General features: G+C 40.2%; 1 protein-coding gene, 1 long non-coding RNA gene and 2 pseudogenes across 53 annotated transcripts; 2 read left to right on the top strand and 2 right to left on the bottom strand.

The window, feature by feature from the left end:
* Positions 1 to 11,434: 11,434 nt before the first annotated feature.
* Positions 11,435 to 67,882, bottom strand: SSX2IP (SSX family member 2 interacting protein). Of its 50 annotated transcripts, none has more exons than XM_081490070.1 (15): positions 67,782 to 67,882; positions 44,818 to 44,869; positions 41,500 to 41,631; positions 40,443 to 40,612; positions 39,784 to 39,996; positions 29,594 to 29,704; positions 27,863 to 27,998; positions 25,473 to 25,548; positions 25,214 to 25,391; positions 21,216 to 21,366; positions 19,622 to 19,758; positions 19,142 to 19,315; positions 16,086 to 16,200; positions 15,446 to 15,611; positions 11,435 to 11,711 (listed from the first exon to the last, which is right to left on the bottom strand). In XM_081490070.1, the coding sequence occupies exons 3-15, from the start codon at positions 41,540 to 41,542 to the stop codon at positions 11,534 to 11,536; spliced, it is 1,848 nt and encodes a 615-aa protein (XP_081346196.1). In that variant the 5' UTR covers positions 41,543 to 41,631; positions 44,818 to 44,869; positions 67,782 to 67,882; the 3' UTR covers positions 11,435 to 11,533. The 50 variants fall into 50 exon arrangements, with proteins under 50 accessions (XP_081346196.1, XP_081346194.1, XP_081346211.1 ...); XM_081490068.1 differs by having other exon boundaries at positions 44,822 to 44,869; XM_081490085.1 differs by having other exon boundaries at positions 11,435 to 11,708; positions 44,822 to 44,869.
* Positions 61,097 to 66,925, bottom strand: LOC145505271 (activator of 90 kDa heat shock protein ATPase homolog 1-like; annotated as a pseudogene).
* LOC145506150 (uncharacterized) lies at positions 67,799 to 76,455 on the top strand. 3 transcript variants are annotated; one of them, XR_014053576.1, is made up of 3 exons: positions 67,799 to 67,963; positions 68,779 to 69,029; positions 76,240 to 76,455. It is a non-coding gene; the product is annotated as an uncharacterized LOC145506150 (long non-coding RNA). The 3 variants fall into 3 exon arrangements; XR_014053574.1 differs by having other exon boundaries at positions 68,770 to 69,029; XR_014053575.1 differs by lacking the exon at positions 67,799 to 67,963 and adding an exon at positions 68,062 to 68,377 and having other exon boundaries at positions 68,770 to 69,029.
* A 1,559-nt stretch (positions 76,456 to 78,014) lies between these two features.
* Positions 78,015 to 78,607, top strand: LOC145505269 (large ribosomal subunit protein uL11 pseudogene; annotated as a pseudogene).
* Positions 78,608 to 124,912: the final 46,305 nt, after the last annotated feature.

The following is a 124,912-nucleotide window of genomic DNA, read 5'->3' as shown; positions in this document are numbered from 1 at the left end:
ATTTACTCTCAAAATGCTGGCTCTAGTGCTTACACACTTGCCTTTTAGATGCCAGTGATACCAAGCCTTTACCTTCTGCCTGTCATTCTTTCTCCTCTTTGACTCCATCTACACCTATAGCTGGGCTTCCCCAGTGGCTCAGTGGTAAATAATCCACCTGCAGTGCAGGAGACAAGAGTTAGATCCCTGAGTCGGGAAGATTCCCTGGAGAAGGGAATGGCAACCCACTCCAGTATTCTTGCCTGGAGAATCCCATGGAATGAGGAACCTGGTGGACTAAAGTCCATAGGGTCACAAAGAATCAGACATGACTAAAGCGATTGAGCATGCACGCATGCTTATAGCTGCAGCAGTCCCATATGTGCCTATTCTCAGAATTCAATATCTAGCCTAGACCTCTTTGTTGATTTCCAAACCCATGTTTCCATTTGCCGACTGGACACATTAACTTGGATACTTCAGACACCTTAAATTTAACATGTCCAGAGCAATTCAGGGATCCCCAAGACCATTCAGGGTTGATGATTCACTAGGACTTATAACCTAAGAAAAGCTGTTACCTTCATGGCTATGATTTATTACAGCTAAAGGATACAGACTAAAAGCAACAGAGTGGGAAACTATAGGAAACCAATGCAGGCAGGAGTACTAATGGTCAGACCAAATAAAGATAAGGGTAATCAAACCAGATGAAAAACCAGGACCCGCTGAGGTTCTTGCTGAGGGTGAAAGGAATACAAATGGGTAATGAAGAGAAGGTAGTTATAAATACCAGCGAGTAAAGGTGGCTGGCTTCAAAACATATATTTGGTTGTTATGAATATTTCTTTTTATTCTGTTTTGAATAAGTCAGTGCACATTTACTACATACATGTATATGACTAGTGATATAGACAGAGCATATTCCAAATGTGGGGCCCTTTTGGTTGACTATCATTGCATTTAAACAATTAAAAGTCCAAAAATGCAAAAAAAAAAAAAAAAACCCAAAAAACAAATGAGGATATTTTGTTCAGCATAGGGAAAGACAGCCCTTATTTTGTAATAACTTTAAATGGAGTATAATCTATAAAAATACTGAATCAAAACTAAAGAAAATGAAAAAAATTTTTAATGAACATTATGTAAGGAATGTAAAACTCAAAGGCCATGATTATAAATGTTCTGTAAAGTACTTCAATGCTATACTGTCAGTGCTCAATAAATTTTAAATAGCAAAAAGTGAAGTTAGAGAAAATAAATCAACAGAGCAATAAGGCACATGCGCAAAACCCATGGCCCAGGAGACACCAAGCTCAGGCTTCCAGGCATCCTCTCCCAGGAGAGTCACAACAGTGTGTGACAACACCTGTGAAGTACTGCCAACCAAGGAAGCTCACCCAGGCCTTGGCATCCTGGGGTTTTATTGGGAGCCAGTCAAGTCAGCATGTGGCATCCATGTGAATGATCTCAGCTATTCAGATGCCAGCAAAAGCAGGCATTCACCATGAGTCACATTGTGCATGCTGTTGCTTCAGTCATGCCTGACTCTTTGTGACCCTATGGACAGTAGCCTGTCAGGTTCCTCTATCCATGGGATTCTCCAGGCAAGAATACTGGACTGGGTTGCCATGCCCTCCTCTAGTGAATCTTCCTGATCCAGGGATCGAACCCACATCTCGTCTCTCACATCTCCTGCACTGGCAGTCAGGTTCTTTACCACTAGCACTACCTGCGAAGCCCACAATAAACTTATGTTATAAACTTATGTGGTCACACTGGTACAGCATAGCCTGAGGCTTCATGCATATGATGTTGTTCAGTCACTCAGTTGTGTCCAACTCTTGCAACCCCACGGACTGCAGCATGCCAGGTTTCCCTGTCCTTCACTATCTCCCAGAGTTGGATCAAACTTACGTCCATTGAATTGATGATGCCATCCAACCATCTCATCCTCTGTCATCCCCTTCTCCTCATGCCCTCAGTCTTTCCCAGCATTAGGGTCTTTTCCAATGAGTTGGCTCTTCAAATCAGGTGGCCAAAGTATTGGAGCTTCAGCTTCAGCATCAGTCCTTCCAATGAATATTCAAGGTTAATTTCTTTTAGATTGACTAGTTTGATGTCCTTGCTGTCCAAGGGACTCTCAAGAGTCTTCTCCAGTATATAAAAATATTCTTATCAGGCAGAATATTCCAAGAGCTCAGAGCTTATTTCTTAGGAGTCAACTGAGGGCCAGTCCTGAAGGCAGAACTTCTAGGGAGTAAAGTGCAGGTAACCCAGGGCTACAGAGTTAACTCTTTTCTGCACAACTTCCTAGAGCTGTTCTTTCTTACACTGTATCATCTGCCGTTACCTGAGGAATCAGCCTAGAGTGCTTTGCTTAACCCGAGCATCCAATCAGATCTGCCTGTAAGTCCATTCCCTTTCTCAAATCACTTCTTGCACGGATTATGGCAAACTGGACTCATCTCCATTTTGCTTTCCTTCCAGCAGTTCTCCCTATTGCTTCCATCTGGAAATCAGGATCATGACAACTGCTGTGACAGAAGTATGCACAATCTAGGCATTGGTAATAAAGGCTATAATAGAAGAATAGTCGTGATGCTGTGACAAGGAGATGGATGGAACAGTCTGCTTGTGTCATGCTCCTTCTCGACATGCAGCATCACCAAGAGGATAAATTCAAAATCCCTTGTATCCAAGACCTCTTAGCCTGGCCACTGCCTATCTTCCCACTGGTTTCCTAGGTCCTTTACTCTATGCAAACAGAACCACTTAGAGTTTCAATAAAGGTCATGTGGTTTTGAAACCGTTCACCTCAGATCGGGACTTGAACCAGCCAAAACACAGTCTTCCAACTGAGATCACACACGTGGTTTCACGACCTAATGAAACTCAGGTTCTTGATATCTCATTGCAGAAAGAATTCAGTGAGAAACCAAGTGACAGGTAAGAGGTGGATTTAGAGGGAAGCATTCCACAGAATGTGGGTCATCTCAGAAGGCAAAAGCAGCTTTGAAATGTGGTGTGGTTAGCTTTTAAAGTGAAGTGAAGTTGCTCAGTCGTGTCCGACTCTTTGCGACCCCAAGGGGTGTAGCCTGCCAGGCTCCCCTGTCCATGGGATTTTCCAGGCAAGAATACTGGAGTGGGTTGCCATTTCCTTCTCTAGGAGATCTTCCCGACTCAGGGATTGAACCCGGGTCTCCCGCATTGGAGGCAGACGCTTTACCATATGAGCCACCTTTTACGGGCTGGGCAATTTCATAAGTTAATGAGTAGAAGGATTATTCCAACTGTTTTGGGGAAGTGGAGGAGATTTTCAGGAATTGGGCCACTGCCCACTTTCTGGTCTTTGAAGGTCAACTTTGGAACTGTCATAGCACCTGTGAGCGTGTCATTTAACTTGCTGATGTGTTACAATAAGTATATACTGAGGCTTAAGGTCTAGTGGAAGTTGACTTGTTTACCATCTTGGACCCATTTGGTTCTATCGGTTTGTCTTTCAAAAGTCGTGCTCTGCCCCCTTCCCTCCTGTTCCAATTTGACCTTGACTGTTCTGTTTACCTGGAATGTCTACTCTTCAATATTTAGCTCCAACATCCTCTCTGATCTCCTACCTCCTAGTCAAAGATGCTGCCCTCTCTCCACCTTGCTTCTCTGATCCTCAGAGCATTCTGATACCTCTTCCGTATTAATTTTCCTCTGCCTTCAATGGTTCATTCATTTGTTTCCCCTTGGAAGATTGTTAATTTCTGACAACAATCAAGTTATCTTCAAGGCCACAGCCCTTGCATCCAGCACTACAATCCTAATAGGAGCTCAACAAACATTTGCTGAGAGAATAAAAGAAAGTTAAATTCTGAAAGAAGAGAGGTGACTGCCTGCTTATAGAAGAAGGGGAAGTTGTGTAGACACAAGAACTTTTGAGTTACTATTAAAGGAAAATAGACGTTATCAGATTGAGAGAAAATGCCATAAAATAATTTTAACCTGATTCCTATGCTCCATTATGTATTAGCTGTGTGGCACTGGGCAAAATTCTCCTTGGTTCAGTTTCCTTATCTGTTGCTCTTTTCTATCAGATCTGCTCTCACACAACAAACACACTCCTAAGACCAACACGTGCAAAACTGCACGGTAATAAACACAGAGTGTTTGGGGAAAAGAGGATTATGGGCACAACACTCAAAAAACTTCATCAGTGACTCAAAAAACAAAACTAATAAAATCAACAGCAGAGTTTTATACAGTTTCAGTGGTTAAGAAACACATGAACACTACAATAAATATGGAACTTTACCTTGGGAAAGACTGGAAGTTTGCCTGAGGAGGGGGCGTTGGAAATGCCGTTATAGCTTGTGAGTTATTGTCAAGTGGTGGCAGAAGGTTGTCTTAAACGGAAGGGGAAATTATAATGCTAAATAGAAGCAGGCATTGCTGTAACACATGATAAACTGAGATTGCTGGTGGATATTTAAGGTGTCTGAGTATATGTGTTTTTTCTCCCTATCCAGATCAGTTCGGCTGGGGGTAGCTTTTTGCATTCATCTACAGTGTTTCTCGTATATAAGCAAATGCAAATTTTGCTCTGCGATTAAATCATTCCCAAATATATCAATCACACTGAGACAAAGTTGGTTGTGTGTTGTTTGTAAACCAAGTATTTTAGGAGAATTGTTCAGTAAGATAGACTATAACTCGATTCTATCTTTTGGAAACCATATCTGAGGAATGAACTAAAGGGAGCAGTTTTGAAGGGATTAGGATTCAACAATCGAAACTCAAGTCAGAGTTCTGGTTACTTAGAGGAGCCTTCAGCCACACGCAGGATGATCATTCATCCCACTTTACACCTCTGGTGTGGACCTCATTACAAACAGCTCCCTGTTCATTTCTGAAAATTCTCAGTTGGGGCAGTAATTTATTTAAATTAAAAGCATGAATTGAATTGGTTTCCTCAGATCTTTCCCTTTGATAAAAATGAGCAATCGTGTGTCACAAATAAAAGGATCAAAGCTAAACTTTCTAATTCCAATTAAAATTTTCCATGGTTTCTTTAAAATCAATATAGTTTCTTAGAACTAACATATGCCACAGTTTTCTGTGACTAGTTGTTGATCTATTTTTCTTTAGGGCATTAAGTCTAGAACAAATAACTATTTGGAAAAGTTTGATTTCACTGAATCATTTATAGAGATTTTCACTATGTAATATTTTTCACTTAAAATTTAAGGAATGAAACTATCAAAAATAATCTATCAACTAGTTACTTTTCAAGGTAAAACCGACTGATAAAGGAAAAAGGCTAAAAGAGTTTAAGCTGATACTTCACAAAGCATTACACTCCTGGGCAGCTCTGAAAGTGCTGTTTCACTGAACATTTTCGCTAATATAAAATTTGGGGTGAGGTGGGGGGAAAGGTTATTTTGAAAGAGTCAGAGTTACAGGTATTTGGGGTAAATTAATTATGACATTATAATCCGGAAATAACCATACTTAGGGGGCTGATAGGATGAGGAGCAGACACTTGTTAGGGCTGAGAACCAGCGGTGTTTTATCCTGCCCCTGGCTGGACAGTTTCCACCTCAGCTTAGACAGCCGGTATATTATAGAATTGGGTCCAGACAACTGGAATGGAGGCAGGTTCTAGAAAGTCTGAGGGCTTAGGGAACATGCAAAATCTGCTTTTTTTTCTAATCAGTGCACTGGGTTGGGACAAGGTTTGCTTTAATGGAGCACTGTAACCAGAAAACTGTCTTGACAGGCAGAAACCAGAAAACTAAACATCTAAATGCAGACACAGCAGAGGAACCAGAGAAGCTCCAGCTGCCCTGAAAGCAGCTGTTCTTTTTCAACTAAGTCAAAATATTCATACATGTTACTTCATTCTACTACTGTAACATTTTTTTTTTTTTTGTAACATTCATTTTTCATGGTGACATCTGAGAAAGGTTACTGGACCATTGAACAAAACAATCTTTTGGCCACTGTGAATATAGTCACAGAGGGACATGGTACACACACTAAGAAAAAACCTGGCAGAAAGAGCAGGCCGTCTAGGTAGTTCTTAGCATTACTCAGTGGCCTTTTGTTATATTATTTGCTATTAATTTAGCTCCTTCAATTAGATCCTTAATGTCCTAAACTTGAAATGGTAGAGAGATTCAGCCCATGGTCACCATTCACAGAAACGAGGGTGAGTCTCGTCTGTGGACCAAGTGATCAGTACCTTTGGTGTTGAAGATGATAGCATGGCGGATTATGGGTTAAGAACTGTACAGTTTCACTTAAAAAGTCATATAAAAGGTACTATAGCAGTCTGGAATAAGCTGAAATTTAGGGATTGGGAGATCTGGGGTTTTAAGTTCTGATTTTGTCACTTAATAGTTATGTGACCTTGCATTTGTCCCTTGACACCTGGGTCTGTTACCAAGTCTCTAACAATAGGAAGGTTAATATTCTTTTTCACAGCGTTGTTGAATCAACAGAAAATACGTGTTATGTACACTATGTTTTAGTAAATGTGTAAAACTACCATTTAAACTTTTAAAAACTTCATATTATGGAAAGGTTAGAGACTTAAAATACTTTCCTTCCATAAATTAAGACTGCTGCTGCTGCTGCTGCTGCTAAGTCGCTTCAGTCGTGTCCGACTCTGTGCGACCCCATAGACGGCAGCCCACCAGGCTCCGCCGTCCCTGGGATTCTCCAGGCAAGAATACTGGAGTGGGTTGCCATTTCCTTCTCCAGTGCATGAAAGGGAAAAGTGAACGTGAAGTCGCTCAGTCGTGTCCGACTCTTAGCGACCCCATGGACTGTGGCCTACCAGGCTCCTCCGTCCATGGGATTTTCCAGGCAAGAGTACTGGAGTGGGGTGCCATTGCCTTCTCTGAAATTAAGACTATTTGAATCTTTAATAATTAATCAGCAATAAATGCTGTGCACAGAGTAATATGTTTTGCTGCTTTTTAAAAAAATAATTTATGTGCTGGGTCTTTGTCGCTGAGTGGGCTTTTCTCTAGTTGTGGAGAGCAAGGGCTACTTTCTAGTTGCGGTGCGTGGGCTTCTCTTTGTCGTGGCTTCTCGTTGCGGCGCATGGTCTCTAAGGCACATGGCCTCAGTAGCTGCAGTTTCTTGACTCTACAGCACAGGTTCCATAGTTGTGGTACACGGGCTTAGTTCCTCCATGGCATGTGAGGTCTTCCTGGATGAGGGATCAAACCCATGTCTCCTGCATTGGCAGGCAGATTCTTTACCACTGAGCCACCAGGGAAGCCCCTTGCTGTTTATTTTTTAAATAAGTTAACTCACCAAATGTATTATGTAGCCAGGTAAGCTCTCAGTGCTCACTAAATAGCTACATTTCCTGTGTCTTCCAGTCTTGTTTGTTGTCAGGCTGGGGCTATAGGCCTAGGTTCTGGATGAAGTAATGTGTAGAAAGCATGTCTCTTTCAGATCTGGTTCTTAATAGCCAACATCACCAACCGGTCTGCTTTTCCCAGATTTGACAACACTGTGGGCCATGTGATCCAGACGGCATAGAGATAGGGGCAGACTGCCCAATCCACGTTGGTCATTTCACAAGCAAGAATTCAGTCTTTGTATTTAGCCACACCAGTTTGGTATTTTTCATTGTAGAATGGCTTACTCTATTCCAATGCCCTGTGTGAGGAATCTAACTACATCAGGTTGGAAATCAACCCAAAAAGGTGCCTACCACTTTTGAGAAAGAAGAGTTTTAGGATTCTGACCTGACATTTAGTCCATTCATGCCAATGAAGCAATGTGTTTCATTATACAAGTATAAATACTACTTGTTTCATTAGTACTTCACGTCTCTCATTAACAAATATCCCATGCTCACTATGCATTAAGCATCTTACAAGCTACAAGTATTTCTCGATGTAAAATATGAGTATGGAAGAGGCTCTCTACCAGGATCTTTATGTATCACTGGCATTACAGTACCTCCTGAGACCTCTGAAATAAGGTATTTATAAATGTTAAAAAAAAAACACTCAAGTAAAATATTTTTATATAAATCAAATAATTTAATTAGTTCCATTCCAGTTTAATCTACATCCAACCTGAAAAAAACGCATCATATTTAGAGAAACGACCAGGATAATCTATCTCATTATCCTTATCTACATGGCCCAAATCTTTGCAAATTCTTTTTCTATTAGATAATAATACATGTTCTTGTGGGCAGTAATTCTTAATGCTGCTTTGCAGGTATTTTGATTGTAGAAAACAAAACCCAACACCCAACAAAAACAAAATAATATATTAGTTACGTAGTTCTTCCCATAGGAAATAACGCAAAGACTCTAACTAGAAGCTTGCCACAGCATTGTTATGGGATGGAAATACAGTGCTGGAATAGAACAATCAGTCCAGGATTATCACCAGACTAAACGTCTGAATGGCATTACCCATCGTTTATGACAATTTAGGTTTTCATAGCTGGTCTTTCACTCAATCCAGAGATTCTCAGTGGCAGAAAGCAGGCTTAGCTGTCTTTCTCTCCCTAGTGACTGACTAGAAGGTAGTAATAAGGCCTGACACAGCAGGTACTTTACATGCTTGTGAAAAGCCTTTTTAAAATTAAGGATAAACATAGGGGAAAAATATATTTACTAGACTTCCATGACTCACGTGTATATTTTAAATGCAATCTAGAAATAAGAACATGATTTACATCAGCAACAAGGCATTCAAGACTTTTACAACAGGGAATCACACAGGGGCTTGCTAGCTCAGTCTGTAAAATCTCTCCCTGCATCCCAGGTGTTTTCAAATGCTCCATCAGGGTGGGTCAAGACTGGATTCTAGGGTGCTTTCCTTCTCACCATGCACCATGAAATATGTTTTTCCAGAAAACCTGTTACATCACAAGCCTATGAACAAGCCTGGTCAGCAAAGGTAGGAAAAATGGAACTTTTAAGTAACTTTATTATTTTAATTATATTATGAAGGAAACAATTTGCTGTGGACTGGTCTGTGAATCTAAACATTTAATGCATTGCTTCTGTAAGAAAATACCTATTTATTATGTTTAATTTTTATCTTAATTTTCTGGTAGGATTACTCTTCTATTAAGATTCTCATCATATACTGAAGATATAAAAATTTAAGAGTAGGAAATAAAATTTTCCTCTATTTCCTTTGCCACTTTTATGCTTTGAAAATTCAAAATGGGTATGCCAGGTAAAAACAAACAAGGCACAAAATATTTCAGATTTGCATCCCGATAAACAAGAAGACATTTAAGATGGTCAGGAGGACTTTCGAGCAAAAGTGAACATGGTGCTCTCATGCATCATCATGGCTAAATGAAGACTGCCACATGGCTGAACTACTAGTACACTGCAAATACCCACAGAAGGAACAAAATCTAGTAGGAGTTTTATGTGTGGAGTCAGGGGTTATCCAGCAGGGAAACCTTTTTAACATTCTTGGAAGCTTTGGGTAACTAGGAACCATTGTTGGAGCTGGAACGGAAAGCAAACTGACACTGTTAAGTAAAACACATGACTTTTGGCAGATCTATGCACACTTTTATCAAAAGTATGACGACCCTGGCTTTCATTTTATTGTTTCTTTCACACCTGAGATTTCAAAGTAAGTCTCAAGGGAATTTTTCTTTCCAATAAGAGAATTCAACCAACTTCAAAATGGAAAGAAAAAACATGCTGCTTTGTAGAAATTCATCACCATGGAATGCAACATTCCCTAAGATAAGATCTACTTTAAAAATTAGAACAAGTTTCTAGCCAAGTACATCATGAAAACCCCTGAAAAAAAAAAACACCCAATTCCAGACAAATATGTCACTATTTAGAAAATTTGACTGCTTTTCTTTGATATCATTATTGCTCAGTTCAGTTCAGTCGCTCAGTCGTGTCCGACTCTTTGAGAGCAGCCAAAGAATTATACCACCAGCTGTTTCTTCCTTTGGAATATGGTACTACTTCTGAAATTCTGCATAATTTCTAATATTTTAAACAGTAAAGAAAGGGCATGCACCAAGCTGAATGTAGTGAGTAACTAATTTGCTTTTGCTCAAGAGCCAGCTTTTTGAGACTGTAAATGTGGTACTTTAATTAATATCTTATAAGATACTCAATGATGTGCTATTAGCCCTGAAAAAGTTTTCTATACAGTGAGTGGGTGACAAAAGTACTATTTAACACGACAAATTTTAATGGGACAGCCACAAGCAGGTAAGTGAATATAAACAGTTAAAACTGCTAGAAAGTGGAAGGCAGATGGGCCTCAACTACAATCCCTGCAGCAAGGACTGGCTATGCATAGGTATCTACATGCAGAGATAGATAAGGGTTAGGTCATTAAAGCTCTCTGATGAAAATCCTGGAAAGGGCTTGGGCCCACACTTATTCTTACTACAAATAATAACAACAATAACACCATGAAGAAACATGCAATTAGTCCTGAAAATAAAACAACTCTGTCCAGAGTATCATAGTATCTGGACTATAAAATCTGATGATTTATGTTGTCAGATTCCCTTATTAATAAATATCTCATCGAAAAATTATTAAAGAATTACTGGCAACTATACAAAGCCTTTGCTGGTACAGGCATTACAGTGTGGGTACCTATCTGGTAAAGAAAATATCACCATCCAAACATCTTAAATATCAGTATCTTCTAACATCCAAGTATCCTAAGCCACTACTCTTAAACTGTTTCATCCAAAGGTATGCTCATCATCTTACCTCTATTACCCTAAAATCAACAGTCCTTTGAAAAATTATAATATCCTTCATATTAAAAAAAATCTAATGCTGTAGAAATCTCAAAAATGGAATGTTAGTAATGTTAATTATCTAAAGAACTTGGCTTCATGGAATAGCTTTTGAGTATTTATTGCTCAGATGGGTTCAAAAAATTCTTAAACATAATGTAGCAATGGCTTTCATACATCTGTAACAGAATATCACTAATAAAAATTTATTGGCATGAAATACTATAATTACGGATGTGTAAAATCTTTAAATCTTAAAGCCTGTTAACATAATCATGTATATCTATGTACAAAACATACATAAACTTCACTTTATTTAAAACATATGAAAGAGGGAATTTCAAATCACATTAAACATAATAAATATAGAACTTGCTTTGTTAAAAATCTACAGTATACATTCAAGGAAAGGCTAAACTTCCAATGCCAACTATGTGTGAGACAAAATTAAACATTTACAATCATCAGTTTCCTAAAAGTGCTATTTTTAATGCCTATAACAGGAAACTCATTCTAGTGCTTTGTTTCCATCCAAACAGTATACATTCCTTTATTCACAGAACCAGATGCTTCTGTTACTAAAAATACATATCCAAAGTCTTTATACCCTTTTAAATAGATTTAACATTTTAGCTCTTTGGGGGAGGAACAGGGAAGTCCAAACAAACAACACAGACCATCTTAAATTATTAAGAGATCATTGACTTTATAACATGCCCTGTTTCAACTCAGATGCCAAATCTGATGACCATGTTAATGAAAAAAAACTCCCTGGTCATATATCTAAGGTAAGTCATCCTTCTCTACATGAGAATTTGTGTAGGCCGAGGAGCATCCACTGTAGCAACCTTCCTGTGACCCAGGCCTTGACGACACACTCCACTTCTGATTTGTACATTCTCTTCCAACCTGATTTGGCTTAGTTTCTTCAGGGCTGATATTCAGTACATTGATTGAACTGCTGGGGAAAGAAATGCAGATCTTAATCATCATCTCCTCCTCCCTTCATACCTTAGATATGCCTGAATGTCTAAAATCTGATTTCTCCCTTGCCCCATGCTAAATAAAAATTTTGAGGACACACTGGTCAAGAACATACAAGTGCTTTAACATGGTCTAATTTATCACTTTGATCTAGCCACCTATTTATCTGTTCAGTCTACTCTGAAGGATGCTACCCAACCAGAGCCTAAGATAACATGCGAGTTTTGAAAGCTAATGTCTCCCATACCACAATGTTCTAGTCTTTTTATGCTTTCTTTGTTCACTCATCCATTTGTTCATGCACGCTTTCGTCCTCCATCCATTCAGCCATGCAGATATTTAATGAGTGCCTACAAAGTAGTTAAGAGTCCAGACCCCGAACAGATGGTTTAGGTTCACATCCCAGCTGGACCACTTAGTACATCATTTCTGGCAAGTTAAGCCCTGCCATTCTTCAGCTTCCTCAGCTGTAAAGTGGAAATAATAATAGAACCCATAACTCATAGGCTTGGGGTGGAATAAATGAGTTAACAAATACTAAGCACGTGTGATGATGCTCAATTAACTTTAAGTGTCAGACAACAACAATTTAAGTGTCTGAACACTGATACAGCCCCGTAGCTTCAGAGATACTGTCTGAAGTATGCTCTGCAACCAGCCTCAAAGCAAGGAAATTTAGTTAAATGATTACTTGCAAATCATGGGGCTGAGCCAATGAACAATACATTTTTATCAACTGAATAGCTTAATTTTTTCCATAAAACTTATTTTTCCTAAATATTCATTTTTTGGTGTGACTTTGGTTAATAACTCAACCTTATAATGTGGCAATCCTTAAAAAAATTAAATTGCTTTAATTCTAAAACTCTAAACCAAAAACATTGACAATTTTATACTTATTTGCTTAAAAAAAAGGCACTTGTTTATAATTCAGACTCAGAATCCCTGACATCTCAGATGAGATTAGATCAGTGGTAAACTAAGTTTCCTACATAACTTAGTATGTGAGCTCCTTTGCCTGGAATGCAGGCACAGCTGATATGTACAAATCCACTCTATAGTGAAGGGAAATGAGGATGCTGCTGTAGAAATCAGGCATAAGTACTCCTAATTATTGTGCCATAATCTTATTACAAACCCAGATCCAAAGTGCTTTAGGAGCAGGAATTCAAATACACCAAATAATTAAAAATTTCAAGGCCGATGTCAAGCTGCACAGCTTGTTGCCTGATAACTAGTCACATGACTCTTATTTTATTCTCAGAGGCCAGCAACTGGGAATAGCTTAATGAAATTTTCTTAAGCTCCAAAATTCTGTTTCTATGCCACTGATACTGTTCAATGTAGCTCTTGGAATACAAGAAGCAGAAAAGCATTTTTATAATTTATTTATGTTTACATATATTTTTATATGCTGCTACTGAAGGTTTACAAAGGACCAAGTACTATTTTAAGTGCTTTAGATATACTGGCACTGAATCTCACACAGTACCCTTAATGTAGGTACTAAATGTTGGCCTTTTTATTAAATACAGAGTTTTCAATGAGTATTTATGTTAAATATTTTATAACTAAAAATAATTATGTAAAAAAGTCAAGATTTTAAATATGTAAATATAATTGAGGCAACTAGGCTCCGTTCTCTTTTAGGTACAGAATGCATTACACGCATACTTCATTTTATTGCATTTCAACTTACTGTACTTTGCTTAAGATATTGTGTTTTTTACAAACTGAGGGTTTATGGCAATCTTGGGTTGTTTTTTAGTGATAAAGTATTTTTTAATTATGGTAGGTACATTGTTTTTTAAATACACTGCTACTGCACACTCAGTAGATAACAATACAGTGTAAACATAACTTTTATATGCACTGGGAACCCAACAAGTTTGAGTAACACACTTTGCTGTGATATTCACTTTTATCGCAGTGGTCTGGAGTTGAGTCTGCAACATCTCTGAGGGCTGCCTGCGTTTGTAAATGGTGACTAGAATGTGTATCTAAATCTATACACAGAGTTCTGATTGGTCAATTTGGGGGTTTCAATAACATTCTACACATATACTCTGAGCTTACGTTATCTTTTGATTGTAAATTAAACTTTAACTTCCCACATTTAACCCATCAGTCAACCCACTGGCTCTAACTGCAGAATACAGCCTAAATCTAAGCATAGTCCTATCTTCAGGTTATGACCCTAGAGCCCAGATGACCACGTCTCTCATGTCCACTCCACTGAGGTCTCCTAACTGGGTCTCCTGGCTTATGCTACTGGCTCCTACAATCTGTTTATCACATAGTAAAATGAAGTAATCTTTTTAGAACTTAGATTTTTAAAAAATCATTCTCTCACTTATAAGGTCTCCAATTGTTTTCCATTGCCTTAGAACAATCCTACTTACAAGTACAGACTAACATAGTTTACAAATGAAATCTTAAGTGCGTCGTGGGGGGGAGGTGTCAAGCACAGAAGGGTTGTATACAAACCATTAGTCATGAGTTGATAACTGATGAACCTGGGTGATAGGTACACAGGGGCCCTGACCGTATTCTCTTTATATCTATGTATATTTGAACTTTTACATAAAATATTACCTCTCACCTTCACACCACTTGGTTTTGCTCGCACAAACACACCTGTGTCCTACCTCAGGGTCCCTACACTTGCCTGGAGGGCTCATCTCCAGTTCTTTTTTGCCCTCCTATATTTAATACTTAGAGCCCTAATCCTTTTAAAAGTCAACTATAAAACAGAGTGCCTTGTCCTTTTCTAAAACTTTACATTTTTGTTTAAAAATTCTTAAATTTTGTTTCAAAACTGGGCAAGTATTGGTTCAAGGGCTATTTGGGCTATTTGGCCTCTTTAGCACTTAGCTCCATGCCAGTCTGTCACTGGATAGGCCAAGTGTGCTACAGCCCCACCTCCTGCGTTCTGAGATGCCTGGCCAAGTCCAAGTGCCACTATCTCCTACTTTAACGAAGAGGAACGAGATCACTGCCGCACTTTGCGACACAGCCCTTTGCTCTTTTCTGTTCTTCTCTATCTCCCTAGGAATGTTCCATCTGCTTAGTTCAAAATTAATCTTGAAATAGGCTCTAAGGTAGTGCTGATATTATACCTTAGAAAATGATTTAACAACCACAACTTAAGACCAAGAAGAATACTGAAATGCAGCAGTTAAAAAGCAGTTATCTGGCTTTCCTGGGGGCTGTGGAACAACTCTGCCTGTCCTGTCACCCCTGGACACAGATCCTCATCACCAGTCAAGGGAAGGCAGCTTTTCTCAGGTCTTTGTCCTTCCACATCCACAACATGGGCATACCACAGGAGACGCTTAAAGAGGTACTCGACAGAAACTATCAATGCAATATCCTTCTATTCAATACAATTAAAATATTGACTAACTCCTGAAATAAGATTGTATTTTAAGTTGTATTTTACCCGTGAAATAAAAAGAATCACCTATATATATGACTCAGCTCCCAGAAGACAGGGACCAGAGCTACCTTGTTCACTAATGTATTCCCCGCACTAATAGGTATCTCTATGTAATGGATATGCAATAAATACATGTACAATGAATGAGTCAATCTACTCAGTTCCTCTTCAGAGCCTTTACTATTGCTCATCCTAGACAGGCCAACTCTTCCTTCACAACGCCTCTCTAGCACTGTAACAAGTGTGTGAGGAGATCACCTACAGATCAGTACCTATGTTCAGATGCACAAGAACGTGTCTGGCAAAAGTCTGAAGTAGAAGGAGAAGCAGGAAGAGACTTAGTCAGTTTAGATGTGCAAACTGGAGACCCGCTGGGCACACCGTGAGGCTTCCTTTGCCGTGACCTTGAGTGTAATGTAGGGGTGTCCCGATCAGAACCTGTTATAAAAAAAAAGAAGAAAAAGAAGGAAGGAAAAAAGGCAGTACATATGAGGAAGCATTACTAATAAATACAGTGAAGGTAATCAACTAGGATCCTAGACTAGGTTCATCTGCAGCTCTAAGGGAGGTGTGAGAACAAATTAATCTGAATATCTTCTGTACGTATGAGTGTAGTCTAGCTAATCTGGTGATCTTTGCTATGTTCAGTCCACAAACATTAAGGAGGATCTAGTTTAAAAAATATTTCTAGACTGTGAATTTTCAAAACTTGACATTATACTCACAAAAGTTGTTTTGGGTATGCAAAGTTCTCCTGTCATTTCTACTTTGGTTACAGTAAATTAAAGTATCAAAGTTGACTTTTATTCCAATTAGAGAGGTCTTACTGGTGATTGCTCAAGTTATATATTAATAATCTATAGTACTTTATTTACATGTATTTTCAGATTAAAAAGCTTATGAAGTACTCACTTCCTGAGAAGGCACTGAAAAGTTTCACATTTTCTGAGTTCTGGTGGTCAAAGGTAGTCATATTTAAAAACTGTTGCTTTAACCAACTGGCTCTTTCTTCTTCAAATGCCTTTCTCTACCGTAACAAGCAAACCAAAGAAATACGGATCAATATTTCAACATTCACACAGTCGTCATTTCGCACGATTTCTCTAGGTATTTGTGTTTGCTCTCTGACTATCTCTATATATTAAGTCAAAGGAATTAACCCTAGAAAACTAAGAAATTAAATTTAAGAAAGAAATTAAACTAAGAAATTAAAGAAAGCTGTTAAAAATAAAAATTCACCTGTTTCTCCTAACAAGTCAACTACTATTTTCACTTCAATTCTGAATAAATTCACGAGTATAACACAGAAAAATAAGCACATAGAATATCAGCATAACTTCTGAACATAAAAAACATGGTAAATATAAAATTACAAACAACAGAAAAATACCCCACTGTAAACTAATCACTTGAAAAAAAAAAAAAAAGGCGATATGGCTTCATTGAGCACTGCTCTCTTCCTCAAGCCACATCCCAGTGCCTAGCAGCCATCATCACTTGACCACAAGAGGGCGTATGTCAAACCTCCCCCTTCTGAATAGGTGATAGATCCTAAATTCTCCCTCACCTCTCAGGTCTCTGTTTCCCACCTCTGTACTCAGTGAATGAGGCAGGTGGATGCTCAGGCAGAGAATAGCAGCAGCAGCATGCAAAGTAACAAGAGTATCTCTTGGAGTGGCATGGAGAGAGGTGAGGGATAAGAGCTCAGAAACAGAGGTGATCCCGTAAGACGAGAGGAAATGCTGGCACAAACTGTCTGTTTCCTGAGGAAGATAATAGCTATAGATAACACAGAATTTCATAACTAAGGAGGAAGGCCATGTCACCTACTTAAGAGAACATACAGTCTTTCATTCATAAACATTAACACAAAATCATGGATCACCAGACATTTGAAGAAAAGTAATAGCATAAAAGAAAAATGCTAGGAGAAATAAAGAGAACTGGCCACGGGTAAAGTTCAAGATAAGTTTTTTTAAGATTACACAAATTATCAGACAGATTTACAAACATTTGTAAAATATAATGCTAGACACAAAACAAAAAACACACTATAAAATTTAAAAGATAAATTGTGAAGTAAAAACTCAGTGGATGAAGTGAAAAATCAAACTGACCTTGCTGAATACCAGGTTGGTGACGCACAAGATAAAAGAGAAAATATTCCCGAATTCGGAAAATAAAGTCAATCTATAGATGTAGTCAGAAGGCCAAATATTTGTAAATCTAGCAGAAGTTCCAGAATGCAAGAGAAGTCAGAGAAGGAAAAAATACAGAATTGAAGAAAATATCCCTAAACTGAAGAAATATAGCATCTTCAGGTTAAAAGGAGCTACCCAGACATACCCTGGTAAAATTTCAGAACTCTTAGTTTAAGAACATAAAATTCCAAAAGCTTCCACAGAGGGGGAAAAACACAGCACAGCTGTCTAAAATTAACACAGGGTATATTATAACCAGACTGCTCATGAGCAAAATCAAACAATGGAAGAATTAGAGTAAGTCAAAGTTTTGAAAGGAAAAGTTGGAAAACTAAATTCTATATGCAGGCAAACCAATTAAGTATGAATATATTTTTGGATGGTCCAGAATTCAGAATATTTTTCACTCACACACACTTATGAAAAAATTACTCAAGAAGGTAATACAATAGATTGAAAAAGGAACCCAAGAAAGAAAATGAGATAGAAGTTGAATTTGATTCAGAAATCATGAAGAAAGCACACACAAAAAAGTCAAAGAATTTACTATAGATTCTCTTCTGTGTGACAGTCTTAACAACAAAGAATATTACATAGAAGTGTCCAAACATATTACTTAGCTATAGAATGAATAATATTTATATAATCACAATGTTATCAATGTTCTTTCTGGTTTTTCAATTCTTAAATCTCAATCTTGAACAAAGTACTTACACTTGAATTTATATTAAAAGTCAGAATATAAATGTGGTAACCCTTGACAGTGAAAAATAGTATCACTGACAAAAACTGGGGAGTCAAGGGGTAAGAGCAGTGCAACAAGGATAACTACAAGGATGCCCTCATCTTTCATTTCAGGGATAAGCCTATACTGTCTAACGTTGAGCAAACATGAAATGGAAGCATAAAACAAATTTACTTAAAGTAAAAAAATCAACCATGAGAAACAGTTCTTTAAAAATTAGTTTAAAAAAGTAAAAATATTATGAAGAAATCATATGTATATGACAAACAGTGTAGATGGGAGGTATGGTAAGGATACTAAACTCCTTGTGTCTCGTAGTGGGGAATCAATAGGCTGACTGCAAGAAAAAAGGCTGAATTTTATTCAAGTTAAAATAGTTCTTCCCAGAAGAATCATAAACCTTCAACAGTGGTACCTCTGAGGAATGAAATTGTGAGAATGAAGGACACTTTCACACTTTGTAGCTTTGTGGAATGAGTTTCTTTTTTTAAATCATGTCCAGACATTCTTCTCTAATTTTTGAAAGGGAAATAATGTATGTAATACACTACTAAATAAAAAAGTGAGCTGCTGAAGTGTACACAAACACAGTTCATCCCTGGGTAGGGGAATGGAGAGAGACTTTCATGTATACTGTACTCTCCTCTCCCTTAAAAAAAAAACAACCAAGACACTCGCTCGGTTGAACTCTCTCCTGAGTTTACAACTACTAACAGCGGAGAGATGACAGATGCCCAGAAGAAATCTCTCGTGTGAAGCTAAATTCTTAACAGTAGAAAGCTATACAAAAGGCATGATAAATGCTTAGTTTTTTCAATATATAAATTTTTTTCAATTCCAAAATCTGAAGGCAAAATGATATACCTCTATTATAGCTTCCATTTCAAGCTATTTTGTGAAATCACTAATAAAATACTTGAGGAAATGTACAGCAAAGAAAAATAAGAACTTCAATGCATTCTAGTGAGGCTTCTCCAGGACCTTCAAACATTCTACAAGGAAGGCTAATTTGCTTAAAATACCTCCAATCCTAGGCGAATAGCTGCTTCTGTAAAGCTTCGTCTTTCCTTCTCGAAATTCTTTTTTTGCTCTTTAAATAGGGACCATTCTTCTTTGAGGCGTTCCTTTTCTTCCAACAAGTAACAGTCTCGTAGCAGTGAAGTGGTGTCATCATCACATGCAGTGGCGAGCTGCTGCTATTAAATTTTAAAACATAGTAAGTTCCAGAGGGTCCCTGCAACACTCCAACAAGTTGAAATGAAAGCAAGGGAAAAAGGCAGGCCAAACTTCAGGGGAAGGAGAAAGATGATAAAGAATCAGAAAGTCAATGGAAATGAGGAGCCTCACTTCCCAAATGCTTCTACTCTAAAAGGCAGAGAACTTAGACTGTAAAGCATCAAGTGCTATATCTTATGAAATAAAGGAGTAAAAATCTAGTAAGATTCAATAAAATTCTGACCCTTCACAGGGCAGAACAGTTTTAAAAAGTGTCTTGAATTTACCTGTAAAAGTTGCTGCTGAGTTTTAATCATCTCTTTACACTGCTGAATTTCTAACTCGAGTTTTTCAGTTTCTTGTTCATGGTCTTGTCGTGAGATTACATCTTCATCATTAAAACCTTCTAAGTGTACCTTTGAAACTAACACAAAACCAATAATTTGACATAAACCTTACAGTCACCATTTTAGTTATGGCATTTGGGGACATATATTTAAAAATCAAGAAATAAATTTAAAAATCAGAAAGGTTTTCCCTTTCTGGAATCTCAGAGGTTTTCTAAAAGGTAGTTATTTCCTTTGTCCTTTAAAAACTCCACTAGCTATAATAAAACAGAATAAAAGGTATATTATTTTAACACTAAAAAATTTTAAAAAGTAAGCAGCTACAATGAGTTCATGGTAACTATAAATTCATGCTATTTCTGGACTAAATGATATCCTTACTTACATAGTTCTATTGCCAACATTTAACTTGTAATTTGTATTTATTCAAGATGATGTCCTAATTAGAAATGTAAACCTATGTTCCCAGAAAAATTAATTCATAAACTATACTCTTTTGATACCTCCTCAAAGATCAGTGCAGGATTACAAATCTTGCTCTGTTATTAAATTTGACAAATATCAGGTCCAAAAATACTTGCTATTTACTAATAGACAGTGATGACTGAAATCAACAAAATCTCATGTAAATTAATTTTGATACTCTAATTGTTATGACTTCACCTTTTAAGACAATTAGCACTGAGATTGTCATTTCGGACCACTTAGAATAAATTTTCTTTAAGTAGACTTCATTTACTTAACAGACGTCTTAATTTTCTTGATTTAAAAGCATGCAAATTTTAACAAATATAAAACATTAAGGATATACTCATCAATATAAATCTATTATGTATCTATAATGACAGGAAGTGGTTATCTAAAAATAATACACTGTTGAGTGAAAAAGGAACAGTGTAGAAAAAAACATATAATATTCAATTTTTGGTTTGTAGACTTTTAAAATAAGTATCTTGCAAATGCAGAAAGGTCTAGAAAGGTATGCACAAAGCTGTTAAGTGTTACACACAGGAAACAGAGACCTGACTATTCTCTTGGGTTAGCCAAAAAGTTTATTTGGATTTTTCCACAAGATCTTATGGACAAACCTGAATGAACTTTTTGGCCAACCCAATACCTTGCATACTTCCTAACTGATATTTTGCATCAAATGTCTATTATCTTGAAAATAATTTAAAAATGAATTATTGGCAACCTAAGAATATGCAAGTATCTAGGAATAATAAGAAAAAGGTTTATATTTATACTATATTATGATTAATATTTCCTAATTGCCAAGATATAGTAAGAGACTCAGTTTACTTTATTCAACTGTCTTCTGCACTCGGAGGGGATGGACATAAGATGTCCTTTTTTGAGAGATTCTGAAAGCAAAGCATATTTTCTCAAACTGCACATCTGGAAGTAGGCAGAATTTTGCTTTACAAACTGCCAGGCTGAGCTAAGGACTTCAGTCTGAGCCCATAACATGACTTTCCAAGTCAGCTTCCTGAGTGTCACAGCTTAACTCTATCTGCATTCAGGCAGTACTTACCTTGGTTATCAAGTTTTTCTACATGACTTTTCAAAATTCTCCACTGTTTTCTGATGCTGTTGGTAAGCTGCTCTCTCACAGTCTCACAGGAAAGGTCCCATATACTCTCTCTACTTAGTTCCCCGGCATCCTCTTCAACATCAGAGATAACCTACAAGCGTCCAGAGATGAGAGGGAAAGACCAATATCTTAAAAATGACTTTAGACACTCAGACAAAAATCATCAGACTGATGGTCAGAGACATGTGTCAAAGTCATTTCTATGTTGTATGTGAAACATAAATGACCTAGTTCTTAACATAAATGTCTTGAGAAAAAATAATTAATACTGGAGATAGAAATTCCCCAATTCAGGTCTCCTTAAACCTGAATTTGAAGCCAAATATAGTTAGTGACAAAAGGCATGGATCTGTGTGAGGAAGAGTTATTCACAACTTGTCTCATGTTGTGTGAGGTGCTTTCACATGTCAATTGGTCCTCAAATCATGTTAACATGTGAGGAAACTGAGGCTTAGAGAAGTAGACTAACTATCCTGATGTCACACAGCTCTAATCCAACCTGCTTCCAATTTTGGCTGTTCAGACAACTAAAACTGTGAAAAAATCTCCAAAGTAAAAGCAACTATTAATCCTATTTTTCTCAAATAATTTTTAAAATGAAATGGGAAATATTTTTCTCTGTATTCTACCAGGACATTAAATCACTGGAAAATGTAGCAACCTTTACTGATATGATCAAATAGAATCAAAGCAGGAGAAAGAACACAGGGAAACAATACTAAATGTATATATGTCATAATAAGCTGCATCTACATAAAATGGTCCTAATTTGTTATTAACATTCAGCAAAGTAGATATATATACTTAACTAATTTGAACAATAAATATCTTGCTGGAGAAAAAAAGAAGAAAAGAGAAGATAAAAACAAAGAAGGGCTGATGAGACTGTTCCCACATGCAGAGACAGCAGAAGTGAGGTAGTGACAGAGTCTGAAGAACTGTATCAATATCTGAGGTCAGCAATGGACTGACGGAGGTCAGGGTCTCCCAGGGGGCACAGGTGAGGGAAAAGCCCAGGGTATGGCTCACTATGACTCTGGTTCTTGCCAATCAACACTCTAGAGCTACCTGACAGTAACTTTTCCAAGGAGCTACACCTTCTCTGCTATACATTTCAAGGAATACCAGAACACTACAAATTCATTATTAAAATTAATAATTGCCACACATTAACAATTGCCAGATTGAGTGTAAAACCATTAAATGAAGATTAAAAACACACTTAGCAAAAAAAAAAAAATCACCACACTTAACTTGAATTTTGAATATATATTTTGGCTACAATTAAGTCAGCAAAATAAAAAATGAAAACTTGGATGCTAAGTAGGCATTCCAAAGTTATGTTTTACTAATGAGCCAAAATCTTTCCTTACAAGTAAGGAATGACTGAATTACTTTTAGGAGAAAGTGGATCTAGAGAAAGATCTTCTAAAAATAAGAAATACACTTAAGAGATTATTGTTTCTCCAAACTTCAGCATTTGAATTATGAAAAACTATACAGGATACTATCATTTGTATTAAATTAAATTTAATTTTTAAATAAATTTAATTTAAAAGACACTTGTTTCTTGGAAGAAAAGCAATGACAAACCTAGACAGCGTATTAAAAAGCAGAGACATTACTCTGCCAACAAAGGTCTGTCCAGTCAAAGCTATGGTCTGGTAGTCATGTATGGATGTGAGAGGTGGACCACAAAGGAGGCTGAATGACAAAGAATTGATGCTTTTGAACTGCTGTGTTCGAGAAGACTCTTGATAGTCCCTTGAACTACGAGGAGATCAAACCAGTCAACCCTAAAGAAAATCAACCCTGAATATTCATTGGAAGGACTGATGCTGAAACTGAAGCTCCAATACTTTGGCCACCTGATAGGAAGAAAAAGACTCTGATGCTGGGAAAGATTGAAGGCAGGAGGAGACAGGAATGACAGAGGATGAGGTGGTTGGATGGCATCACCGACTTGATAGACATGAGTTTGAGCAAGCTCTGAGAGGTGGTGAAGGACAGCGAAGCCTTGTATGCTGTAGTCCATGGGGTCACAAAGAGTCAGACATGACTGAGCGACTGAACAATAACAACAACTATCATTTCAGAAAGATCTCCTTCACTTACCACCTACTTCTGCTGACTAAAAGTTGGTAATGAGAGGTGAGGAAAGGCTGAGCCCAAAACTGAAAAACTAGAGGAGTTGTAGAAATGATGCCAACCCTGGCAAAGTGTTAGTGAGTTATGAACTGACCCAAAGTGATAGAAAACCTTCCAGAGAAAAGGTTAATTAAGGGAATATAAGATGTCAACATCAAGCAGATCTCAAACTGGAGAGTCTAAAAGAACATTCAGGTTCTTCTTTAAAGAAAAAAAAAAAAGGTAGAAGATGAGCTTATCAGTTGGACTGATTTTTGATACTACAAAATAATCCTCAGATACAGGTTAAAAAGGGGCTTCCCAGGTGGTGCTAGTGGTAAAGAACCCACCTGCCAATGCAGGAAACGTAAGAGACATGGGTTCGATCCCTGGGTCAGGAAGATCCCCTGGAGGAAAGCATAGCAACCCACTCCAGTATTCTTGCCTGGAGAATTCCATGGACAGAGGAGCCTGGGGGGCTACAGTCCATGGGATCACAAAGAGTTGGACACAACTGAAGCAACTTAGCATGGTTCAGCCCATGTTAAAAAACAAGTTTGGTGACTTACTGGTAATTAGCACTTTCCATCAAAATTATCATTTTCACATTTTAGTTACTAATGTGAACTTGCCTGAATTTAAATTTCTATGTAAAGAACTAAGTTTAAAAAACTTTTCACCAATATGTGACTTGTTTTTTTCAGACCTCTACCCATTAGGCCCTTATCAAATGATTTCCCTAGGCTATCTCAAAAATACCTACGAAGGGCTAATTCAAATGTTGACTTTCTCTGTGATGCCTTCCATAGTTGTTTTGTTTTATACACTGTACCACCCTATGTACCTGCTAATGTGTATAATAATCACTTCTCTATACACCTATCTCTCAAAAAGAGCTTCTTGCAGGATGCAATGGTCTGAATGCTTGTGTTCTCTCAAAACTCATATGTTGAAATCCTAACCTCACAGCATTAACAGGTGGGTGATCTTAAGTAAGTGATTAGATCATGAAGGTGGAGCCTTCATAAACGGGGACTCCATGAGTTCTCTCGCCTCTTCCCACCAGATGAGGACAAAAGAAGTCAGCAATCCAACCGGGAAAAGGGCCCTCACAGACACCCACTCTGCTGGCATCCAGATTTTACATTTCCAGCCTCCAGAATTGTGAGAAAACTTTTTGTTGTTTATAGGCCAACCAGTCTATGGTACTTTGCTTTAGCAGCCTGAACTAAGACAAAGGAAACAGTCAAAATCTTAGCTTTTTCTTTCCAGGGATTAGAACACATAACGGACATTCAATAAATTTATGGGTTAAGTGATCATTTGGTTCCCAAAGTTAATAAGAGTTTCACTCTCTGAAAAGTAGAGCCTGCTGAAGTTACTGAAAACTGAAGCTACTTAAAGGACATTTGGCACAATGCTTAAAAGCAGGAGCTGTGGAGTGAGACAGCCTTGGATTCAAATTCTAGCTTTGTCATATGTTGATACTGACCTGGCTTTTGTGCCCCAGTTTCCTCCCCTATAAAAACAGAGACAATTACAGTACCAAAACCATCAAATTATTGTAAGACGTAAGTGAGACAATGCTTATAAAGCGCTTTTCAGGGTGCATGGCACAGATTGAGTCCCCAGAAAATCATTTCTATCATTTCCCAGGGCATGTCAGGAAGCTTAGAGGGACATTTTTTGGGGTTGTCAGAGTAACTGGGGGTAGCATAGCAGTCCAAAATATCAACAGTGACCTATCTACTGTTTTACTTGTTCTAATGAGCAATGTGAAGACTGTATTAAGAGAGGAAAGAGCCACTTACAGTTCCTGTACTATCATCTGCTCTTTCTCTAGGTTTCTGCTTTTGGGGAGAAAGAAGAGAAATCATTTCCTTTTTCATTTGCTGAAGAACCTTCTTAAGTTCAGCATTTTCCATTAGGATTTGTTTCTGACGATATTCGTAATCATTCAAGAGAATTTTATACATTTCATCTTCATTCCTGAGAAAGAAACTGTCAGTATGAAAATGCAGTAGAGAAAGGGAAGTCTGGTGAAATGTGTCAGTTTCAATCGTGCTTTACCTGGCTTCGGTTTTACCCGTCCTCCAGGAGCCTCTTTTCCCATCAGCTCTCCCCACGTAATTTAAAACTTCCATAGCTACAAACATGAACACAAAGAACAAAACCAATTCTTACATTACATGTTTAAAGTGTTTAAAATCCTAACACTTTATATGCATGAGGGACTTAAGTTAACCTGGTATACAGATTAGGATTTGGGCTCAAACAGCCCAGATTTTAAGTTTCAATTCCATCACTCATAAACATCTTGGCAAGTTACTTAACTGCTAAGCCTGTTTCTTCATCAATGGGGTAATAATAATGAAAGTATCTAAGAGCTGTTGTGAAGATTGAAAGAAATGTTAAAGTACTTAACGTAGTAAGTATTTACTAAGCGTTACTTTAATTATCATTCAATTTTATCATCAGGGTTGACAAACTACGGCCTATAGGCAACTGCCTGATTTTTTACATTAAATTTTTATTAGAACATAGCCTCACCATTTGTTTATATATCTTCTATAGCTACTTTTGCACTACAATGGCAGAGTGACAAAAGACCATAGAACCCACAAACGTCAAAATATTTACTATTTGGACCGCTACAGAAAAAGTCTGCCATGCCCTGTATCTTGACCACCATTGACATCATCATCATCAAAGGAGTTAAGATTCCTAACAGTATTAATGTGTCTTCTGCCCCAGGTGGAGATGAAAGCAGCTGACATAAAAAGGAATAAGATGAGAATAAGTATTGTAATTTTAGAGCTGATTAAAAACTCATTACAGAATGGTCACTTTCAGTTGGGTTTGGAACAGGAAAAGAACTATATACCCATAATAAAATGGCTCTGCTACAGAGTTAAATACTTAATAAACTTCACTGTTACATTTTATACTTCTAGCATTTCATCCTGCTCTTTGCTATTTCTTTCATGAATGAATAAGAGGTTAACCAATCTTAAAAAGCATTAAGTGTCCAAATTGAGTTTAAGATTTATCATCTCAGAATATGTAGGTTTCTAACCTTGTCTTAATTGCTAATTATTACACTTTCATTTTTCAATTAATTTTAAACTAAAACGTTCAAATAACTGTAACAGTGCTCCTGTACTGAATGACAGTGACACAGTCAACACTGAAATGCTTGCTGGTAACAGGCTTAGCCACCATGTGACAGCTTGAAACATCTGCTCATCAGCTGTTGTATGCAAGTCCAAGTTCAGAATAATGTATAATGTGGGTTAGATGACAGTGTATAGTCCACTTGGAAACCATTCTTCAATAAATCAATGCACAGGTTTCCTGTTCCCTGAATCTTGGCAGGCCTGCATAACTTTATCTGTGTATCTCTACTTTTGTGTGTCCATAGTTCTATTTTTTTGAAGTATAGTTTATTTACAATGTTGTGCTAATTTCTGCTGTACAGCTAAGTGACTCAGTTATACACGCATATACATTCTTTTTTATATTCTTTTCCACTATGGTTTACCCCAGGAGATTGCATGTAGTTCCCTGTGCTATACAGTAGGATCTTCTTGTTTACCCATTCTAAATATAACAGCTTACATCTACTAACCCCACACTTTCAGTCCATCCCTCTCCTTTCCACCCTTCCCCTTGGCAACCAGAAGTCTGTTTTCTATGTCTGTGAGCCTGTTTCTGTTTTATAGATAGGTTCATTTGTCGCATATGTTAGATTCCACATATAAGTGATATAATATGGTATTTGTCTTCCTCTTTTTGACTTACTTCACTTAGAATGATAATCTTTAGTTGTATCCATGTTGCTGCAAATGGCATTCTTTTTTATGCCTGAGTAGTGCAGTTCTATTTTTTAATCTACACTATTTACCTGAAAGCATGCATAAACTTGGATGAAGTAAGTGGTAAATTAAAGTTTCAAAAGAATAAGAGAAAAAAGTATATTTTAACAAACTTTAACTTTCACTGTCAAACTGTACCTCAAATATGCACAGCTAAAGTAATTGAAAAGAACTCCAAGTGACATGAATGATTTGGCCTGATGAACAATTTTATGAAATTAACTAAAAAATCACACTTTTGAGACTCAGGAACTGATTCTAATTTTAATATCATCACAGTTCTTTGCTAAGAAAGATTAGTGTGTCCTCTGGCTTAGCTTTCTTCTGTGGATTAATCCTACATCTGTCACATTAAAAAAAAATACATGCAATTCTTATATGCAACTAAAGTAGCAAAGCAAAATCACTATTTTTCAAGTAACCAGTTGTCTCAATTTCTAGTTCATATGGATATATACCATCTACAATCAATTGTATAAAGAATGAAAATGACACTTCATGAATTACTGAGCTCAATCCCTCTACATTTCTGAGCGTAATACTAATTTATTTCCCTTTGTTTTATCTTAGCCAGCTGCTTTTTACCAATTTTTTTATCCTTCTTGTTCATAACAAGTTGATGTAAACGTTCCTTTAGTTTATTATATTCACGCTCTTTCCTCTTCATATCATGATTATATTGAGTAGCTCGACTTGCAATGATATTTTGTAATTTCTGCACCTAAAAAAAAAAAAACATTTTCTATTAAATGAGTCCCTTTTGGATTGGTAAACTAGGTTAAAATTTACAAATTCAAAAGAGATAAGTCATCCTAGAATTCAGCTCCTTATAGAATAGTTTAAAAATTATAGGATTATTCTTCCTTCTCTATAACCACTGGAAATCACTCTCTAAAACATCATTAAATAAAGCACAAAAGTGTTTATTTTTTAATTCTGAAATTTCCAGAGCTTCTAACTCTCTAAATTATCTTCTACACCTTTCACCCTAGATATACAGATTCTGATCATTTAGAAATCACAAACTCTTATGGGAGTATTAATGTGACTAAAGCTTCATTTGAAACAAGTAGATCATTTGTAAGGACTTCCTTTTACCACTGACTTGAATCATTTTATTCTTTCTTTATCTGTGACAAGTCCAATTAGTCATGGCATGTGGCAGCAGATAAACAGGTTTGTTTTTCTCCGATCAAAAACAGTTCTCAAATTAGAGTGAGACAAACAGCAGACAGAATCTGGTTCAGACATTTGCTAAGTACATATTATACGCCAAGCACTACTGGTCAATGTTTGTATCTGCTACGACTTCTTAGGCAGCCCTGGATGGGAAGTAAGTTCTATACAGACATTCTTTATCTCTGCTAGAGATGATCATGTTTAACTTAGTCCTTACTAAAGAAGAACGACAGTCAAACCATTTCAAGTATAATCAACAGATTAAGTCAAAATTTTCCATGAAATAACTCAAGGAAAAGTATACATAACCTTGTGGTTTAGGTAAGATTCTTCACTACCCACTTACTAAATATACTACTACATAATCAAACATGGCAAAACAAACCTGTCTGAATCACTATAAGGTTCTTCAAGAAATATGCTCCCTTAAAAGTCTAATTATCGTCAAAGCAACATACACAACACTGAAAATGTTCTGCTTTTACAGTTATCACATGGTCAGAAATCAAACTGCAGAGCAGTAAAAACATAGTGATTTCTTCTTATATAAATTCAAAGATAATTTCAAATGCATTATTAGCTCTATAGGTCCAAATACCAAGTGATCAATAAAGCAAAAATGAGATTAGAATTATGATGTCTTCAACCTAGAAATCAGATTTTTAATGTGAATTGCTTTTTTCAAACAGTAACTTGAGTGTTCATTTAGTCAGGTAATTGTCTCATTAGATGGACAATGTCAATATTTCAGACAGTTCAGGAAGAAGCATTCAAGATGCAAGTAAAGGTATGACAGAGAATAAAAGATCTGCATTTAAAGCACCCTTGTGTCTGACAAAAAGTAACCGTGCATGTTGAGCCCAGGATGGATGGTGTAGAACACTGGATGTCACGAGCTGTGCACTGACATACTAAACCAGATAAACCCCTAGGGGAGAGGGAGCTGGAGAAGGGCCCTGACCTCTCAGTTGAGTATGATACAACACTATATACACAGAGGTCTGCCATACCAATTTGACACAGGATGAATAAATGGTTCTTTCTTGTAATAAAGTTAAGTGACCATTAGGGTCACCTCAAATTACAAAAAACAAAAAAAATTCACTTAAACTTTATCTGCAACAACTGACAACTCACCTCATCTTTCTCATTTTTCAGTAGCTGATGCAAATTCCTATTCTTGCATTGTAATTGTCTGTCTCTTTCCTGAAGACCAATCATTTCTCTCCTGGAGGTTTCCAGTTGTTCCTGAAACATTCGTATGCAATTTTGACTAAAATTAATATTGGATTCAGAGCAACTGAATCCTTAAAAGATTAGTAAAAACAAGTTACGTGCACTAGGATTTGTTACCTAAAATTGAAGTTTAGCAGCACACAAAATATTTAAAACAATTATTAAAGCTTGATACTATAGTTACAAATTTTAAATTTGGATAGGCAAATTTTATTTAATTTAAAGACCCATTTTAATATATATGCAAAAGACCTTCAAAGTGGATCCTTCGAAAGACCCTTCACCTATTCCAGTGATATTGCCATTGAAGATTTTCATAATTTCTTTTTAATACCTTTTAACACTTATACGGCACACTCTTAAGAAAGATCCAGAAATGATTTGGAACTAAGTCTGAAGACTGGTGACTAAGCAAAGTAAAACATTCCAGGTCAGAAAAGGTGGGACTGCAGCATACCAGTCTTGCCTTGCAAACGGTAAACTCTCTCAAAACCTTTCCCCAAGGGCAATGGCAGCATTGCCAGAATCAGTATGGGATTAAAATGTGTGTGTGTCAGTCGCACAGTCGTGTCTGACTCTTTGTGACCCCGTGGACTGTAGCCTGCCAGGCTCCTCCGTCCATGGGATTTTCCAGGCAAGAATACTGAAGTAGGTTGCCATCTCCTTCTCCAGGGAATCTTCTCGATCCAGGGATCGAACCCGGGTCTCCTGCATAGCAGAGGGATTCTTTACCGACTGAGCCACCAGTGAAGCCCTGGGATTAAGATGCTCACTTTCAATTCATTTCACACATTTCCAGAGGAACTGTGACAAAGTCTGCATGAAGCTGCTGGAGTATTTTTTAAATCCTCTCATCTTTATAAAATATAAAAGGCACTCAAGTGATGTCACAACTAACCACAAACAACATGCATGATCTCTGTAACAATGGACCTCAAGAAAAATTTAGGAGTATAACTTAGATAGCTACAAGGTTGCCAAAATTTCCTATCACGCTTCAAACTTCCTATCATGCTAGACCATCTGGCACTGGGCCAGCTGACATGTCCCACACACATCAAATCAGATTCTCTGAGTCATCCACACTTTACATGAACTCACCATCTTCTCTGCAAATCTACTTCTTATCCCAGTGAATCATACCACCATCATCAGTAAATTCAAATCAGAGACCTGAACAGTATTCATGACTCTCTTTTCCCCAAATTCAATTTTTCATAAAATTCTATTCATTCTACTTCTTGAGGTTTCCTCATATTTCACTCTTACTCTCTTCACTGGCATTTCCTCAGTTGAAGCCCCAAACCCCTCTGGACTGAGCAATTGCTAAGGACTGCTAAGAGATGACCTTTTCACCAGGCTTTCTGAGCCCTTTGCCTCCATTCCTCTATCTTCTACACTCCTTCTCTAATCTCTTCAACCAACTGCCAGATGGATAGTCACATGATGCCTTCCTTGTATTTACATTCCTTGGTGCCTCCAGGTTTCTGCACAATGCCTTTCATACCTGGAGACAGCGTCCCAGCCTCATGTCTTATTACTCTTCATCATATATCACATAGATCAGCCCCTACTGAGCTATTTGATTGTACTCATCTCACACGCTAGCAAAGTAATGCTCAAAATTCTCCAAGCCAGGCTTCAGCAATACATGAACTGTGAAATTCCAGATGTTCAAGCTGGTTTTAGAAAAGGCAGAGGAACCAGAGATCAAATTGCCAACATCCACTGGATCATTGAAAAAGCAAGAGAGTTCCAGAAAAACATCTATTTCTGCTTTATTGACTATGACAAAGCCTTTGACTGTGTGGATCACAATAAACTGTGGAAAATTCTGAGAGAGATGGGAATACCAGACCATCTGACCTGTCTCTTGAGAAACCTGTATGCAGGTCAGGAAGCAACAGTTAGAACTGGACATGGAACAACAGACTGGTTCCAAATAGGAAAAGGAGTACATCAAGGCTGTATATTGTCACCCTGCTTATTTAACTTATATGCAGAGTACATCATGAGAAACACTGGGGTGGAAGAAACACAAGCTGGAATCAAGATTGCTGGGAGAAATATCAATAACCTCAGATATGCAGATGACACCACCCTTATGGCAGAAAGCAAAGAAGAACTAAAGAGTCTCTTGATGAAAGTGAAAGAGGAGAGTGACAAAGTTGGCTTAAAGCTCAACATTCAAAAAACTAAGATCATGGCATCTGGTCTCATCACTTCATGGGAAATAGATGGGGAAACAGTGGAAACAGTGGCTGACTTTATTTTTTGGGCTCCAAAATCACTGCTGATGGTGATTGCAGCCATGAAATTAAAAGACGCTTACTCCTTGGAAGGAAGGTTATGACCAACCTAGATAGCATATTTAAAAGCAGAGACATTACTTTACCAACAAAGGTCCGTCTAGTCAAGGCTATGGTTTTTCCAGTAGTCATGTATGGATGTGAGAGTTGGACGGTGAAGAAAGCTGAGGGCCGAAGAATTGATGCTTTTGAACTGTGGTGTTGGAGAAGACTCTTGAGAGTCACTTGGACTGCAAGAAGATCCAACCAGTCCATCCTAAAGGAGATCAGTCCTGGGTGTTCATTGGAAGGACTGATGTTGAAGCTGAAACTCCAATACTTTGGCCACCTCATGCAAAGAGTTGACTCCTTGGACAAGACCCTGATGCTAGGAAGGATTGGGAGCAGGAGGAGAAGGGGATGACAGAGGACGAGATGGTTGGATGGCATCACCGACTCGATGGACATGGGTTTGGGTAAACTCTGGGAGTTGGTGATGGACAGGGAGGCCTGGCATGCTGCGATTCATGGGGTCGCAAAGAGTCGGACACAACTGAGCGACTGAACTGAACTGAACTGAAAGGAAAATGCTCTTTCTTATCTCCATGCTTTTATATGGGTCATACGCTCTGCCTAGAATGGCTTTTACAACACTAGTGAAGTTTTTTTTTATTAATGTATTTCTTTTAATTGGAGACTAGTTACTTGACAATATTGTAGTGGCTTTGCCATACATTGACATGAATCAGCTGTGGGTATACATGTGTTCCCCATCTTCAACCCCCTGCCACCTCCCTCCCCATCCCATCCCTCAGGGTCATCCCAGTGCACCAGTCCTGAGCACCCTGTCTCATGCGTCAAACCTGGACTGGGGATCTAGTTCACATATGGAAATATACATGTTTCAATGCTATTATCTCAAATCATCTCACCCTCGCCTTCTCCCACAGAGTCCAAAAGTCTGATCTTTACATCTGTGTCTCTTTTGCTGTCTCACATATAGGGTGATTGTTACCATCTTTCTAAATTCCATATATATGAATTAATATACCATGTTGGTGTTTTTCTGACTTACTTCACTCTGTATAATAGGCTTCCAGTTTCATTCACCTCATTAGAACTGATTCAAATGCATTCTTTTTAATAGCTGAGTAATAGTCCATTGTGTATATGTACCACAGCTTTCTTATCTATCAGTCTGCCAATTGACATCTAGGTTGCTTCCATGTCCTAGCTATTGTAAACAGTGCTCTGATGAACATTGGGGTACACGTGTCTCTTTCAATTCTGGTTTCCTCAGTGTGTATGCCTAGCAGTGGGATTGCTGGGTTGTATGGCAGTTCTATCTCCAGTTTTTTAAGGAATCTCCACACTCTTCTCCATAGTGGCTGTACTAGTTTGCATTCCCACTAACAGTGTAAGAGGATTCCTTTTACTCCGCACCCTCTCCAGCATTTATTGTTTGTAGATTTTTTGAAAGCAGCCATTCTGACTAGCGTGAGATGGTACCTCATTGTGGTTTTGATTTGCATTTCTCTGATAATGAGTGATGTTGAGCATCTTTTCAAGTGTTTGTTAGCCATCTGTATGTCTTCTTTGGAGAAATGTCTGTTTAGTTCTTTGGCCCATTTTTTTATTGGGTCGTTTATTTTTCTGGAATTGAGCTGCATAAGCTGCTTGTATACTTTTGAGATTAATTCTTTGTCAGTTGCTTCATTTATTATTTTCTCCCATTCTGAAGGCTGTCTTTTAACCTTGCTTATAGTTTCCTTCGTTGTGCAAAAGCTTTTAAGTTTAATTAGGTCCCATTTATTTATTTTTGCTTTTATTTCCATTACTCTGGGAGGTGGGTCATAGAGGATCCTGCTATGATTCATGTCAGAGAGTGTGTTATCTATGTTTTCCTCTAAGAGTTTTATAGTTTCTGGTCTTATATTTGGATCTTTTATTCATTTTGAGTTTATTTTTGTGTATGGTGTTAGAAAGTGTTCCAGTTTCATTCTTTTACAGGTGGTTGACCAGTTTTCCCAGCACCATTTGTTAAAGAGATTGCCTTTTCTCTATTGTATATTCTTGCCTCCTTTGTCAAAGGTAAGGTGTCTATAGGTGCATAGATTTATCTCTGGGCTTTCTATTTTGTTCCATTGATCTATATTTCTGTCTTTGTGCCAGTACCATACTGTCATAATGACTGTAGCTTTGTAGTACAGGCTGAAGTCAGGCAGGTTGATTCCTCCAGTTCCATTCTTCTTTCTCAAGACTGCTTTGGCTATTCGAGGTTTTTTGTATTTCCATACAAATTGTGAAATTATTTGTTCTAGTTCTCTGAAAAATACTGTTGGTAGCTTGATAGGGATTGCACTGAATCTATAGATTGCTTTGAGTAGTATACTCATGTTCACTATATTGATTGTTCCAATCCATGAACATGATATATTTCTCAATCTATTTGTGTCATCTTTGATTTTTTTCATCAGTGTTTTATAGTTTTCTATATATAGGTCTTTAGGTAGATTTATTCCTAAGTATTTTATTCTTTTCATTGCAATGGTGAGTGGAATTGTTTCCTTAATTTCTGTTTTCTCATTGTTAGTCTATAGGAATGCAAGAGATTTCTGTGTGTTAATTTTATATCCTGCAACTTTACTATACTCACTGATTAGTTCTAGTAATTTTCTGGTGGTGTCTTTAGGGTTTTCTATGTAGAGGATCATGTCATCTGCAGTGAGTTTTACTTCTTCTTTTCCAATCTGGATTCATTTCTTTTCCTTCTCTGACTGCTGCGGCTAAAACTTCCAAAACTATGTTGAACAGTAGTGGTGAGAGTGGGCACCCTTGTCTTGTTCCTGACTTTAGGGAAAATGTTTTCAATTTTTCACCATTGAGGATAATGTTTGCTGTGGGCTTATCATATATGGCTTTTATTATGTTGAGGTATGTTCCTTCTATTCCTGCTTTCTGGAGGGTTTTTATCATAAACGGATGTTGAATTTTGTCAAAGGCTTTCTCTGCATCTATTGAGATAATCATATGGTTTTTATCTTTCAATTTGTTAATGTGGTGTACCACATTGATTGATTTGCGAATATTGAAGAATCCTTGCATCCTTGGGATAAAGCCCACTTAGTCATGATGTATGATCTTTTTAATATGTTGTTGGTTTCTGTTTGCTAGAATTTTGTTGAGGACTTTTGCATCTATGTTCATATTGGCCTGTAGTTTTCTTTCTTTGTGGCATCTTTGTCTGGTTTTGGTATTAGGGTGATGGTGGTTCATAGAATGAGTCTGGCAGTTTACCTTCCTCTGGAATTTTCTGGAAGAGTTTGAGTAGGATAGGTGTTAGCTTTTCTCTAAATTTTTGGTAGAACTCAGCTGTGAAGCCATCCGGTCCTGGGCTTTGGTTTGCTGGAAGATTTCTGATTACAGTTTCAATTTCCGTGCTTATGATGGGTCTGTTAAGATTTTCTATTTCTTCCTGGTTCAGTTTTGGAAAGTTGTACTTTTCTAAGAATTTGTCCATTTCTTCCAAGTTGTCCAGTTTACTGGCATATAGTTGCTGATAGTAGTCTCTTATGATCCTTTGTATTTCTTTGTTGTCTATTGTGATTTCTCCATTTTCATTTCTAATTTTGTTGATTTGATTCGTCTCCCTTTTTTTCTTGATGAGTCTGGCTAATGGTTTGTTTATGTTATTTATCTTCTCAAAGAACCAGCTTTAAGTTTTGTTGATTTTTGCTGTAGTCTCCTTTGTTTCTTTTTCATTTATTTCTGCCCTAATTTTTTATGATTTCTTTCCTTCTACTAACCCTGGGGTTCTTCATTTCTTCCTTTTCCAGTTGCTTTAAAGTTGGGTTAGTTATTTGATTTTTCTCTTGTTCCTTGAGGTGAGCTACACAGAGAAGAGAAGAGGGAGGAGGGAGATAGAGGTGACCAGGAGGAGGAGAGGGGGAGTCAAAAGGGGAGAGACCAATCTAGCCAGTAATCAGTTCCCTAAGTATTCCCCACAGCCCAGAACACCCAGAGAGATTCACAGAGTTAAGCAGAGGAGAGAAGAGGCAAGGAGGAGATAGAGGTGACCTGGGGGAGAAAAGGGAGAGTCAAAAAGGGAGCAAGCAATCAAGCCAGTAATCATATCCCTAAGTAAAAATGGGTACTGAAGATTAAGATTCTTAAAGGTACAAAATTGATGATACCAAAAAGCAAAGATTAAAAATCTAGAGTAGATGTTAGACTCTCAAAAATACAATATTAAAAATACAAAACAAAATCAATCACAAAAATTATAAAAAATACATATATGAGGCTTGCTTTAAAAATAGGGTCTTTTTTTTTTGTAAGGTAATAGTATGTTATAAAAATGAAAATTAAAGGAGTAATAAAGAACTTAAAAATTAAAAAAAAATTTTAATTAAAAAATTATAATAGTAAAAATATATCTAGGAATTTCTCTGGAGGTGTTCAGGGCAGTGTGGGGTCAGTTCAGTTTCAGACAGTTCTTCGTTCCAACGTATACTTTTTCTCAAGGTCTACAGGCCCCTTTCAAGCTTCTTAGTCAATGCTAACTACAAGGTTTTAATCTGTTGCACCTGTCATTTCCAGAGCAGTTCCCTCTTCTTTATTTTGGTTTCCTCTGTTTGCAAGTCTCTTCAGTGTCTAATTTCCACCCTGACACAAGGGGGCGAAGGTGGTCACTTATTTAGGCTCACTTGTTCAGCTGTGCTGTGGAGAGGGAGAAACACTGCAAACAAATATCACTGGCATGTGTGGAGAGTGCTCGCAGTGTATGGACCACAGTGGGTTTGCCCCAGCTCATAGAAGCATGTGCTTTCCCAGTCTACACTGCTCAGGCTCCAGGTTGCTCTGCAGGGGAACTGTCCAAACTGGGCCCTGCATTTCCTGTACTTCTCAAGTCTATGCTGCTCAGGTTCAGGTTTTCAGGTACTCCACAAAGTCACAGACTCGGCTGGGCATGCGTTTTGTGCCCTTCCCAGATCCGAGCAGCTCAGGCGACCAGGTGCTTGGTGAGTGCACTGTCCCAGGTGGGCTGTGTGTCTTAATCACCTCCCCGGTCCCAGCTGCTCGGTTTCCCAGTTACTCCAGGAGAGCGCTGTCTCAGGTGTGCCGTGTGTCTCCTCTGGGTAGCCTATCTCTGGCTGCAACCCTCTTGGCAGATGTCAACCGTCTAGGATCCCGGGAAGACTTGGGTTAGCAACTGGGAGCCTGCTCAGTGTGGTGGAGGATGCTGGTCTCTGGGGTCGAGACAGCCCCTTGCCTTCTGGCTCTGATTGTCACCACCCTGCCCCTCTGCCTCCTGTGGGGGGATGGGCCGATCTGCAGCTGCCTAGCTCTCCTTTGGTATTCGCTCCATTTTTTGTTATGAGAGCAGCCAGGCTGCACCTTAGATTAGAGCTTTTTGCAGTAAAGTTCTTTTTTTTTCCCCCTCTCTCTGGCTATCCCACAGTTGGGGTTGCTATCTCATGTTAGCTCCCTCAGATTGTCCTCAGGGCATTCAGGCCTGGTCCTTACCTAAGCGTGTAACCCATGCCTCCCTGTCCAGCCCACGCTCACTGGTGGCAGACACAAGCATCTTGGCTAGTTCTCTGCTGGGAGTTGCGGTTAGGTGCATATTCTGTAGGGTTTTTTTTTTCCTTCCCCTCCCAGTTATGTTGCCCTCTGAGATTCCAAAACTCCCCACTGACCCGCCAGGGACCCACCAGTGAGAGGGCTTCCTGCTGTTTGGAAACTTCTCCTCCTTCACGACTCCCTCCCCAGGACAGGTCTCTATCCCTAACTCTTTTGTCTTTTTGTCTTTTATATTTTGTCCTACCTCCTTTCAAAGAGAATGGGCTGCCTTTCTGGGTGCCTGGTGTCCTCTGCCAGCGTTCATAAGTTGTTTTGTGCAAATTGCTCAGCAGTCAAATGATCTTTTGATGAATTTGTGGGGGAGAAAGGGGTCTCCCCATCCTATTCCTCCACCATCTGAGGGCCGCCTCCACTAGTGAATGTTTATTCATTCCTCAAATCTCAGATCAAGTGTTACTTCTCTCTGTAGCATTCCTTACCTCTCACACCAAGAATGAATGAAGCAAATAATTACAGATCAACCTGTCCCTTTACAATGGACTACAATCTCCTTGCAAACAGGGACTGGGTTCTACTCATATTTGAAACCCAGTGACTATCACAAAAATTCTTCATAAATTCTGCTCAACAAATTGAGTGAATAACAGGTAGATCTAGAAACTTTTCTAGGATAGATCAGCAACTTCCCCCACTGTACACACATTTCTGTCCATAGCTGATCCAAAATACCTGATTATGGCCCAGGTCAAATCCCAAATTAGAAGATTTCTTGGAAAACACTCTATGCTTTGGGTCGTCATAGTCCCAGATTATCAATATTATTATGTAATTACTCACTAGCTATTTACAAGGTAGTGAACCAAAGGTGCCAAGAAAAAGTTTTAATGCAGAATTACTCCCTTCTAGGACTTGAAGCTTTGGGCTTGTCTAATTCATAAGATCTTCCATAAGTTTCTCTGATTAAAACTAAAATCCACAGCCTTTTAATAAGGTTGGAGGCTATCAACTATCCCCTCTATCACAGTTCCCCAATCAGCCACGGCATACAGAATGTACAAAAACCTAATATTATTATAATAGAGAAAATACACTGTTATATATGTATATGAGCTAAGACGACAACATACGATAGTATTTGGCAATGACAGGCTGGTATGGGCAAGGGCTGCTGAGACACTAAAGTGCTTCCCTATTATATATATTTTATATTATATACTAGAGATTGTATTATTTTCCAACAGAGCTTAGAGATTCAAAATGCTGAGCAGGTTGTTGTTGTTATCTGTCCTTGGAGTGGGGTAAGAGAAGATACAGAAGAAAAATAAGTAGAGATATAGACCAACAGGTGAAAAACTAAACAAAAGATGATTTTCTGAGACTATGCAGATTCAAAGGCTTTTACTTTCACAAAAAAGGAAACCCATTATAGAATAGTATCTTTAAAAAAATTTTGCCTTGAATTGACTATTACCTCCTTTATAATATACAATCATAAGTCCCTACCAGACTGTGATTTGAATACCTTCTTTCCTCTCAATAAATGAGAAATTCATTTCTTAAAGAAATGAATAATACATTTTTTTTTTTTAAAAAGGAATACATCTGTTCCTTTAAAAGGAAAGAATGAAAACAAAGTAGAGCCAGCAACAGATGTTTTATATAGTTCAAGGTAGCAGGTCAATGTAAAAAATATTTATTTTGTTCTGAGAAATAACCAGGTCTCTGAAAGCATTCTTCTCTGGTCCTCTCTAAAGTCCCAGGGATTTCTAAGACTTAGTAGTTATCTGGTCTGCTTTCATTATTGAGCTTTAGCAACTGTGGCAGAGATCACCTCAAGAATATTATTCTTGAAATAAACTGATGCAGCATCTCACAGTAAGATTATTTTAAATTAAGCATCTACTTTATTAAGCAAAACTGGATAGGGTTGGGGGAAGTCCTCATTTTATTTTCCTCAGATGTAAGTATTTCCTGATCTAACTTCCCAAAGATTCAGCAAGACACCGAACAGTTCATAAAATCATCACCTTCAACATGGATATCAGGAAGCAGCACAGTTGATTTCTACAAACTATGCTCACTTTCACTCACCAATTAAAAAAAAATCCTAAAACTTACAAAAAAACAAACTAAAATTTGTTTGATAAAGTCCAATGAAAATTTATAGTATCAAACTACATAGCAATGGCATTGAAATACATACTGAAATGTAATTTCTACCTTAAGTTTTGCATAGCAGTTCTGTAGATGGTCCATATCACTTCCCAGTTTCAGATTCTGTGTTTCCACATTTTCCTGAGCTAGAAGGTTCTTCCGCTGAAGTACAAGTAGCTCATTCATGCAATTTAAAACAGCAACTATATTTAATTCTCTCTTTGTCTCTTTACCTTTGGATTCTTCATATAATGAAGGAAAACCGAAAGTAGTCAATTCCTAGTAGGAGAAAATGTTTTCCTAAAAGTTGGTTACTGACAACTTAGTAAAGAAACAAAAGACAGAAATCTCTTCTGAGAAAAAAAACTATCCTGAGATACTTAAAAGAGTAGTACCTATGCCAAAGGACAAAGAATTAAGAGACCTGGACTCTTCAGCCTCTGCTCTACAATTATCTGTGATCTGGAGTAGGCACTTAGGTTTCTACATGTAAAATAAGGGTAAGACTCCCCCTGGCAGAGCTCCTGGAGTGATGAGGGAGCCAACTGGCTCCAGATAAAACTATTCAGCTGGTATCTAGACTAGATGATCACCAACATTCTCTGCAAATCTAATAGAAGTCCTGGGCCAATATGTAACATATGTGTGCTTGACAAGTTTACCATTCTCATGTTCTATTGTATAATATGATTTCTGTTATTTATTTTATCTTACAAAAAAGTTACCTGATCAAGATATGAGATACTTTGCTCAATATTCTCTTCTGTGCAGAAGGCACTAAAATAACTGTGCACATTTTTTGATAAAGGTATTGAAGAACATAGCACTTGCTGTGAGTATAAACTCGATGGAGACATCTTTGTTTCTGAGGTATATTGAGAGATAGTTTTGCTTTCTGAAAGAATCAATAAAAGGCATTTACATAAATAATTTTCAAAAATGCATGCAAAGCTAATAACATGATCTTCATTACCAAAGATTCTGAATTATAGAAATATTAAGTTTTTTCAAATTAGGGAAAAGCTGGTTTTTGTATGAAAACTATATATTTTCCAAAAAATATACAATAAAGTGGTGCTCTTAGAAGGCATGTTAAGTTGCAACATTCGATCTTAAAAATTAACAGTACTTTAGATTTATAAAACTGTTAGGCAAAACCTACTTGTCTATGCACTCAAACTTTATGCTATTCAAGGAATAAATCACAGAAATATACTGAGGTAGCCAATGAATTTATTTCAAACACAGAAGAATCTCCTCAAGTAATCAACTATTCAGCCAAAGCACTTAACCCTACTGTTGCTGCTGCTGCTAAGTCGCTTCAGTCGTATCTGACTCTTCGCGACCCCATGGACTGCAGTCTACCAGGCTCCTCCGTTCCATGGGATTTTCCAGGCAAGAGTACTGGAGAGGGGTGCCAATGCCTTCTCCGACTTAACCCTACTGCTGCTGCTGCTGCTGCTGCTGCTAAGTCGCTGCAGTCGTGTCCGACTCTGTGCGACCCCACAGACGGCAGCCCACCAGGCTCCGCCGTCCCTGGGATTCTCCAGGCAAGAATACTGGAGTGGGTTGCCATTTCCTTCTCCAGTGTAACCCTACTAATTAGGCACAATTCTTAGCTCTCCCTGATGATTTTACTAAAAAAAGATGAAAATTATATATTTCACTCCTATTTATGTCTCTCTCTAGGTACATCTTCAATATTTATGGTAATTATAGTGTAACTGAAAATTAACCTTTGCAATTACTGTTCTAGCTTACAACTATTCTAAATTCCATTACCTGAAGACAGACCTGGATCTGTAACAGTCATCCAATCTCCCATAGCAATCACCAGAGCCAGGATACCTGAGGAACCAATTCAGCAGTGACACATTCAGCCCAGCTGCTGTCAGTCTTCTATGTAGGCATTTCCTTAGAAAACAAATCACAGAATAAGAGCATTGAAGTAAACATACGAAAGCAAATATGAAGTCAATGTGTCAGAAATAGTCATACGTGCTTCAAACCAGATTCTGTGTTACTCTCATGTACTATCATACAGAACACAGTAAAGCAAAATAATATAAAAACTCTGTGTGTTTGTGTGTGTAAGTTCAGTTCAGTTCAGTCGCTCAGTTGTGTCCAACTCTTTGCGACCCCATGGAATGCAGCATACCAGGCCACCCTGTCCATTAGCAACTCCCGGAGTTTACTCAAACTCATGTCCATTGAGTCAGTGATGCCATCCAACCATCTCAACCTCTGTCTTCCCCTTCTCCTCCCACCTTCAATCTTTCCCAGCATCAGGGTCTTTTCCAATGAGTCAGTTCTTCCCATCAGGTGGCCAAAGTATTGGAGTTTCAGCTTCACCATCAGTCCTTCCAATGAATATTCAGGACTGATTTCCTTTAGGATGAACTGGTTGGATCTCCTTGAAGTCCAAGGGACTCTCAAGAGTCTTCTCCAATACCACAGTTCAAGATTCTAGCTTGTGCTTCATCCAGTCCAGCATTTCACATGATGTACTCTGTATGTAAGTTAAATAAGCAGGGTGACAATATACAGCCTCGAAGTCTCCTTTCCTGATTTGGAACCAGACTGTTGTTCCATGTCTAGTTCTAACTGTTGCTTCCTGACCTCCATACAGATTTCTCAAGAGGCAGGTCAGGTGGTCTGGTAGGAATGACAAACCACTTCAGTATTCTTGCCTTGAGAAGCCCATGAATAGTATTAACAGTGTGTGTGTAAGGATCAAGGTTAAAAGGCTTCTCAAGTTACAGTAAGGTATTTGCATTACTTCGCATAAACAAAGTACATGATCTGACTCACAATATAAATCTAAGGTACAGAATTGTACTAGAATATTGGAGTGGGTTACCATTTCCTACTCTAGGGGATCTTCCCAACCTCGGGATCAAACCCGTGTCTCTTGCATCTGCTGCACTGGCAGGTGGATTCTTTACCACTGAGCCACCTGGAAAGCCCTAATAAATATTTCCAAATTATATCCTTTAAAGTAAAATTCCTACTTTACTTTTTTGAAAAGAAAAAAATTTCTTGGCCAGCATTCCCATTTTTTGTTTGCAGTTTTTACTAACTATATTAGCAAAACTTTTAATTAGTGTTGGGATGGATGCCATGAAATGAATACTCCCATACACTGCTCTCCAGAAACATTACATCAATTTATACTACTACCAAGCAATTCGACAATATGTATCAAAGTCTTAATAATGAAAATATATTTTGATCCAGAAATTGCACTTTTAAAACTTTATGCTAATGAAATAACATTTTCCACAAAGATTCACCCACATATTGTTCCTTATAATATGAAAAAGACAGAAATCACTTATATGTTCCACAGTAGGAGATTGGTTACATAATACATTTATATACTGGAACACTGTGCATCCTTTAAACACAATCATTCAGAATTAGAGTGGCTAACAAATACACAAATACACAAAAGGCAAGAAACGTATACAAATCAAGTAGACTAAGTTTAAGAAACACGTAACCTTTTTAGTCTACCATTCATACTTCTACTTTTCCATAAAGATAACGGAAGTAGTAAATATTTTTCCACCGTAAAAAATTCAAGTGAAATTATAAATGGCAACTGGAAACTGATTTCAAAGTCAGGGACAGGAGGAGAGAGGTGAAGACTGGAGGCAAACTGGAGAACACATGTCAATACTTTGGACAGCTGCTTCCCGCCACAATAAACTGTGGCCAAAGGAGAAAGCAACTTCTATGTTGGTACATCGTTTCATTTTGAGAGATGCTGAGATGCTGGATTTCTCCATGAAATCTCCAAATAATGTTAGCAGCTAATTATAAACATTAACTATGCAAGCTACCCTGTGCAAAGGCAGAATGGCTAGAAGGGGGAGATCAGAGCACCATACATTTTGATCTGAGAGGTGGTTACTTAGGTACACATATCAGTACAATTCGTCAAGCTGTACACTTAAGACCTGTGCGCTTGACTGAATAGAAGTTATACCTCAAACACCACCACTTTTTAATAAGCCAAATAAAATGTGTCTTTAGGCCAGATCTGGACTGTAGATGGAGAGTTTACCATACCACCTCTCTTTTGAATACTAAAGATGTGGGAGAATATTTACAGTATGATATTAAAGTGGGATGAACTCTTTCATTCCTTCAGTAAAATGTTAACTGTGCTACTACACACTGGCATGCTTTTCTAGGCATAGGGAAAGCGCTGCTCTCAGGAAATCCACATTCTGGTGGGGTAGAAATAGATCAGAAGTAAGCAATAACATCACATTCATTGCGATGAAAATAAGGAAAATAAAGCACTAATGAGAGTATGACGAGGGGATATCTGGCAGTCAAGGAAGGCTGCACTGAGATGCTGATGTCTGAGCTGAGACCTAAATGATACGGAATCATCAACCACAAAAAATAGCCAATGACCAGAGAAGCCAAGGTGGAGAAAACACCACATACAAAAACCTAAGATGGAAAGAACTTGGTACATATTAAAAACATAAAACAGCCAGTACACCTGAAGCACAGGAACAGATGTACAAAGTTGGATTTCCTCTAAACTGCAATGAAAAGCTCTTAAAGTGGTTTAGGCAGGAAAGCAACGTGATCCCCTTTAGGCTTTAAAAAAAATATCATTACGGCCACTCTGCCCTTTGAGATTATAGGGGGCAACAGTGGGCACTGAAGAAATCAAGCTACTGCAATAATTCAGGCAAGAAGACCAGAGTTACAGTATGTCTCTTCAGTGAAAGCAGAGACACATGGATAAATTAAGGATGTGTCCTGCAGACAGAACCTTCAGGATTTATAGATGGATTGAAACAAGGGCAAAAGAGAGATGACAATTCCTAGATCACACAGCAACATAAAATATATACCCGTGCAAAACACTGTATGTGATTTGCATACATATTATGCAATTTACAATTATGTGATATCACATATCACAATTATGAGAGAAAATGTCACATATTATACACATAACATATTATGATGTCATACACTTACACACAGAAAGTTTTCTAGTCTGGCACTGATCTTTTGCTATTTTGCTCCTCGTGTTTTGGGAAGAACACCTTGAACTCTAGTACTTGCCACTGACCTTAAATGGGTGTCTTCGGCAACAGGAAGAACAGGATGAGAGTTGAATCTGCACTCAGAAAGAAAAATGATCTCACTTTTGGTTTTCAGAAATAGTAGCTATAAGCAAAACAGAATCCAAGGGACAATAAACCTAACAATTCTAACCTGGCTCTGGTTTGGGTAAGTTACTTTAACTTCTCCAAGCCCTAGTTTTCTCACTGGTAAATCGCCATTATCTTCTAAAGATTCAGACAATGCACATAAAATATTTATTTAGCAACTGCCTGGCATATGGGACACATGTAATTAATATCAGTTGTTATCATAACCATCCCAACATGGATCTGATTGGTATAAATGACAGGATTCTAAAACCTGTAACAAAATGCATTGCTGCTCTCAATAAGACTTCAACATAAATCCTCAGAAGATCTGAGACACATCATTAGAAAACATTACATTGGCTCTAAGTGCCTTTGCTCCTCATACAGAAAGATCGTTAAACACCAAAATGTGTATACTATAATTTGTTTTTGTTCAGTCGCTAATTCGTGTCTGACTCTTTGCAACCCCATGGACTACAGCATACCAGGCTTCCTTTTCCTCCACTATCGCCTGGAGTTTCCTCAAGTTCATGTCCATTGAGTCGATGATCTACCACATATCCACACTTTAAAACTGTAATTTAAGTCAGTTACTCTTAACCGTGTATTTAGCTCTCCAATGTCTACAGGTTTCAACAGTACATTGTTCCCTGTCCTGTTAAAAACAAAAACACAGTTGCAAAATATTCAGATTTAGTTAAATATCCAAAGTGAAAACCAAAACTACATTTTGAAGTGCTATGAAACAAAACAGGAACACTATATGATTCCACACCATTGAAAGTCTGTATGTATCCTCTTCTGTTCAATGAGGCACCAAATTATACACATTGAGGCTTGTGATAAATGTCACCTAGCCAGCTTATTCAAGAACAGAGATTAATACACATCAATATGCATCCCAAAAGAGAATAATTTACACAAAGTATTCTATACTTGTCTCCTGAGAAACCTATATGAGTGAGGGTCAAGAAGCAATAGAACCAGATATGGAACAACTGACTGGTTCAAAATTGGGAAAGGAGTACATCAAGGCTGTATACTGTCACCCTCCTTAGTTAAATTATATGCAGAGTGAATTCAGTTCAGTCACTCAGTCATGTCTGACTCTTTTTGACTCCACGGACTGCAGCACGCCAGGCTACCCTATCAATCACCAATTCCCTGAGCTTACTCAAACTCCCGTCCATTGAGTCGGTGATGCCATCCAACTATCTCATCCTCTGTCGCCTGCTTCTCCTCTCACCTTCAATCTTTCCCAGCATCAGGGTCTTTTCCAATGAGTCAGTTCTTCACATCAGGTTGCCAAAGTATTGGAGTTTCAGCTTCAGGATCAGTCCTTCCAATGAATATTCAGGACTGATTTCCTTTAGGATGGACTGGTTGGATCTCCTTGCAGTTCAAGGGACTCTCAAGAGTCTTCTCCAACACCACAGTTCAAAAGCATCAATTCTTCAGCACTAAGCTTTCTTTATAGTCCAACTCTCACATCTGTACATAACTACTGGAAAAACCATAGCTTTGACTAGATGGACCTTTATTGGCAAAGTAATGTCTCTGCTTTTTTAATATGTTGTCTAGGTTGATCATAACTTTTCATCCAAGGAGCAAGCGTCCTTTAATTTCATGGCTACAGTCACCATCTACAGTGATTTTTGAGCAAAAAAAATAAAGTCTGTCACTGTTTTCACTGTTTCCCCATCTATTTCCCATGAAGTGATGGGACTGGATACCATGATCTTAGTTTTCTGAATGTTGAGTTTTAAGCCAACTTTTTCACTCTCCTCTTTCACTTTTAGCAAGAGGCTCTTTAGTTCTTCGCTTTCTGCCATAAGGGTGGTGTCATCTGCGTATCTGAGGTTATTGATATTTCTCCCGGCAATTTTGATTCCAGCCTGTGCTTCATCCAGCCCAGCAACTTGCATGATGTACTCCGCATATAAGTTAAATAAGCAGGGTGACAATATACAGCCTTGATGTACACCTTCCCCTATTTGAAACCAGTCTGTTGTTCCATGTCCAGTTCTAACTGTTGCTTCTTGACCTACATATAGATTTCTCAGGAGGCAGGTAAGGTGGTCTGGTACTCCCATCACTTTAAGAATTTTCCACAGTTTGTTCTGACCCACACAGTCAAAGGCTTTGGCATAGTCAATAAAGATGTTTTTCTGGAACTCTCTCGCTTTTTCGATGATCCAGCAGATGTTGGTGATTTGATCTCTGGTTCCTCTGCCTTTTCTAAATCCAGCTTGAACATCTGGAAGTTCACAGTTCACGTACTGTTGAAGCCTGGCTTGGAGAGATTTTGAGCATTACTTTGCTAACATGTGGAAGTGAAAGTGAAGACGTTCAGTAATGTCAGACTCTTAGCAACCCCATGGACTGCAGCCAACCAGGCTTCGCTGTCCATGGGATTGTCCAGGCAAGAGTACTGGAGTGGGTTGCCACTGCCTTCTAACATGTGAGATGACTGCAATTGTGCGATAGTTTGAACATTCTTCACCATTGCCTTTCTTTGGGATTGGAATGAAAACTGACCTTTTCCAGTCCTGTGGCCACTGCTGAGTTTTCCAAATTTGCTGGCATATTGAGTGCAGCACTTTCAAAGCATCATCTTTTAGGATTTGAAATAGCTCTACTGGAATTCTATCACTTCCACCAGCTTTGTTCATAGTGATGCTTCCTAAGTCCCACCTGACTTCACATTCCAGGATATCTGGCTCTAGGTGAGTGATCACACCATCGTGGTTATCTGGGTCATGAAGATCTTTTTTGTATAGTTTCTGTGTATTCTTGCCACCTCTTCTTAATATCTACTGCTTCTCTTAGGTCCCAACCATTTCTGTCCTTTATTGAGCCCATCTTTGCATGAAATGTTCCCTGGGTATCTCTAATTTTCTTGAAGAGATCTCTAGTCTTTCCCATTCTATTGTTTTCCTCCATTTCTTTGCATGGATCACTGAGGAAGGCTTTCTGATCTCTCCTTGCTATTCTTTGGATCTCTGGATTCAAATGGATATAGCTTTCCTTTTCTCCTTTGCCTTTAGCTTCTCTTCTTTTCTCAGCTATTTGTAAGGCCTCCTCAGACAACCATTTTGCCTTTTTGCATTTTTACTGGGGATGGTCTTGATCACTGCCTCCTGTACAATGTCACAAACCTCCATCCATAGAGTTCAGGGACTCTATCAGACCTAATCCCTTGAATCTATTTGTCACTTCCACTGTATAATCATAAGGGATTTAATTTAGGTCATACCTAAATGGTCTAGTGGGCTTCCCTACTCTCTTCAATTTCAGTCTGAATTTGGCAATAATGAGTTCATGATCTGAGCCACAGTCAGCTCCCAGTCTTGTTTTTGCTGACTCTATAGAGCTTCTCCATCTTTGGCTGCAAAGAATATAATCAATCTGATTTCAGTATTGACCATCTGCTAATGTCCCTGTGCATAGTCTTCTCTTGTGTTGTTGGAAGAGGGTGTTGGCTATGACCAGTGCGTTCTCTTGACAAAACTGTTAGCCTTTGCCCTGCTTCATTCTGTCCTCCAAGGCCAAATTTGCCTGTTACTCCAGGTATTTCTTGACTTCCTACTTTTGCATTCCAGTCCCCTATAATGAAAAGGACCTCTTTTTTGGGTGTTAGTTCTAGAAGGTCTTGCAGGTCTTCATAGCACGATTCAAATTCAGCTTCTTCAGGATTACTGGTTGGGACACAGACTTGAATTACTGTGATATTGAATGGTTTGCCATGGAAATGAACAGAGATCATTCTGTTGTTTTTGATATTGCACCGAAGTATTGCATTTCAGACTCTTTTGTTAACTATGAGGGCTACTCCATTTCTTCTAAGGGATTCTTGCCCACAGTATTAGATATAATGGTCATCTGAGTTAAATTCACCCATTCCAGTCCATTTTAGTTCACTGATTCCTAAAATCATGCCATCTCCTGCTTGACCACTTCCAATTTACCTTGATTCATGGACCTAACATTCCAAGTTCCTATGCATTATTGCTCTTTACAGCATCAGACTTTACTTCCATCACCAGTCACATCCACAGCTGGGTGTTGTTTTTGCTTTGGCTCCATCTCTTCATTCTTTCTGGAGTTACTTCTCTACTGTTCTCCAGTAGCAACCTGGCATCTGTTCATTTTTCAGTGGCCTATCCTTTTGCCTTTTCATGCCTTATTCATGGGGTTCTCAAGGCAAGAATACTGAAGTGGTTTGCCATTCCCTTCTCCAGTGGACCACATTTTGTCAGAACTCTCCACCATGACCCATCTATCTTGGGTGGCCCTACACGGCATGGCTCATGGCTTTATTGAATTAGACAAGGCTGTGGTCCATGTAATCAGTTTGATTAGTTTTCTGTAATTGTGGTTTTCATTTTGTCTAATGGATAAGGATAAGAAGCTTATGAAAGTTTCCTGATGGGAGAGACTGACTGAGGGGGAAACTGCACCTTGTTCTGATGGGCAGGGCCATGCTCAGTGAATCTTTAATCCAATTATATGCAGAGCACATATGAAATGCCAGGATGGATGAAGCACAAGCTGGAATCAAGACTGCCCAGAGAAATATCAACAACCTCAGATATGCAGATAACACCACTCTTATGGCAGAAAGTGAAGAGAAACTAAAGAGTCTCTTAATGAAGGTGAAAGAAGACAGGGAAAAAGTTGGCTTAAAACTCAACGTTCAAAAAAACGAAGATCATGGTATCCAGTTCCATCAGTTCATGGCAAACAGATGGAGAAACAATGGAAACAAGTGACAGATTTTATTTTCTTGGGCTCCAAAATCACTGCAGATGGTGACTGCAGCCATGAAAGTAAAAGACGCTTGCTCCTTGGAAGAAAAGCTATGACCAACCTAGACAGAATATTAAAAAGGAGAGACATGACTTTGCTGACAAAACGTCCATCTAGTAAAAGCTATGGTTTTTCCAATAGTCACGTATGGATGTGAGAGCTGGACCATAAAGAAAATTAAGCACCAAAGAACTGATGCTTTTTAACTGTGGTGCTGGAGAAGACTCTTGAGAGTCCCTTGGACTGCACGGAGATCCAACCAGTCCATCCTAAAGGAAATTCGTCCTGAATATTCATTGGAAGGACTGATGCTGAAGCTGAAACTCCAATACTTTGGCAACCTGATGTGAAGAACTGACTCATTGGAAAAGACCCTGATGCTGGGAAAGATCAAAGGCAAGAGAAGGAGACGACAAAGGATGAGATGGCTGGATGGCATCACCAACTCGATGGACATGCGTTTGAGCAAGCTCCAGGAGTTGGTGTTAGACAGGTAAGCCTGGCGTTTTACAGTTCATGGTGTCGCAAAAAGTCTGACACGATTGAGCAACTGAACTGAACTGCATCTGTAACCCCCAATTCTCTTTATATAGCATGGATTAGAGTAGCTGCCCAAATTCCTAAAATCATGAGTGAATTTTATGAGAAGACTTAAAGACTAAGAATTCAATATCTTGTGAAAGATACTTCATTCATTTAAGATGGATGGGAACGGTCATGAAATAGAGAAAAAAAATCTATAAAGTAATCCGTAAGTAAGAATTTTTTCTCCTATACATCAAAAAGACATAGTTTTGTTCTTTCCTAGTGAATAACATATAGGCATATAATAAACTTTCCCATTTCAAGTACTTCTCAATGTACATTCCAATAAATCTTCATAAGAGAAAACCTTACTAATTGCAGTAAAATTGCAAACTTCAGTAAAAATGTTATCTCACTATTTCTGAAGAACTACTTTGGCATCTATCTATGTTGCTATTGGCCCCAAGTACAATGTCATATTCCTCAGTGTAAAATAAGCAAGAGTAATATGGTCTTTTCTGGGTGGAATATGCTGAAGTCAAGAATTAACAGGTACCCATTTTTTAGGTTAGAATCCTGGCAGAAAATTGAGAAGCAGTGAGGCTGCATATTAAAAAGCAGAGCCATTACGTTGCCAACAAAGGTCCGTCTAGTCAAGGCTATGGTTTTTCCAGTAGTCATGAATGGATGTGAGAGTTGGACTGTAAAGAAAGCTGAGCGCCAAAGAATTGATGCTTTTGAACTGTGGTGTTGGAGAAGACTCTTGAGAGTCCCTTGGACTGCAAGGAGATCCAACCAGTCCATCCTAAAGGAGATCAGTCCTGGGTGTTCATTGGAAGGACTGATGTTGAAGCTGAAACTCCAATACTTTGGCCACCTCATGGGAAGAGTTGACTCATTGGAAAAGTCCCTAATGCCGGGAAGGATTGGGGGTAGGAGGAGAAGGGGACGACAGAGGATGAGATGGTTGGATGGCATCACCGACTCAATGGACATGGGTTTGGGCAGACTCCGGCAGTTGGTGATGGACAGGGAGGCCTGGCGTGCTGCGATTCATGGGGTCGCAAAGAGTCGGACACGACTGAGCAACTGAAATGAACTGAATGGGGACAGTTGAACATAACGATTTACAGTTTCTGAAAGAAAATGAGGATTTTAGTAAGTTTCCAAAAAGAAATCTGTCCCTCTTCATGTCAAAGTATTTTCTTTCATTATGTATTTATTTATATTACAGATAGGAAACTCGGGCTCAAGGAAGTCAACAGGGCTGCCTGAGGTCACGCTTGTAATGGGTTATGAAGTTCAGTTCAGTTGCTCAGTCGTGTCTGACTCTTGAAGCCTAGACACAAATCTCCATCTTTAAACTGGTGCTCTTTTCACTCTACCATTCAATCTTTCAACACTGTACACACAAATCCATCAATGAATCTATTTATGTTAAAAGTAGAATATAATGAAAGATTTTCATCAAGGTTCTTTAAAAGACTGAGTACCTCTAATTCACTTTAAATGATTCCACTCAGAACACACAATTCTTAAAGGATCTTACCTACTATTTAAATTGAGGTACACTTCTAAACTTCTCCCCTGCTGTGCTACCAACAATAGCTTTTTACTCATTTATGAACATTTTGCTTTAAAAAGGCATAAAGACAACACCTAGAAATGAGACCAGTTCCACAGACAGTTTAATGAGGCTGGAAATAAGTCATTTTACCATTTATCCCTAAAATATTAAGACATCATCAAATACAAGTTTATGGATCTTTAGCAAGAACATTTGTGTTTCTTGGTTAATTACATGTGTTTTTTCCAATAGAAATGTTCTTGCCTGGTTCTTCTTCCTTCTCCCCCCAAAGACTCAGGGTTGCACAATATATATCAACCACTTATAGAATTTTGGGGTAGGCAGCCTGTAGGATGGCCCCGAGTCATTCCTGTATATACCTTTTCTTCCTTCAGTGTGGGCTGCATTTAGCGACTGCTGCTGCTAAGTCACCTCAGTCGTGTCCGACTCTGTGCAACCCCATAGATGGCAGCCCACCAGGCTCCCCCGTCCCTGGGATTCTCCAGGCAAGAGTACTGGAGTAGGGTGCCATTGCCTTCTCCGCATTTAGTGACTAGCTACTAATAAACAGAATAAAGCAGAAGTGATTGGATTTTACTTTCATTAGGTTATAAAAAAGGCTGTGCCTGACATTTGGGGTCATTCCTGGTGGCTCAGATGGTAAAGAATTTGCCGGCAGTACAAACTGGGTTTGATCCCTGGGTTGGGAAGATTCCCCTGGAGAAGGGAATGTCTACCCACTCCCATGCTCTTGCCTGGGAAATCCGAAGGACAGAGGAGCCTGGCACACTACAGTCCACGGGGTCTCAAAGAGTTAGACAGGACTGAGCGACTAACACTTTCACACTTCCACTCACTCAAGGTATCTTGGATCCCTCTTTCTGGGGAAAGCAAGCTGTCATAGCTGTCCCGTTGTGAGCAGCCCCATGAAAGGCCAATGTGACAAGGAACCAATGTCTCCAGCCAACAGTCAGTGAGGGCTTGAGGCCAGCCAGGAGCCACCCAAGTGAGTCTGGAAGTAGATCCTCCCCAGTCAAGCCTTGAGATGTCTGCAACCTTGGCCAACACCTACAGCAGCCTAGTGAGAGACCTTGGGCCAGAGGCACCCAGCTAAGTGGCACCCACACTCCCAATGGACAAAAACTCAGAGATAAATGACTTTAAGCTGCTATTTTAAGCTGCTAAATTCTGGAGTAATTATGCAGCAATAGATAACACGAGTTTATATACATATATATGTATTACATTTCTGAGTCCCTTCCATAATTACGTTTCCTGCTGAAACATAACTAAACTGATACCATGCACTACAAAAGCAACTCATCAGGTTTATGAAAATGATATCATGCAGTAATACAATGAATCATTCCATATAATTTTAGTTCACTAGTTTATGAACTTCTAAACAATGGCACCCCACTCCAGTACTCTTGCCTGGAAAATCCCATGGACGGAGGAACCTGGTAGGCTGCAGTCCATGGGGTCGCTAAGAGTCGGACATGACTGAGCAACTTCACTTTTATTTTTCACTTTCATGCATTGGAGAAGGAAATGGCAACCCACTCCAGTGCTCTTGCCTGGAGAATCCCCGAGACGGTGGAGCCTGGTGGGCTGCCGTCTATGGGGTCGCACAGAGTTGGACATGACTGAAGTGACTTAGCAGTTTAGCAGCAAACTAGGGTGGGAAATGTATTCATCTTTGTATCCAACAGTTCCTGAAACACAGAAGGTGCTCAAGCACACATTTATGACATGAACCAAGTCCCCCATCTGGCACACTCACTTTGGCCTGTGTGCTCCACTCGTGCTTTCTTCTTTCACCTGCCCCCAAACTAACATTTCTTCAAAGCCCAGCTCACCCACCATCATCCTGTTCACATAGTCCAAGGAACTCTATTCTCTGGGTCCTTCTAGTTTATTTCACTTTTCCCATCTAGATTCCTGAGTCACATTCTCCACTTCTGTACCCACCTCCCATTTTAGTAGAATAATCCACGAATACCCAAGTAAATAACTGATAATAAATTAGCACATTCATTACAGCAACCAAAAGTGGATAAACAGAAACAGCAATGGAAGAGAAGCACAAGATGTGAGTCCTTTAGAGAAAAGAACTACTCTTCATCATCTCCCAAATCTCTCCTAACACTTCTACCCACGGAAAGAGAGCTTGGCAGAAACGTAAGTGATGTTTTGAGTACAAGATTTCTTTCACAGAGTACATTATTTTAAGTGTTCTTTTCAAGTTCACTTGAAATTCAAACTTGAGAAGGCACAACTGCCTACCTAATCAGAGTTCTAAGACAAACTTCAATCAAGTGTCAGAAAATACTGCTTTTTTCATTATACAGGAAGGTAGTAACATGATACTATCTGGGCTTCTAAACATTATACAGAATTTTCCACAAATAACCAACTAAAGTCTTTGCTAAAATCTCACAAAGTTAGAGTTACCCAACTTTGGGTTAATAAAATAAAATTCTTAAAACTAAGTCTTTAAACACTAGTTCTTACAAATTCAGCCATAAAACTTTAGAATTTAGTTATCTGCATACTTTAATAAATGCTATTACTCTCAAAAACCAAATACTTTATGATTACTCGGAAAAATACTATGTTTTACTATGATTTTATTCAAAGTAAACTATAGCTTTCAATTCAATTATTAATACCTCTGTTACCTTACACAAAACTATTCAGATATGCATATCAGTACAGATAAATACTAAATTCAACCTCTTAGAATCTACTTTTTTACAAATTTAAAATCTAAATGATTTCATCTGTGTGGCATAATAGTATAGATTTTTCCATAGAAATAAATTATTCTCCATAAATTAAATTTTAATATATATATCTGAATGGCTGAAACTCAAAATCTGATATCCCTTTAATCACCCACCCTGTTGCTGAGTTTGTGGCTCTGAGGACCTACAGTTGGGGACTCATTGCAAATACTGTGAGCCTCACAGGTCTAGGGCAGACAGGTCATATCCTGACCAAGTCTCTTTCAGCTGGTTTCCTCACCCAGAAAACAGGGTGATACTACCTACTTTATAGGGTGATACTACCTACTTTGTAGGGTGGTTATGGGTATTTAGTGACATAAGTGGTAATAACTAAGTACCAAATACCTAGGGAACTGATCTAACAAACACATGTCAGGTGCTGTTCTAAATGCTTTAAAACTTTATCAGGGCAACCTTCATAACAACCCTGAGTCATCACATTATTTCCCTTTTCAGTGATAAGGGACATGAAGTACAGAAAAGCTAGGTAATCTGCCCAAGGTCACACAGCTGGCAAGTGGCAGATTCGGAGGACTGCCCACTCCACACTCCAGAGCCCAGGTTGCTGCTTCATGGATGAGAGGCCCAAGAACATTATCTGTTACCTCCACTCATTAGAGCATTTGGGGAAAACTGTACAAAATAGTGTGCAGACACAAACTGCAGGAAAATTTTTCACATGTATCCTTTTGAGCTGAGTGGATACAATTGCCGTGAAGCTCCAAGTCAGAATCTTCCATTAGAAAGCTACCCTCTTACCAGCTTAGGGAGCAGGAAGCTATATTAAATACCTTATAAACACCTTGACCCAGATACTGCTGCAGTATGAGAAACAGTACTGAAAGCACAGGGTCCAAAGTCAGACCACCTGGTTTCAAACTCAGTTCCAGCACTTATAAGGCAAGTGGCTCTGAATAGAAATCTCTGGACCTCTTTTTCTTTATCTACAAAGGAGAGTAAAACCAGTCTTTACCTCAAAGGATTATGATAAAAAAAATCCAAATTAAATAATTATGGTTAAGTTATAAACTTAGCTTTAAATTTACTTGATAACTTTACTAAATAAGTATATTCATGCAAAGGACTTAAAACAAGGTCTTGGGTATATGGTAAGTGCTCAATAAATGTTAGCTATTAGATATATTACTAATTTGGAATATTTCCATGATATTTTATAAGTTAAAAAAAGGCTTCAGGACAATAACATGATCTTATTTGGTCTTTTTAAAAAATCTAAACAATGTTCAAACTACCATACAATTGTGCTCATTTCACCTGCCAGCAAGGTAATGCTCAAAATCCTTCAAGCTAGGCTTCAACAGTACATGAACCGAGAACTTTTCAATGTACAAGCTGGATTTAGAAAAGGCAGAGGAACCAGAGATCGAACTGCCAACATTTGTCAGATTACAGAAAAAGCAAGGGAATTTAGGAAAAACATCTACTTCTGCTTCACTGACGAGGCCAAAGCCTTTTACTATGTGGATCACAACTAACTGTGAAAAGTTCTTAAAGAGATGGGAATACCAGACCACCTTACCTGCCTCTTGAGAAACCTGTATGCGGGTCAGGAAGCACTTAGAGATGGACATGGAACAACAGACTGGTTCAAAATTGGGAAAGGAGTACATCAAGGCTATATATTGTCACCCTGCTTATTTAACTTCTATGCAGAGTACATCATGAGAAATGCCAGGCTGGATGAATCACAAGCTGGAATCAAGATTGCCAGCAGAAATATCAACAACCTCAGATATTCAGATACCACCCTTATGGCAAAAAGTGAAGAATTAAAGAGCCTCTTGATGAAGGTGAAATAGGAGAGTGAAAAAGTTGGCTTAAAACTCAACACTCAAAAAACTAAGATCATGGCATCTGGTCCCATCACTTCATGGCAAATAGATGGGGTAAAAGTGGAAACAGTGGTAGATTTTCTTTTCTTGGGCTCCAAAATCACTGCTGATGGTGACAGTAGCCACGAAATTAAAAAACACTTACTCTTTGGAAGAAAAGCCATGAAAAACTTAATAGCACATTAAAAAGCAGAGACATCACTTTGCCAACAAAGGTCCATATAGTTTAAGCAAGGTATTTCCAATAATCATGTATGGATGTTGAGAGATGGACCATAAAGAAGGTTGAGCACCAAAGAACTGATGCTTTTGAACTGTGGTGTTGGAGAAGACTCATCTTGAGAGTCCCTTAGACTGCAAGGAGATCCAACTAGTCCATCCTAAAGGAAATCAGTCCTGAATATTCATTGGAAGGACTGATGCTCCAATACTTTGGCCACCTGATGTGAAGAGCTGACTCACTGGAAAAGACCCTGAGGCTGGGAAAGACTGAAGGTAAAAGGAGAAGGGGATGACAGAGGATGAGATGGTTGGATGGACATGAGTTTGAGCAAACTCCAAGAGATAGTGAAGGACAGGAAAGCGTGGCGTGCTACAGTCCATGGGGTCGCGATTGAAACAACAATATACAAATGTATGTACAAATGTAAGTTTTGCTCTATAAAGTTTGTGTAAGAACAGAAAAAATTAGAAGACAAGACCAAGACCAACCTGGGAGTAGAAAAGAGAAGGACAAAAGCAGGACATCCATCCCCTTCACAATGTATTTTCACACACAAAGGTATTATGAATAATCCCTTTCTTTGTGCCTTCCAAATTTTCTATAAGTGAATGTGTTTTTCATATAATGAGAAATAAAATCCACATTTTAAAAAGGCAATTACAGAGATAAGCAGAGAAAATAGGGGAGAGTAGCACCAAAACTCACCAAAACTAAAAGCAGAACGGCATGAGTGATAAAAATAAACATTTATCTTCAGGCTAATCAGTTAAGCTGCACTATCAACACACAAAGGCAAGTGGCCCTGAAGGGCAAAAATTGATTAGAAATATACAAATGTCCCAGAGTTATTCAGACAGTCAATTATGTAAGTGAAATAGAACTTTACCAGAGGTCAGTAGTTTGTAGTTTTAGATGGCAACCCAGCAATCTACAAAAATTTGAAATGCATAAGTCTTTCTACTAATCAATTATACTTCTAGGCATCTATTACCACATAGTCAATTATACAAGTTAGCAAGCATGACACATAAGAACACTGTTGACTACAGCTTTATTTTTAATGGCAAGAAATTGGAGAAAATTTAAATATTAATAGGGAGGGAATTCCCTGGTGGTCCAGTGGTTAGGACTCCATGCCTCCACTGCAGGAGGCCCTGATCCATGAATTAAGATCCCACAAGCCCCATGATGCAGCCAAATGAATGAATGAATAAATATCAATAGAGAAACAGTTAAAAATCAATATATATGGTACAGCCAGAAGAAGGGGTACTCTGGAATAAATAAAGTGAAGTAGATTTGCATGTATAGTGTGAAAAAGAAGTGATGAAAAACAAAAATATTTTGATCACCAATTTTTTGCTAAATTATCTAAATACATTTAGGAGAACACTACGGAAAGGTTACGCACTGTTAGTAAGGACAGCCCTGGGGAATGGGATGCCTGAGTGTAGTGAGGGGCGGGCCAGTGTTTTCACTTCTACAGCACACCTTTATATAGCTGGATATTCTAGGGCATGTAGTGTTCTGCAACATTTTTAGAGGCAGTGGATTCATGCACAGTTAATGAGACGGTATGGATGCACTTTAATCCCAGAAAGGAGCACCCCTGCCTTTTAGTGGAAACATCAATGTAGACAAATGATAAACGCTCCCCATCAATCAATGACACTTCCAGAACCTACCCCCTCCTCACGATCACATATACAAGTGAGCAACGGTGCTGCACTCTTCACACTGCCCCTGTAAACCATTTATTTGAAACAAGTAAACTGAAATCATTTTACATGTATTAACTGATTAAATTTCACAATAACCCAGTCAATTGCCCCTATCAGAGATGAGGAGACAGGTCCAGCAAGCTTTCTTACCCAAGGTCACACAGCTAGAATATGATGAAGTCAAGAAGCAAAGCATAACAGTCCAGCACATTTAACTACACACCCTACACCCTACTACATTGTAGGAGAGGAAGGAATACACAATTTGTGAGTTGCTTTCTCAAATTTGACACATATAGAGGTTCTTGCTTTCTACCACCTCCCCTTGAGACTAAATTATAATCCGATAGTATTATTCCAATTGAATAACTGTATAGAAGCAGACAAAATATTAAATAACAATACAAAAAAATTTCTGAAAAAAAATCTAGTGAATATACAGCCCTTCTCCAGGCTTTCTCTGAATGACCATTCCTTTCTCTTTGTTGCTTCCAGAACACTTTGCATTAACTCTGCAGTACAGAACCAACTATAATAATACTTTCTCTCTCACCACCTAAGCTGCATTCCTGGCCAGCAGGCCTGTCAGCACATTGCTTGTATCCTTGCTTTGGTATGGCAAATAGATGGGGAAACAATGGAAACAGTGAGAGACTTTTATTTTGGGGGACTCCAAAAATCACTGCAGATGGTGACTGCAGCCATGAAAGTAAAAGATGCTTGCTCCTTGGAAGTAAAGCTATGACCAACCTAGACAGCATATTAAAAAGCAGAGACATTATTTTGCCAACAAAGGTCTGTCTAGTCAAAGCTATGGTTTTTCCAGTAGTCATGTATGGATGTGAGAGTTGGACTATAAAGAAAGTTTAGCACCGAAGAATTGATGCTTTTGAACTGTGGTGTTGGAGAAGACTCTTGAGAGTCCCTTGGACTGCAAGGAGATCCAACCAGTCCATCCTAAAGGAAATCAGTCCTGAATGTTCATTGGAAGGATTGATGCTAAAGTTGAAGCTCCAATACTTTGGCCACCTGATGTGAAGAACTGACTCACTGGAAAAGACCCTGATGCTGGGAAAGATTGAAGGCGGGAAGAGAAGGGACGACAGAGGATAAGATGGTTGGATGGCATCACCGACTCAATGGACATGAGTTTGAGTAAGCTCCCAGAGCTGGTGACAGACAGAGAAGCCTGGCATTCTGCAGTTCATGGAGTCGCAAAGAGTCAGACATGACTGAGTGACTGAACTGAACTATACTTGCTTTGGTATGACGTATCATAACTGACCCTCAGTCAATATGGAATCCAACAAAGTTTGCTGAATGAATGTCAACTAAGTCTGATGATATATTAATGTGATGTATGCTACTGTAATACTGTGACAGACCAGAATCAACACGTCAGTCATGCTGCAAGTTAGTAAGGCTTTCAGTGGAGTCTTGATTGACTCTAACTCTTCCAGCTTACAGAAGCAGGAAGGTAATTAGATGTTTGAATCAAGAGCACAACAACTTAAGAGACAGAATGAAAGTGAAAGTTGCTCCGTCATGTCTCACTCTTTGGGATATCAAGGAGTGTACAGTCCATGGAATTCTCCAGGTCAGAATACTGGAGTGGGTAGCCTTTCCCTTCTCCAGGGGATCTTCCCAACGCAGGGATTGAACACAGGTCCCCCACATTTTCCAGGGCAGAGGTAGGAATAGCAGCAATCATTCGCAAGAGAGGATTAAGAAAAAAAAAACCCACATCGATCTAACATTGTAAACTTGAAAGTAAGCTAAGTGAGAATGAAATACCAATAAATGGCAATTACTTTTTAAATCTTATTTGGACTTCTTAGCCAACGAGCTTCCCACTTAAAAGTAGAAAAACAGGCAGTTTTGGCCACAGTTTCAGAGGATCCATGAAGCCATCCAGAGATTTGCCAAGAGTCATGGACAGGGACTGAAAAACTTCTGTTTCAGATAACTATGTGAAGCTGGTAGGCAAGAAGAACTACTGCTCTTAGCCTTTACTACCTGCTAAATGTGCTCACCAGCCATGTCACTCAGCCTTACCATGGCCCTGCTACTGCTAAGTCACTTCAGTTGTGTCCGACTCTGTGCGACCCCACAGACGGCAGCCCACCAGGCTCCTCCGTCCATGGGATTTTCCAGGCAAGAGTACTGGAGTGGGTTGTCATTGCCTTCTCCATATCATGGCCCTAGGAAGGAGTAAATACAACACTACTTCCTTGATGGAAGAATATGAAACTCAGGGAGGTAAGATAACTTAGCCAGTTGCACACCTGAAAGACAGAAAGGAAAACTTAGCTCTTTAACCTGGAAGGTGAGAATAAGACTAGCTTATAGCCTTACCTTGGAGATATTGTGGTTTGCTTCCAGATTACTGCAATAAAGCAAGTCACATGAATTTTTTGGTTTCCCACTGCATTCCAGTTATGTTTTACATTACACACGTAGTCTACTACATGTGCAATAACAGCATTATGTCTGAAAAAACAATGAACATGCCTTAATTAAAAAATACTTTACTGCTAAAAAATGTTAACCACCTGACAATGCCCCAAACGTTCAATTTATTAAAACACATAATAATGTGAAGCCAAATAAAAAGAGGTATGTCTGTATCTGATTCCAAAGCCTCACAAACCTTGGCCTCCTCTTGACATTCAACAAGTATCTGGAACAAATGATATAAATTTTTTAGACCATCTTCTCATAAACTAACACAGCTGGTGACAGACTGTATTTACTGATGATTTCTAAAAGGTCTTTCCCTTCATTTTTAAAATTACATTTATTTAGTGTAGGTACACCTAAAAGATAACTCACTCTCTGTCCCCACCCAGCAGAAGGCATGTGCAAACCCAAGGTACACATGAAGAGAAGAGGCCCTGGCCCCAAGTTAGTGGTTGGGATGGTGCAATCCTCTGAGTCCCAAGCCTCAGTCAGGAGAGGGTTGGACTGAAATCCTGGGCAGCCTGTACTCCTGCTGCTGGCCCTAAGAGAAGCATGCCCCTGCCGCATTCTCTCCTCCTCATGGGCAGGAATGCCTCAGCCTTCCATACACAGCTCATTCTCTCCATTCTTGTCAATGAAGGTCAAGGTGATGGTGGCAAAGCCACCTTCTGGCTCCACTTCATCGCAGTATGTTTCTCAGGGACCAGTTCAGTGAATTCTCCAGACACTGACACCGATCAACTGAAACTTGCCACCTTTCTATGCTTCTAACATTGAAGGAGGGCTTTCCAGGTACAGTGGAAATGCAGGAAATGCAAATTGAATCCGTGGGTTGGGAAGATCCCTTGGAGTAGGAAATGGTAACCCACTTACTCCCGTCTTCTTACCTGGAGAATTCCACGGACAGAGGAGCCTATCAGGCTACAGTTCATGGGGTTGCAAAGAGTAGGACACAACTGATCGACTGAACACAAACACATAACATTACAGGAGCACGGGTAAAGGGCTGAACAAGCTCTTGGGTAGTTAAAAAAAAAAAAAAGGCTAAACAAAACATAAAACTCTGTAGAGCTCCTCTGGTCATGTCAGGAAGGTTTCTCTAAGTGGGGATTTGACACCAACAGGTCTGACCTGGGTTTCTCAAGGAGCAGATTTGGCCTTGCGCTCCTCAGTTTTCAGTGCTGGCTGCCCGGTTGCGTCTACTGACTCTCCATGATTGTAGGCAATATCATACCCTGTGTGAACTCTGTTTTGAGGATGCTGCTGATTCTTTAAGGCCATGAGATTTGTTGTCTGGCTCATCTCTGGCAAAGCTCACACTAATCTCCACTTCATCCACACTATTTTCATCAGACAAATTGGGGATCTCCACATGGCCCTTGTACTGTACTCCAGAGGTACCTGTCCAGTTTAGTTTGATGCTCCACTCATAAAAGAAAGTAAATTTGCCTTTGTGATGGTTAATGGATGCCTTCCCATCAAGTTTATTTACTTCTGACACCTTGAATGTCTCCTCATTTAGCACACACACAGGAATAGTGTTTTCAGTTTATCTGTGGACCTATTCAAAGTGCCCCTCTCAATGCCAGCTGCTGACATCGGTGGTGTCTGCTTACTCCTCCATGGTCCAGCGTGGGTCGCCCTCGCCCCACCTGGCCGTCGGCTCTCCTCACACACTGCCACCAGCTCCCGAGCAGCCACAGCCTCAGGACCATTCAGTCCCAGCCTCCCAGCAGTGCCTGGAAACTACTAGAAGCCAAAATGTCTTCTTGCTGTTACATGCTTGATCCTATATAGACAGACATTTCTAGACCCTGGATACAGAATACAGGCATACCTCACTTTATTGTTATTGTGCAGATATTGGCAGATATTGTGTTTACAAATTGAAGGTTTATGGCAAATCTTCATCAAGAAAGTCAACTGGCACCATTTTTTATAATAATATTTGCTCACTTCATGTCTCTGTCCACATTTTGTTAATTCCTACCACATTTTAAACTTTTTCATTGTTACTGTGTTTGTTATGGTGAACTGCAGTCAGTGATCCTTGACACTACTACTATAGAAATATTAGGATTTGCTGATAATGGTTATTATTTTTTAGCAAAAAAGTATTTTTTAATTAAGGTATGCACATTGTTTTTCAGGCATAATGCTACTGCATACTTAAAAGACTATAATACAGTGAAAACATAACTTTTATATGCACTGGGAAACCAAAAATCCATGTGACTCACTTTATTGCAATATTCACAAAACTGGAACCAAATCCATTATATTTCTGAGGGTGGCTGTGGAAAGAATAATGCTGAAGGTTCCATCTTTTCAAAAGGAAACACAGACAATCATATTAAAATCAACTAGCAAAACACTGACAAACTCAAGACTCTATCCTTTATAACCTAAACTATTAACCATTAGGTAAAAAGTACAGTCGTCCCTCAGTATCCAAAAGGAGTTGGTCCCAGGGCCCCCCGTGGACACCAAGATCTGAGGATGCATGCTCAAGTCCCTTATAGTACAGCAGAATGAACACAGTCGGCCCTCCTTATCCACGGGATTCACAGTCACAGATTCAACCAACCTGGGTTCAATTCAATTGATTCAATTCAATCTGTGGTTGGTTGAATCCGTGAATATAGAGGGCCGACTATATATATGCAATGGCAGGTATCCACCTTGGATTACAAGTATCTACTGGCCACTCATGAAACTCAATTCTTTTAGAAGAATATTATTCTAGAAATCTCCTCCCACATTATGCTTACAAAATAGGTCCCATTTTCAGTAGCCCTGGCACAAAAATATTATATCAAACAGAGCAATTAATGGTCAGGGGCTGGCTGGCTAAATTAGCCAGTGACAATGAAGACAATGAAGGAAAGATAAGAAAAGCTTCAGAAGCTGGGCTGACAAACACGGTGACAAATATACAAAAAGGAGGTATTTGTTCTCTCATGTAAAAATCTGTTTTGGGTGCCAGACAGACAATAGTGTCACATAGATACAACACAGGAGTAAGGTTACCAGCAGGTTTGGTTAAGTGTGTGAAGATAAAGAGCTCAGTGTAGAACTCACTGGGTTTATACAGGTCCTCATGAGACATTCAAATGGGGATAAACTCTAGGGCCTGGAGATTAAGATATCGGGGCAGATTCAGGAGTCACTGGCATATATGTGGTAATTGAATCTATACAGAAAAAAAGTGGAGAGGCAGAAAGAACCTTCAAGAACATCAACATGTAAGAGGGAGGGCAAGTGACCTAGATCTAGGAGATAAAAATACAGGGGTGAGGGGAGGTTTTAGGAAAACCAAGGAAAACGAGTTTTAAAGAGGAGGAAATGATGAACAGCAGCAAATGCCACAGAAAGGGCAGAGCTAAATAGAATATTATGTCGAATCTGGTAATTAACGACTTTATGACAAAGCTGAGAGGTAAAAATGGAAATCAGATTTCAGAAAAATGATCAGTAAATAAAAGGAGATAATAAACAAAGGTCACTCGTTCAAGAAGTTTAGTTTAACTGAATATATTTACCCTCTCTGAATGTAGAGGGTTTAGCTGATACTCACAAATAGAACAAAAAAATAAAGAAGAAAAAATTCTGCCTTTAAGTTAGTTCTTATTCAATTACAGCATTTCTATGTCAAATAGTTAAGTATTCAAAAGATGTAAAGTGTTTTTCCAGGCACCATTCTGGATACTAACATATCATTTAATCATCACAAACCTATGAAGTAGGTTTTACTATTCCTAATTTACAAATGAGACAATTAAGGCACACAGAAGATACACTACTTTCTGAGGTCCCATAGCTAGTAGTATGGTAGTCAAATCTGAAATTTCACTCAAAAGAATTAAGAAGTGGGGAGGGCAATGTGAGAAGTGAGGGTTAATAGACAAAAACTGTAAATGTTACAGGAAGACTGCACTGACTGTTTAACTGGCCAAATTTTAACATCTATTCAAGAACTTATTTTTAATTTGAAAGAATTTGTGTCTTCTCTCATCTCAGAATCCTACATTGCTGAGACCTGACATATTCATGCCTCTTATGACACTCAGATTCAGCACTGTATTATAACTGTCATTTCTCTTACTGAATCACAAGTTGATTGAAACGGGTATCTTATTTATCTTGGTGTATTTATTCCTCTAATCCTTTTATTCCTCTAATCCTAAAAGTAGAAGATTCTAGACTTACTATGGTAACCATTTCACAGTTATACAAATATCAAATTATGTTGTGCACCTGAAACTAATACTGTTATATGTCAATTATACCACAATTTAAAAAAGAAAGATGCTCAATAAAGGCTGGTTGTATGTATGATCATTTTTACTTTTCAGAACATCCTGGGGGCTTCAATAACTTATTTTTAAAGTCTTAAACTGCTATGTACTACTCTGACTCAGGTATTACTTGGATTGTCTATGGACCACTCAAATTACTGATTTTGCTGGAAATACCATTCTGAAGTAAAAATCAAATATAATTCCCCTGGATAAAACTTTTTAAGAATTCCCTGTCACCTACTAGTCAAAGGTCATAGCCCTGTTTTCCAACCTCACCTCTAACCCTAGTTACCTGCTTCCAACTACCAAACTGGGATTCCCTGATGGCTCAGTGGTAAAGAATCTGCCTGTCAATGCAGGAGACGTGGGTTCGATCCCTGGGTCAGGAAGATCCCCTGGAGGAGGAAATGGCAACCCACCCGAGTATTCTTGCCTGGAAAATTCCATGGACACAGGAGCCTGGCAGGCTATATAGTCCATGGAATCACAAGAGTCAGACACAACTTAGTGACTAAACCACCACAGCAACAAACAAGTAGGTATAAGTCACCAGCCTCATGGGACTTACTTACATTTTAGTGGGGGGAGATAAAAAATAAAGCTGAGATTTTATTAGATTTTTGTTAATTGCTCCATTTTAATCTGTCTTTTGGTCATTGTCATTTATCCTTTTTAAATAAAATTTAAAAATCCAACCACACACACACAAAGCTCTGGAAGTACTCCAACTTAAGTGTGTAAAATGAATTAAAACAACACAATTCTGGGGCAGTGGCAGTGTCTTTTTTATCTTTTTATTTCTAGATGCATACCACAATGAAGGCACTCAACATCTTTTATAAAACTTGAGTCATAGCTAGTTTGGTCAAAAGAAGCTATGTGAGGTTTTCAGACAGCCCCAAAATACAATGTGTCAGTCAGCCTTGAGGCCTTAGGCATATCATCTTAACAGTTAATGTTCTTTCTCTTACACACTGCCTCAGCATGTTTCGAACACAGTGTGCTTTAACAAGCCCTGTCACAAGGCGCAATGTGTTAGGAGGAGATCTTCACATTTCATCCTAGAATAACTAAGTCTTTGCAGTTATCTTCAAGCTGCTTCACCCATGTTACTAAATCCTGGGCCATGATTATCTTCATTGTACAGATGGGGGAAGGAAGGATATAAAATGACCTGACTTAAAGAGTCCCAGCAAGTCACTGAAGAGCCTTCATTTTAACTATCCATTCCTGTTCCTCTCCTCAAACAACCATTCTGAGAAACTCTCACTGCCAGCAGGCAGAAAAGAGCATCAAACTAGTTAATAGCTTTTACTTGTTTAACTTGAATGAATAACAGAAGCTTCCTAGACCTGCAGGTTATGATAGCTGTAGGACAGAAGATTTGATGGATTAAGTTTTGCTGACTGAATCCAAATTCATAAATCTATCTCTAACTTCTTCTAAATTTCGAAAGAGCATGAAGCAAACTTTAACGGCATTTTTCTCTCTCTCTCTGGATCTCTAATTCTATCGAAGTTTGCTCAGTCCCCTAAATGTGTCAAGTCATACCTACCTTTTCAGTTCAGGATCCAGGCTGCCAGAATTTTCTCCTGCTTAAACTGTAAACCAATCCCCCCCCAGCCAAGACACCTATCATTCCTAGCCAACTCTAGATCTAGACACTAATCTGAACTGTTACGGGAGCCCAGCAATTTTAAATTCCAGGCAGCCCCCCTCCTACACCTCCGAACCACTCTGGGAGGAGTGCCTCTTCTAATCGTCGCCCCATTATGGGGTCCAGAAAAGGGAAATGTCAACTCTCTCAGATTCAATAAAAACTATTATCCACGTTGCCATTAATGGTAATTTGGAGATCACAACTAGTAATGGAAGTAATAACCTAAAGACTCCCACGTTACACGTGCTTGAGAACAAATTATTTAGCAGATGACATTTCCTAGCCCAAGTGACTTGCATAACTGGGCGATCAGCACAGGCTCGAACGAGAGCAGGAAGCTCACACTTCAGTTTACTGTACTTTACTACAGAATTCTACACCAAAACATCCTCACACACGCCTGCCTGAAATGATGTAAGTTGCTGCCCTAGTCTTTTAACCAGACCGGTAGGAGGGTTCTCTTCCCCTGCAGCGGCCACCGACCACTCCTTCTAACGACTGGCCCCTGGGGCTCGAGCTAACAACCACGAAGCCCGCGAGCCCCGCAGCTTCTGCTCGGCGGACACCGCAGCCCCAAACTGGCCATCCCCTCCTCCCCCACGTCCCCGCGTCGCTCGTCATCCCGCGCCAGGCGCCACCCTCTCTCCATCCCGCAGAGGGTTTGGGGCTCCGCTCTGCGACGATCAGCGAGAGGGGTCCTGGAGTCGGCACCTACCTCCCACCTCCTCCTCCAGGTGCAGCCGGGGGTCAACGCTCGCCCGCCGCCTCCAACGGCCCCAACGGCCGCGCCGAGCCTCCTCAGAGAAGCGGGGCGCCGCGCCAGGTGCCGGCGCTCACCTCCGCGCCCGCCCTTCCGACCCCGGCCGGCGCCCGCGCCCCGCCCGCCCGCCCGCCCCAGTCCCGGCAGGCGCCGTCGCCCCTCCCCAGGCGGGCGCGTCACAATCCCAGCGCGGGGTGAGGCTCTCACCTTCACGGCCCCCGGCTGTGGCGGGGAAGCACCGCTCAGAGTCTTAAACCTGAAGGGCCCGTACAGGCGCGGCTGCACGCTGAGCCCGGGCCGACGGCCCCGCCTCCACCTCCGGCTCCCGCCTTCCCCGCCCCCGGCCGGACTCCGCTCCACCCCTCGCGGCCACCTCCCCTGCTCCGCAGGTTCGCAAGGCCTAGCCGCTTCCCATTGGCTCCGCTAGTTGCTAGGCGATGAACAACAGCGGCCTGCATTGGTCCGGTGGCACCTCCAAAAAAACCCCGGAGAAAAAGAAAACCTCATCCCTAGAGCCCGAGCGGGATGCGGTCGCAGCTGCGACTGCGGCACCTGTTACGCCCTGTGATTCACCCTGCCGGGTCCTGCTCTCCACCCCCCTCCTCACGCTCGCGGAGCTCGGGGCCCCGGGCTTCATGGGGCTAGGGGCGGGTGGCGGGGTCGTGGCTGCTTCAAAGCACACGTCCCGAGCCCCTGTGAACCCCAGCACCCACCCTAGGAGCAAAAGTGAAGCGTTCAGTAAAGCTCTGTGTGCTTGAAAAAGTGGGGAAATAAACCAGACAACAACCGGCACCCAGAATTAGGTCAGGCCCAGGGGAAGGGAGGTTCAAGCGCTGGGAGTTGAGGATGCCAGAGAGAAAAGTTCATGTAAATTTAGGGCAAGAGTTGGACCTAGGCGGAAGACTTAGGGAAGTCTAAGAAAAGCCACTCGTGAATTAGAAGTTTATGCAAACTGCCCCACACCCACTGATCAAAATATGCGCAAAGAAAATGTATGCCCGCTACTCCCTTAGCCGGGGTCATGGCGGCTCCTCCCCTGTTCCGTGGCCTCCTAAATTCTCCAGCGAAGATGAGAGGCCAGGAAAAGGAAGGAGATCATATGGAGAAATCGCAGGCATATGAGTTGAGTTATAAAAACAAAGGCATACTTGGATAGATTTTTTTCTTTAAGTGAAGCCAAGAAATTTACTCATAGTTAAAACAGGTTCGGAATTTTAAGGAGGATCCTGAGAGCACTTTGAAACCAAAATACAATGAGAGGACAAGAATTGTTAAAACTGAAGAACAAGGGAGAAAGGAGTGCCTTCTTCCAGTTCACACACATATATCCAGCCCCAATCCTGGATGAAAGATCAAGGCGAGAAAAGGAACATGCCCTGGCGACAACTTCAGAAATCCAAGGTAACCATCCTGTTGCCTTTGGCATAAGCTATCGGGAGGCCAGGACTGATGCAGGTAAGCATAGGTGAATGACAGCCGAATGAATAGCCAGTTAGGGCCCTCCTTATAAAGAAAGACGCCACAGTGCAGGCTGGTGGTGAGGAAAGCCAATTATTACCAATAATGACTTTAATTGCTAACCCAGACAACTGATGAGACTAGAGGGGGGTTACCCCTGCTCCCGAAAAGAGTTCTGAAATTTCAACTGTCCACCCCTCAAAACCCCACACCCCTTCCCATCTTAAGAAGCAAGTTCGTGTGACATTTGTCTTTGAAGTAACACTTCCAGCTTCATTTTGACCATTTAACTACCTCACTGTCAAAAAGCAAGAGCTTACTCTCCGATTAGCTAGAAGCATGGAGATCGGTTAATTCAATAAGCTGTGTCTGCGACTTCCTGTTGTGGCCTAACGATTTACAGAGTAGGATTTTAAGAAGGCTCAGGTCAGGAGGTGGTGAGTTAGGAAAAGTTCCGGCTCTGCCCCCGGCCGCAAGGGTGAATCAGACCTGTCAAATTAAACCAGCGCTTTACTGTCTTGCTCTAGAGACCCACTTTCCACTCCTAAAAGTTATTGAGGGCCCCCAAAAGCTTTTGTTTATGTGAGTTATGTGTATTAATATTTACTATACTAAAATTAAAACTGAGAAATCTAAAAATATTTATCTAAAAAATAATTATGTCTTATAAATAGGACATTTTAATGGAAAATAACCATATTTCCCCCTAAAGTAGTAGCAAGAGTGATGTTACTTTAAAAATTTGCAAATATCTAAATATCCAGCCTAATGGAAGAAAACTGGATTTTCAAATCTGTTGCATTCAATCCGTTGCACTATTTCAGGTGGCCCCTGGAAAACTCCATTGTACCCTCAGAATGGGAGTTAAAAAAAAAGGCAAATAGCATTTTAGTATTATAATAAAATAGTTTTGACCTTGCAGACTCCCTGAAAGGGTCTTGGGAATCAGCTCTTAACACCCTCTCCCCTTCCTCAGATTAATGCTCTGAAAGCCACCAGTCTAGACAGGTCTTGCTTCTCTGTCTCCCTTTGTCAATGACTGTTTGAGGAACTTAGTATGTGGTGTGAACATAATGGGAAGGTGGAGGAAAGGGACTCCAGGGGGAGGGTTTTATTTCTGAGAGCCCCTAAGAAGTTTTTGCCTTACTTTTTGCCTTGGCCATCTTCCAGTTAGCAAGATACATTTCAACCTATGGTGGCACATCCTGGAACAATGAGTCAGGAAAATATAGGAATGGTAACCTAGAACCACTAAGTGGCTAAGTTAACCTACCCTGGCTCTGCATACCTCATGACTACTCACATATGAGATAGTAAGTGGCCTGATGTCTAAGCCATTTTGGGTCAAGTATGCAGTTCCTTGGGGCTTCTCTGGTGGCTCAGTGGTAAAGAATCTCTCTGCAACACAGGAGATGCAGGAAATACAGGTTCGATCCCTGGATTGGGAAGATCTGGAGGAAGGCATGGCAACCCACTCCAGTATTCTTGCCTGGAGAATCCCATGGACAGAGGAGCCTACAGTCTGTAGGGTCACAAAGAATCGGACACAGCCGAAGGAATTGAGCAATCATGGGATGCAGTTTCTTGTAGCCAAGAAGATCCTGGCTAATGTACAGGATAAAGATAAAGAACTTGGCTGTGGCCTGAAAATGGTCTAAGGACACTTTGGGCCCAGGTACAAAGGAATTGGGCCTAATAGGACTTTGCTCTAAAGGAAACAAAGGGGAAAGACATGATCTGGAATGTTTCTTAATGTTTAACTGTGGTTACTTTCCCCTTTGCTGGCAAAATTAGGAGATTGATTATCAAGTGGTGTTGTTTTCCAAAAAACATAAAAACTTCCATCCTTGCTCCTCTGGAGTCTGTATCACAGTGGTCAGAGTAGTATGTCATGCCACTTTTCTGCTTTGTTTCCCTTCAGTCAGTGTTAAAGTCAAATTTCGTTCCAGGGCTACCAGTTTCTTATCACTTGCCCTCCATCTCCTTACCTCTCTGACCTCGTAGCCTACAACTCTCTCACTTACTCAACCGTTAGCCACCCCAGTGCTCCTCGTCCTTGCCAGGACTTTCCTACCTCAGAACCTTTGCACTGTTTGTCTGTTTGAAGTTTCCTTAACGTCTATATTACTTATCTCTGCCCTTTCAAATCTAACCAAAGTCACCCTCTTTGTGAGGCCCGACCTAACAACATTATTTAAAATTCGAACCCCCTCCCCCAGCTTCCTAAAAGTCTCATACCTTGCTCTTATATAATCTTCAACCACAATACAGAGTTCACTTAGTTTTATTTGTTGTTTGTTTGGTTCATCTCCCTTTACTAGAATGTAAGCCCAGCAGGGACAGATTTTGTCTCATTGTTCACGGCTGTATGTGTGCTCAGTTGCTTCCAACTCTTTGTGACCCCATGAACTGTAGCCCACCAGGTTCCTCTGTCCATGTAATTTTCCAGGCAAGAATACTGGAGTGGGTTGCCATTTCCTTTTTCAGAGGATCTTCCTGACCCAGGGATCGAACCTGAGTCTCATCTCCTGCATTGGCAGGAGGATTCTTTACTACCACTGAGCCACCTGGGAAGCCCTCACTAATGTATGCCCAGTGCCTAAAACAGTGCCTGGTACTTAGTGATTAGTGCTCAGTAATTATCGGTGAATAAATATAACTTTAAATGGATGTTTTTCATTTCAAATAAAACCTTGGCCAGGTATATACACGTTCCTATGATGTTGCTTAAAAGTATTGCATTTGTAGACACGGAATTTTTGAAAAGAATTCTTTCTTTGAGAATAAATCTGATTTTTGGATTGATCCAAAAGTTATTCAGAGCCAAATCTGATGAACACATTCTGGAGTCATGTTAAAAATGCCAAAACCTGTGTTTTCCAACTAAGTTACTGCATTTGGGTGGATAGGGAAAGGTCAAAAAACAAAATGTGTTTGATTTTCTAAGACAGTAAAGTGACTGTGAACATAATTTCAAAGAGGAGTTCTAAAAATAACACTAGTACCAAGTTTCAGGAAGAGTGTACATATATTTTAAACTCTATATGTTTCAGTGTATGTGTGAGTGAGTCTCTTCCAACATGTCTGGTCTGCAGACTTCCATTCTTCCTCTTACTTTTTTTTCAAAACTAAAAATCAGATCCTCTCTGCTGCCCTCCCCTTCAATTAAGAATCTTTCATGGCCTTTCATAGTGTTTAGGTGAAATTGACCTTCCTACCCAGATCTTGCATGATCTGACCCCTATACTCCTCTTGGAATGCTCGCTTTGGTATACTAAAGTGGTATACTATATGTAGCAGCCCCCTTTTTTCTTGTCTGGCCCTTTGAACCTGCAATTCAGTCTGCTGGAAGGTTCTTCCAACAAGAGTTCAACACTGACTTTTTTTCCCATCATTAAAATCCCACTTCCATATATCCCATGTCGGGTTTGTCTACTTATTAGCTTGCTGATTGTCTTGTTTCCTCCCACTAGAATGTAAACCCCATGAAGGCAGGGACCTTGTTGATCATATTTGCCTCTGTAGCCCCGACCTCTTCATGCCTTCACTGGACGGTTACTAACCATACTGTTAAAAGTGAAATTGCTTTACATTATATTAACGCCTGTGATATATGAATTTTTATAAGTATGTATTATTATAATTTTAGAGTATTTTAATTTTGCTGAAATAAACAGGCTCCGATTTTTAACACATATAGTAAATTAATAATCCACTCCATATTTACTGATTTTTGTTCTTCAGAAACCAGTTTTTCAAATACCCCAGCAAGGATTCAGGTCACATTGCTTCTAATAACATGTATCTTCAAATCTGGATAATAATGGGCCAACTTATAAAGGCTTTCTGGTGTAATTTGTACCATCTGGATTATTTCAATAGCAGCAACAGTTTCTGGATCTAGTGAGGAACATTGCTTGTCAGGGCCTGTGTGCTATAACAGATGAAAAGAAGGGCTGAGTCACCTCTCCTTAACGGCCCCACTTTCATTACTTCTGTGCCCTGGCCAGAACTGTCTTTCGAGGGGTGACAGAGTGGAAAAACAAAGTCTTGTTAGATTCTTGTTAGTAAGGGCAGAATCTAACATCCATATGAAAGATATGGATATCTTCATCCATATGAAAGATATGGATATCTTTCATATCCATAACCTCATTTTATTCACAAGATCAACTTAAGCTGTTTGTAATTAGCTACAAAATATAGGACAAATTCCAAAGGCGTTGAGACTTCAGAGTCCTCACTGTGGGCTAGAGTGGCCAGGAAGTCCTCCATGGAGGAGAGGGAAAGGGACTAGGGCCTTGGGACAATCTTGATTGTGCAAGCGTGACAGTAGGCAGAGGCCAGACCATTATTAGTTCTGCTTCCTGGTCTAAAGGGTGGCCTTACTCTTAGCTGTGCTTGGCTCCTCTAGCTCCTGAGTGAGTCTCTGCATCATCTGCATTTCCAAAGATGATTCATTTCTGGCCAATCCCATTGGATTTAGGCCAGTAATAGTTTAGCTTGAAACACGAGTCCTGTGCCATTTATAAAGTGCTGGCTGAGTTTGCAGAAAGAGCAGACCGCTATAGTTCCCTCTTCTTCTCATCTCCACCCAGGTGAAGATTCTCAGAAAACTATCCATTACCCATCCTGCTGCTTGTCACTATCCTACTCCCATCCCGCCCCACCACCGCACACGAACACACAGAACAGCAGACAAAATGCTCGATCATCTTCTAGGAATTTCACTCTTAGTGCTTTAGATTTTTGTCTGGTGTGCTGAATGTTTTGCTCTATCATTTCTTTTGAAAGTGGATTTTTTTTTCATTTGTTAAGGGTTTTGTTGTTTGTTGTTCATTTGTTTGTTTTTGAGCCTAGTGATTTTTACCAAGCTCTAACTCCAATTTTCAACTTTCTATTTGTCCTAAAATTGATTTATTAAGTTTAAAATATGTCATGTAAAATTTGATTTTGCATAAATCATTCCAACAGTTAATAAGGTACTATCATAGAAAACTAATTAGGTACCCGCCAGAGTAGTTCTCACAGAGAAGGCAATGGCACCCCACTCCAGTACTCTTGCCTGGAAAATCCCATGGACAGAGGAGCCTGGTAGGCTACAGTCCATGGGGTCGCTAAGAGTTGGACACGACTGAGCGACTTCACCTCCACTTTTCCCTTTCATGCACTGGAGAAGGAAATGGCAACCCACTCCAGTGTTCTTGCCTGGAGAATCCCAGGGACGGGGGAGCCTGGTGGGCTGCCGTCTATGGGGTCGCACAGAGTCGGACATGACTGAAGCGACTTAGCAGCAGCAGCAGAGTAGTTCTCAAACCCTGTATTTCCAAAAGAGAAGTATCCCTCCCTTAGGAAATGCAGTGAGTGCACATGCAAAACATACATGCCCAGAAACACTGCACACAGCTTACCTTGCTGACGAGTGACCTCCAAACCTTTCTCATACAGAGCAATTTGGCTCAGTCTACATTTCTAAACTTGTAAATTGAAACACTAAGCATTGAGAGGACAACAAAAGAGACTCCAAGGAAGTAGGAAGACTTTAAATGACCCAAAATGTTTTTTAGTTATACTGAAATCTATTTAAAAACGACGTAGCACAAAGATCCAGCCTTAACTTGAATAGTTGTGACATAATTCAGCACCAGAGCACCCTTTTATTTCACACAGTCTTAGTTTTCCTGCTCTTATTTTAAAATTTCCTTAACTGTTTAATGAATACTTATTCAATGATTACCATGTCAGAGACTGAGAGATTTTAAATCCCTGCTCACTACAAGAGGGCTTCCCTGGTAGCTCAGATGGTAAAGAATCTCCCTGCAATGCAGGAGACCCAGGTTTGATCCCTGGGTCAGGAAGATCCCCTGGAAGAGGAAATGGCAACCCACTTCAGTATTCTTGCCTAGAGAATCCCATGGACAGAGGAGCCTGGTGGTCTACAGTCCATGGGGTAGCAAACAGTCAGATACGACTGAGAAATGAACAATGCCTTCTTTCTTCTTCTTTCACTACAAGAACTCAGAGTTTCCCAGGAAGACAGAATGATCCATTGACACTTGAGTCCGACTGCCTGGACTGAAATACTGTCTAGCCCACTTGGGTCCATGTTGACATCACTGAGCTCCCAAATGCACCTGGGGTTTTCTTCCTCTGGGCATTCTGTTTAGTAAACAATAAATGCCTCATGGTCTACTTCACTTCTAGTTAGGTTGTTTGATAATTGCAGCCAAATACAATACATTGAGAAAAGAACTTTCATGAAATGATCTGAGGGTGTGATATTTCATTTTATTGGTACAGATATATTCAACTGCCACATGTGGAAATAGTCAAGTGAGCAAAAAAGTCAATGAAAAATGAAGTATAGGAGTTATTTACAGAGGGCTGAATGAAATAATTAAAGAAGAAGCAGGAACATGTGGGACTGTGTCTTTTCTTTGAACTATAATTATGTATCTTGGATATTAACATTTTTCTAAATTTTATTTTTTTCTTTACTGATTAAACTAGGTCAGAAAAATTAAGACACATTGATAAATACAACTTTGCATGAAATAATTTGCTATTCTGAAAATTTTAGGCTTCGGCTCAATGTCTTCTGGCTAGTCTTTATGTTATATATATATTCCAACAAAAGTCATATGTAAATAATCTAGATGTACTAGTGAAGCTAGATATTTAAAATTAAAATAAATCTATTTGCATAATGAATGAAACTTTTGTAGAAAAAATAATCTCCTTATTATTCATCCAGTCTATAAGATTATTTTTTAATATGTTGGATTTTCTTAAGAGAGTTCTACTTATCCTTATTTCTTAAGCTCAATTTGTTGGGGTTTTTTTTTTTTCTCTGTTTTTTGGCCACAGCATTTGGCGTGGGGAATCCTAGTTCCCCAACAAAAATGGAACCCATGCACTCCCTGTGTAATGAAAAGTATGGAGTCTTAACCACTGGACCATCAGGGAAGTCCCTTCACTTAACTTATTTAAAATCCAGACTTTTGTGTACTACTTTAATAAAGAGTTTCTGTAATATGAATCGCAGTACAGAAAACAGAGATGTTGCAATCAACAAAACACTTTTTATCTTTTTATTCTGCAACTGGCAATGCACTTTTGTCTTAGTAATAAATTTCCATTTGATCTCATTATTTCTATTTCACTAGGTAAAGTTTTGTTTTATTTTGTTTTGTTTCTACATTCTCAGTGAAGAAGAAATCTGAAAGCTTGATTCCTGGTGGATTTTATTTTCTGCTTTGTAAACCTCTATCAATGATGTCATCAAATAATTGTTCAAATTGAAATACGGTGGAAGAGAATCCTCTGTATATGGGATAAAACACCCCATAAAAATTCAGAGTTGAAAAACTCAGGTATCAATTAAAATATAGTATTGACATAAAGTAACTGCTTAAGGCTTCGATAGTGAGTGAATCTGCCTGTCCCTTTAAAAAGAAAAGCTATTGCGTTCTGGTTGCTGAGCTCTCTTGGATTTATTTTATCTTAGCAGCTGTTCCTGAAGTCACTGTTATTCAAATGAGGGTTTTCAAGCTCTTTGTTGTGTTTTTTCATAACTTATGGTATATGCTATCAAACTTAAAACTCAAATTTAGAATGGGGTGGAGGTGAGGACAATTAGAAATACAGGAGAAATAAAGTAATATTGAAAAAAATCTCTAGTTTTCATTTAACAAAGACTGTTGAGTATGATCTCCTGAAGCCCCATGTGATAGTAGCAAGGCAAAACCCCTGAACTTCTAAGCACCAGAAGTTGGATGGTATATTTAGTAATAGTGTATGTGTGGGGGAAGATATCCTAAATGGAAATAATGGGACTTTCTGTGGTTATAAAAGATGGGGAAAGAGCACATCAAACATTTTTCTTGCCACTTCAAAATAAGCAGATGATAAATTTTACCTAACATAGGCTATGGTTTGATCTAGAAAGAATAACTTTATAACTCATATACCTTTTGTTTCTTTTATTTTTGTTGTTTTCTCAAGAGGTAGCATAAGCCTGCAAACTCTGGGCAAGGAACCTGGCTTTGCCTCATACTTGTACTTTTCATTTAATTTACAAATTAAATGATTAGCTTTGCTAAGAGCAAACTATATATGGAATTTTAATTTATTTAGGACTCAGTTGTATGAAACTCATTTATAGTCATGTATAATCATTTCCTAGTATGAATGTCAATGATTTATTGACTAATTATTATTTGTCAAACAGTATTCTAAGTGCTTACATATTAATTCTTCAAATTAATACAACCCTATGAGGTAGGTATCATTATTGCCTTTATTTCTAAATTAGTAATTAAGAAAGCAGAGGTTAATTTGCCCAAGAATACCCTGCTAGGAAATTTCAGAGTTAGGGTTTACAGAGCTCTTGTCATAACCACCATGTCATACCCAATATTTAGGACTGCCTTAACCTCTCATTCTCCAATCATTTTTGTTCAAATGCCTGCTGACTAGTGAATAGAAGTCTTCAAACCAGGATAACCATACCTGCCCATGTATATGAAGACTCTCCAGTAGTACAGAGCATGGATAGTTTTAAGGGGCTCAATTCCACATTCTTAACTTTCATTACTTTTTTAAAAAATATTTGTTTATTTATCTGCTGCACCAGGAACTGAACCCAGGCCCCCTGCATTGGGAGCACAGAGTCTTAGCCACTGGACCACCTGAGAAGTCCCTCAACTTTTATTCCTATACTTTCCTAAAATTTATCTGCCTGAAAACATGCTTGCAATCTCTTTTCCATACCCCCTCTTTTTTTTTTTTCAACAATTTCCATTTTCCTATTTAACGTAAGAAAGTCTTTCTTCTCACAAATTCCACATCATACTGTGGTGCATTGACCTCAGTTGCACAAAACATGGAAAATTAGAAGCCTGTGTGAGTGTTGAGAAAGGGAATGACTATGATGACTGGAGAACAAAAGTGTCACCTGCTAGAGCACTAAAAATAATTTAAATGGCTTTAGTTCAGATTTCAGCTTGAAGGAGGCCAAGGTGCAATTTTCTTCAATCCTCTGAAATCCAGGTTTATCTGACACCACCTGCCTCATCATGTCGCCTAAGTTAGACTCTAAGGAGACAAAGTTATATATCTGAGGGGCACCCATGGGGAAGTCTGTGCCACGTCTGTCCTGGCCCCCAAGCTCAGCCCCCTGGGTCTGTCTCCAAAAGAGGTTGGTGATAACATTGCAAAGGCAGCTGGTGATTGGAAGGGTCTGAGGACTACAGTGAAACCAATCGTTCAGAACAGACAGGCCCAGATTGAGGTGGTACCTTCTGTGTCTATCCTGACCATCAAAGCCTTTAAGGAGCAACCAAAAGACAGAAGGAAGCAGAAAAATATTAAGCACAGTGGAAACATCACTTTTGATGAGGTCATCCACATTGCCCAGCAGATGCAACACCAATCTTTAGCTACAGAATACTCTGGAACCATTAAAGAGATCCTGGGGACTGCCAGGTCTGTGGGCTCTGATGTGGATGGCGGTCATCCTCATGACATCATAGATAAATGACAACAGTGGCATGGTGGAATGCCCAGCTAGTTAAGAACTGCAAAGGAACATAATTCAATAAAGGGTTATTTGACAACCAGTAGGAAAAAAAATAACTTCAAGAACAGATCATCACATGGTTTTTGGCATATAGTTGAAAGCAGTTCAAGGAACTGAGTAACAGGGCTACAGCAAATCCCTTCAGCTCCCATCTACTTACTTCTGTGTACAAACTACTTCAGCAATTATATCTATAAGAACAGTATCAGACTCATGATTAGAGTTGGGGAGAAACTCAATATTACTCTGTAATACTCATTCCCAAATCCACTGGGGAAAAAAGCCACTTCCATTTTGTTAACAGATATGTTTTATTTTTATGCTTAAAAATAGTTACCAATTTGTAATATAGCCATGTTTGATCAGTTGTGTACTGCTAACAATTTTAGTAACAACTCCATCCAGAGACAAAACTAGGACCTTAGAGTTACCAGAAAGCAAAATTATGTAAATATTTAGTTGTAAAAAATGATGCAGTCATCAATACAAATTTTTCAAGTATGAAAATATGCAATAAAATAGCAGTCTGTGGGAGCAATGGAAATATGGAAATGAAAACATGAGTTCAAGAAGAAGAAGAAACAATGTAAATTTTCTGGCTGTTAAAGAATAGCTAGGTCACATATTTAAAATGAATAATGTTACATAAAAAAAGTACTATGGGATTTAGACTCTTTCTGGTAACTTTAAAAGAGTGATCTGACAGCTTTATTTTAAAATATCATGAATTGCATGCAATATGCTGGAAATGATGCTCTGCAAACGTACATTGAAAAATTACAGGTGGCAACATAAAAATACAGGAAGGATGCAAATTATTCAAAATTCTTTCAGGGAGGTATGTGAGCAGAAAGTTTCAAGACCACTGATCTTGAAGCCACAAAAGATCTCCCCCAGGTTACTTAAAATTTGGTCCAAGTAATCATTAACAGTACCATTTTACATATTAAAAACATGGTTGCTGTGTAAAATAAAATGCCCTTAGTCACTGCTCTTTGCCCTGGATATTCAGCAAATGCTAGCAAATGAGAACTGAATACACCACTTTGAGTTGTCACGGGTACTTTTCGTGTGCTAGTCTAGCATCTCTGAAGAGGGCTACTGTGGGTAACTATTTCCACCATGTTGCGTATGTTTTAGGAAAACAATAAAACAAAATATAGCTTTTAAGATAAATGTGCCAGAAGATTTTCCTGTGATTTTTCTGTCAATATAAGCCTAGTCTATGAGCTCCTTAGGCTAAATATTTTCCAAACCCAAATTTAGGACCCATGATCTGATATGTGAAAGTATCCTTTGAAGGTTAAACAGGCAGCTTACTGGAAATCAGAAATTTCCTGAAAATCCAGGGACTCAGGTCGAAATGAGTAGGTATGATCCACATCACATCTACTATCTCAAAGTGAAAGTCTTATAACTTATTCTAGTACCAAACTTGGACTCTAGAAAGCATGGATTCTCATTTTATTCTGCTACTAATCCTCAATAAATCTTCTCTGGGCTTCATTTTGTTCATGTGTAAAAGAAGTGGGATTTCTTATTTTTCGTTCCTTTTCTGTGCAGAAGATTTTTTTCATTCATTAATTTAACAAGCTTTTACTGAGCACCTGCCATGTACTAGATTCAAAGGTGAATGAGACAAAGTAAGTCCCTTCCCTCAAGGTGCTTCCAGGCTATGAGGACATTGAGACTGTTAATTTGTTTACAGATAATTACAACACAGACTGATAAACGCAATAACAGAAGAGTGTGGAAAGGCATAGATAGTGATGGCTCAGTGGAGGGAGGTGTCAAGTTAATGAAGACTACATGCAGAACCAAACTCGGAAATGTATCTCTTTTTTGGGTCCATCTCAGGCTTTAATTTTTTTTTAATTTTCCTTCCTTTTAGTTATTTTTCTTCTTTTAATTTATTTTTAATTGGAGGATAATTGCAAAGTTGTGTTGGTTTCTGCCATACAACTCAAATTACCCAAAGTATACACATGTCCCCTCTCCCTTGAGCCTCCCTCCCACCCCCTCATTAAATTCCCTTTACTTTTGAAGATGTAGCAATGCATCCATATAATATAAAATTCAAAATGTATAAAAAGGCATGCTGTGAAAAGTTTCCCTGTATCTTCCCTTCACCAGCCTAGTTTCTCTCCTCCAACACAATCAGGGCTGCCAATTTCTTGTATATTCTTCCAAAGATTTGAATCATGTCTTAAAAGAATGGGTGTAAGATAATCAAGTGAAAAAGAGACGGAGGGAGCATTGCGACAAAGGGAAAAAGCAGAGCTTGTAAGGGAAAAAGCAGAGCTTGTGGGGGAGATGGGCCTTTGGGGCTGCAGGGCAGTGCTTTGAGGGCTCTTTCCATGCTAAGTTTGGATCTGATCATGAAGCATTAGGACCGCCATCCGTGCTGAGCAGAGATGGTGCCTGGTTAAAATAATGATTTAGAAAGAGCACTCTGGCAGAAACGAGGAGAACAGATTGGAGAGAGGTGAGATGGATGAGGGAGACCAGTTAGGAGGCAATCGTAATAATCCAAGGAAGTACTAATGAGAAACTAAGGCAGGACAGAATCAGTCGGCATTGGAAAGGGGGCCAACATGGAGTTATTAAGGAAGAAGGATGAACAGCATTACTGGATCAACTGGATTCCGATGGATTTAATTCCTGTCTATTTTCACCTGAGAATTGCCTGAGTCAAGTTCTAAGAATAATTAGACATAATTACACACACACACACACACACACACACACACACACACACCCCATTGAAGCATTGAAGCAGTCACCAGGGTACTCCATATTGTCTTAGATGTTAATCTCAGTGAGGTCGATCGAAATCTGCAAGCTTCCCAGGTCAAATTTCATCACTTAAATTCTTATCCATGGGCTTCCCTGGTGGCTCAATGGTAAAGAATTCGCCTACCAATGCAGGAAGCCAGGAGTTTGATCCTTGGTCATGGGAAGACCCCACGTGCTACAGAGCAACTAAGCCCATGTGTCAAAACTATTGAGCCTGTACTCTAGAGCCTGAGAACTGCAACTACTGAGCCCACATGCCATAGAGCCTGTGCTCTGCAAGAAGAAAAGCTGCTGCCATGAGAAGACCGAGCACCTCAACTAGAGGGGAGCCCCTGCTCACTGCAACTAGAGAAAAAATGAAAAATCCTGCAGCAACAAAGACCTAACACAGGCAAAAATAAAATATAAATAAATAACAAATTTATTTTAAAAAAAATCCTTACACTGCTCTGTCATCAGAAAAATCCTCTGTAACCACACTCTTCTCTGAACAGCCCCTTCACTTTCTATTAATAGTTCTGAGGGAAACCTAGTGTTCCCTGAGGATACTGCATCCCCTGCAGCCCTCGTGAGTGGTGGCCAGTTTTCTTTTACCTCATGCATCACTGGGTGAGAAGGTGATCTAGGTGTTCCAAGGCATTGTCTCCTTCTTGCCCTCCCCCAACAGCTTCACTGAAGCTCATGCTCTGAAGCTCACCTCCAGACCTCTTGCTGTGGTCTCCTCCTGACCTCCTGGTCTTTCCCAAACATTCTTCTGAGATTTCAGCACCAGGTTTACTGTCTGTCTCTCCCATTCTCCTGTCATTATTCTTGGTGATTTCAATATCCACACAGCTGGTACATCCAGTCTCATGGACCCTCTATTCCTCAACCTCTTTACCTCCAGTGATCTTTTCTTCTGCCACTCCACTCCAGCCAACAAGCCCCACAGTTATCCTTAGTTCTTGTCATTTATAATAACTGCCTCCTCTCAATTATCTCAGTGTCAAGCGTTTTACTTCTATATCCAGCTCATGCCCTCAGCTCAAAAAATTCTTCCACTCTACCAGGCGCTTTGTTCATCTGACCCTATTGCCTTTTCACTATTTATTTCCATCCCTCAGGCCCTCATTCTCTCCTTACCTAACTTAAATTCCGTGGTCCTGCATTATAATTACTCCTTTAAATCCGCTCTTACCTCTTTCAACCTTTTATTGCTTCCATTATATCATCCTTTAAAAAATCCCTACTCTAGGAATAGTCCTGTCTCTACCTTCTCTGTTTCTGCCCTTAAGAATCTAAATATACCTCAAGAAAAAAATTGATTATGCTGACATCAGACTTTAAGTTGACTCTTACTGCTGATTGTCGATTCTTCTGTATTTTCCTAGTCTATTTATTTGACTCTCCCAGGGCTATTTCTTTCACGAAACTCCATCACCTCCCCCCTATTTCATTGACCATTACTCTCAGACAAATATAAGCAGCAACAGAAGCTCTCTCCATCCAACGCCCCTCCTTCTTGCATCTGCTCCCGAATGCGTCCTTTCCTTCTATTGCAATGAGTGAGCTGCCTCACTCATGGTGAGTGAGGTAGTCTCTGCCTACCATCCCCTTCACTGGCACACTGGATTCCAGTCCCCGCTATTCCCATGGTTACCTCACTGTCTTTCTATACATTAAATTTTTTTTTGTCTCTGTTGAGTCATTCTTATTAATGAACAAACAACAGTTTTAAAAACATTACCCCCTTGGCTTCATATTTCCTTCAACTGCCACCTCATTCTTTTGCTTCCATTTACAGAAAAAATTCCTTAAAATAATTATCTGTGCTCAGCATCGCCACATCTTTACCTCCTTTTTGAATCAGCCTTTAATCGGGCGTACAGTCAGTCATAGATGCAGGTAGCTCCTGAGTTACTTATTATGGTTTTTCACCAAAGAGAGATGAGAATTGGATGTATTCCAGAAAATTCTGGGAAGAGACTTTGTTTCAGTTTGGTTGATGTGCCTACTCCTTGAACGAATCACCATGTTATGAGAAATGTGGTCACATAGCTTAGTCTGGATCATCAACTAATATCGTCTGCCAGAGGCAGCGTTACCATGATTGGCAGTTCCAGTGGAACCACACAGAGTAAAAGAGGAGCAGTTAAGGAGTGGTGCTCTTACCAAAGAGAAAGGGAGACAGGATAAACGTAAAAAACAGATACCCTAATAAAGTTCCAAAAGTGGAATAGGAGCCTGGAATTGGGTGGCCGACAAATCCTAAAAGGATGACTGCAGTATAATTTAGATCACAGTTCATTCCATAACAAAGCAGAGTGGGCGAAATAAATTTCAATGCCTTATCTGATCATCTGGGCTTCCCTAGTGGCTCAGTGGTAAAGAATCTGCCTGCCAATGCAGGAGATGAGGGTTTGATCCCCAAATAGGGAACATCCCCTGGAGAAGGAAATGGCAACCCATTCCAGTATTCTTGCCTGGAAAATCCCATGGACAGAGGAGCTGGTGGGCTACAGTTCATAGGGTCACAAAAGAGTCCAACACAACTTAAAGACTAAACAACAATCCAATCATCTATAAAATATAAATAATAAAAATAATTTAAAAAGTACTTTTCTAAAATAATATTAGGCAAAGGCTCTATAAAGTAAAACTTAGAAAAAGACAAAAGAATCTAGCTTGTGTTGCAAACTGTGTTGCAAACATCCAAATCGGAGCAAGACAATTAATAACTTTTACTCATCAGCGTCATAAGAAATAAAGGTTTAAGTTCAGCACACTTTAAATTTAGCACACCTCTTGCAAACCCAGAGTAGGAAATAAAAAACACGAACACATTCTAAAATATTCAAACAAAAATAGCCTTAAGAAACAAAACTAAACGTTTGAAGTTGTATGTGTACAGAAAGTTTTGCTATTTCATTTGTTTAGTGTAATGATAATTGTTGACAAAATGCCTCTTTTCTCAACTATATAAAACAAAACAAAACAAACAAAATAAAATGGGGAAAAAAAAAACCTGCTGGAGATTTTGAGACACTAAAGTTCTCAGAACTGCTGTTTGCATTTATGTAATATGATGAACTATTTATAATCCCAGCATTTTCAGAATTCAACATATTTAAATGTTGCTACCTGATTTTACAAGCCAAGAGATTTAAAGCTAGAACTGCAAGCAATATGGATAGAATAGTCAAACCCAGACCAGATGGCTCTTCAATGCTTTTTAAGTAGGCTGGTGGTAACATGGTGTTATCTGAGGACCCAAAATAGCACTTCAAAAATCTCTCTCTTATCTAAGAGACTTGGTGCCTGAAACTCCACCTTTAGCAATTGGGAAAGGTTAGAGGATATATCCTGGAGGGCATGGCAACGCACTCCAGTATGCTTGCCTGGAGAATCCCCATGCACAGAGGAGCCTGGAGGGCTGCAAGTCCATGGGGTCGCAAAGAGTCAGACACCACTGAGTGACTAAGCTCTCACACACACCCCTGTACTTAGTTGCTCAGTCGTGTCCGACTCTTTGCAACCCCATGGACTGTCTCCCACCAGGCTCCTCTGTCCATGGGGATTCTCCAGCCAAGAATACTGGAGTAGGTTGCCATGCCCTCCTCCAGGGGATCTTCCCGACCTAGGAACAAACTCATGTCTCCCGCATTGCAGGTGGATTCTTTACCAGCTGAGCCACCAGGGAAGCCCTAAAGTTATATTATTATGCCCGTCCTCCCAAGCTTTCTGATCCAATCTTTAAAGGCATGGGGGCATGCTGATTTTCAATTGTAGAGCAAATTTCATCATCTTTTCACAGGAGTTTTAGACTGAGTGACAACCTTCTGATGTTCCTGTGGGCCCAGCAATATTCACCAATTTCTACTTCTGAGTACATCAATATTTGCCTTCAAAAGCTGACATTCAAACCCAAAATGAGCTCCAGTAACATGGTTCTGGGTTTTTATTTCTTCAAGCTTCTTTCTGCTTGCAAATTTGTTTGTTAGAAACTGGAACTCAGATGCAATAAAAATAACTGTACTCTCCAAAAAGATAAAATAGATCTGAAGCTACATGCAACAGGGAAGTATTTATAACAAAGTCAGTTTATGGGAATTATTCATAACAAAGTTTAAAGATGTATTTAGCTGAGTAGCACATATCTGCCTTATGTAATAGTTTGGAGAGGCTTTAAAGTTCATTAAAGAGTTTTGAAGCCAAATGAGTGGTAGAAGTCAACGCTGCTGCTGCTGCTAAGTCGCTTCAGTCGTGTCCAACTCTGTGCGATCCCATAGATGACAGCCCACCAGGCTCCGCCGTCCCCAGGATTCTCCAGGCAAGAATACTGGAGTGGGTTGCCATTTCCTTCTCCAGTGCATGAAAGGGAAAAGTGAAAATGAAGTCGCTCAGTCATGTTTGACTCTTAGCGACCCCATGGGCTGTAGCCTACCAGGCTCCTCCGTCCATGGGATTTTCCAGGCAAGAGTACTGGAGTGGGGTGCCATTGCCTTCTCCGAAGTCAACGCTACTATCACCCAAAAGGCCAAAGCTAAAAAAACAATCATGGTACCATTGAGCATTCACTCACAGGAGCTTCAGAATTGTCAGGTGATGGATGGTTTATCTGATTAGTAAACTCCAACAACCTGCTCTGAATACAGCACCACACCCTCCCTCTTTGTTTGCAAGAGTTCTTAGCTGTGAGTGGACCAAATGCTGGCTAGAATCAGGCCCACCTTCTCCCAGGGGAGAGTCCACTCTCTGTCTTCTCTACAGAGGCCTGAATAGAAATAAATCAGCCATTCAATATGCCTACTCAGATGAAAGCCTATTCCCTGAGGGCTGACCTCAATCCCACAGTGAATGGGGAACCGATTAGCATATCACCATCCCAGAATACCAGGCATTGTCTGGTAAACAAAAAGAAATTAGAAACACAGGAGTGGGGCACAAAAGCAGAGACAAATTAATGTTCTATGTGTGTTAATGTTTATCTTTGCTTAAATAAAGATTTTTGAGACAAGTGGTCAGTCGTCTGTAAATAAATGTCTAGTTAGACAGTGGGGTGGAAGCAGTGTTGTTCATTCAATCGAACACTCAAGATGTAGATTTCACAGGTGAGCTTTAGAATCACTAAAAATAAAGATGACTTCCTCCTACCATTAAACTCTTATTACCTATTGGTTTTGCTTTAATTTAGGGCTCTATTATATTGTATTTATATGTTTAGCTGTTTACTCTGTTAAACAGACAAAAAATGAGACTGCAGGAATCAACAGTGGTGAGCAGAACAAGCTAAATGATTAGATGAAGGTCAGCAAAGCCCAGAACGTGGAGAAGTCTACAGGATAGATGACATGGATTTTCCCACAAATAAAATACAAGAAAAATAAAAAATAAAGAGGAAAGAGAAATCTATAAGAGAGACATAAGAGACATATTGACCACATGCAATGTGTGAACCTTGTTTGGATTTTGCCATAAATAAATAAATGTTTAAAACATTTTGAGACAATTGAGGATATTTGAATACTGGACATTTGATTAAATAAAGCCTTTATACTGAATATATATAGTTATACTGAATATATATAGTTAAAATGATATGATGTCTAGGATTTGTCTCAAAATATGCAAGGTTATTGATTGTCCATGGTTAATAATTATAAAGTTTGAGAGATAGGTATATGGAGATTCTTTATATTGCCCTCTCTTCTTTTTGTTTATGTTTGAAATTATCCATAATAAAACAGTTTTTTTAATCAGCAAGGTCTGAATAATAAAAAAGAAACTATTCTTGTTAGAAATACACTACAGTACTTCTACCTGTTCTTATATAAGGACACTGTAAAAGTCCAATCAAAGCTCATAAACATATAAGCTCTTTTGTGAATGAATAGGCATAAAGCACTTGAAATGCTGCTATATACACTACATGATAAGTGTTCAATAATTGTGTTAAATGTAGTAGGTCTAAATCTTGGCTTATAAATGCAAGCATTTAAGAAAGAACGTATTTTTCTATAGCAGAATACAACCTCTTTTTCAATTCCACTTTCTATTAGGGTGGTAGAAAAACAAAGTATCAGTCAACTATAAGATCTGCCCAAGTTTTCCCCTGTATTTTAGCTAAATTGCAGAGGCATCTATAGAACCAGGTGCTGGAGTCAGGGGCATGGGGTTGGGGTGGGGGAGTCTATCTGAACCTTTACATCTTCTGTTCACACTCAGCATTTTCTGAGACATCCACCATCGCACAGGACTCTCCATCCTTGGGCTGGATGGATCTCTAATCTGCTTTCAGGCCATTCTAAGTTCTTGGAACTCATACTGCTGCTCACCACAGTGGGCCATCCTTGGGACTCTCCAAGGCCATTTTTCTTGGGGTTTTCCTACTTTCTGAGGCTCTACCTGGGAGACCAGACTCTGAACCTCACAGACCTAATTGGGGTCTTGCCCAGCTTCGTTCTCCTCTACCGTACCCCAGTCTAGACTGAGCCTAGGGAGCTGATGCAGGGCCCCCTTCTTTCAGGACCCATTCAAACAATTTCTCTATCATTTCCATTCAACACAGCCATCGTCTGCAGCCTTGGAAGCACTTGCTTTTTATCAGCTGTATTTCCTTACATAATTTTTTGGGCTCAAGTGCTGGAAAGGTGTGTTGTTCCTACTTTCTCCTATCATATTCCCTCTCTGAGGCAATGCTGGGAGAGAGAGTAACTGATCAAATGGAGAAAGGAAATAAGTGATCAGGGAATGTGTCCATAAGTATGTCAATTATTTTTCCTTCCATTCCAACAATGCATGAATGGAAAAAGTACACAGCTGAGTTCCTTAACCTTTTCAAAGTCCCATAATGAGTTAAGACAGCCTTGGCTATGTTTCAGAACATCCAGAATGAGGATCAGATTGGGTGGGCACCCTTGACTCAGGCCCCAAAAGAACAAATGAACTCTCCAAAGTAGCCTTACAGGTTCAAAAGAGATTTCCCCCTTCAATGTTTTCCTAAAAGACGTAGAATCTATCCCAAGAGAACTAGTGAAAGCTAACAAGCTCAGACCCAGAGAAATGTGTCCAGGTAGCATCCACCAATTGTTGTACTTCAAATCTAGGATGAAGGTTCAAGTTTGCAGGAAAATTTTTCTTTGCAAACAAAAGAGAAGCTAGGAAAAGTAAAATTTGTGCTTTTAGTCCTGAGGCGTCCCCTCCCACTGTACATTTGGAAATCAGGCCATGCTGGCGGTTTCACTTATTCATCTAACTGTTCACTCATTCAGTAAACGTGTATCAATGTGCCAGGCACTGTGCTAGGAACCCATTTGCAACTAAGACTGAGGCCATTGGAAGATCACATATCTTCGATATGTGTTGGGTTTTGTTTCCTGATCCAAACTGACCAGTCTGTGGATATGAATTTGAAAAAAACATTAAGCCAATGTTCTGGCCAAAAACATCAGTTTTTATGGGCTAAGGAATGTGTAGTTAGGAGATGTGTGACTAAGAAAGAAAAACACTAACAGTGGCTTTCAGCTGAACGGAAGGGACTAGAATGAAAAGGCCCTTTATTAGCACAGTGATGGGAGTGCATTGTGCATCTGACTGTCAGGTTAAATGCCGCTGCGTTATTACTGGTCTAATGAATTTTAAAAGTATCATTCTAACGCAAATCCGGTGAGCAACAAAGATAAAGAAATTCTGCAGCCACAGCTGAAAACATTGCCACCTCCAGGGGACTTTATAAACCAGCCTACACTCAGGCTGGATTATGCTTGGGCCCATTAGCCGCTCACTCCTCAAAACAAACATCGCTTTGAACCCAAGTTAAGGGCCAAGAGAAAAAGCGCTAATTGTAATCTAACAGTTGAGGGACCAGAAGGTCATGTATTCATTCCCCTTACTTCACAGCCTCACATATTCCCAGAATTTCCAGCTCACTGAAAGAAATTAATCACTTTTTCTATTATGTGCTATGCATTTTCTCTTCCAATATGATAAGCTGATACTTGCTTTGTTCAGTTTCTATTAATTAGTGATAATGATGGGGCTTATAGCCAGTTGAATTAGGTCACTGGTTAAAAAGAAAGGTCTTCATAGAAATTACTGGTTTTTTTTTTTTCTTGCTATGCCATAATGCTATTATCTTTTAAACAGTTAAGAGGTCAAAGCTATTTCCATAAGACATTTAAACAAAGTGGCTATTCAGGTGGGCTTTCATCTGAGGATTGGTGACTGAAAAATTCAGTACATAAGAGAAAAACAAGAAATGCCCTTTCTCAAATACTTAAACTGTAGCAGAAGGATCACTCCTATTTTATAGACACACTTTGCTTCAACCCTCACTTTTGAGATGAAAACCATGTCTATTCAAATTTACATACTGCAAGGTATGCATGAAGAAAGAAACAGCTTCTTTGACTATGAGCCATAAAACCCCTCTGTATGGTGTGTGAGTAGTGGGGACCCATGTCCCAGGATGTATCAGCGGAACCACAGAGGCCTGATGGCAGGGAGAGGGTTTGCTGACTCAGGGTCTTCCTCTCTCCCCCACATTGGGCACCTGCCACAGTCCCAGAGCTTCATTTCAGGTCCAGCTGGGTAATTTTTAGGTAACTCTATACATAGCATTAGCAATAAACACGATAATCACAGCCTTCAATCCAATGACTAAATGCAATAGATTATTTTGTTTTCCATTTTTCCAATTAGCTCAGCTTTATGGCTGTCTTCCATTTTTGCACTTGGCTATTCTTTCCTTGTAAAAGCAGCAAATCTGCCTCCAGCTTCATCATCTCCATATTTTTGACTAGTAATTACAAACGTCTAATGAAAGTGCTCTTATAGTGTTTAAATTTGTAAACTGGAAACACTTTTAAAAAAAAAGTATTTCCAGGCTTAACTGGAGAAAGATTAGACTCTGTGACTTTCTTCTTTCCCCCAAATCTATTTGTAGCGTCGGAAAAGGCTTAACATTCTGGTTTTCCAACATATGCACCATGTACACCTTCCCCTGTCTTTCGAAATCTTTGTAAACTGATGGAGCACCAAAATCCACATTTACATTATATCTGATGATGAGTAAGGCCTTACCTGGTTGTGTCTTCATCACCTGCAGTTCCTAGATCTTCTCAGTGTAGTTGGCTGGTAGTTTTCTCATACTGCTTTAGGGTTGGTGATGCATAGGAAGCTTTATTCCCATGGCTGGAATAGGAATTCTGGCTACCTGAAGGTTAATGCTAGACTCCTTTCTCATCATCCGTATGGAAGTAATCAGATACCCCTATCTTCCACAAACTCCAGCATGCCACAGTATGCCACCTGTCTCTTTTTTATGAGTTAGTTTGAACAACCTGGTTAAAAGAGATTCAGTCAGCCAATGGATCCATTGCTGGGGGTGGTATGATTATTTCTCCCCTCTTCCCCACATCTGTCATTGCATTTGGCCCTGTCAAGTTTCGAGTGAATAAAGAAATGAGATACAGGAGACACAAAAATGGCTTTGAATTTGTGGCAAAGCAGACTTGCCCAAATCCTTCCTTTACTAAAAGATTTATCCACCAAGTTATGGACATAGATGTGCAACCTTAGTCTCTGTGATAGGAACAAGCCCTGTCTATAACTTATAACACAGAGGAGGCCTGATGGGCACACCCTTTGGAGGTTGGCAGCTCAAAGAAAAGATAGAGAAACTGAGTCAGGTATGCTCAGTTACATCACCTAATTCACTGATTAGGAGTAAGCTTATTGAGTTCTTTTCTTCTGGATGGTGAAATGGAGATTCCTTTCTCTCTATGGTCACATGAGCAGTGGCAACAAAGCATGCACCCCTAGCACAGTCATAAATGCTGCAAGAGTCCAGGGAAAGGAGTGTTTGGTTGAGTTGCCTAGGCTTCCTTGCCAAGATGGGTTTGTCTGGTCCCCATGGGTAAGAAGGGGGCAGAGCCACAAATGGATCCTCTCTGGCAGTTCTCCTGGCCAGTGGTGTCTTGGCAGTGCCTAGATGTTGTTCCTTCTCTCTCTTTCTTCCATGCTAAGCTTGTAGAACTCATGGACCCCTAGGCCAAGATGATTCTTTCTCAGGGAATAATCTCAAACTTTCAAGGATAGTTTTAACCATCTCAGTTCTCACTCTCTCACCCCCATCCCACCCCAATTCAAAGGCTGAACCAAGAATTTCTGGAGCAGACCCTGCATCCCTGAGCCAAACCTGATGGATAGGCTATGGCCAAGATGCCAGACAGAGGTAGGACTTCTTAACTCCTGTCCTGGCCCTGCTCCTTCCAGATGTTGCTAGAAGTAGCCTAAACTGAAAATAATAATGATGATGATGATGATGATAAGCTTCTTAGTTTAACCTGTACAGTACTGTACTTCTCATTATCCAAACATCATTCAAGTTTTCTTGATAGTTTTAGAAGACAACTATCTTTGGATCAACGAACTGTTACTCTTTCCACAAGAGAGGCAAATTGAAAACTGAGAGGAACATATTTTCAGAGAAGTAAATCATGCTTGTAATCTCAAGATTTTCTTTTTAACCTATTTAGTTATAAAGATGGCTGTATGTATATTTATAGATATATAAATGATTTGTCTATATTTATTTACATTGAATTAGACAGGGTTCTTAGTAAAAGCAATAGAATGCATTCTGGCTAGTTTAAGTAGAAATATCCCTTTAAAAAGAATATCAAAGGATGTTGAGGGGCTCGTTGGGTACCAGAAGTTAGGCCATCAAGAATAAGACTAAAACCACACTCCGGGGGATTCTCCAGTGAAGACACTAGAGCTCACACTGTAAGGGATGGATACAAGATGTGAGGAACGCTGCCATGACTGCCCTTTTAGTGTGGGATGTTTCCAAAACCACCCTCACCAATAGCTCCATTCTTTACTGTATTGAATTTCAGTTTCCTCACTTCTAAATAAGAGATTTGCATGAATAGGACTGAGTCAGTATCACATGTCTGAACCCTAGCTGCAAGGAAGGCTAGAAGAGTAACTCGTGGAAGAGAGGCTTACAATGTGGAAATTTTCCAAGCAAAGAAAGAGTGGTTCAGATGCTGTGTGACCACAAGCGTAAATAGTGTTGACTTCATCCTCACCTTGATTGTTCAACAGTGATCATACACCCCTCCTTTCTAAACCTACATTTCCCAACTCTTCATTTGAAGAGCCAGACATGCTCCTCTTCTTCATACCATTGTTGTTGTTATTTAGTTGCCAAGTCATGTCGAACTCTTTGCAACCCCATGGACTGTAGCCCACTAGGCTCCTTCATCCATGGGGTTTCCCAAGCAAGAATACTGGAGTGAGTTGCCATTTGCTTCTCCAGAGGATCTTCCAGACTCAAGGATTGAACCCGAGTCTCCTGCATTGGCAGGCAGATTCTTTACCACTGAGCCACCAAGGAAGCTCCTCTTCATGCCATACTCTTCCTCTAATAAGAAGCAAGGTTTGTCTGCAACTGACCCCAAATCTATACTCAAGCATCCTCTCCCCTCTTCCCTTTCCTCCCCTGAATGACTATATATTTCCCGGCTTTTGTGAGCTTGTTAATGCAAAAGACTGTTAATATTTTCTACTGTTATTTCCTTGAGATTTGAGAGGAGTGGAATTAATTCTGGAATTCAATAACATCATATATTAAATAATTAAAGCTTTGAGACTCTTAAGGCTAGGAGAATAATAAAGTCAGTGTGCACATATTTTTATATATTTACTAGAGATGGGTCACAGATTTGGCTCTAATATTTCTAGTAGTCAAAAGAAAGTGAGAAATCTAATTAGTTACAAGATTTAGAATGCTCTATAAAATAAAGCAAAAGGAAAACTATATGTTCCACAGAAGACTGGTTTTCCTTGATTTTGAGTCTCCTACAGAGAGACATAAAATATCTTCATAATATTCCTATTGAAATATTTACATATAAGATTTTCGCATCTCTGCTCATGATAGGGTATCTTAAAATCTAGTTTTTCTGGGAAAAAACTACAACAAAGCAAAATAACCCAGTATCAGTAGGTCATTCTCTATAGCTTAATCTAAGGGCAAAATCTGAACTCTAAATAGATATGTTTAACATGGTATCCTGGAAATTCTTGAATTTCAGGGAGGTGCTTTCAGAGCTGCCCTGTTTAGGGGAGCAGGATTGAGTTTGAAGGATCTGGAATTTTGTTATCATCTGTTATCTTTTTAATGTATTTTGGGTTTAACTTGCTAATCTTTTTGTTGAGGATTTTTGCATCTGTGCTGATGAGGGATATTGGTTCATTGTAATAGCTTTGTCTGAATGATGCTGCCCTTATAAAGTGAGTTGGGTTGTATTACCTTTTCTTTTATTTTCTGGTAGACATTGTGTAAAGTTGATATTGTTCTTCCCTAAGTATCTAACAGAATGCACTAATGTCACTGCCTTATACTTCTCACTTCTCTGGCCAAGCCTCATTTGGGTAAGGTTGACAGGTAAAAATACAGAATTCTAGGTTAAATTTGAATGTTAGAAAAATGACAAATAGTTTTTAAATATGTTTGTCCCATGCAATATTTGAGCCAAATTGTATTAAAATATTACTAACTATTTATCTGAAATTAGAACTTAAGAGAATTAAAAACATGTACTGGTACATGGATGTTCATAGTAGCATTATGATTAATAGCTAAACTGTGGAAACAATCCAAATGTCTATCAACTGACGAATGATAAGCAAAACATGGTGTATTCATACAATCAATATTATCAGTCATAAGAGGGAAGGAAAGTACTGATTCATACCATCACATAAAAGAAACTTAAAAACATTACACTAAGGTAAAATAAATCAGACACAAAAGGCTGTATATCATATGATTTATATGAAATATTCAGAACAGGGAAACCCATGAAGACAGAAGAAAAAAATTAGTAATACTGGGGTCCAGAGAAAATGGAGAATGATTGCTAGTGGATATGAGGTTTTTTGGGGGGTGATGAAAATATTCTGGAATTCAATAGTGGTGATGGTTCCACTTTGTAAATATACTGAAAACTATTGCATTGCACACTTAAAAAGTATAAATTTTATCTCAATAAAATATATAATAAGAATCTTAACTGGGCATCATCCTGTATTATTTGCTTAATCTGGATGCATTTGATGGGTGAAACGAGTTACATACTTCTGTATTCTAGCTAGAAGGGACTCTGGGAAATATTGCTTTGAGGCCCATAATGTGAAAAACTATCAAAATGTAGAGAGGATGTTTAAAACATGTTGAAGAGTCTCAAATGGCAGATGTTTACTACAGATGCTGAAGTAAAATTGCCTGCATTGGAATGTCATTTCCGCCACATACAGGCTGTGAGACTAGAGAAGGTTATATAGCCATCTGTGTTAGCTTCTCCTGCATACAATTTGTCAGCACTGGCACTGCAGTTCTTTACTAATGGGTCTTCCTGTTGGCTTCTCTAGTGGCTCAGATGCTAAAGAATCTGCCTACCATGCAGGAGACCTGAGTTCAATCCCTAGGTCAGGAAGATCCCCTAGAGAAAGGAATGGCAACCCACTCCAGTATTTTTGCCTGGAGAATCCCATGGACAGAGCAGTCCATGGGATGGCAAAGAGTCAGACATGACTGAGTGACTAACACTTTCACTTCTGGTTTACTGTGGTGTTCTTCCCTGCCGTCTTTGTTCAGCAGAACAACCAGAGGGATCCTTTTAAAACATGTTAGATTGTGTCACTTCTTTGCTCAAAACTCTTCAAGAGTATCCCAGATTACTGAGAGTAAAAAGATTGGAAGACCAGGACCCATATGAGGTAGAACTTTTGGGAGTAGAATCAAAGTTGAGCAGAACAAGGATAAGAGAGATTAAAGGAAAGAGAAGTACAGATAAAAGTGGTGGAGGGAAAGGAGCCAGGAGATCTCAGAAAACAAACTGTGATATTTCCTAAACTCTGTATGAAAAATAAGTAAACAAATGAATAGGGAGTTTCGTGATGTTAGAAAGGCCATCTCAAACTAATATTAAATAAAACTGAGCCACAGAAAGGACTTGCAATTACATTCTAAGCAAAGCCATTATAAGTACAAAAAGTCTAAAGAATAGGAAAGTAAGCCAGAAAGAAAAACAACAATACAGTATACTAATGCATATATATGGAATTTGAAAGATGGTAACGATAACCCTATATGCGAGTCAGAATAAGAGACACAGATGCATGGAACAATTTTATGGACTCTGAGGGAGAAGGTGAGGGTGGGACGTTCTGGGAGAATAGCATTGAAACATGTATATTATCGTATGTGAAACAGAACACCATTCCATGTTCGATGCATGAGACAAGGGCTCAGGGCCGGGGCAATGGGATGACCCAGAGGGATGGGATGGGGAGGGAGGTGGGTGGGGGGTCCAGGAAGGGGAACACATGTAAACCCATGGCTGATTCATGTCAATGTATGGCAAAAACTATTACAATATTGTAAAGTAATTAGCCCCCAACTAAAATAAATAAATTTATTTAAAAAAAAAATAAATAAATAAAATAAAATAAAATAAAAAAATAAAGAATAGGAAAAATTTTTGCAGTCAAGAAATTTAGTGATTTTTTTAAAAAAATTAAAGCTGTAACCTATTGTTTAAAAGCAGGCTAAAATACATAAAGAACAGAACAGAATATAAGACATGAAATAACAACACAAATTAAAATTAGCAAAACACAAAAATGATATGACAGAACCCAATATGAGGAATAAAAGAAAAAATTATTTTAGACATGAAGTCTAAACTAGAAAGAACATAGAAGCAAATGAACACAATAAATGATGTCATTAGAAGTTGAAAGTGAAAAAGAGAAAAAGGTTAAAAATAAAAAGATGAAGAAGAAAAAGTACAAATGCTTGAAACAGGCAAAAAAGATCTATACCGATAACAGATCTTAGACTGTGGTCTTGAAATATTTTTTCAAGAAACCAGGGCTTCTTGGTCTTGTAGAACAGGCTGATTTCAGGTGTGAGGAAGAAAATGTATAGAAAGAGCCTGGACCAGCTTGTCATTCCAGAAAACAAGGATGCTTGTTATCAAAGACTACAGGATCATATCAAAAAGACTTGGAGCCAACTCAAAGAGGTCCCTACTAGCCAAAAATGGAATGATTTAAGCTTCAGTAATGATAATAATGACCATGAATTGTAGCACATTAAATATGTATCAATTGTAGAACAGTATGAGGCTTAAAAAAAAAAAGGAACTGTCGTGTGTGTGTGCTAAGTCGCTTCAGTCGTATCCAACTCTTTGCAACCCTATAAACTATGGCCTGCAAGGCTCCTCTGTCTATGGGGATTCTCCAGGCAAGAATACTGGAGTGGATTACCATGCCCTTCTTCAGGGGATCCTCCCAACCCAGGGATTGAACCTGTGTCTCCTGCGCTGCAGGTGGATTCTTTACCACTGAGCCACCAGGGAAACTTGGAACTGCCATATGCCCCAGCAATTCCACTCCTAAGTTCGGTTCAGTTCAGTTGCTCAGTCATGTCCGACTCTGAGACTCCATGGACTGCAGCATGCCAGGCTTCCCTGCCCATCACCAACTCCTGGAGTTTGCTCAAACTCATGTCCATCAAGTCAGTGATGCCATCCAGTCATTTCATCCTCTGTTGTTCCCTTCTCCTCCTGCCTTCAATCTTTCCCAGCATCAGGGTTTTTCCAATGAGTCAGTTCTTCACATTAGGTGGCCAAAGTATTGGAGTTTCAGCTTCAGCATCAGTCCTTCCAATGAACACCCAGGACTGATTTCCTTTACGATTGACTGGTTTGATTTCCTTGCAGTCCAAGGGACTCTCAAGAGTCTTCTCCAATACCACAGTTCAAAAGCATCAATTCTTCAGCACTCAGCTTTCTTTATAGTTCAGCTCTCACATCCATACATGACTACTGGAAAAACCATAGCTTTGACTAGACAGACCTTTGTCAGCGCGCACACACACACATACAGCTTTGACTACACAGACGTTTGTCGGCACACACACACACACACACACACACACACACGTCTATATAATGGAATGCTACTCAGTCATAAAAAAGAATGAAATTTTACCATTTAAAACAATATGGATGGACCTGGAGGATATTATGTTAAATGAAATATGTCAGACAGAAAAAGACAAATACTGTATGATATCATTTACATGTAGAATCTGAAAAATACAACAAACTAATGAATATAATAAAAAAGAAGTAGACTCACAGGTATAGAGAACTAGTGGTTAACAGTAGGAAAGAAGAGGAAGGAGCAATATATAGGCAGGGAATTAGAAGATACAAAGTACTATATATAAAATAAATGATAAAGATATATTGTACAATACAGAGAATATAGCCAATATTTTATAATAACTATAAATGGAGTATGGGCTTCCCTGGTGGCTCAGATGATAAAGAATCTGCCTGTAATGCACAAGATCTGGGTTCTTTCCCTGGGTTGGGAAGAACCCCTGGAGAAGGAAATGGCAACCTACTCCAGTATTCCTGCCTGGAGAATTCCATGGACAGAGGAGCCTGGTGGGCTACAGTCCACAGGGTCATGAAGTATGGGAAACAACTGAGCGACTAACACTTCAAAAATAGAGTATAACCTTTAAAAATTATGAATCACTATACTACTGTATACCTGTAACTTGTATAATATTGTACAAAACAGTACTTCAATAAAAGATAAATTTGAAAAATTTTTAAATATACATTTGAATTGATTAGTTCATAATGATATTTTTTAATGTAAAAATAATTGATTATCTTTGGAGGATAATAGGGAAGCAATATATCACTATCTTGAATGCTATAAATAAATGGAAAGGATCAAACATTTATCCTTTCTTTTCTATGTGAATATTACTATTGTGTAACCAAATAGTAGAGAAAGAAATAATCTCTTTACAAAATTACTCTAGCTAATAAATGAAAACTAAATTATAACATTTGAATATTACTAATTTGAAACTACGAATGAATAATGAATCTAAGAAATGAACATCAATGGCTGCTAGCATCATAAAAAAAAAGGCCATCCAGGCAATTATGTGCCTCCCAATGAAAGAACATACAACCTATCTTCTTGCCAAAGGAATAGAACCTGCATCTGGTCAAGTCCCTAGATTCAGCATCCAATCTGCCAGAAACACAGAGGACAGTGGAACATATTGAATGTGCCAAAAGAATGCAATCAGTAAGATTATAATCGTGAAAAATTTCACAAGTCAGTAATTCTTAAAGTGTGGTCCCAGACCAGCCACACCTGTATTATCTGGGAACTTGCTAGGCAAGTAAATTTGGGGGCCTCATTCCAACCTACTGAATCAGAAACTCTTGAAATGAAGTCCAGCAATCTGTATTTTGATGACCTTTCCAGGTGATTGTGATGCAGGCTTATGTTTGAGAACCACTGCTATAAGTCAAATGTCCAGGGTTCTTCAATAAAAGTGTAAGCAAAAGAAAGGATGGAAGAGAAACCTATGGATTAAAAGAAATATATAAAAAAAGATTTAAATGGGCAAGAGTCAACCACAGTGTCTCAGGAGCAACATGTGGGTGAAGAACCACAAGGCTATTACTAGAACAAAGTCAACACAGTGCAGTTATTTTTGGAGAAACATGGGCTATTATGACTTTGCTAATGTCAGAGCATGTGGAAGGCTCTCTGGAGTCTGGCAAAGTTGTGTATCTTCACCTGGGTAGCGATTACAAGGGTGTTTAATCAGTCATACTTTACTAAGCTATATATTAGTTTTGTGGCGTTTTCTGTCTTTTTGTTTTATTTCACAATAAAAAGTTATAAAACATTACTGTTGATTGAATGACATTATTTAAACCTCTTGGGCCTTAGCTTCTTTGCCTGAGTTGTGAAGATATAGCTTCACGCTGTATCTGCACGCTCACTCTGAAATTTTATTTTACAACCCCAATAATGTTGACCTTATAGTAGTTATTTGTCATGGTTATGGGAAATAATTGCTTACATTACAATCCTCCAAGCCAGTGCTTAAATCACGTCTGAGGAGCGGAGGGAGTAGAGAGGACTGGCTTAATTTTGACAGTAATTGCCTCTACACTTCCATTTTCTCTTTACCATGCCTGAGAAATACACTCTTTCACCAGGAGCCCATCAAGGAAGGGGAGAAAGCCACAACATGAGATACTCGGAGGCATTGAAACCTCCTATTCTTCCTTTCTCTTGGGAGGATGTATGTTTATAATCACGAATCACTAACCTGCTTAGGACTGGGATTGTAACCCAGAAAAAATCTGCTGAGAAATATCATGGGATTTAAGGTTTGACAATTTCTTTCAGCCCCAGTAAAAGGGAGCCCTGGCCAGGAAGTTTTGCATGATATTACATCACAAGGTCCAATCCCACTGATGACTGAGGCAGACTGAGTTGTTGATGTGGAGAGTTCGGCAGAAGGGCTAACCCAGGGTGGGAGGTGGCAAGAGTCATAGTGGACTGGCTCCTCATGACTGACAATGATCCCGCCGTACCTCTGTGACTGCCGGGCAAGGAGAGTCTGCCCATGGGTCTAGGTGGTTGTGTAATCACAAAGGTAAGTCTGAAGGAGCATGAAAACACTCACTTTGTTTGGGAACATTTAACTTCCTTAATCTTTCTTCCTTTTTAAAATGAACATTTATTCCTCTTGTAAATAAATACTTTAATGTCTTTGCTTTCTATTTAACTTTTTATTAGTTGTTTTTTATTGTATTTCTCAGAAATATGTCTATGACAGGCTGGAAATTAAAAACTGGAAAAAAAAAAAGGTGCCACAGATAATCTGAGAGGCACTAAAATAGACTACACTAGAATCAAGAAATTCTGTTCATTAAAAGACATCAGAAAGAGTGAAAGAACAAGCCACAGAATTAATGAATTAATTAGAAAAAATGGGCAAAAAACTTGAATAATCACTTCATGTAAGAGGAAATCCTGATGGCCAATAAGCATACGAAAAAAGATGAATTCATTTGGAAAATGAACATTAAAATCACAGTAAAAAGCACACATTCACCAGATTGGCAAAAATTTAAGTCTCCTAATTCTAAATATTGGTGGAAGGTACAGAAGCCCTCATAAATTGCTCATGAAAGTACAAGATTGGTGAAATCACTTTAGAAAACTCTGATAGTGTGAATCTACCAGAGCTTAATATGCACGTGTCCTGAGCCAGCAACTCCGCTCCCAGACACACCAGAATTATTCAGCACAAATGAATCAAACAGAAGCTTCAAAGATTCTCAGAGCAGTATTATTTGTATTAACTCCAAACTGAAATAACTAAAATATACACATCCCTCATCTGAAGAACAGACGCATTCAGGTGTAGTCACACTGGAACACAAACAGGAAAGAAAATGAACAATCCAAAGCTTCACACAACACAGTTGTCATAAGGTGTCACCATGGTCCCCGCTAGGGACACAGAATGTGTCAGTGGTTTCAACTAGTCTGTACGTTTAGATACATCTTGCCGCTGGAACATTCTCTGCTAGAAACTCAGCTCCATTTTGGAGCTGGGGGGTCATACAGGAGGTAGATGTTGAAGTCACTGATGGGGTCTGGAACCATGAGAAATTTCAGATTTTGATTTATGCCACTACTCACCAAAGGCTTCTGTGGGTGGTCTCTGCTACATAAAGAAAACCTTTCAGTTTTGCTTACAAACAAAGGGTTGTATTTGCCAAAGCATATATTAAAAAAAAAGGAAGATGTTATTCTTAACTACAAGAGAGAGAATTAATTTTGGTTTGTCTCCCCTGTTTGTCTTGGGGTCTACAGATTGCAGATTTTTGGAGCCTATGTCTCCAAGTGACTCTGTTGAGAAGAAATTTCTCTCTAACTCAGGAAAAGAATGAAGATGAATAGTCTGCTGTAAATCCTGTTGGTTCACAGTTTGAAAGCTTGTTTTGCACAGATGTTAATACCGATGTGTGGCCTTAAAGCACTTCTTCCATTACACCAATTGTTCCTTTCTAACATCCCCTGAGGAAGGTTTCTGTCTATTTTATTACTCAACTCTCTTAACACCAATCCTCTCCTGATGGCAAGAAACACAGTCCACCTTCTCAAGAAACAGAATCCACCTTCTCGTGTGCCAGAGCATAGAGGGAGGGCAACTTCCCTTTTAAGTTAGAAAAAGAGAGCTATATTTGTGAAGGGGGACATCTATATGTCAGGCTTCTCTGGTAGCTCAGACAGTAAAGAATACGCCTGCAATGCGGGAGACCTGGGTTCAATTCCTGGGTTGGGAAGTTTGCTTGGAGGAGGGCATGGCAACCCATTCCAGTATTCTTGCCTGGAGAATCCCCATGGACGGAGGAGCCTGGTGGGTTACAGTCCATGGGGTCACAAAGAGTCAGACACGACAAAGAATCGGAGATGTATATGTCAGTATTTATAAATAATAGATTTTTACTGTATTAATTATATCCATCAAAATGTATTAAGGATGTGGAATTCTATACTAGAATCATGGGGATGTGACATTCAATAAGATACATTCTCCAACCTTAAGTTCTGACAATCTAGTGAGGTATAGTACTTAACTACTTATGGAGGGCTATGACTTATAGTTTTTTATTAATCTTTAAATATTCCACTCTTTTACTTCAAGTCATCACTCATTAGTTTCTTCCTTTTGATTATGAGAAGGGAAAGCACCAACTTCAGTTTCTGTCCTTTTGCCCCAGTCAGCAATAATTAAGGAGACACATTCGTGAGATCTCTTCATCTAAAGAAGAGCAAATGCACAAATGTGGCACTGAATTCGTGTAGTGGCACCATGTCCGTGGAGAAGTCAACATGTCATCACGTGACTATATTGTAAACACTTACAACTGAAAGTATATTCCAAGGAAAGTATATTCTAGATGAAAGCTGAGGGGGGTTTTTGTTTTTGTTTTTTCAGCTGAGCCCTTCCATGGGAGCTGAGTTTGAAGCCAAGGCTGTAGAAGTTTTCATTGTTTTGCATAACAGGATGAGAAGAATTGGGTGTTCTCACTGCCAATCCCTGGGTTGTGGGGGATGGGGAGGGAAGACAGTGGGGAAGGGAAGGAGAGAGGAATGGGAGGGTGGCAAGGAGTAGAATGAAGCTAGGGTGCCATGTGGGGTGGAATGGCAGGAAAACCCGGTACCCACTGGTGGGACGGCCAGAAGGATGATGTCTGAGAGTCAACCGGAAGTAGTCAGTGGAGCTGCAGTGGAGCATCCTTCCACCCCTTCTTTCTTCCCCATCCCTCAGTGAAGTCTGCTACTTGTGTGAAAGGGTATTGTGTGTTCAGTGGGCAGAATAATGGCCCCCAAAGTTGTCCTAATTGCTGGAGCCTGTGAGTCTGTTAGGTGACTCTATGGAAGTGATGAAATTAAGGATATTGAAGTGGAGAGATTATCCTGGATTTTCTGAGTGAGACTGATGTAATCACAAAAGTGAATTGGGAGGCAGAAGAGGCCAGTCAAAGGGAAATGGAACTACAGAACTGCGCAGATAGAAGCAATGTTGCCGGCTTTTAAGAGGAAGGAAGGGGGCTGACTCTAGGAGCTAGAAAAGGCCAGGAAACAGATTGTCCCCTGGAGCCTCCGGGGGGAACACAGCCCTTTTTAACATCTACATTTTAGCCCCAGGAGACCAGCATTGGACTTCTGACCTCGAAAACTGTAAGGTACTAAATTTATATTTTTAATCCGCTAAGTTTATGATAATTTGTTACAACAGCAATAGAAAACTAATACCGGGTATAAATCAGGGAGAGGAGTTGAGTGCAAAGACAGAAAAATGTGAGCATGATTTAGGGGCAGTCATTAGACCCAAGGGTTGCTATAGCGAGTAGGACAGAATTTAAAGCCAGAAGGTCAGTTTTAGTCAGGCTGTGGGGCCCCTTAAATGAGAGATTAATGAGTTTAGACAGGATCTCTGGGCCACTGGAAAGCCACTGACAGGTTCCAGCATGGAGACTTAATGAGCAGAATTTCAGAGGCGGCGATGCGAGAGAGCTGAGGGCCTCTTGGAGCAAAGTCTGTAAAGATGTGAGGGCTACCTTGGGGCTTGGCTGAGTTGGTGCAAGTGAACAGGACCTGGGTCGCCCATCCCACTTCTCCAGAGCACTTTGCCTTGTTCCCTGATTCCTATTCTGGGCTTCCACTTCAGAGCTCAACTGAAGAAGGGATTTGCATCTAAAATAATAAAAAGGAAACAGAAAGTGAGCAGAATTGACTGCACAGAGAAGTTAAGTGTCTTGCCTCAGGTCGTCCAGCTGGAAGGTGGGGAGGCAGGGACTTAAACCTCCAGGAATCCTGACTCCCAGTCCTGGGCTGGGTTGGCAGTGGGCTGGAGGAATTGGAAAGAGAAGCTGGTGAGGACTTCTGTTGGATGATGCTGAGTCATGGACGGTAGACGCTTTGAGTATGAAAGATCTGGTCATAAAAGACAAGCCCCAAGAATCAACATGTCTGGGAGACTTGGTGGACCCAGAGGTAGCAGATGCCAGTGAGAAACCCCTTCCCAAGTCCAGAAATCCACGGACAGGAGGACCGGATGTTTAGAGCTCCAGCGTGATGGAGAGGCACACTGGCAGACCCCAAGAGGATGCACGAATGAAGCAGAAATGCTTTCCCAGGGAGGGTCCAGCCCCTGGTTAACAAAGCAAGAAAATGAGTGAAATGATAGAGCAGGAGGCAGGGACCTGGACTCCAGCTTCTGCCAAAGATCCCAGATAAATTACAGCCTGGTCTCTTAACCTCCTCATGACCCCGCTTCCAGGAAACTTGTAAAATCATAAACCAAACAGCTCTGTGAAGGTTCAAAATGAATGTTTAGGGTTTTGTGGTTCTCTAAGAATGCCTTTTGATTGTCAGGGTGTTATTACTTAAACAGGAACATTGTAATTACTTTTGCATTATTACAATACACAAAGTGATTTAAGCGGTAAAAAGGCTTTGATGAATTAGTAGTTCTTCTATTCCTGCAGTTTTGTGGCTCATGGTCAAAGACGTCTGTTAAAAGTTTTCAGATCCATGGAAAAGCGGCTCTAGCTCCTACCTAGACTTTCTTTTCCCTGACTCCAAGCCTGTATACTTTTCTGCTTTCTGAGCACTCCACCCAGATGTTCCACCCTCATCTCCAACTCAACTTTGGAAAATTAAAACTTAATTCCTTTCTTCCAGGCTCACTCCTCCTTCTGTATTTTTTTTCTGGGAGAATGGCTCTTCCACCCACTTGGTTGTCCTAGTCACATATTTGAGGAGTCACCTTTATTCTCTTTTCCATCCTGTCTTCTGCCATCATCCTTTTTACAGGCATCAATTACCAGCATAACAATGACATGGGCCGCCATTTTTGAGTGCCTATTATACTTCGGGCATCTAGGATACTTTATTGTTAATCCTCACAAATTCTGCAAAATTTATATTGTCGTCATTTAAAAGTCAAAGATCCTCAGATTCGGAGACATTATTTCAGCAAAGGCATTATACCAGCAACTGCTAGTAGAGGGCAGGATTTGAACTCACATCATCTGATTCTAAGACATATACATTTTCCAGTACCCAGGGCTGCATTCAATAGATCACCAAGAGTTCTGCTGAATTTTCCTGTTAATTATTGCTAAAATCCTCCCACTTGGCTTCATTTGCAGGGCTGTTCCCTACCTTAGTTTACATGTTCATTAGTTATCACCAGGACTCTGCACCAGTCTCCCTACCTCCCAATCTTGCTGTATTTTCAACCAACTTGTCTAGTGGTGTATTGGTAACCTGACTGGCCACAAACATGTTCCTGGACCTACTAAACCAGAATCTCCAAGCCTACAGGTCTATCTTAGTAACATGTACCACCCCCGCAATCCTGCTTCAACACATATTGATTCTTAAGATCAGCCAGTAAAGCCAAAGAGATCTCTAAGAGGGAAACCCTTTGCTTAAAACCTTCAGTGACTCTTTTTTTTTTTAATTTGAAGATAGGGCCTTTGGGGGGCTGAGCTGTCTCTTCTTTGCTGAGTGCAGGCTTTCTCTAGTTGTGGTGAGCAGTGGCTACTCTTCCTTGCAGTGCGTGGGTGCTAGAGCACCGGCTCAGTAGTTGTGGTGCAGGGCCTTAGTTGCCCAGAGGCATGTGGAATCTTCCCAGACCAGGGATTGAACCTGTGCCTGCTACTTTGGCAGGCAAATTCTTAACCACTGGGCCACCAGGGAAGTCCCTTCAGTGACTCTTGATCCCCTACAGGATAGATTGAATAATTTTTAACTTGACATATAAGGCCTTTTATAATTTGGCTTCAACTTACACTTTCTAATCATGCTGGCACATAGAAGTCTCTCAGTAAACTGATGCACAGTGTGGTAAGCAGAATAATAAACCCCCAAAGATGTGCATACCCTAGTCCACAGAACATCTGAATATGTCACCTTACATGGCAAAGGAAATTTCCGAAGTGTGATTGAGGTTATGGACCTTGAGATGGGGCAATTAGGCTCAATTATTGCGGTGAGCCCAACCTAATCACTGCTGCTGCTGCTGCTGCTAAGTCGCTTCAGTTGCGTCCAACTCTGTGCGACCCATAGACGGCAGCCCACCACGCTCCCCCGTCCTTGAGATTCTCCAGGCAAGAACACTGGAGTGGGTTGCCATTTCCTTCTCCAATGCATGAAAGTGAAAGCGAAGTCGCTCAGTCGTGTCCAACTCGTATCGACCCCATGGACTGCAGCCTACCAGGCTCCTCTGTCCATGGGATTCTCCAGGCAAGAGTACCGGAGTGGGGTGCCATTGCCTTCTCCGCAACCTAATCACATACGTCATTAAACCCAGAGAACATTTTTTTCAGCTGCAGTCAGAGAGAGATATGATGATGGGGAAGGATCAGAGAGGAGTGATATAAGAAGGACTTGACCTGCCATTACAGATGGAGGAGGGGGCCATGAGCTAAGGAATATGGTAGCATCCAAAAGCTAAAAGATTCTCCCCCTTGGGATTCCAGAAAGGAATGTACATACCTTGATTTTAGTGCATGTTGGACTTCTGACCTCCAGCACTGTAAAACAATTGACTGTTATATTTTATGTTGCTAAGTTTATGGTTATATTTAAAGCAGGAATAGAAAACAAATGTATATAGTTTTCCAAAGGTGATCTGCTCATCCATACTTCTTGCATGTACCATTTTCTCTGTCTGAAGTGCCCTGTTAGTTATACTTGGAAAACTCCTACTCATCCTTCAAAATCCAGCTCAAATTAGCTAATTCAGACAGGCATTCACCTACAGGTCCTTCAACTTCAGTAGCATCTGATATTTTATTCATAAGTGCTAACATCACCTTGCTTTGTATTTATTTACAGTTCCCATTCTCCCCATTCTCCTTAGAATTGAGATCTTATCATGCTCATTTTATATTCCTAGCCTGGCACAGTGCCTGGCATTAAGTCAGTGTTCAACAACTATTTTCTGGGTAATAGCTATGAGGATATTGAAGAAACTGTATTATAGAAGCAACTCACATAAGCCAATCAATGTTGGATTCTGTGAATTCTTAATAGAATATCAGAGTTGTTTTTTTTTTTAATAAATTTATTTATTTTAGTTGGGGGCTAATTACTTTACAGTATTGTAGTGGTTTTTGCCATACATTGACATGAATCAGCCATGGGTTTACATGTGTTCCCCACCCTGAACCCCCCTCCCACCTCCCTCCCCATCCCATCCCTCTGGGTCATCCCATTGCCCCAGCCCTGAGCATTTGTCTCATGCATCGAACTTGGAATGGTGTTCTGTTTCACATATGATAATATACATGTTTCAATGCTATTCTCTCAGAACGTCCCACCCTCACCTTCTCCCTCAGAGTCCATAAGACTGTTCTATGCATCTGTGTCTCTTATTCTATCTTGCATATAGGGTTATCATTACCATCTTTCAAATTCCATATATATACATTAGTATACTGTATTGGTGTTTTTCTTTCTGGCTTACTTCACTCTGTATAATGGACTCCGGTTTCATCCATCTCAATAGAACTGATTCAAATGTATTCTTTTTAATGGCTGAGTAATATTCCATTGTGTATATGTACCACAGCTTCCTTATCCATTTGTCTGCTGATGGACATCTAGGTTGCTTCCATGTCCTGGCTATTGTAAACAGTGCTGCGATGAACATTGGGGGTATATCAGGGTTTTAAATGTCAAAGGTAATGATTCCAAAGATGAGTCTCTTTGAGATTGACACTTGATGTTTACCACTTATACCTACTTTTGAAATCAGATCATTTTTATTTTCCTTAAATGGAAAACATTGATTTCTGATATTTTACTCCAGGCAGGCAAGACAGAAGAAAAAAATTGCTTGGGTTAAAGCAAGTTCTGCATCCCTATGTGATTATTAAAACTGAGTTTACACATTTTCCAGGTACTTGAACCCCACTGATTCCCTTGTTCTACAGCCATGTGAAGAAGTTAGGAGCCTTGCCACATTTCCTCCACAATGTGAGAAAGCCCCTGGTAGCTGGGAAAGCCCTTCCCAGATCCCAGGGAAGAAACCAGATCTTTCAGAAGAAATCCAGTCATTTTGTCCTGCCACCCCTGGCTTGGCTCCACTTTGTGTCACAAGGAGCCCAGGGCTCTGTCCCAAACCCACCTTAGAGCCCAGGTAAGAAAAGAGGAGAGGGCCTGGGAGTGTCACTCACACTTACTCCCCTAAGGCAGGGTCCCCAACCTCCAGGATCTAATGTCTGATGATCTGAGGTGGAGCAGATATAATAATAATAGAAATAAAGTGCACAATAAATGTAATGCGCTTGCATGCATGCTAAGTTGCTTCAGTCGTGTCCAACTCTGCAACCACATGGACTGTAGCCCACCAGGCTCCTCTGACCATGGGATTCTCTAGGCAAGAATACTGGAGTGGGTTGTCATGCCCTCCTCCAGAAGATCTTCCCAACCCGGGGATTGAACCTATGTCTCTTTTGTCTCGTGTATTGGTAGGCAGGTTCTTTACCACTAGCGCCACGTGGGAAGCCTAATGCACTTGAATCTTCCCCTAAACCACCCCTCCCTCCCTCACCTCCTGGTTTGTCCCTGGTGCCAAAATATTGGGGATCCCTGGAGAACTCTTACAGCCTGCTGTCATGAATTGCTCCATTTTCAACCCTGGTGGAAAACTAGAATCACCTGGAGGAGGCTTATTATCAAATTTCTGGGGAATTTTTATCAATCAGTCTGTAATAGGATCTGTGTACCAATATTTTTCTAAGCTCTCAGATGATTTTGACGTGAGGCCAGGTTTGGGTTCCCATCAGGCAGTGGTTTTCAAATTTCAACTAGAATGAGAATCAATTGTGAGGCTCCTTAGGTGAACAGAGCGATGGCCTTCAGGGCCAGCAGGTCTGGGAAGAGCCTGGGAACCTGTTGGCTTGACCTATGAGAGAGTCAATTCCTAGGCAGATTGATAAGAAGTCCGGGGTCCCCAAGGAGGAGAAAGGGGTCTGGGGTTCTCAAGGAGAAGGAAAGGACGAACATCTTTTTTCCCCCTCTACATTCCTTAGTCTTTGTCACATAAAACGCATTTTTCTTTAAGCCTGGAACTGATGATTATACAACAAACTCAGTTTAAACTCTGTACTAAGGATTATATAACAACAATGTATCCTGCCTGAGGACTAAGTTTCTCCTTCCTGAAAACCATCTGGCTAATCCTGTCATCTTAAAATGTAAATTATGGGAGTGGGTCTAGTAAGATCTTTACAACCTTGAGACATTCTTTTATTGTAATAACTAATTAAAGTATATAATTCCCTTGCTAAGACTACGGATGGAGGTACTCTCCGTTCTCCTTCTGATGTCCATGTCAGAAGTTTTCTCTGTCCCTTTTTATACTTTAATAGAACTCTGCTATACAAAAGGTCTTCAGAGATCAAGCCTGGTCCCTGGTCCTGAAGCTAAATCTTCAGAGATCAGGAATCCCACACCATTCACCATAAGCTATCACCTGCAGCTCTAGCCTGGCAGCCCTGCTGGGGGTGTGGACACTGTCAGCAGCTGCCATCTGGAGGCACCCAACCCCACCTGTTGTCCAGGCCAGGACACTGTCCTAAGTAGCAGATACACTAGGACGGTACAGGGTCCCTGAAACAAAGGCTGCAGTTGTTCACAAGCACTGATTTTTCTGTGCAAAGCTGACACCACAAAGGGGAGGAAAAAGTACGGTGTAGATTGATGACCACATAGCATACAGAACACACCCCTCCTTCCCCACCAAGTGATAAAGTGAATTTGCCCTTTATGAGTTCCTTCTTTCCCAGAGTCACATCCTGAGATAACATACTAACCCATGGACTTTAGCCTACCAGGCTCCTCTATCCATGGGATTTTCCAAGCAAGAGTACTGGAGTGGGTTGCCATTTCCTTCTCCAGGGGATCTTCCCAACCTAGGGATCGAACCCCCATCTCCCGTATTGTAGGCAAACGCTTTATCATCTGAGCCACCAGAGAAGTCTATTAACCCATTAGTGAAGTGAATGAAAGTCACTCAGTCATGTCCGACTCTTTGTGACCCCATAGACTATACAATCCATGGAATTCTCCAGGCCAGAATACTGGCGTGGGTAGCTTTTCCCTTCTCCAGGGGATCTTCCCAACCCAGGTATCGAACCAAGGTATCCTGCATTGCAGGCAGATTCTTTACCAACTGAGCTATGAGGGAAGCCATTAAACCCATTAATATCTCGTAAATGTCAAAGAAGTGTTCAGTACAAATCCACATGTGAACTCTCACAACACACTGCAGACATCCAGTTCTTTTATGTCCATCCAGCCTCTGTTCATCCATTTCCTATTCACTCAGCTTAATCTTTATAACAAAAACATTTTGTCTTTACTGACATAAGTATACTGGAATCTGTGAGTTTGTCACGGTCAGAGACAAACCTGTCAGGCAGGCCAGATTTGCTCAGTTATCTGTGGCTTTGGTTCCAAATATTTACATAGACGATCTTACTCCTCAAGGATGAACAAATATTTCCTTACACGGGGTGTGAGAACACAGACTCCCTTGCTGCTCACATTCACCCTTCCCAGCTTCTTGGATACAAGATAGTGCAGAATGAATGAGTCAGGTTGCCTTATCTGCTGAGACCAGGGGTATCTAACACATCCCGTGGACAGATCCAGATGCAGACTTGAGGCAATGGCACAAGAATGGCCATCTCTAGGTCAGCTCTGCCTAGAGAAGTTTGGCAATGCTGAGCAGACAACAGTTAGGCTGCACACACTTGCTGGAGGCTCACCAGCCTTTCAAATTCTCCTATGAAGTTTTACATATAGTATATCAGACCACCTGAGCTGCCTCTTGAGAAATCTGTATGCAGGCCAGAAAGCAACAGTTAGAACTGGACATAGAACAACAGACTGGTTCCAAATAGGGAAAGGAGTACTTCAAGGCTGTATATTGTCACCCTGCTTATTTAACTTATATGCAGAGTACATCATGAGAAACGCTGGGCTGGTTGAAGCACAAGCTGGAATCAAGATTGCCAGGAGAAATATCAATAACCTCAGATATGCAGATGACACCACCCTTATGGCAGAAAGTGAAGAAGAACTAAAGAGCCTCTTGATGAAAGTGAAAGTGGAGAGTGAAAAAGTTGGCTTAATGCTCAACATTCAGAAAACTAAGATCATGGCATCCAGTCCTGCCACTTCATGACAAACAGATGGGGAAACAATGGAAACAGTGACAGACTTTATTTTGGGGGGGCTCCAAAATCACTGCAGATGGTGATTGCAGCCATGAAATTAAAAGACGCTTACTCCTTGGAAGAAAAGTTATGACCAACCTAGACAGCACATTAAAAAGCAGAGACATTACTTTGCCAACAAAGGTCCATCTAGTCAAGGCTATGGTTTTTCCAGTAGTCATGTGTGGATGTGAGAGTTGGACCATAAATAAAGCTGAGTGCCACAGAATTGATGCTTTTGAACTGTGGTGTTGGAGAAGACTCTTGAGAGTCCCTTGGACTGCAAGGAGAACCAACCAGTCCATCCTAAAGGAAATCAGCCCTGAATATTCATTGGAAGGACTGAGGTTGAAGCTGAGACTCCAATACTTTGGCCACTCGATGTGAAGAACTGACTCATTGGAAAAGACCCTGATGCTGGGAAAGATTGAAGTTGGGAAGAGAAGGGGATGACAGAGGATGAGATGGTTGGATGGCATCACCGACTCAACGGACATGAGTCTGAGTAAACTCCAGGAGTTGGTGATGGACAGGGAGGCCTGGTGTGCTGCAGTACATGGGATCACAAGGAGTTGGACACGACTGAGCAACTGAACTGAACTGATACTTATATATAATATACACTTCATATGATGTACTTTTGCTTGTTAACTGTTGAGGTTGGTTTGGATCTTATATAAAGGCAACCACGTGGTATCACCTGCACTGCTGAGTGTAGTGAAGAGTGTACCCTATCATTCAAATGCCCTCATTGGTTTAGGAAGGGATGTGGTTCACTATTTGTTCCAAATGTATTATTCTCCATAATTCCATCCTGAAAAGGAAAAGTGTCACACTGACTTGCTGAATTCTCAGCATGACTTGAGATCACTGATAGCAGTGACTGTGCCTGTCTCTCACGCAGGCATGAGAATGCTTTGCCCTTACTGAGCCCTGGTAACTGTTCACTGTATCAAAGAATTAAACAATTAATGACATGCTATGCATTACTTGGTTCTACCTAAGTTTAGCTGTGCTTCCATGGTTTCACAACTTGTGTTTGAAGGCTTCTGTGAAACATTAAGGAAGTAGAAAACAGTAGTTTATGGAAACTGACTAAAATCTGCTGTTGGCAGAAATCACATATTTGCAAACAATTCTGACAAAATGGAAGTGTGTTAAGAGGCTCCAGGGCCTTGTGAGGCTTTGGTTGACTCCCTGCCTTGAACATTTTGTGGCCCTTTGACTTGTGTTCTCCTGCCGGATGAGGCACAGTGTTCAGAGTGCTGACACAGAGTTTCTCTGGCCAATCATGGGAGGTTGCATGCTCACACACATGAGATGCAGAATTGAGAACATTTTAGCAGAGCTCCAAAAAAAGATTTCTGTTTTCAAAAGATGTTTATGTTAGCATAGAAGTGCTTTCTGATCACACTAAATTATGGCATGAATTTACGTATTTGTAAGCCCCTGGAGAGATCTAAGTTTACATCAGAGGCTCTCTCCTGGTTCTGTGAAAGATGGAATCTTCATTCCCTGATAGCTCAGTTGGTAAAGAATCTGCCTGCAATGCAGGATACCCCAGTTCGATTCCTGGGTTGGGAAGATCCCCTGGAGAAGGGATAATCTACCCACTCTAGTATTCTTGGGCTTCCCTTGTGGCTCAGCTGGTAAAGAATCTGCCTGCAATGCGAGAGACCTGGGTTCGATTCCTGGGTTGGGAAGATCTCCTGGAGAAGGGAAAGGCTACCCACTCCAGTATTCTGACTTGGAGAATTCCATGGACTGTATAGTCCATGGGGCACAAAGAGTCGGACGTGACTGAGCGACTTTCACTTTCACTTTCATGCAAATGAGTACCTATACTCTTTCGAGTAAGTTTGTCCCCTAGAGTCTTTAAGAAAAGGATCATCTAGAGGGATGGCCACCATGCACACATTACGTTTACCTGAAAAAAGTTTTCACAAAATGAAGTGTTCAGTTGTGTCTGACTCTTTTCTGCCCCATGAACTGTAGCCTCTCAGGCTCTTCTGCCCTTGGAATTTTCCAGGTAAGAATACTGGAGTGGAGTAGCAGTATTCTTACTCCATGGGATCTTCCCAACCGAGGGATTGAAACTGTGTCTCTTGAGTCTCCTGCATTGGTAGGCAGAGTCCTTACCACTGAGCCACCTGGGATACTTTCCTTACTATGCAATGCCTTTTAATAGTTTCCATTCTAAGCTATTACATCTTTCAAAATGTTGGTCACATTCACTCTATTGATTACCTGACACACTAACGGACTGTGATCTGCATTGGAAAATACACAGTATAAACACAAAGAGTGTGCCAAACTAAAGACTACCAGGAAGTCACAGACACTGCTTGGAAGGTTTGGAAAGGTTGTGATCCAGAACATCCACCCTCCAGAGACACTCATCCGTAGTGACCTATAGCTCATGGTCTGGGAAGGTGAGCTGTCTGGATCCACTTGGGTGACAGCACCCTGGGCTCTGGGAAGAGTAGGGATGCTGGAAGGCTTTGCATCCTTCCGCTGTTAGCACAGCATGGTCAGGAACAAGCCAGCTCTCCTCGATCTTGGCACAGGCTCACAGAGCTGTCACCCCAGAAGGAAACCTCTCATCCTTTGAGATGAAACTCAAATGTCACTTTCATGAAACTTCCCTTTAATGCCTACAGTTCAAAGTCTTCTTTCTGTCTTCTCAACATCTGCAGCCCTTAATCTACACTTCACCTTGTGTACATAGCAGTTTCAAAACTGTGTATTGATTGTGCTTTGACCTTACCTCCTTTACTCACTGTAAGTTGCTTGAGAACTGTTATGATGTCTTAGTTATTTTGTGTCCCGGATCTAGAAGAGTGCCTTGCACACAATAGGTGCTCAATTAATACTTGGCATACACACAAGCAGGCCAGAGAAATGATTTGCCTTACACTTGTAAGCTGAAAATGACTTATTTTTGGGAAAGTGTCACTAAATTCTGTAAAGACTCACTTATTCAGCATTGGTGTTTACACATCTCTTATCCTCCACCTTTCCATCCATCCATCCATCCACCCATCCATTACTCTGTCCAACACTTACTGAGATTCTACCATGTTCCTGTATTAATCATTATGGTTACTAAGATGGGTAAAACAGTCCCTGCCTCTGAATCCCAGTCTTGTGGGCAGAAAACAGCATAGAGGGTAATGACAACACAGGATGAGAAGGGGCAGGAGGGGACAGCTAAGACAGTTTGCTGACTCTCACCACAGATTTTGTTTACTTCTCTCAAACTTCTTAAACTCTGCCCCACCAGCAGAAATTTTAAGTTTTATATACCTATAGTTTGTATTATGAAAATTATAGCTGTGTGAAAGTGTAAAATTATTATAACACTGAATACAGTTTTTCAAAGTGTTTATATATATCTAAAGTAAAGATAAAATAGAAATTACAATGCAGTGTGAAAAGCAGACTATTTAAGTGGAATAATCTCACTTTACTGCTGAAACTCTTCAAAGCCTTCCCTTCGCTCTAAGAAGGAAATGTGAACTCAGGTCTTCCCAGGACTAAGCGTCTCCGCCTGGTCTGACCTCTTTACACTCTTCTTTTCCTTGTTGTGTTCCAACCAGTGTGGCCCTTACTGTCCCTCTATTTGACACACACCTCCACCCCGTGGTGGGATTAGGGGTGGGGTGTGCAGCCTAAAACCTCATTAGAAAGGTTTTTCCCTGACCGTATTTTTTATTTACTTGGCTGCTTTGGGCCTTAGTTACCTCATGTCATGTGGGCTCACGGACTCTCTAATTGTGACATGGGTTCCAGAGCGCATGGACTCCAGAGCGCACATAATCAGTAGCTCTGCAGCATGTGGGATTTTAGATCCCTCACCAGGGATCTAACCCCCAACCCTGCACTGCAAGGCTGATTCACAACCACTGGACCACCAGGGAAGTTCCTCTGACCATCTTGTATAAGGACAGTTGCCCACCATTATTTCTATCACAAGAGCCCATTTTTTCCCTTCACAGACCTAATCACAATGTGTCATTATTTCACTTGATTACTTCTTTTGCTGGGCTTCCCAGGTGGCGCTAGTGGTAAAGAATCCGCCTGTCAATGCATGAGACATAAAAGATGTGGGTTCAATCCCAGGGTCAGGAAGATACCCTGGAGAAGGAAATGGCAACCTACTCCAGTATTCTTGTAGGGGAAATCCCATGGACAGAGGAGCATGGCAGGCTACAGTCCATAGGGTCACACACACACACACACACACACACTTCTTTTGTTAGGCTGTGAGCTCCACAAGTGTTAACCAGCCTATCCGCAGAGTCCTATATGGCTTTCAGCACACGGTAGATACTTAATATACTTTCTGAATAAATATGTTTTTTGAATGTTAGAGCGGCTCAGAGAAAGAGCACCGACGGGCTTTCAAAGGGAGGACGTCTTCCACCAGCGAGGGAAAAGCCTCTGCGGAACGCAGCAGTGGAGCAACAGCGCCACCAAGCGATCAGCCACCATTTCTCAAGGCATCTGCGTCTCCAGAAATCTTGGCATTACAGGGCTGTTCCTGGAATTTGAAAGTGAATCACAATCCATAAGCCTTCTTCTTTCCTTTCTTTTTTCTTTCCGCTATTTAAAAAAAAGTCCAAAAACTACCCTCAAATTCCTTCCACCTCTGCTCCTCCACAGAGCGGGACATTTGAAGACATGTGGAGGCCAGCGAGCTAGGCAGGCTTTGGGTGTTGCTATGGTAACTTTCCCCTTTATTGATAATCTTGTGGAAATCTTACATCTTCAAATCTGCACTCTTTGAAAACGTCTGCTTGCTGTTACTTTGTGTTTCAAGCTTTGCTTTACCGTATTTAATTTGCTTCACTCTCTGATTTGTTTAATGACATGTTATTAAAATTCAACGAGGAGTCCGCAGGAATCTGCGCCGCTGAGAGGCAGAACTGCATTCTGGAAGCTTCGGTGATTCCTATCCCAGCACCCCTTACAAGGCTTTAAAACCCATTAGGGTATCACTGCTGAGCCGCTGAGGACAGACCCCTCGTTGGCCTGGAAGCTGCAGCAGGCAACTCACGTCTTAAGGTGATGCTGTAAAAGCCGGCTTTGTCTCTTCATCCCTGCCCCTCGACTCGGTTGCTGCAGGCCCTGGGTGTGAGAAAAGTGACCCTGATTGCCCATCGCGCCTGCTTGTTTTCTCTCATTGACCACCCCTACCAGACAGGAGAACAATGTTCTGCGCTCAATTAGAATGACGCTAAAATGCCTCCCGGTGGTCTGTCTAGCGCGGAGAGGAGAGGTAACAGTGGAACAGGCCATTAGGTGGTAATGGCAGGGCCCCGCCTCATTCTCGGGCCCTGGAAAAGGGGATGATTCAGGGAGGATGCGCGGTGCAGATCTGCACGGCCACCGCAGCCAAATGGAAGCGTCAAGTAAAGGAAATGCAGGCAAAACGTGGTTACGCAAAGGTTGCTAAGACTTACGGAGCTGCCAGAGCTCCCGGGAAGAAGGTGAGGGTAAAATTTATTTGCATTGTGAGAAAAATAGATCCCAGCACCCTCTTAGACGTTATTACACAGTCTTGAGGTCCATGTTGTTCTTTAAGTATGAAGGGAAGCAATTTCTCCTGGCGAAGACCAAAGCTGCCCCCAACCCCTCCCAAGCCTGTACCGTTTCTGGAAAGTAGTACATGCTTCCACCCTCTCCCGTTTAATTTTTTTAAACCGTAAATATGTGTTAGTTGTTTTACATGTTTCAGGTAAAACATGAATAAGCATGTCCCTTATTAAAGGGAAGACAATCAAGTAGAGAAACAGTGCAGAGAAAAAATAAAACGTTCTGTCATCTCTCTTACCCCCTTTCTACTCACCTCTCTCTCTCCAGGAGCAGTTTGGTGTCTAGTTTCCCCGGGTGTGTGTGTGTGTGTGTGTGTGTGTGTGTGTGTGTGTGTGTACAACTGAGGTGAACAATTCAACTTTCAGACTCCATGATCCTGTTATGCTGTTTCCAGAGCACAATCTTATTTTTTTAAGTGGATTTTAAAACTTTATTAATTTGGTTTTAAATTTACTTACTTATTTATCTACTTATTTATTTTGGGGTGTGCTGGGTCTTCCCTTGCTGTGCCCTGGCTTTCTTTAGCTGGGAGTGAGGCGGGGGCAGCTACTCTCTAGTTTCAGTGCTCAGGCTTCTCATTGCAGTGGCTACTCTAGTTGTGGGCTCTAGGGCTCCGTAGTTGTGGCTCCTGGGCGCTAAGAGTGCAAGTTTAGTAGTTGTGGTGCATGAGCCTAGTCCCTGCTCGGCCGGTGAAATCTTCCTGGAGCAGGGACAGAGCCGTGTCCCCTGCATTGTGGGCCTATTCTTAACCACTGGACCACCAGGGAAATTCTCCCGAGTGTAGTCTTTTTTGTTTTAATTTGGGCTGGCACTGCTTTGGTTGCCCCCAGAATCCCACTCCCCAACCCTCCTGACTTCATGCTGACCTCCCTGCAGACCATTCCCCGGCTGTTTGACTGTGTGTCAGTTTCATCCTGGACACACAGTCTGAATTCTGTCCATGCCTTCTGAGTCTCATTTTCTTGTTCTTTCTAAAAGCCCAGCTCTGACACTGACCACCATGCTACCCAGAATCATTTCGCCTGAGTGAAATCCACCTCATTCTTTACTATCAGAGTCACAAGACTCTCCCAGTGACTTCCATGGAATCTCTTTATCTTTGTGTGTGATACAAAATTCCAGCCACCCTCCCTAGGGTGTTTATGTGGGCCCTCTTAAGCTCTCATTTCACCAAATTTATCATCTTGCCAGCTTAACATCAGGCTTGGTTCTTTCAACACTAGGATTCCCTAGATTTGGATAAATGAAGGGCACGTCTACCACACACAATCTGTTTGGTTGACATTTTGCACAATGAAAGCAAATTTCCTTATGAATAAAATAAGAAAAAAGGTGTCTTTAACCTGTGTATAAAAAATGGGGGGGGGACTGTACTCAATATTATATAATAACCTACAAGCAAAAATAATCTGGAAAATAATGTGTATATATATATATATATATATATATAACTGAATCATTGTGCTGTACTCCTGAAAGTTACATAATATTGTAAATCAACTATACTTCAACTAAAAAATTTTTTAATGTGTCATTGTTGTAAAGCTTGTCATGGTAGCTCCACAATCAAATCATTTGGCATTTCATTTCTAAGTGGAATTGTGATATCAGATGGCTGTTACTTCTGTCTCCTTCCCCTCCCCCATGCATCCTTTCACATTCTTTATGTTTACCTATAACTTCTTTCACATTGATTGAGAGAAAGTATTTTTTCAAGGCATAACCCTGTGATAGGCACTAAGAAGGATATGGAAAAGCCATGGGCCAACTCTTTTAAAAAGGTGTTAATTGGATTTTTCCCATATAAAACCCCCCATAGCATTTTATTTCCTAACTCTGCTTCTCACAATCAACTTCATTTGCCCATTTAATGCAATTTGCTTCTCACGATAAGATTCTATTAAGTGATTATTAAGACAGTCTGAGTTACTTCAGCCAAGCACGTCTAGAATCATTACCTACCTCCTGGGGGTGATGCAAGGTGTAATTAGTTAAAGCTCACTGTTACCTCTCAGCATCCGGAACTACAACAGAGCCCATTTCCTCACAGTTAAGCCAAGAGCCCTGGACTTAGTCTAGCAGCAGGACCAACACAGCTGCTCACATTTACATAAGCCTCACAGACCCATGTTTAATGACAGTCAATGTCAGATCTGTGGAAACAACATCCTAGAGGTTGGCCATCTGTGTTTTTTAATTGATGAATAGTTGATTTACAGTATTGGTTTCAGGTGTACAACATAGTGATTCAATATTTTAATAATTTTACTCCATTTAAAGTTATCGTACAATGTTGGCTATATTCCCTGTATTGTTGTTTAGTTGCTAAGTCATGACCCACTCTTTGTGACCCCATGGACTGTAGCCTGCCAGGCTCCTCTGTTCATGGAATTTCCTAGGCAAGAATACTGGAGTTGCCATTTCCTTCTCCAGGGGATAGTCTCGACCCAGGGATTGAACCCGCGCTTCCTGCATTGGCAGGCAGATTCTTTACCACTGAGTCACAAGCGTATTTATTCCCTGTACTGTACAATATATCCTTGTTGCTGTTTTATATCAATGCATAATTTGTACCTCTTAACCTCCCCCTGCCCCACATGTAAACCACTAGGTTGTTATTGTTGTTGTTGTTTTGGACTATGTCTATTGATATCAAATTATATCCTTAAGGGTTGATTTCTGTTGGTTACAAAACCCTATTATATCAATAGTCCCAATCTTACTGTTAACAAACAAAAAATCTTCCACTTAAAATAGCTTGAAACAAATCAACCTAGCACTCCCCTTGAACCACTCATTCTTTTCGTCTTTCACAAACACTTACTAAGCTCTTACTGTACAGGAAGGGCTAGGCTAGGATCTAAGGCTACAGTGTTGAGAAAGTCACCACCCTCAAGGAATTTATAGTCAGTAAACAATACAAATGGTTATAAAGACTTGGGGCAAACTTTCTCCATTTACTCAAAAGTCTACCAGGTACTACGATAGTGGTTTAAAAACTTCACTGATGAGTTAGAACAAGTATCACATGATATCCCTTATATGCAGAATCTAAAAAGAAAGGACACAAATGAACTTATTTACAAAACAGACTCACAGACTTGAGAGAATGAATTTATGGTTTTGGAGTGGGGGACGGGTTGGGGGGGGATAGTCTGGGAGTTTGGGGTGGACATGTACACACTGCTATATTTAAAATGGATACTCAACAAGGACCTGTTACATAGCACAGGGAACTCTGCTCAACGTTATGTGGCAGCCTGGATGGGAGGGGAGTTGGGGGGGAAATGAATACATGTATATGTATGGCTGAGTCACTTTGTTGTCCACCTGAAGCTATTACAACAGTGTTATTTGGCTTTATTCCAGTAAAAAGTTTTAAAAAATTCACTGATTAAAGGGCTTGAGTCAAGTACCAAGACCCCAGAGGTCCTGGGGTCTCTCCCCTCTTGGGGGGCTAGTGTTTAGTCCACTGGAAGATTAGAAGCCTTTAACTAGAAGAGGAAGTGAACTGCTTCAGTACCCAGCAGATAACAGTGAGAAAGGACATGGGTGTTGTTTAGTTGCTCTATCATGTCTGACTCTTTGAGACCCTCATGGTCTGCAGCACACCAGACTTCTGTCCTTCACAGTCTCCTGGACTCAAACTCATGCCATTGAATCAGTAATGCCATCCAACCATCTCATCTTCTGCCATCCCCTTCTCCTCCTGCCTTCAATCTTTCCCAGCATCAAGGTCTTTGCTAATGAGTCAGCTCTTTACATCAGGTGGCCAAAGTATTGGAGCTTCAGCTTCAGCATCAGTCCTTCCAATGAATATTCAGAGTTTATTTCCTTTAGGATTGACTGGTTTGATCTCCTTGCAGTCCATGGGACTCTCCAGAGTGTTCTGCAACACTATAGTTCGAAAGCATCAATTCTTCAGTGCTCAACCTTCTTTATGATCCAACTCTCACATCCATACATGACTACTGGAAAAGGCATAGCTTTGACTAGATGGACCTTTGTCGTCAAAGCAATGTCTCTGCTTTTTAATATGCTGTCTAGTTTTGTCATAGCTTTTCTTCCAAAGAGCAAGTGTCTTTTAATTTCATGGCTACAGTCACCCTCCGCAGTATAATAACTAATAAGAGATCAGGATGAAAAACTCAAAAAAGAAAATTTCACAGAGTACTGCCATGCAGGACATTTAGCATAAGGACGAAGATCTCTGCAAACTCCTGTGGCTCCTCGGGGTTTCTTGCCTTACAGTGCCAGGCAATAATTTATTTGCATAATAGCTCTAACTCAACAGAAGGTTACAGCGTGGCTGCTAGGCAGGGGAATAAGTCATGGAAGATGATTTCCACCGAAAAACATTTCTGGAAATTTAAATCAGTTCTTAAAATGATTAAACTCAGCTCTTAAAGTCATTCTTCAGTGATAAGATGTAGGAGACAATTTGTAGCTCAGTATAAAGAAGTATGTTCTCGCCGTTTTAGCTGCTCCTGAATGGATTTGGCGACTTTGGGAGGTAGTGAGTGTCCTGTGGCTTAGAGGTATTTAAGCAAAGTCTGGACAGCACCCTTGGGGGGTAAAAAGTACAGAAAGGTACAAAAGTACTACAAAGTACAGAGGTAAGAATGGTTTTTACATGTCTTAATGTATAGTATAAAACGGCCAGAGATCTGTTAGCTTTTCAGTGAGAGTTGCTCAGTTTTGCTTCTCAGCCTGGAAAGCCTAGTTGTCCTGGGCTCACCCCTGCATTGTTCTCTTTCAACTCTGAGTGCTAGGGTCTGCACACACCTCATTTTCTGATGGGGTCTCCAGCAAAGTAACTCTGGAGCAAAGCTGCTCCGCTGTGGACCTGAGTGTGCCTGCAGGAGACAGGACAGTCTCGGGAAACAAACCTGGTTTTAGCAGGAAGCCTTGGCTTCCCTGGTAGCTCAGATAGTAGAGAATCTGCCTGCAGTGTGGGAGACCCGGGTTCGATCCCTGAGTAATGAAGATCTCCTGGAGAAGGAAATCGCAATCCATTCCAGTATTCTTGCCTGGAGAATTCCATGGACAGAGGAGCTTGGCGGGTTACAGTCCGTGGGGTGGCAAAGAGTTGGACACGACTGAGCTACTAACACACTTTCATGCTTGTTAGCAGATACACATACTGGATTGCCTCTTTCTCTCCTCTTTCTTACAAACTGCATTTTATACTTTCAGATTTTATTCATTGGCTGGGAAAAAGGATAACTTGATGATCTCTAATAGGCAAGTGGCAGGAGTAGGGCATGTCACAGCCACCCAGGTCTCCCCTCACAGGGTAATGAGTCTCAGGCATCCCGTACACAAGGGCAATGACCATCCTTCTGGCCCCTCCAGGGAAGATGGTAGAGACAACAGCCATGGACTGTTGCGTTATCTTTACTCTAAAAGAGAAATACCCTAAGAAAATACAAGTGTTCACGTTTCATTTTTGTTCTTAATTTTTTTTCTCTGAGTATAGTATGGGAGAATCTTAGCTTGGAGAAATGCTGTCTCCACCTGTCTTGCCTTTGCTGAGGGATTAGCCTTTCAAGGGGGGACCCTTGAAAGGCTCTGGTCCCTGGAACGTGCTAGGGGCAAGAAGGAGAGGGTTCATCTTGTGACGGCACCAAGCGTGAGGTGGTGGTTTCAGGAATGTAATTATGATCCCTACATCTCTGGGAGGAGGAGAAACAAAGGGGGAATAAACCCTATGCAGTCCAGTTAATCTTAGCATAAGGTAATAAATTCCACTTGCTTGGAGTTTGAGCCAAGAGAACAAGTCTTTAGAGGGATTTCACAATCCCTGAGGATGAATGTTGGTTTTTAAAACATGCACTTATGCAGCCATGAAAAATGTGCATCTATGAAACCGCAAGTTTGTTGTCTATGTCTGTGAGTCTGTTTCTCTTTTGTGTATAGATTAATTTGTATTATTTTTAGCTTCCACACAGATAGATAAAAATAAAACAAGGGGGAAAGTGAGCATCTATATATGTTTGTGTCTTTCCCAGTCCCAGGGTGCCCAGACTTGGGGAGTCACTCAGGACACAACAGCATGCTGTACTTGACATTAAAAAACACGCATTGTACATTGTTTTAATTGCTTCAAGGACCTGCTCCCATGTGTACGTGTGTGTGCGTGTGCACACACACACACACAACCCAGGTCAGTGGTCTGACTTCTGCCTTGGCCTCCTGCCTTGCTGTGTGTCAGAAGCAAAGTTCACTGCCCGCAAAAGGGCCCAACTCATGCCACTAGCCCTGCATTCGTTCTCCACATCTATCATTTCAGAACCCCTGAGTGCAAAAATCATAGTTATGCCACATTCTACTAAACATCGATTTTGAGGCCCAAATCATGCCTGAAAACACAGTTTTCACCCACTGTGGGTATTTTCACTGTGACCCTTTTCATAAGCACTTCTGGTGCTAGAGACCAGAAATTTCACAATACCTTTGAGAGTTAACTGTGGTTGTGTGAGTATGCTTAGTCAATCAGTCATGTCCAATTCTTTGCCATCCCATAGACTGTGGCCTGCCAGGCTCCTCTGTCTAGGCAAGAATACTTGCTCTTCTCCAGATAAGAATACTGGAGTGGGTTGCCATTTCCTTCTCCAGGGGATCCTTCTAACCCAGGGATCAAACCTGAGTCTCTTGTGTCTCCTGCACTGGTGAAGGAGGAAACACACAGAACAGGCTCCGTCTTGAAAGCAGGACTCCATCTTGGGCCGGACTGTGGACTTTGAGCTATATGCCCAGTATCTATGGAAACAACAGACATACCAACTGGAAAACCAGACCCCCCTGGATGGAAGAGCCCCAGGGCTCGTACCTAGACTCTCCATCACCTAAAAGAATACCCTAATTATCTGTGTAACTGAATAGAATCATAAATTCTATTATGCTTATTGGGGTAGGACCACAGGCCTATTGATAATTGTCCACTGTTAACTACCTAGGCTTAAGGCATATGAATCACGGGTTAACTTTGTATCTTTCTTTTCCTTTGTTCAGACTAGTTTCAGAGAACTTGACGGGGAGGGGGGAGGGTTTGAGCACGTACACTTAGGGTATATAAGGTTTTCACAAAAACTGGTCAGGGTCCTTGGCTAAGAGGAGACTCTGCCTTGGGCCCGCCAGTGTAATAAACTGCACTCCACTATCTGCATTGTCCTTCTGAGTGAGTTTGTTTCCCAGAACGCGTGGCTACAACATTTGGTGCATTGGCCGGGAAACTCTTCACTTTGAGGAGACAAGTTCCATTTGGGACTACTATGAGGCCTTGCGGCTTGAATCTTCTAGGAGGGAAGGCGCCTCGCCCTTCTGGAAGGATTCTGCTTCTCAAAGCCTGGACCTTTCATGGTAGCAGGTAGTGGACGGCAGCAGGGGAACTGGGTGCTCAGGTGAGGAGGAACCCACCCAGTAGGGTGGAAGAGGGGGGCCTGATAATCCCCCTGGGAGGAACTAGAAGGGGCATGGACCCACAGGAGCCTGGAATAGGCAGGTAGCAGTGATTGCTTGGTACACAGGTTGACGAGCATGTTAGGGCTTAGGAAGGAAATTTGTGAAGGTCATTTAAGAGGTGGTGTCCACGCCGTCTTGGGGAAAATTATTACCAAGCAGTCGCCAGGGGATTTTTAGGAGAAGAAACTTGGCCTTTGTGTACTTGTATCCTGCCCTCCCCAAGGAGGTGTCCCATCTGCTGTAAAATTCTTGACCCCCTTGGAATTGTCAGGCTAGAAGGAGGGGGATACATAAGTGAGTACGAATTGGCTTTTCCGGAGTCGGCCTGGGACGTGGGATATTTAACCCATCTGTGTTTTCATCTGCACCTGATCAAGCCCACCAAGGCAGAATGGACTTTAAAAGTTAAGGGAGAAACAGTCTTGGACCACATGGTGTTCTGGTTCAGCCATGCTGACCAGCAGGTGAAGACACACCTATCCCCCTTCTCCCTCTGGGATCTGGCAGTTAAGGCTCTTCTCACCCCAATTAGGAAGGAGGCAGAATGGCAATTTAAGTGTTTCATTGAGTGGAAATATCAGAAGTACATAGGGTACTGAAAACTTCGTAGACAGAACGAAAAGGAAAAGTAGAAGGTCTGAGAATGTAAGCAAGATGGGGGGAAGTGAATCTAAGGCAACTGTGTTGGCTGCTGCTGCTGCTAAGTCGCTTCAGTCGTGTCCGACTCT

The sequence above is a fragment of the Giraffa tippelskirchi genome, chromosome 5 (genome assembly GCF_054371585.1).
Source record: "Giraffa tippelskirchi isolate mGirTip1 chromosome 5, T2T-mGirTip1v1.2.pri, whole genome shotgun sequence".
Taxonomy (NCBI): domain Eukaryota; kingdom Metazoa; phylum Chordata; class Mammalia; order Artiodactyla; family Giraffidae; genus Giraffa; species Giraffa tippelskirchi.
This window is presented reverse-complemented; position numbering and strand designations above follow the sequence as displayed.

What these genes read in the sequence shown, in the direction of transcription:
- SSX2IP (XM_081490070.1), bottom strand. Translation starts at nt 41,542, where the DNA reads ATGGGAGATTGGATGACTGTTACAGATCCAGGTCTGTCTTCAG. An exon ending in CAAGAAGGATAAAAAAATTG is followed by an intron (nt 25,549 to 27,862) that starts GTAAAAAGCAGC and finishes TCATGTTTGTAG; the next exon opens with CTATGGAAGTTTTAAATTAC. An exon ending in AGAAAAACTTGATAACCAAG is followed by an intron (nt 19,759 to 21,215) that starts GTAAGTACTGCC and finishes GTTTTGTGTTAG; the next exon opens with TTTCAAAGGTACACTTAGAA.